Source organism: Oncorhynchus keta, chromosome 23 (genome assembly GCF_023373465.1).
Source record: "Oncorhynchus keta strain PuntledgeMale-10-30-2019 chromosome 23, Oket_V2, whole genome shotgun sequence".
In the NCBI taxonomy this organism is placed as follows: Eukaryota; Metazoa; Chordata; class Actinopteri; order Salmoniformes; family Salmonidae; genus Oncorhynchus; species Oncorhynchus keta.
The window spans coordinates 37,745,028-37,889,206 of record NC_068443.1 but is presented as its reverse complement, the minus strand read 5'-3'; the positions used below and the strand labels follow the sequence as shown (position 1 = coordinate 37,889,206).

At 43.6% G+C, this 144,179-nt stretch overlaps 2 protein-coding genes and 2 long non-coding RNA genes across 5 annotated transcripts in view; 1 reads left to right on the top strand and 3 right to left on the bottom strand.

Annotated features, from left to right (window-relative positions):
* Positions 1–1,848, bottom strand: part of LOC127911055 (uncharacterized) — a 90,521-nt gene extending 88,673 nt beyond the window's left edge. The window contains exons 1-3 of the long non-coding RNA XR_008077494.1: positions 1,770–1,848; positions 1,410–1,452; positions 488–569 (exon numbers count right to left, since the gene is read on the bottom strand). This is a non-coding gene — a long non-coding RNA (uncharacterized LOC127911055). The remainder of the gene's footprint in view (positions 1–487; positions 570–1,409; positions 1,453–1,769) is intronic.
* Positions 1,849–42,073: 40,225 nt separating this feature from the next.
* Positions 42,074–50,973, top strand: LOC127911053 (uncharacterized). Its single transcript, XR_008077489.1, has 2 exons — positions 42,074–42,177; positions 50,469–50,973. It is a non-coding gene; the product is annotated as an uncharacterized LOC127911053 (long non-coding RNA).
* Positions 50,974–56,228: 5,255 nt separating this feature from the next.
* On the bottom strand, positions 56,229–63,127 carry marveld2l (MARVEL domain containing 2-like). The gene is made up of 6 exons (XM_035755610.2): positions 62,974–63,127; positions 61,108–62,326; positions 59,392–59,600; positions 59,010–59,181; positions 58,667–58,717; positions 56,229–58,341 (listed from the first exon to the last, which is right to left on the bottom strand). Exons 2-6 carry the CDS (start codon positions 62,239–62,241, stop codon positions 58,225–58,227), a joined length of 1,683 nt encoding a protein of 560 aa, XP_035611503.1. The 5' UTR covers positions 62,242–62,326; positions 62,974–63,127; the 3' UTR covers positions 56,229–58,224.
* A 135-nt stretch (positions 63,128–63,262) lies between these two features.
* LOC118370559 (small conductance calcium-activated potassium channel protein 2-like) lies at positions 63,263–141,079 on the bottom strand. 2 transcript variants are annotated; one of them, XR_004822821.2, is made up of 10 exons: positions 139,738–141,079; positions 115,235–115,678; positions 102,977–103,072; positions 101,955–102,373; positions 89,480–89,621; positions 89,111–89,221; positions 77,045–77,172; positions 74,985–75,054; positions 71,677–72,418; positions 63,263–65,432 (listed from the first exon to the last, which is right to left on the bottom strand). XR_004822821.2 is itself a non-coding variant. In XM_035755607.2 (9 exons), exons 1-9 carry the CDS (start codon positions 140,923–140,925, stop codon positions 72,113–72,115), a joined length of 2,904 nt encoding a protein of 967 aa, XP_035611500.1. In that variant the 5' UTR covers positions 140,926–141,079; the 3' UTR covers positions 68,424–72,112. The 2 variants fall into 2 exon arrangements, 1 of the variants encoding a protein (XP_035611500.1); XM_035755607.2 differs by lacking the exon at positions 63,263–65,432 and having other exon boundaries at positions 68,424–72,418.
* Between the last annotated feature and the right edge of the window lie 3,100 nt (positions 141,080–144,179).

Genomic DNA, 144,179 nt, shown 5'->3' with positions numbered 1-144,179 from the left:
TTTTCAGTGCATGTACACCTGGTGAGATTAGAACCCCAAAGAAAAGATCCTAAAAGTAATTTCAGATTCCGGTTTATCATGACAGCCACTTTATGAAAGGCCTTCACTTATGGCTAAACAGCTTCTACACAGATTATTAATTAATGCTGTGGGATGAAATTAGGTGTTTCTAGTGTTTCTAGTGTTTCTTAAACAAATCTACAGTGAAACAAACATGTACACTTTACACACAAATTTATTGACTTTTAAAAAGACCACAGTAACATGACAGAATTTGTGCAAATGCAACGAAATCTGCTAGGGGGTATTAAATGTACAACAGTAGTATTCTGTAACAAGCAATATGTGTTAAACATGAGGCACATGCAATCATGACCGCCTCTTTATGAAAGGCCTTTAACTATGGATAAACAGTTTTCTACACATCTTATTAATTAAGGATTTACAGGCAGGACGTTTGATCTACACACAGGGAGGGAAAACTTACAGAGTTATGATGGAGCGGGCAAGCGTCTTTGAGTTGGTGAATTCGAAGCGGATAATGGTCAGGGCTAACCGGACCCTTTTATCTGTAAGAAATAGTAAACATTTTGGAAATATAACAGGTGTTAAAATGTAGGTATTAAATATTTTGAATTAAATCACTGGTTTTAAAAATGTATCTCACGCTTTAACGATAGGGGAAGAGGTAATTTCATATTTCGGTTTAGGGGGGGTTATTAACTTTATGGAAAACAAAATTCACACAAACAACACCGCTTAGAGCAGCTTGGAGATTATTAGCCATGTAAATGGGGAGCAAAAGAGCGGATTTAACCAACTCTGTACAAACCCCGACACATGGTATGATAACTCTGACGCGTACGTCTAATGATTATTGTAGATGTTTACAACTGAGGGAGTTGACAGTAGGTCAATGAGATGTATAAAGGCAAATTGACATAACGGACCTCAAAGACCAACAGCCTACTTAATAATATAGAATGCCGGGGTGTGTACTGAACATGTAACCATTATAAAACGAAAAAATGTCTCGAAACACCCCCTAGTTAGGGACTAGAGCATATACTTCAACACTATGTTACCACAGCTTTAGCGCAAACCCACAGCCCCGAATGTGAATAAGTGAATCCCTCCTAATTGATATTTCTGAAGGCTACTGGACATAGGTGATTGGGAAGCGACTGTTAGACGTAGATTCTCAGAAACAATTTATAGTCTTTCCTACAATGGCATGTTATAAAGTTTGTAATAATGTACAACTGTAGACCTCCAATGTTTTTACATAAAAACACTAATGATGCATGTTTAAATAGTAGTACAATTGGGTAATTAATTCTAACATGTCTTTAAAAAGTTAGTACTAGATATTTTGGTATTAAATCAATGGTTTTAAAACAGTATCTCACCCTTTAACGATGGGAAAATGTCCTTTCCAGCCATCAAACCGGTCTGTCACGAAGAAAAAAAGACACGGAAAATCCGGGTGCGTGCGTGAGTGTGCGGTACAACTGTAGGCCTCCAATGTTTTTACATAAAACACTAATGATGCATGTTTAAATAGTAGTACAATTTGGTCATTAATTCAAACATGTCTTAAAGTGTTTTAGATTATGATAATAATGTTATATTATTTTTATAATAATACATATCTGCAAACCAAATGTATTTCTGAAAACCCCTTTTTGCATCTTCAATAGGTGTAGATGTTCCAACGTTCGTAGATCTTTCATACAAAAAGACATAATACTGTCTGTTTCATCGAGTACCTAATGCATCCAAGTCACCCGTTGTGTCAGTGTTTCATTGGTTCCTCCGATGTCGTTCAGAGTCCCTAATGCATCCAAGTCCCCCGTTGTGTCCGTTGTCCATCATACCTAAAAAATAATAATAAAAAATAAAAATAAAACGTTGTCCCCTTGTTTAAAACACAAATAACTCGGGTACAGTCGCTTCCCAATCACCTATGTCCAGTAGACTTCAGAAATATCTATTAGGCGGGACTCACTTATTCACATCTCTTTTTTAATCTGTCCTGGCAGCTAAATATTCGGGCCTGTGTGTTTGCGCTAAAGCTGTGGTAACATAGTGTTAAAGTATATGCTCCACGTTCTGTCCCTAACTATCGAAAGTCCGGAATGAGTTTCGGGAGATATCCTGTATGCAACCCCCGCTGTATGTTTGGTTTAGAGACCAAAAGGCTGTGAATTCATAGAGCCAGTCTGTCTGCAACCGGTTTGGTGGGCTCCCGGTGCGTTGATTAGATATCAGTGTTTAACCCCGGGCGGTCGGCCGATATCTTGACAGGCCGTATGACGGATAGTGCAAACCTTGGTTTCAAACAATTCTCTACAGATCGCTGGGACCCCTTGTTGTGTGTGTGTGTGTGTGTGTGTGTGTGTGTGTGTGTGTGTGTGTGTGTGTGTGTGTGTGTGTGTGTGTGTGCGTTACAGAAACCAAAAGGTTTCTGTAACACACACACACACACACACACACACACACACACACACACACACACACACACACACACACACACACACACACACACACACACACACACACACACACACACACACACACACACACACACACACACACTCCTGCTGCTCCGTCACACGCACACTCATGCACGCCCCCTGATTCTCTAGGTCTTTTTCCTTCGCGACAGAGCTGGGCGATGATGTGAAATACCTTTTCCCATAGTTACGGGTGAGATAGTTTTTTAAAATTCCTTTTATTGAATTCCAAAATATTTCGTACAACCTTTAACCTCTTGCTCCTACCTGACACGCAGGCGTCCCATCTAGACACCTGGAAATGCAAATGCGTTACGCTAAATGCTAATAGCACTCGTTAAAACTCAAACGTTCATTAAAATACACATGCAGGGTATTGAATTAAAGCTACACTCGTTGTGAATCCAGGCAACAAGTCAGATTTTTAAAATGCTTTTCGGCGAAAGCATGAGAAGCTATTATCTGATAGCATGTAACACCCCAAAAGACCCGCAGGGGACGTAAACAAAATAATTAGCATAGTCGGCGCTACACAAAATGCACAAATAAAATATAAAACATTCATTACCTTTGACCATCTTCTTTGTTGGCACTCCTAGATGTCCCATAAACATCACTATTGGGTCTTTTTTTTTCGATTAAATCTAGAGATATCGATCCATGAAGACTGTGTGATCAACGAAAAAAATAGCGTTTTATAACGTAACGTCATTTTTTAAAATAAAAAAAGTTGACGATAAACTTTCACAAAACACTTCGAAATACTTTTGTAATGCAACTTTAGGTATTAGTAAACGTTAATAAGCGATCAAATTGATCACGAGGCGATGTATATTCTATAGCTGTACGTCTGGAAATAATGTCCGGGTAAATCTCAACCAAAATATCCGGTCGGAGACCTGAAGAAATGGGCTGTCTCTTGTTCGTTTGACCAAGAAACAAAGCCTAGGCAAATGACAAGACTGTTGACATCGTGTGGAAGCTGTAGGTATATTGCAACCTCGGCCCCATTTAATGTGGTTCACCTTTATCAATCGGTTGAAGTGGCGCATGGATATATTTTTCCATTTTCAGTGATCAGATTTTCCTGCACTTTTCAATGAAACGCACGTTCTGTTATAGTCACAGCCGTGATTTAACCAGTTTTATAAACGTCTGAGTGTTTTCTATCCACACATACTAATCACATGCATATACTATATTCCTGGCATGAGTAGCAGGGCGCTGAAATGTTGCGCGATTTTTAACAGAATGTTTGAAAAAGTAGAGGGTCGACAAGTTAAAACTTGTTAGGGATTTGGTTCCGCTGGCGGGACCAAATCAGCAGAAATGTCAAGAGCGCCACCTATAGTTTTCGATAAAACACAAACTTTCATTAAAACACACATGCAAGGTACTGAATCAAAGCTACACTCGTTGTGAATCTAGCCACCGAGTCAGATTTGTAAAATGCTTTTCGGCGAAAGCATGAGAAGCTATTATCTGATAGCATGCACCCCCAAAATACTGGAACGTCACCTAAAACAACAGATTTTGCGGTAGCCGGCGCTACCCAAAACGCAGAAATAAAATATAAAACATTCATTACCTTTGACGAGCTTCTTTCTTGGCACTCCTATATATCCCATAAACATCACAATTGGGTCTTTTTCCCCAATTAAATCCGTCATTGTATAGCCAAAATGTAGTTTTCCTTAGACCGGTCTGATCCAGGAATATTCCATTTTACAAGACGTCACTTTTTAAAATTACAAAAGTTGCCTATAAATTTTTACAAATCACTTCAAACTACTTTTCTAAACCAACTTTAGGTATTAATAAACGTTAATAATCCATCAAATTGATCAAGGGGCGATCTGTATTCGATAGCAGCAAGTCTTGAAATCATCGTCCATTGTTTTCAATTTCACAACATCCTGTGGAGAGGCTAAAACAGGAAGGGCCAAAACGTCATAGAACCAAGGATAAAGCTGACTGGAAATGCCAGTACTGGCGACATCGTGTGGAAGCTGTAGGCGTAGACAATACATTGACTGGCGGATTGATATTTTTAGTGAACAGTTTTGAGGGATTTTTACTCCTTTTTTACAAAAAGCTGCGAAAATTCGCAGCCTCCCTAACAGGTTTTAAAGGAGCTCTAATTCAAACATGCAAGGGTATATATATGATACGATTACCCACTTTAAAACTGTTGCTGCAATATTACTTCTCAATGTGTGTACATTTCAAGCTTTCAACAACAATAAACCAACCAGCTCAATAATGTTTCTCAGACTTACACACTGTTAAGTTTTCCTAGTTAGTAAAGAAACAACCACTAAGACAAAACACAAAAAAGTTGTAATATATGTATACAAGTCATTCTATATGGGAAACAGGTACATTTTGATTGATCAAGAATGCCCAATAGGTTTGTGTCACGCCCTGACCATAGTTTGCTATGTATGTTTATAGGTTTTGTTGGGTATGGGTGTGATCTGAGTGGGTATTCTATGCTGTATGTCTAGTTTTTCTTTTGCTGTATCTGGCCTGATATGGTTTTCAATCAGAGGCCGGTGTTAGTCGTTGTCTCTGATTGGGAACCATATTTAGGTAGCCTGTGTTGTCATTGTTGTGTGATTGTCTATGTTAGGTGCTTGTGTCAGCACATTTGGTATATAGCGTCACGGTCGTTCATTTAGTGGCTTGTTCAGTTTACTTTATGTTTGTGTCATCCATTAAAACGATGCATTCACACCATGCAGCGCTTTGGTCCGCTTCGTATTACCCATGAAGATCGTGACAGCTTGATCTGATCCTCAACCCTATTACGACAGCATATAATGCACAGTCATATGCAAAACCATAAAACTCTGACAAGAAAACAATGAAAACCTTAACACGACTACACGCATTGCCATTATTTTAGTTAACAGCCACCCCATGGTTGAATTTGGTACTTTTTCTTTGTACATGCACCAAGCCTCCAAGGGGGGTGACAACAGTATTCCTAATGAGAAATATAGTCTAATAAAACAAATGTCTGCATAATGAAAGACATGAAAACTGTAGCCAACAATGTATTTCGAGCTGTTTTAAACGGGGATATTGTCAGTAAGGTCACTGAGACTAACAATAGACAATAGTTATTGTGGGAGTGTCACGTTTTTTCAAAATCGAACCCAGAAGCAGACCAGGAGAGTAGGAAGAAGGTGAGTATTTATTTACAAGTGAATGTGAATGGGTAGATATATCCAGGTGGCGTAGCGGGCAGCGGTGATGAGTTGATGGGAGTAAATTGGTGGATCCAATGGGGTAGCGGAATTCCGACGACCAGGCGGGAATGGGGTAAATCAGGGGTGTCAAAGTCAAATGGACGGAGGGCCAAATAAAAAATTTAGCTACAAGCCGAGGGCCGGACTGTTCGAATGTTCATTGAAAAAATTTTAAATGACGCATATAGTCTAGTGAACCTAATTGAACCTACTGAAAACCTAACAAATATATTCCAATATGATCAGATAAATAAAGCAATATTTTCTTATGGCTCTGTCAGTAATCTTTAATTTTCAACAGACACAAAGACAAATTTCCTTTATATAAAAATCCCCATAACATGAACATTAAATGAAAGAAACCGATATTCAAGGCACCATCAGTAGCCTATATTTTCTATTTTAGCAAAAGTGGGCTAAATTTACTTCAAAGAAAAAAACAATAATAGCAATTTTCTATCATCCACTCAACTGAAATATTTTTAAAATATAATTGGATTGAAATACAATAAAATAAAGTGCAAAATCTATTAATCAAAAACAACACTTTGTTTAAGGAGAAGTAACATGCAGTGAAAACAAATATTAAACTTTAACTTTTAAACTTGAACTGAGTAAAAACTCTAAATATGTGATTGCACAGTAATGTTCACTTGTTTGAGGTTGAGGGTGATACTGGGGTGTCCCATCTTTTCCACAAGTTCATCAATGTTCGGGGTAAGGCTTGAGCTGAGGAAATCCTCAGAATTGAGTGGAGGTGTTCAGCAATAAGTCGACTTCTGTGTGATGTTTTGTTCAAGTTCATCAAAGAAAACAGTTGTTCACACAGGTATGTGCTGCCAAACATAGACAACGTTTGAGCAGCCTGGATAGCTGGGGCATTGTGTCGGGAGGAAACGGGCGAATCAAAGCACCCACTGCCGCATATTTTGCCCTCAGTGCATCATTGCATTGGAGGTCAATCAACTCCATTTGGAGGTTTGGTGGTGAGCTTTCCACGTCAACAGCAAATGGGTTACCGAGCAGTTCCAACCTGCTTTTTTGTGCTTCAAAGTCAGCAAATCGCGTGAAAGTCAGCGGCAAGCATACCTATTTTATCAGCCAACTGTGCGCTCGGGAACGCACTGGTAGAGAGCTTCTCTTTCATGGTCTGGCAGCTGGGAAAGTGGCTCAAATTTTCTTTCCGCATCTGCGTCTCCCACAGAGTCAGTTTGGTTTTAAATGCCTTCACTGTACTGTACATATCAGAGATGACACGATCCCGACCCTGCAGCTGCAAGTTCATTGCATTCAGATGACTCGTAATGTCACACAGAAAAGCCATTTCACACAGAAACATTTCGTCTCGGAGTTGTGTTGTGTCTTTCCCTTTGCTGTCCAAGAACAGACAAATCTCCTCACGAAGCTCGAAACATCTTTGAAGCACCTTTCCCTGGCTTAGCCATCGCACCTCTGTGTGATAAGGCAAATCACCATGCTCCGTTTCTAACTCCGTCAGAAATGCCTTGAACTGGCGGTGATTCAAACCTTTGGCTCTGATAAAGTTAACTGTGCGTGATGATGCTCATTACATGCTCCATTTTCAAGGCTTTACCGCACAACGCTTCCTGGTGTATGATACAATGATAAGCTGTCAGCTCACCTGTCGATTTTCCTCTTGCATCTTTTCCCGTATCTTCGCCACCAGTCCGCTCCTGTGTCCACACATCGCAGGTGCTCCGTCGGTTGTCAAACCCACGAGTTTTTCCCAAGGCAGCTCCATCTCATTTACACATCTTGACACCTCTTCATACAAATCATGCCCCGTAGTTGTGCCATGCATAGGACGTAAAGCCAAAAACTCCTCTGTCACGCTTAGGCTGGAGTCCACCCACATGAAAATTGACAACTGGGCAATGTCAGAAATGTCGGTGCTCTCATCCACAGCCAAGGAATATGCAATGAAATCTTTTCCTTTTTCACAAGCTGCTCTTTTAGATTGATGGACAACTGGTCTACTCTCTCGGCAATGGTGTTTCTGCTCAGACTCACATTTAAAAAGAGTTGCCTTTTTCTGGGCAAACTTCGTCACAAACTTTAATCATGCAGTTTTTGATGAAATCCCCCTCCGTAAATGGCCGGGCTGATTTAGCGATCTCTTCTGCCAAAATAAAACTGGCCTTGACAGCAGCCTGGCCTTGTGATTTGGCTTTTTTGAACAGAGCCTGTCGAGATTTGAGGCCTCGTTTAATTCCTCTGCCTTTTGTAGCCTTTGTTCCATGTCCATATTCTTGTTTTTGTCCGCGTGTTTCGTTTCATAATGTCGTCTCAGATTATACTCTTTCAGTACCGCCACACTTTCTCCACAAGAAGACACACAGGTTTTCCAGCTACCTCCGTGAACATACCCGACTCCCACCTTGTTTGAAACCCCGGTTCTCAGTGTCCACCTTCCGTTTTGCCATTTTTGATGGGTATCTGAAAGTTAATTTTACTGTGATGCTGACAACTGCTGTGCCAATAAATATTGAAATGAAGCAGCCTACTGCTCGGTGCGTCACCGTTGCATTGTGGGAAATGTAGTATTGGTGCGTGTAAAAGATCTGCGGGCTGCCGGCTTGCTGCGGTCTGCGGGCCGGTTCTAATAATAAATCAAGATCATCCCAGGGGCCGTAAAAAACCTTCTCGCGGGCCGGATGTGGCCCGCGGGCCTTGACTCTGACATATGTGGGGTAAATGATCCGGGTGAGTAACTGAAGACAGAACAAACAGAGGTGAGTTTAAGGCAAGCAATATGTGTGTAAAAAAAATAAAAAAAAGAAATTCTATCCAACTTGAGGCTGATACTGTGGCACAACATACTGCTCATGTCTAACGATCCGGCAGGGAATGGATGTCAGGTCCAGGCTTATGAAGAGGAGAGATGATGATCAGGACCAGGTGTGCAGATAGCTGATGGGATACAGGTGCAGGTAATCAGAACTCCCAACTGGCTACATTGCCCGGCAACCAGACAGGGCAGGACGCAGGAAAAAACACTCCAGGACAGAACACAGGCAAAAAACAGACTCAGGAAACGGGATTTGTGACAGGGAGGTTTAGGGTTAAAATATATGGGAAGGATCAGGAATGTTAGAGATTTGGTCACTGGGGCGATTTTGAAAGAGGGAGATTAGAACCACAAAGTAATAGGGTGGTAAGTTATCCTAAAGGTAATTTCATATTTCGGTTTAGGTGTTATTAACTTTATGGAAAACAATAAATCAAATCAAATCACATTTTATTTGTCACATACACATGGTTAGCAGATGTTAATGCGAGTGTAGCGAAATGCTTGTGCTTCTAGTTCCGACAATGCAGTGATAATCAACAAGTAATCTAACTAACAATTCCAAAACTACTGTCTTATACACAGTGTAAGGGGATAAGGAATATGTACATAAGGATATATGAATGAGTGATGGTACAGAGCAGCATACAGTAGATGGTATCGAGTACAGTATATACATATGAGATGAGTGTGTAGACAAAGTAAACAAAGTGGCGTAGTTAAAGTGGCTAGTGATACATGTATTACATAAGGATGCAGTCGATGATGTAGAGTACAGTATATACATATGCATATGAGATTAATAATGTAGGGTAAGTAACATTATATAAGGTAGCATTGTTTAAAGTGGCTAGTGATATATTTACATCATTTCCCATCAATTCCCATTATTAAAATGGCTGGAGTTGGGTCAGTGTCAATGACAGTGTGTTGGCAGCAGCCACTCAATGTTAGTTCACACTATGTGGATTATAAACATGTACGTACATAGAGAGCCAACACATCAAGATACAACAGGGATGAGTGGGGATTCATAGTACAAAATCGATTTTCCGTGTCTTTTTTTCTTCGTGACAGACCGGTTTGATGGCTAGAAAGGACATTTTCCCATCGTTAAAGGGTGAGATACTGTTTTAAAACCATTGATTTAATACCAAAATATATAGTACTAACTTTTTAAAGACATGTTAGAATGAATTACCCAATTGTACTACTATTTAAACATGCATCATTAGTGTTTTTATGTAAAAACATTGGAGGTCTACAGTTGTACATTATTACAAACTTTATAACATACCATTGTAGGAAAGACTATAAATTGTTTCTGAGAATCTACGTCTAACAGTCGCTTCCCAATCACCTATGTCCAGTAGCCTTCAGAAATATCAATTAGGAGGGATTCACTTATTCACATTCGGGGCTGTGGGTTTGCGCTAAAGCTGTTGTAACATAGTGTTAAAGTATATGCTCCGCGTTCTGTCCCTAACTAGGGGGTGTTTCGAGACATTTTTTTGTTTTATAATGGTTACATGTTCAGTACACACCCCGGCATTCTATATTATTAAGTAGGCTGTTGGTCTTTGAGGTCCGTTATGTCAATTTGCCTTTATACATCTCATTGACCTACTGTCAACTCCCTCAGTTGTAAACATCTACAATAATCATTAGACGTACGCGTCAGAGTTATCATACCACGTGTCGGGGTTTGTACAGAGTTGGTTAAATCCGCTCTTTTGCTCCCCACTTACATGGCTAATAATCTCCAAGCTGCTCTAAGCGGTGTTGTTTGTGTGAATATTGTTTTCCATACAGTTAATACCCCCCCCCTAAACCAAAATATGAAATTACCTCTTCCCCTATCATTAAAGCGTGAGATACATTTTTAAAACCAGTGATTTAATTCAAAATATTTAATACCTACATTTTAACACCTGTTATAATTCTAAAATGTTTACTATTTCTTACAGATAAAAGGGTCCGGTTAGCCCTGACCATTATCCGCTTCGAATTCACCAACTCAAAGACGCTTGCCCGCTCCATCATAACTCTGTAAGTTTTCCCTCCCTGTGTGTAGATCAAACGTCCTGCCTGCAAATCCTGGGTATGCCCACATCTGTGTAGAAAACTGTTTAACCATAGTTAAAGGCCTTTCATAAAGAGGTGGTCATGATTGCATGTGCCTCATGTTTAACACGTATTGCTTGTTACAGAATACTACTGTTGTACATTTAATATCCCCTAGCAGATTTCGTTGCATTTGCACAAATTCTGTCATGTTACTGTGGTATTTTTAAAAGTCAATAAATATGTGTGTAAAGTGTACATGTTTGTTTCATTATAGATTTGTTTAAGCCCTCCTAGAAACACCTCATTTCGTCCCACGGCCTTAATTAATAAGCTGTGTAGAAGCCTTTCATAAAGTGGCTGTCATGATAAACCGGAATCTGAAATTACTTTTAGGATCTTTTCTTTGGGGTTCTAATCTCACCAGGTGTACATGCACTGAAAATCCTTAGGCTGGAGCCATCTGGAAGCTCTGTGCCTGTACATATAAAGAGAACTAAATAGGAAACGCGTGCCATCTACTTTAATCTCTCTCTACCAGTGCCTGTGAGGGATTGGCAAAGGTTGAATTTTCTCGGAAGGGAGGTGACGAGGGCTTTTGGTTTGGGCATAGACTGGATAGGAGAGTACACCATCCCTTACGTCGGATGCTAGTGGGGACAACAAGAAGTTTGGTGGTTCGTGTAATGCCCGAATGTCCTGACCCCAAGGATGTGTAGGGTCTAACAGCTGCTGGTATGTAACTCCTCCCAGCTGGTGTCTGAGGAGGAGCTGGGTCTGAGGTTAGCGCTTCTTGTATGGCACAGTGAACCTCCCACTGTACCGGTCCCATAATACAAGAGGAAGGAAAAATGGGTGTAGGGTCTGAGTTACTGGTCGGAAGGTCAAACTGGCGGGAGAGAGCATCAGCTTTTACGTTTTTCTTTCCAGGGATGTAAGTAACATGAAAATGGAAGCGTGTGAAGAAGAGAGCCCAGCTGGCTTGTCTTGAGCTTAACCTCTTGGCCCCTCTGATATATTCCAGATTACAATGATCTGTTAGGACGAGAAAGGGAGGTTGTGCGCCCTCCAACCAGTGGCGCCACTCCTCGAGGGCCAGCTTGATGGCAAGGATTTCTCTATTCCCCACATCGTAATTCCTCTCAGCGTGGGATAACTTCCTGGAGAAGAAGGCACAGGGATGTGATTTGCAAGGTGTTCTCACCCACTGAGAGAGTATGGCTCCTACTCCGGAGGCATCCGCCTCCAGCGTGAAAAGAAGGGTCAGATCGGGTTGGCGAAGGACAGGATCTGAGGTAAAGAGGCGTTTTAAGTTGTTGAACGCAGTCAAGGTGGTATCAGTCAATAGAAAGGTCCAGGTCTTTTGGCTGGTAAGGGCAGTGAGGGGAACGGACATAGAACTGAAGTTCCAAATGAACTGGCGATAGAAGTTGGAGAACCCAATGAAATGGAGTTCCTTAACAGTGGTGGGCGTGGGCCAGTTATTGATGGCGGTGACTTTGTTCTCATCCATGCTGAACCCGTCAGGTGTCAGTACGAAGCCGAGGAAATTTACAGAGGTTACATGGAAGGCGCTCTTTTCAGTCTTCACGTAAAGGTTATGGTCAAGGAGCCGTTGAAGAACCTTTTGCACATGCTGTATTTGTTCCTTCAGGGAGTAGGAGTAAATCAGGATGTCATCAATGATGATGAGAAAGCGTTTTATCATATCCTGGAAAACCATAAAGGATTGGAAGACGGCGGGGGCGTTCATAACTCCGTAGGGCATGACCAGGTATTCGTAGTACCCTCGAGCGGTGATAAAGGCCGTCTTCACGTATACGGACAAGGCTATATGCACTTCGCAGGTCGAGTTTAGTATAGATGTTGGTGCGGTCCCCTTGTTCAAAGGTCGATGGGAATAGAGGAAGAGGGAAACGGTTATTGACTGTGACGTTATTCAGGGAACAACCACCATCCTTTTTTCCAACGAAGAAGAAGCTGGACCTAGCCGGGGAAGATTCATCAATGTAGTTCTCCATTGCCTCATTTTTAGGGATAGATAGGGCCATGTTAATCCCCTTCGGTGGGGACACTCCAGGGAGTAAGTCAATAGCACAGTCTCCTGGGCGATGTGGTGGCAGAGTGGAGGCCTTGGTCTTGCTGAAGACATTGCTGTACTAGGCGCATTCAGATGGTATGGCGGGTGGCACTGCCGAACAAGAGTCCTCAATGGTGGTGGATCTGCAGGATAGTCTGAGACAACTGGAGAAGCAGGTAGAAGACCTACTTCTCCAGTTGGGAGGGGTGACAGGTGTTAGATCAATGTCAAGCTCTTGTACTAGCTGGTGATCGATAAAATTACCTGCTGCTCCCGAATCTATCAAGCCTCCTACGTACTTGGTAATCCCCTTCACGGTTATCAATACTGGGACGGAGAATTGCATCTGGGAGATATTTAGAAATAAGGACAAGCTTACCTGCATGGCAGCGGGGGGACCCTTCTCAATCCTCCATGGGGGTCGAACAGGGCAATGGGTGAGTGGATGATCTTTCCCTCCACGGTATAGGCAGAGCCCTTCTTGGATCAGCTTTTGACGTTCGATACACGGGAGAGGAGCATGGCCCAACTGTATGGGCTCTGAAAGACTCGGACAGGATGACGGAATCATTGAAAGAAAAGTTTTCGGGTTCCTTGGAGTTCTTCAGCGGTTGGTGAGATGAGGTGGTCGATGGAGATGGACATATGAATGTATTGATTTAAATCCTGAAGGTCTACTCTACAGGCCAGCTCCACTTGAAGATCCCTGTTGAGCCCTATTCGGTAGACATTAAGTAAAGCAGCCTCATTCCATCCACTCCCTGCAGCCATGGTGAGGAACTTGAGGGCATACTCGGCAGGTGAATTGCGTCCTTGTTAAAGTTCTATGAGGAGGTCTCCTATAGGATGAGTGAGTGTTCGAATATCTCTTTGAAGAGGGTGTGGAAATGGGTCTCAGATCTGAGTTCTGTGCTGTTGGCAGTCCATATGGCGTTGGCCCAATCCAGGGCTTTGCCTGTGAGTAGAGACAACAAAATACACCCTGCTCTTGTCGTGGCGGAGTTAGTGGGTTTGTGCTCAAAGTACTTGATGCATTGCATCAGAAATCCCCGACAATTCCCCGCCGAACCGTGATATTTGGGTTACGATACCTGGCATCGGAGGAGTAGGGATAGTCTGGCAGAGAAGATGGCAGATTTTTTTCCATAAGCTCCACTTGCTGGGTTATGCGCCGCTGTAGCTCCACTGAATCCATTCCATTTTTGGGTGAGGTATTCTGTAATGAATACTCAGGGACAAAAAGGTGTAGATTCACACTCAGAGCGCGGCAGATGTTTATTGAGCCTTTGCAGAAGGCAGGAACCGTGGACAGAGGCAATGGTCAAACACAGGTAGGCAGTCAAAAACAAACAATACCTCACAACCATACAAACAGAAAGAACTGAACTAAATAGGGAGCTGACGAGACAAGGTGAGAAACGAACACAGGTGAAATCAATGAACAAAAATGAAAGACAGGGTTACGGTCCAGAACACAAAGAAACAGGGCTACGTTCAAGAACACAAAGAAAAAGAACACAAGGTTGACTAAGAAAAGAAAAGTAGAACCTTACAATGGTGAAATCCCTGAGTGGTTTCCTTCCTCATCTGCAACTGAGTTAGGAAGGACACCTGTATCTTTGTATTAACTGGGTCTATTCATACACCATCCAAAGTGTAATTAATAACTTCACTATGCTCAAAGGGATATTTAATGTCCGTTTAAATTGTTTTACCCATACACCAATATTTGACCTTCTTTGTGAAGTATCGGAAAACCTCCCTGTTCTCTGTGGTTGAATCTGTTTTTGAAATTCATTGCTCGACTGAGGGACTTTACAGATAATTGTATGTGTGGGGAACAGAGATGAGTTAGTCATTCATAAATCATGTTAAACACTATTATTGCACACATAGTGAGTCCATTATTATGTGGACTCACTATGTGTGCAATAATTATGTGACTTGTTAAGCACATTTTTACCCATGAACATATTTAGGCTTGCCATAACAAAGGGATTGAATACTTATTGACTCAAGAAAATGCAGCTTTTCATTTAAAGTTGATTTGTAAAAATGTCAAAAAACACAATTCCACTTCACTTTATGGGGTATTGTGTGTAGGCCAGTGACAAAACATCTCCATTTAATAAATTGTATATTCAGTCACAACAAAATGTGGAAAATGTCAAGGGGTGTGAACTTGATTAATGACATGCAAAACATTTTGGAACTGTATCAACAGTGGATGAATTAAACAAATACCAAAGAGTTGTATTTTCCTTTAAGTAGCTAAACCTGTCATTTCTACAACCTTGTGAAATTGACAAACACATTTTTATTTTTGTCAAAACAACTTTATATCAAAGGAGTGCCTTTCATTTGACGGCCGGCACATGCATAGTTTGGTGCGACCCGACCGTTAGACCAATGAAGTGTTTCTGCACATGAGCTACACTAGCTAACGCCATGACATCTGCTACAAGTGTGATCGGGGATTTCCATTCGAGAAGCAGTTTCTGCATGTCTTCATACTGTACTGTCTTTGGTCTTATCTTCCCTGAACCTTGTTCTCAGGGTATCCATACCCAAGGGTATTACATGAGACACAGCAACATATTAACATGAGCGAGCTAGCTACTTATGAGTAACGTTAGTTCCTTTTTCAATGTAAACGTGAGCTAGCTTATTAGTGTTAGAAAGCACCATTATTATAATGCTAGCTGGATAACACAACTACTAGCTAGGTAGCTATGCCAAGCTATAGGCCTAAAACCTTAAATTATAGAAATCAAGATGATAGCAGAGATATTGGATTGATGTTTCTATTCTGTCTCTGATGATAGCTAGCTAGTAGGTTAATTATAGAGTGTCTGCTAAATTGTCATATATTCTTCTTCTTTACCACAGATTCCCACAAGATCTCATACTCCAGGATGGGAAAATGCTTACAAGAAAGAAACAGATCATGTTGTCGATTTCCATTGTTACTTGAAATGCTAAAAACGTGAGAAAAAGACAATACTATTTTATCTTAATTAGCTAGCTAGCTAGGCTACTCACCATACTATAGGCTGCAGATTTGAGTCACCCCTAAAATAGTTATTTAAAAGAAAATCTATGAATTTTTGTATTTATTCCTTATTTTACCAGGTGAGTTAACAGAGAATACATTCTCATGTATAGCAATGACCTGGGGAAAGTTACAAGCACACTAAAAATACATAGTTAACATACAAAATATGTAAGCACTTATTGAGTAGGCCTATATCTTTTTTTTAAATTGAATTATTATTCCAACAAGTATTTTTACATGCTGTAATAAAGTTGGCGAAAGTAGAAGCTTGTCTTTTGTTTGTAGGTATTTTAACTTGGTAATGATGAGTACAGTGGTGGTCGGTGTAACGGCATTCTTCGTTTGTTGAAAGAGAGTCGGACCGAAATGCAGCGTGGTGGTTACTCATGTCTTTAATGAAACAAATGACGATACATGAAATAACTTATACTAAAGCAAAACAACAAACGGAACGTGAAACCTAATACAGCCTATCTGGTGAAACTACACAGGGACAGGAACAATCACCCACGAAATACAAAGTGAAACCCAGGCTACCTAAATACGGTTCCCAATCAGAGACAACGAGAATCACCTGACTCTGATTGAGAACCGCCTCAGGCAGCCGACCTATGCTACACCCCTACTCATCCGCAATCCCAATACCTACAAAACCCCCAATACGAAACACAACATTAAAACTATGTCACATCCTGGCCTGACCAAATATATAACGAAAACACAAAACACTATGACCAAGGCGTGACAGAACCCCCCCCTAAGGTGCGGACTCCCGGACGCACCTCAAAATCATAGGGAGGGTCCGGGTGGGCGTCTGTCCATGGTGGCGGTTCCGGCTCGGGACGTGGACCCCACTCCATTAATGTCATAGTTCCTCCCCTTCGCGTCCTGGGATAATCCACCCTCGCCGCCGACCATGGCCTAATAGTCCTCACCCAGAACCCAAGGGGAACTGAGGAGCAGCTCGTGACTGAGGGGCAGCTCGGGACTGAGGGGCAGCTCGGGACTGAGGGGCAGCTCGGGACTGAGGGGCAGCCCGGGACTGAGGGGCAGCCCGGAACTGAGGGGCAGCACGGGACTGAGGGGAAGCCCAGTACTGAGAGAAAGCCCAGTACTGAGAGAAAGCCCAGTACTGAGAGGAAGCCCAGTACTGAGAGGAAGCCCAGTACTGAGATGAAGCTCAGGCAGGTAGTAGGCTCCGGTAGATCCTGGCTGGCTAGCGGATCTGGAAGGTTCTGGTTGACTGGCAGATCTGGAAGAGACTGGTTGACTGGCAGATCTGGAAGAGACTGGTTGACTGGCAGATCTGGAAGAATCTGGTTGACTGGCAGATCTAGAAGATCATGGCTGACTGGCGGTTCTAGCTGCTCTATGCAGACTGACAACTCTGGCTGCTCCGTGCAGACTGACAGCTCTGACTGCAGCATGCAGGCTGGCAGCACCTTGCAGACTGGCAGCTCCTTGCAGACTGGCAGCTCCTTGCAGACTGACAGCTCCTTGCAGACTGACAGCTCTGGCTGCTCCATGCAGGCTGACGGCTCCTTGCAGACTGACAGCTCCTTGCAGACTGGCAGCTCCTTGCAGACTGGCAGCTCTTTGCAGACTGACAGCTCTGGCTGCTTCATGCAGACTGACAGCTCTGGCTGCTTCATACAGACTGACAGCTCTGACTGCTCCATGCAGGCTGACAGCACCCTGCAGACTGGCTGCTTTATGCAGACTGACAGCTCAGGCTGCTCCGAACAGGCAGGAGGCTCCGGCAGCGCTGTAGAGGAGGAAGGCTCTGATAGCGCTGAACAGGCGGAAGACTCCGACAGCGCAGGAGAGGAGAAAGGCTCTGATAGCGCTGAACAGACAGGAGACTCCAGCAGCGCTGTAGAGTAGGAAGGCTCTGATAGCGCTGAACAGGCGGGAGACTCCGACAGCACAGGAGAGGCGAGGCGCACTGTAGGCCTGATGCGTGGTGCTGGCACTGGTGATACTGGATCGAGGACACGCACAGGAAGCCTGGTGCGGGGAGCTGCTACCGGAGGACTGGTGTGTGGAGGTGGCTCTGGATAGACCGGACCGTGCAGGCGCACTGGAGCTCTTGAGCACGGAGCCTGCCCAACCTTACCTGGCTCGATGCCCACTCTAGCCCGGCCAATACGAAGGGCTGGTATGAACCGCACCGGGCTATGCACCCGCACTGGAAACACCTTGCGCTCCATAGCATAACACGGTGTCTGCCCGGTCTCTCTAGCCCACCGGTAAGCACAGGGAGTTTGCGCAGGTCTCCTACCTGGCATAGCCATACTCCCTGTAAGCCTCCCCCCAATATTTTTTTTGGGCTGCTTTTCGGGCTTCCTTGCCAACCGTGTTCCCTCGTATCGTCGGCTCCTATCTCCGGCTGCTTTTGCTCTGTAACGGCGTTCTTCGTTTGTTGAAAGAGAGTCGGACCGAAATGCAGCGTGGTGGTTACTCATGTCTTTAATGAAATAAATGACGATACATGAAATAACTTATACTAAAGCAAAACAACAAACGGAACGTGAAACCTAATACAGCCTATCTGGTGAAACTACACAGAGACAGGAACAATCACCCACGAAATACAAAGTGAAACCCAGGCTACCTAAATACGGTTCCCAATCAGAGACAACGAGAATCACCTGACTCTGATTGAGAACCGCCTCAGGCAGCCAACCTATGCTACACCCCTACTCAGCCGCAATCCCAATACCTACAAAAACCCCAATACGAAACACATTAAACCCATGTCACTCCCTGGCCTGACCAAATATATAACGAAAACACAAAACACTATGACCAAGGCGTGACAGTCGGTGCCATTTAAGATGAGGGAGGACAATTTTTTATAATGAGTATTACAGCATATTGTATGACTGTCATTCATATTCCATTCACCCAGCTCAATGTAGCGTCAATTGGTTTAGGCTGCTACATGATACTCAGATTTCCCTTTACCCCATCATGAGGTTATTACAAACTAGCCTATGAATGAAAGCTTACAACGTAGGTGCATAGGTCAAGAGAAAAATGTGAATAATCAAGATGACAGACAGTGACACATTCAATACCGCCTTGAACGCTCTTGCCTGCATCTAGCTGATCTAGGGTGTAATTATTAGTCCAACATTTGCAAACAAGTTTCTCTTGGACAAATTCAGGTATGTTTATCCCCATTTCGATCCATTTGCTTCCATTTAAGGAACGTTTTTCAATAGAATCGCCGGAATGAATACACCCCTGATTACACACAAACACAATTCACTTCAGCATGGTCATTTTTCTCATTGTATAATTCCTTCTTGCATCTATATGCTCTCCTCCTCTCACCTTTTCCCTTAGCTTGTGGACTTCAGAGCACAATACACATCAGTTGTCTGTAATCAGGCCTTTCCAAGCCAAACCTTCATATCATGACCGCTAACCGCTACACGCAGCCTACATCATTGTCACCATAGTAGCTAACGTCATAGTCAACAGGGCTCCGGGCAGCCGAGCGGAAATGGAGGAAAACTCGCCTCCCTGCGGACCTGGCATCCTTTCACTCCCTCCTCTCTACATTTTCCTCCTCTGTCTCTGCTGCTAAAGCCACTTTCTACCACTCTAAATTCCAAGCATTGCCTCTAACCCTAGGAAGCTCTTTGCCACCTTCTCCTCCCTCCTGAATCCCCCCCCCCCCTCCTCCCTCTCTGCAGATGACTTCGTCAACCATTTTGAAAAGAAGGTCGACGACATCCGATCCTCGTTTGCTAAGTCAAACGACACCGCTGGTTCTGCTCACACTGCCCTACCCTGTGCTCTGACCTCTTTCTCCCCTCTCTCTCCAGATGAAATCTCGCGTCTTGTGACGGCCGGCCGCCCAACAACCTGCCCGCTTGACCCTATCCCCTCCTCTCTTCTCCAGACCATTTCCGGAGACCTTCTCCCTTACCTCACCTCGCTCATCAACTCATCCCTGACCGCTGGCTTACGTCCCTTCCGTCTTCAAGAGAGCGAGAGTTGCACCCCTTCTGAAAAAACCTACACTCGATCCCTCCGATGTCAACAACTACAGACCAGTATCCCTTCTTTCTTTTCTCTCCAAAACTCTTGAACGTGCCGTCCTTGGCCAGCTCTCCCGCTATCTCTCTCAGAATGACCTTCTTGATCCAAATCAGTCAGGTTTCAAGACTAGTCATTCAACTGAGACTGCTCTTCTCTGTATCACGGAGGCGCTCCGCACTGCTAAAGCTAACTCTCTCTCCTCTGCTCTCATCCTTCTAGACCTATCGGCTGCCTTCGATACTATGAACCATCAGATCCTCCTCTCCACCCTCTCCGAGTTGGGCATCTCCGGCGCGGCCCACGCTTGGATTGCGTCCTACCTGACAGGTCGCTCCTACCAGGTGGCGTGGCGAGAATCTGTCTCCTCACCACGCGCTCTCACCACTGGTGTCCCCCAGGGCTCTGTTCTAGGCCCTCTCCTATTCTCGCTATACACCAAGTCACTTGGCTCTGTCATAACCTCACATGGTCTCTCCTATCATTGCTATGCAGACGACACACAATTAATCTTCTCCTTTCCCCCTTCTGATGACCAGGTGGCGAATCGCATCTCTGCATGTCTGGCAGACATATCAGTGTGGATGACGGATCACCACCTCAAGCTGAACCTCGGCAAGACGGAGCTGCTCTTCCTCCCGGGAAGGACTGCCCGTTCCATGATCTCGCCATCACGGTTGACAACTCCATTGTGTCCTCCTCCCAGAGCGCTAAGAACCTTGGCGTGATCCTGGACAACACCCTGTCGTTCTCAACTAACATCAAGGCGGTGGCCCGTTCCTGTAGGTTCATGCTCTACAACATCCGCAGAGTACGACCCTGCCTCACACAGGAAGCGGTGCAGGTCCTAATCCAGGCACTTGTCATCTCCCGTCTGGATTACTGCAACTCGCTGTTGGCTGGGCTCCCTGCCTGTGCCATTAAACCCCTACAACTCATCCAGAACGCCGCAGCCCGTCTGGTGTTCAACCTTCCCAAGTTCTCTCACGTCACCCCGCTCCTCCGCTCTCTCCACTGGCTTCCAGTTGAAGCTAGCATCCGCTACAAGGCCATGGTGCTTGCCTACGGAGCTGTGAGGGGAACGGCACCTCAGTACCTCCAGGCTCTGATCAGGCCCTACACCCAAACAAGGGCACTGCGTTCATCCACCTCTGGCCTGCTCGCCTCCCTACCACTGAGGAAGTACAGTTCCCGCTCAGCCCAGTCAAAACTGTTCGCTGCTCTGGCCCCCCAATGGTGGAACAAACTCCCTCACGACGCCAGGACAGCGGAGTCAATCACCACCTTCCGGAGACACCTGAAACCCCACCTCTTTAAGGAATACCTAGGATAGGATAAGTAATCCTTCTCACCCCCCCCCCCCTAAAAGATTTAGATGCACTATTGTAAAGTGGCTGTTCCACTGGATGTCATAAGGTGAATGCACCAATTTGTAAGTCGCTCTGGATAAGAGCGTCTGCTAAATTACTTAAATGTAAATGTAAATGTAAATGTCAACAAATATACTAGAACTAAGAGGTTGGTAAACCTGCTACAATCATGCAGTACAGTGTACAATCAGCAAGCAGTTTAGCAGCAGGTCCCGGTGGCAATGAATTAATAAAACCAAAAGCTTACCTTGACTTAGAAGAGTTCCAGTGTTGGATAGCCATAGCCAGCTAGCTAACATGGCATCCCTCCCTCTCTGTTTGAGCCAGGTGTTTGAGTAGGATAAACTAGCTAGCTGCATTCACTAGCTAAGTTAAAGTGAAAGTGAAAAAGATACAAAATATCTCTCTCTCTTGCTTGTCATTCATTTTTAAAGAAATTAATTTATTCAAAACTGTTGTCTTTCTCTCTCTTTGAGTCAACTACTCACCACATGTTATGCACTGCAGTGCTAGCTAGCTGTAGCTTATGCTTTCAGTACTAGATTCATTCTCTGATCCTTTCATTCGGTGGACAACATGTCAGTTCATGCTGCAAGAGCTCTGATAGGTTGGAGGACGTCCTCCAGAAGTTGTCATAATTATTGTGCAAGTCTATGAAAGGGGGTGAGAACCATGGGCCTTCTAGGCTTTCTATTGAAGTCAATGTATCCAGAGGAGGGTGGAAATCAGCTGTCCTCCGGCTACACGATGGTGCTACATGATGCTGTAGACCTTCATTCCAAAACAATGTGTTTTGATTAATTATTTGGTAACCTGAATATATTTTCTATAGTCTTATCTAAAAAAGAGAACTTTTAATATAATAATAATAATAATAATAATAATAATAATAATAATATAATAATAAAAAAGAGAACTTTTGTTATGCTTCACTACTTTTATTTGTATGAAATTCACTGAGGAGGATGTTCCTCCCCTTATTCCTCTGAGGAGTTTTCACTGAATGAGTAGTAAGTATATGGTAATTGCTCATAGGTAACTATTTACAGTATTTCGGTAACGTACTATGTACTGTAGGTACACAATAATTACAAAAAGCCCTTAAGATACACTTCATTACAACTAGCTAAATCCTGTGTAACACCTAGTATTTGCATTTTACTTAGGCAGATATAACATATACTCTGTGTTGTACTAGTGTTTTTTTCCTCCCACTTGGATAATGCTTCCAGAAACTTTCAAATAAGGGCCAGGAAATTAGGATGGTTAATGTATATATAAGTACGCATTAATTACAAATAAGCACCCCTCAAGATACACTTCATTTTAGCTAGTTAAATCCTGTGTACCTAGAAATTGCATTGTACTTAGGCAGATATTACATGTTCTCTGTGTTGTACTAATGTGTTCATCCTCCTACTTGGATGGTACTTTCGGAAACCTTCAAATGAGGACCAGGATGTCAGCATGGGTAATGTACTATATATAAGTACACATTAATTACAAGTAATTGTGCCACTTGGATGGCAAGGAGGTTCAGGTTGTCATAATGGGTAAAGTACACATTAATTCTGAGTTAATTTTGTAATAATAATCTGGGATGACACCTGTATGAGGTTGACCTATATCTAAACTGTTTCTGTACACTCAACCAAGTTAACCCAGATGGTACACTTTTTGGGGGGGCAAGTGCTAGTTACAACATTGAGGGGAGATTTTGAAGAGCACATCCACAAGGAGGTAATTAGAGTCGATTGAGACTCCAACCTTTGTAATCTTGAACCCCGCACATCTGTCCACGAGAGATGACAACCTTGTGACAGTTGGTTACTGTATCGAATGCAGCCGAGAAGAAACAGAACACTAAATTAGTGGAAACTTGCAGATTTATAACAAGTATGGTAACAAGCATTCATTACTTGGTAACTTTGAGTTATTACAATCAACTTCAGTAGTTATTAAATTAAGTGTTACCCATGTCACTTATGAAACCAGCTCCTCCTCACAATGAGATATTGCTACCGTATGCTGAGCTATGAGTATCTCTGTGAATTGTTAGTGCTAGAAATAGAATGTCTGAATAAGGGGATTTTTTTTTCATTCCTCTGTTTTCATCTTTCTGTTTGGATTTGTGTTTTACAAACTGTCAATGGCTCTTTTAATTTAATGCACAAAAACATGTCCATATGGTCAATGGGTGCCATTTAACTGTTTAAACAACTCAGTGCCAGGATTGGCCGAAACCATTTAGTGATAACACAGCCATGAAGTTACGAATGGACTTTATCAATGATTTGTCTCACATCACAATAGGACCCCAGATCCTATATGGGTCAACAAAATGCCTGTTATCCGTTGGCTGGTTAATGATCAATCCGAGTGAAACCAACTGTGCCATAGACAAACAACCAAGAGACAATGAAAATAAGTCATGTGACTCTCCATAAACTACAGCCACTCAATGATCACAACACAAGGCCATGTTAATTCTTCAAACCACTATCTTGAGAGCTGATTTCACCTTTATGTTAACCCCCAACCGTGACTTCATCCACCTGTTCTATCTATTTAACTATCCAGGTGATAGGTTGAGACCTAAAAGAAATCAAGGCCAGGCACCACAGACAAATTACATTTTTGCATGTACTTATCAATTTTGAGATTTTTGTTCCATTAATATTATTATTTTCAAAAATTAAAAATTAAAATGTCAAAAGGGTAATGAAAATTTGTATTTTGTATGTATTTTCATTAGTTCATCATACTACCTTCATCCAAATGTTCTAAAATTGAATCCCTTTTAAATGGACATACATCCATAATTTCAAAACTCACTACATTGAACCACACATAGAGAATGTTACAAACTGGACTATATGTAGTAACTTACTTTGAAGAGATGGTGATTGGGTCTAAATAGGTGTTTGAAGTGTGGTAGTCTAAAATGCAGTGTCCTTGTCTTTAACTGCCATTTCCTGAAAGTCAGACTCTTCCCACATGCCAACCAATTTTTCTCAGCCTCAGAAGCATCTGCATTCATCAAATTGCATGTGGTTGTCCTTAAACATATTCTACAAATTTGTTGTTATGTTTTCTTTAGTATTTTACAGCTAGAAAGATGAGAAAAAAAAGTATTTATCCACAATCGGCTCTATTTGTAAGTTTGGAATATGTTAATAAAATATTTAGGCTGACTTTATCCAGCTACCAGAAAAAACTATTTGCATGATTTGCAAATATGCACCTATTTAATGAGATCACCTAATTTGTACATTTTCAAATTGTATATATTTAAAATATATATATATACAGTTACCAGTCAAAAGTTTGGACACTCCTACTCATTCAAGGGTTTTTCTTTATTCTCTACATTGTAGAATAATAGTGAAGACATCACAACTATAAAATAACACATGGATAACACATCTCCCAACAAGCTAATTCGCCCGGCAACCAGACAGTTCCAGACAGTTCCAGGAAACTGGAAACACACTCCAGGACAGAAACAGGCAATCACAGACTCAGGAAGCGGGATTCGTGACAGTACCCCCTCCGACGATCGCCACCGGGCGGACTACCTGGAGCGCCAGGGTGGAGGCGGTGGAAGTCACGAAGCAGGTCGTCATCAAGGATCTGACGCCGAGGAATCCAACTCCTCTCCTCTGGACTAAATCAAATTTAGTCTAAATCAAAATCAAATCAAATTTTATTTGTCACATACACATGGTTAGCAGATGTTAATGCGAGTGTATCGAAATGCTTGTGCTTCTAGTTCCGACAATGCAGTAAAAACCAACAAGTAATCTAACTAACAATTCCAAAACTGTCTTATACACAGTGTAAGGGGATAAAGAATATGTACATAAGGATATATGAATGAGTGATGGTACAGAGCAGCATAGGCAAGATCCAGTAGATGGTATCGAGTACAGGATATACATATGAGATGAGTATGTAAACAAAGTGGCATAGTTAAAGTGGCTAGTGATACATGTATTACATAAGGATGCAGTCGATGATATAGAGTACAGTATATACGTATGCATATGAGCTCCTCGCCAAAGCCTCTCCAAGTTCTCCTTTACCCAAATCCAGATAGCAGATGTTCTGAAAGAGCTGCAAAACCTGGACCCGTATAAATCAGCTGGGCTTGACAATCTGGACCCTCTATTTCTGAAACTATCCGCCGCCATTGTCGCAACCCCTATTACCAGCCTGTTCAACCTCTCTTTCATATCGTCTGAGATCCCCAAAGCTGCCGCAGTCATCCCCCTCTTCAAAGGGGGAGACACCCTGGACCCAAACTGTTACAGACCTATATCCATTCTGCCCTGCCTATCTAAGGTCTTCGAAAGCCAAGTCAACAAACAGATCACTGACCATCCCGAATCCCACCGTACCTTCCCCGCTATGCAATCTGGTTTCCGAGCCGGTCACGGGTGCACCTCAGCCACACTCAAGGTACTAAACGACATCATTAACCGCCATCGATAAAAGACAGTACTGTGCAGCCGTCTTCATCGACCTTGCCAAGGCATTCGACTCTGTCAATCACCATATTCTTATCGGCAGACTCAGTAGCCTCGGTTTTTCGGATGACTGCCTTGCCTGGTTCACCAATTACTTTGCAGACAGAGTTCAGTGTGTCAAATCGGAGGGCATGCTGTCCGGTCCTCTGGCAGTCTCTATGGGGGTGCCACAGGGTTCAATTCTCGGGCCGACTCTTTTCTCTGTATAATATCAATGATGTTGCTCTTGCTGCGGGCGATTCCCTGATCCACCTCTACACAGACGACACCATTCTATATACTTTCGGCCCGTCATTGGACACTGTGCTATCTAACCTCCAAACGAGCTTCAATGCCATACAACACTCCTTCCGTGGCCTCCAACTGCTCTTAAACGCTAGTAAAACCAAATGCATGCTTTTCAACCGATCGCTGCCTGCACCCGCATGCCCGACTAGCATCACCACACTGGATTGTTTCCGACCTTGAATATGTGGACACCTATAAGTACCTAGGTGTCTGGCTAGACTGCAAACTCTCCTTCCAGACCCATATCAAACATCTCCAATCGAAAATCAAATCAAGAGTCGGCTTTCTATTCCGCAACAAAGCCTCCTTCACTCACGCTGCCAAGCTTACCCTAGTAAAACGGACTATCCTACCGATCGTCGACCTCCCCGATCCTCGATGTCATCTACAAAATTGCTTCCAACACTCTACTCAGCAAACTGGATGCAGTTTATCACAGTGCCATCCGTTTTGTCACTAAAGCACCTTATACTACCCACCACTGCGACTTGTATGCTCTAGTCGGCTGGCCTTCGCTACATATTCGTCGCCAGACCCACTGGCTCCAGGTCATCTACAAGGCCATGCTAGGTAAAGCTCCGCCTTATCTCAGTTCACTGGTCACGATGGCAACACCCATCCGTAGCACGCGCTCCAGCAGGTGTATCTCACTGATCATTCGGCCGCCTTTCGTTCCAGTACTCTGCTGCCTGTGACTGGAACGAATTGCAAAAATCGCTGAAGTTGGAGACTTTTATCTCCCTCACCAACTTCAAACATCAGCTATCTGAGCAGCTAACCGATCGCTGCAGCTGTACATAATCTATTGGTAAATAGCCCACCCATTTTCACCTACCTCATCCCCACAGGTTTTATTTATTTACTTTTCTGCTCTTTTGCACACCAATATCTCTACCTGTACATGATCATCTGATCATTTATCACTCCAGTGTTAATCTGCAATATTGTAATTATTCGCCTACCTCCTCATGCCTTTTGCACACATTGTATATAGACTCCCCTTTTTTCTACTGTGTTATTGACTTGTTAATTGTTTACTCCATGTGTAACTCTGTGTTGTCTGTTCACACTGCTATGCTTTATCTTGGCCAGGTCACAGTTGCAAATGAGAACTTGTTCTCAACTAGCCTACCTGGTTAAATAAAGGTGAAATAAAAATAAATAAAAATTAGATGAATAATGTAGGGTAAGTAACATTATATAAGGTAGCATTGTTTAGAGTGGCTAGTGATATATTTACATCATTTCCCATCAATTCCCATTATTAAAGTTGCTGGAGTTGAGTCAGTGTCAGTGTGTTGGCAGCAGCCACTCAATGTTAGTGGTGGCTGTTTAACAGTATGATGGCCTTGAGATAGAAGCTGTTATTCAGTCTCTCGGTCCCAGCTTTGATGCACCTGTACTGACCTCGCCTTCTGGATGATAGCGGGGTGAACAGGCAGTGGCTCGGGTGGTTGATGTCCTTGATGATCTTTATGGCCTTCCTGTAACATCGGGTGATGTAGGTGTCCTGGAGGGCAGGTAGTTTGTCCCCGGTGATGCGTTGTGCAGACGGTTGAGGGCGGAGCAGTTGCCGTACCAGGCGGTGATACAGCCCACCAGGATGCTCTCGATTGTGCATCTGTAGAAGTTTGTGAGTGCTTTTGGTGACAAGCCGAATTTCTTCAGCCTCCTGAGGTTGAAGAGGCGCTGCTGCGCCTTCTTCACGATGCTGTCTGTGTGAGTGGACCAATTCAGTTTGTCTGTGATGTGTATGCCGAGGAACTTAAAAAACTTGCTACCCTCTCCACTACTGTTCCATTGATGTGGATAGGGGGGTGTTCCCTCTGCTGTTTCCTGAACGTCCACAATCATCTCCTTAGTTTTGTTGACGTTGAGTGTGAGGTTATTTTCCTGACACCACACTCCGAGGACCCTCACCTCCTCCCTGTAGGCCGTCTCGTCGTTGTTGGTAATCAAGCCTACCACTGTTGTGTCGTCCGCAGACTTGATGATTGAGTTGGAGGCGTGCGTGGCCACGCAGTCGTGGGTGAACAGGGAGTACAGGAGAGGGCTCAGAACACACCCTTGTGGGGCCCCAGTGTTGAGGATCAGCGGGGTGGAGATGTTGTTGCCTACCCTCACCACCTGGGGGCGGCCCGTCAGGAAGTCCAGTACCCAGTTGCACAGGGCGGGGTCGAGACCCAGGGTCTCGAGCTTGATGACGAGCTTGGAGGGTACTATGGTGTTGAATGCCGAGCTGTAGTTGATGAACAGCATTCTCACATAGGTATTCCTCTTGTCCAGATGGGTTAGGGCAGTGTGCAGTGTGGTTGAGATTGCATCGTCTGTGGACCTATTTGGGCGGTAAGCAAATTGGAGTGGGTCTAGGGTGTCAGGTAGGGTGGAGGTGATATGGTCCTTGACTAGTCTCTCAAAGCACTTCATGATGACGGAAGTGAGTGCTACGGGGCGGTAGTCGTTTAGCTCAGTTACCTTAGCTTTCATATCCTTCCCAATCCACGAGATATTGGAAACCTCGACCCCGCCGTCTGGAATCCATTATGCGGCGCACCGTGTAGGCAGGACCACCTCCGATCATCCGAGGACGAGGAGGAGGGGGCAACAGAGGACTGAGGAGAACCGGCTTGAGGCAGGAGACATGAAAGGTGGGGTGTACTCGAAGCGTTGCCGGCAATTTGAGTCGGACCACAACAGGGTTAATGATTCTCTCCACCACAAACGGACCAAAGAACTTTGGTGACAGTTTCCTCGACTCAGTCCGTAGAGGAAGATCCCGTGTAGCCAACCAAACCTTATCTCCGATGGTATAAGTGGGAGCAGGAATACGGCGACGATTCGCCTGGATCTGATACCGGTCAGAAACTCTAAGGAGGACCTTCCTGGCCCGATGCCAGGTCCGGTGGCAACGACGAATGTGGGCCTGGACAGAAGGAACCGAAAGATCCCTCTCCTGAGAAGGAAACAAGGGAGGTTGGTATCCGTACAGGCATTGGAAGGGGGACATCCCAGTGGCAGATGAAGGAAGGGTATTATGGGCATACTCGACCCAGGGTAATTGAGATGACCAAGAGGTGGGATCAGAGGAGACAAGACAACGCAGCGTGGACTCCATCTTCTGGTTGGCTCTCTCCGCCTGACCATTAGATTGTGGGTGAAATCCAGAAGTGAGACTGACTGTAGCTCCAATGGCCAAACAGAAGGATCTCCAGACAGCAGAGGTAAACTGAGGACCACGGTCAGAAACAATGTCACTGGGCAATCCGTGGACCCTGAAAACCTCCCTAACGAGGATCTCGGACGTCTCCGTGGCAGATGGAAGCTTGGAGAGAGGGACAAAATGAGCAAACTTGCTGAATCTGTCCACAATGGTCAGAATGACCGTGTTCCCAACAGAAGGGGGCAATCCCGTGACAAAATCCAGGGCCAGATGCGACCAAGGTCGCCGAGGAATAGGTAGGGGGTGAAGAAGCCCAGAGCTGGGCCGATTGGTACTTTTGTTCTGAGCACAAACAGGACATATGGCAACAAACCTCCGGGTATCTTCTCCCATGACAGGCCACCAAAATCGTCTGCGCAGTAGCGCCATAGTCCGAGCAACGCCAGAGTGACAAGCTATCTTGCTGGCGTGGGACCACTGAAGAACAGCAGAACGGACCGACTCAGGCACGAACAGCCGACCGGGTGGACCGTTACCGGGGCCGGGCTGCGTCATCACACAGGGCCGCCATCACATCCTCCTAAATCCTTCATGTAACGGCTCCCACGACAAGGTTCTGGGGAAGAATCGTCTCAGTCTTGGCCCCACTCTCATCCGTCTTGGAGAACATCCGGGACAAGGCGTCCGCTTTGCCGTTCTTCGACCCAGGTCAGAACGTCAGGGAAAAATTGAAGTGTCCAAAAAACAAAGCCCACCTGGCCTGACGGGAGTTGAGACGTTTAGCCAATTGCACGTAAGCCAGATTCTTGTTGTCAGTCCAGACCACAAACGGTTGCTCCGCTCCCTCCAACCAGTGACGCCACTCCTCCAAGGCAAGCTTCACAGCGAGAAGCTCCCGGTTACCCACATCGTAGTTTCTCTCAGCTGGTGAAAGACGACAAGAGTAGAAGGCGCAGGGATGGAGTTTTACCGTCAGTGGAGCTACGCTGGGACAGGATGGCGCCCACCCCCACATCAGACGCGTCCACCTCAACAACAAACTGACGGGAAGTGTCGGGTTGAGAGAGAATCGGCGCGTTGGTGAATCGGCTCTTCAAGTTCAGAAATGCTCGGTCTGCCTCAGGAGTCCAACAGAAAATTCTGGTGCAAGACGTCAGAGCAGTTACAGGGGCGGCCACCCGGCTGTAATCACGGATAAACCTCCGATAGAAATTCGCAAATCCCAGGAATCTCTGGAGCTGCAATCTCGTACCGGGCCAGGCCCAATCCCGAACCGCCCGAACCTTCTCTTGGTCCATCTTGATCTCACTCCTGGAGATGATGTACCCGAGGAAGGATGTAGTGTGGGCGTGAAAATCACACTTCTCTGCCTTCACAAACAGACGGTTCTCCAATAACCGCTGCAGGACCTGCTTAACATGCTGGATGTGGCTGGAAAGCTCCTTGGAGAAAATCAGGATGTCATCCAGGTAAACGAACACAAACAGACCGATCATATCCCTCAGCACGTCATTCACCAATCTTTGGAACACTGCTGGAGCGTTGGAAAGTCCAAACGGCATCACCTGGTACTCGAAATGTCCCATAGGTGTATTGAATCCAGTCAACCACTCGTCCCCCTCTGATCCAAACCAGATGATACGCATTGCGTAGATCAAGCTTCGTAAACACAGTGGCACCCTGTAAAGAATCGAAAGCGGAGCTCATCAAGGGCAAGGGGTACTTGTTCTTGACCGTAATATCATTCAACCCCCGATAATCAATACACGGTCGAAGAGAGCCATCCTTCTTACTCACAAAAAAAAAATCCAGCTCCCAGGGGTGATGACGAGGGACGAATGAGACCTGCAGCAAGAGACTCCTTTATGTAGGTCTCCAGGGCTTCCCGCTCAGGTCGAGAAATACTGTATAACCGTCCCTTGGGAAAGGCAGCTCCAGGGAACAGCTTAATTGTACAATCATGAGGTCGGTGGGGAGGAAGTGACTGAGCTTTCTGCTTACTGAACACCTCACCCAACTCGTGATATGTTTCAGGAACAAATCAGGAGGAGCAGACTCACTGACCCGACTGGGGACAGCATGAGAACAGGCAGTCCTGAGGCAGTTAGCATGGCACTCAATGCTCCAACTAGTTACCTTACCAGTCACCCAATCGAACGAAGGATTGTGTTCTCTTAGCCAGGGGTATCCAAGAACCAGAGGAACATGGGGCGAGGACAGAATGAAGAAGGAGATAAACTCTGAATGATTCCCCGACAACATCTTAACCGGTTCAGTCCTCATAGTGATCCGTGCCAGACTACTGCCGTTCAGAGTGGTTGCTTCAATGGCTTCCGGTAATTGCTCCTTGGAAAGCCCCAGCTGTTCCACTAAGTCGGCATCAATGAAGCTGTCATCGGCAACTGAATCGATGAAAGCGTCAATCGCTAAACTCTGATTCTTATTTATGAGGGTAGCTGGAAAACGAGGTCTGACAGGGCTCTTGAGAGGTTGAAACTGGCTCGCTAACAAACCTCCCAAACTTAACGAGCCGAGCAGTTTAACGGGCGCTGAGGACAAACGGAGATGTAATGTCCCGAGCTACCACAGTAGAGGCAGCTGTTGGTCTCACGTCTACGTTGGCGCTCGTCCTTAGTTAACCCGTGCCGCCCCACTTGCATAGGTTCAGGATCTGGCGGCAGGACTCCTCCACTAATCCCGTGTGAGGGAAAATGATCAACCCGTTCTGGTCCACTTCCTGACCCGAATGGTAACAGAGTCTCAGATTGATTAGATGGACCCCACTGCTTCTCCCTCCTTCTCTCTCGGACTCTATCTACCCGAATAGCTAAGGTGACCAAACTATCTAGGTCACTAGGCTCTGGATAGGAGATCAGCTCGTCCTTAAGTTGCTCCGACAACCCCTGGTAAAAAACGCTTGTAGTGATTCCTCATTCCAACCACTCTTCACAGCCAATGTCCTGAATTCTATCACAAAGTCTGCCACACTGCGAGCTCCTTGGCGAAGAGAAAACAAACGTTTAGCTGCGTCCTTACCTCGGACTGGATGGTTAAAAAGCTTTCTCATCTCTGCCGTGAAACCATGGTATGACATCATGTATGTGTCCCGTCTTTCCCAAACAGCTGAAGCCCATTCCAGAGCTCTACCACACAGCAGCTCAATAACAAAAGCTATCCTAGCCTTGTCTGTGGCATAAGAGTAGGGCTGCAGATCAAAAACTAACCCACACTGTAAAAGAAATTAACGGCATCCTCCCAGATCTCCCTCGTACTTCTCCGGTGTCGGAACCTTGGGCTCACGGAAGGAACCCGCTCCCGAATCGGCAGGTGATATGGGTGAAACAGGTGGTGGATGATCCGCTGGCAACCTGAGCTGATCCTGGATACTCGTTAATCTATCCGATAAGTTCCGGATTGAACCCGCTATCTCGTGTAGCGCCGTGTTGTGTTGTCCCAACATCTTCTCCTGCTGGGTAATTGTATGGCAAACGGAGTCCAGGTCCGCTGGGTTCATCACTGGCCGGATCGTTCTGTCAGGGTTTACCAGAATTGGACCCAGAAGCAGACCAGGACAAGGTGAGTATAAAGATGGTGAGTATTTATTAATCAATGAGAACGTGGAGGTAGATAGTTCCGGGTGGAGGAGCGGGCAGCGGAGGTGGGTTGATGGGAGTGGATAGGCTGATCCAATGGATGACAACACACTGGCGATGAGCAGACAGGGATGGGATATGGGTTCCGGGTGAATGGCTGTAGACAAAACAAAGGAGGTAAGTTAAAGGCAAGAAGGACGTACAAAACAAAACAAACTCTATAAACTGGAGGCTGGTTCGTGGGCACAACATACTGTTCATGGCTAACGATCCGGCAGGGAATGGATGTCAGGTCAGAGCTTTTGAAGGGGAGAGGTGATGATCAGGACAGGTGTGCAGATTACTGATGGGATACAGGTGCGGGTGAACATCGATCTCCCAACAAGCTAATTCGCCTGGCAACCAGACAGGGTGCGTTCCAGGACACCGGAAACACACTCCAGGACAGAAACAAAGGCAAACACAGACTCAGGAAGCGGGATTCGTGACACTTTGCTTTGATGACAGCTTTGCACACTCTTGGCATTCTCTGGAATGCAATTTCAATTAACAGGTTTAACAGGTTTTCAATTAACATCTCTTTCCTTTTTACTGCATTTGAGCCAATCAGTTGTCGTGTAACAAGATAGGGGTGGTATACAGAAGATAGACTAATTTGGTAAAAGACCAAGTCCATATTATGGCAAGAACAGCTCATGTTCAAATTGCTGCAAAGAAACCATTACTAAAGGACATCAATAATAAGAAGAGACTTGCTTAGGAAATCTGTCTGTTGGTCTGATGAGTCCAAATTTGAGATGAATGGTTCCAACCGCCGTGTATTTGTGAGACGCAGTGTGATCTCCACATGTGTGGTTCCCACCATGAAGCATGAAGGAGGAGGTGTGATGGTGTGGGGGTGCTTTTCTGGTGACACTGTCTGTGATTTATTTAGAATTCAAGCCACACTTAACCAGCATGGCTACCACAGCATTCTGCAGTGATACGCCGTCCAATCTGGTTTGCACTATGTGGGACAACAGGACAATGACCCAACACACTTTCAGGCCGTGTAAGGTCTATTTGACCAAGAAAGAGAGTGATGGAGTGCTGCATCAGATGACCTGGCCTCCACAATCACCCAACTTCAACCCAACTGAGATGGTTTGGGATGAGTTGGACCACAGAGTGATGGAAAAGCAGCCAACAAGTGCTCAGAATACTGGTGAACTCCTTCAAGACTGTTGGAAAAGCATTCCAGGTGAAGCTGGTTGAGAGAATTCCAAAAGTGTACAAAGCTGTCATCAAGGCAAAGGGTGGCTACTTTGAAGAATCTCACATTTGAAATATATTTAGATGTGTTTAACACTTTTTTTTGTGGTACATGACTCCTTATGTGTTATTTCATGGTTTTGATGTCTTCACTATTATTCTACAATGTGGAAAATAGTACAAATAAAGGAAATCCTTGAATGAGTAGGTGTGTCCAAACTTTTGACTGGTACTGTATATACAGTAAATATATAAAAAATGTTTTAACTATTATATTTATTAAGGTAAACGTTTATTGTGATATGATTAAGGGGAGGGTAGGAAGCATGAGTTTTTACTCACCAATTTAACAACACAGTGTGGCCACAGACTTAGTAACTTAGTTGTAGTCTGGTTACCTATAAGTACAAACATAGTTATGTTTTTGGTTATTAAAAATGTATTACATTATTTCCGGGTTAACTTCTAAACTACCTCTAATGCACTCAACGTCATATGGAGGATCTACTCTGTGCTACAGAGTTCATATGCTAGCTTGGTAGCTATCTCAAGCTGGCTACCATTAGCCATACCTCAGCTGTGTTATCTAGTGAGAACCCATTAGCCGTCGGCTCAAAATGAAAGAGAAAATCATACCTACTTGCTCTAATTGTGTACTGTAGTACCTCGTCTGTTCTTTTTGTTTTGTAAACTTTTTGTCATGTTCTCTGTGAAGTAGGCTACGGGAGTTATGTAACTTTTTCAACCTTGGCTTAGTGCTAGCATGCTTGGGGTCCAACATCTTGAATCTATTTATTTTGGATTACAGCCCTGTGAAGTGCCACCCCGTCACTTTGGTACTGTAGCTAACTCAGTCTGCACTGTCTTTGCTTTTGATCTGCGGTTATGTTTAAGTTGTGTTTTGTTAGTTGTGTTGTCACTGGTCTCCTGTAGTTGGACTCTAGCTTGCTGACCATAACCGTGATAGTTGGCTAAGCTTGCTAGGCTAATAGTGTGTTGGCTAAATAATTCACGTTAACTGGCTAGCTTGCTGGCTAGAATAACTGCATATAGGTAACATTCCTTTGTAACTGGTTAGATGCCATTATACATTTTCAAAACTTTGGTTTACTTTAATGTAGCTGTAAGCTAGGTGTTGATAGCAGGCTGGTAAGGGCTAATGGTATCAGGCTCGTAGGGCTAGTTAGCTAGAAACTTTGCAAGTTGATTTGTAACAATGCATTCTTAAAGTATTTACTTGTAAGTGTCACAAATCCCGTTTCCTGAGTCTGTTTTTTTGCCTGTGTTCTGTCCTGGAGTGTTTTTTTCCGGCGTCCTGGAACGCACCCTGTCTGGTTGCCGGGCAATGAAGCCAGTTGGGAGTTCTGATTACCCGCACCTGTATCCCATCAGCTATCTGCACACCTGGTCCTGATCATCATCTCTCTTCTTCATAAGCCCGGACCTGACATCCATTCCCTGCTGGATCATTAGCCATGAACAGTATGTTGTGCCATAGTATCAGCCTCAAGTTGGATAGAATTTGTTTTGTTGTTTTTTACGTATTGCTTGCCTTAAACTCACCTCCGTTTGTTCTGTCTTCAGTTACTCACCCGGATCATTTACCCCATTCCCGCCTGGTCGTCGGAGGATTCCGCTACCCCATTGGATCCACCTATTTACTCCCATCAACTCACCACCGCTGCCCGCTACGCCACCTGGATATATCTACCCATTCACATTCACTTGTAAACTCACCTTCTTCCTACTCTCCTTGTCCTGGTCTGCTTCTGGGTTCGATTTTGAAAGAACGTGACAGTAAGTTGGCTGACAATATAATTGAAACCAGCAGTCATGAGTGCAAACTATTTGGTTTAATTTATACATTAAGATATTTCTGTTCTAGTTTAGATTATAGAGAATAGACTGTCTTGCCGGGTCCTCCATATTACATCGCACCCCGGAAAAACATTTTCTGACATGACTTCAGCATTCTTTGGGCTGATCGGTTTTCTAACTCCAAAAATAGAAAAGTGAGGTGTAACTATTGTAAGGGGTGCGTAACTGGTGGCAGGGAAGTCAGACGCAGGAGAGCAGAACTGGGTAATAACCGGAACAGTTTAATTAACAAACCCACGGCATCCAGAAAATACAAAATATGGGTACAAAACCCGTCATGCACCAAACAAAATGTGCACAAGCACTTACAACAAACAATACTCCACAGACATGGAGGGAACAGAGGGATAAATTCACATATTAATTACTAGGATATGTAAACCAGGTGTGCAGAAAGACAAGACAAAACTAATGGAAAATTTAAGATGGATCGGCGCTGGCTAGAAGACCGGTGACTTCGACTGCTGAACGCCAGCCGAACAAGGAGAGGAACCGACTTCGGCGGAAGTTGTGACAACTATTGCAAATACCTACCCTTTAATTGTAGAGCACTGGGTCAAACATGACATTTTTGTGATGTAGGGAGTGATGCAATAAATGAGTTGTATACTGTACAAAAATATGAACGCAAACATGTGAAGTGTTGGTCCAATGTTTCATGAGCTGAAGTAAAAGATCTCAGAACTCTTCCATACGCACAAAAAAAAGTATTTTTCAGATTTTGTGCACAAACTTGTTTATATCCCTGTTAGTGAGCATTTCTCCTTTGCCAAGATAATCAATCCACCTGACAAGTGTGGCATATCAAGAAGCTGATTAAACAGCATGATCATTACACAGGTGCTCCTTGTGCTGGGGACAATAAAAGGTCACTCTAACATGTGCAGTTTTGCCACAGATGTCTAAAATGTTGAGGGAGCATGCAATTGCCATGCTGACTGTCCATCAGAGCTGTTGCCAGATAATTGAATGTTCATTTCTCTATCGTAAGCCGCCTCCAATGTTGTTTTAGAGAATTTGGCAGTACGTCCAACTGGCCTCACAACCACAGACCACGTGTAACCACGCCAGCCCAGGACCGCCACAACCGGCTTCTTCTCCTGCGGGATCCGCTGAGACCAGCCACCCAGACAGCTGATGAAACTGAGGAGTATTTGTGTCTGTTATTGAGTACCACCGTATGAGTCATAAAACCGATAAAACCTAGAGGTCAAACAAGAAAACTGTTCCATTTGTTTTTCCACCGTTCATTTTTCCCATTAGGGATTTTAGAAACACTTCAAATAAGGTCTGTGTTTTGTGTAGGCTTACCCTGTCGTGACGTTTTGATAACCGTATAAGTCTCTCTGGGACAAGGGGACTTTTATCAATATATTAGACTCTATCTACTCTCAGATTCAAAAATGTATTTACCCCCAAAATTAAACGCTAATCAGCTGCTAATGTTGCCATCATAAAGAACTACAAATGCCATGATCTGGACGAGACTGCCGAAATGAGGCAAAGGTAAGAATCTCTGGATTAACTATCTAATGTTTACCTAAATTTAGTCATTAATATATTGACTACATTTCTTTAAATTGACAATTCTGTGAACTCTCTTGTGCAAGTTTTAAATTGACACCATACCGGTTATCAAAGGTGTCAGCTAAATATGACATGCAGGGATTTGTAGTCTTGCATGATGTCTACTTTGATGCTAATTTGCATTTTTGAGTCTGAGAGTAAATAGAGTCTAATATATTGATAAAAGTCACCTTGTCCGAGAGAGATTTAGATGGTTATCAAAATGTCATGCCAGGGGAAGACTACATTTCCGTGTTTGATCGCTAGCTTTTATGGGTATTAATGACACCTCCACTGTGGGGCTCTATAAAGCACTTTTGTGGGGAAAATGTATTCTGATTGGCTGGGACTGGCTCCCCAGTGGGTGGGCCTATGCCCTTGCCCAGTCATGCGAAATCCATAGATTAGGGCCTCATTTATTTATTTTAATTGACTGATTATATAAATTGTACCCCAGTAAAACCATCGAAAATGTTGCATTTATATTTTGTTCAGTAGAGCTATACTAACCAACCACATTAAGGATTTCCTTGGCCAACATGGGAAGATATTATTGCAGGCAATTTGTGGCCCTATTTACCAGAAGAAAATGTATTCTCCACTTACCCAGTCCTGCACATTATGTTCCTCTGGTGGCCTGAGCAGTGACCGGTCCCAGATCATGTTGGGTTTGCCATGGCGCCTGATCTTACTGCGGGTTTTGTAGGCATAATATGCAGCTACACACAGTGCCTCCACTACAAAGAACCCAAGCAACAAGCTGTTCGGGGAGTGCATGCTCCTGTTGGTGTAGAATCCATTGGAGGTAGTAGCGTAGGTAGTAGCGTTCTCTCCATGTGTTCGCCCAACCTAGGTTTGTTGCCAACGACGCTCCCTCTCTCTCAGTGAGCCACACAACTTATCAGTCCACTACAACTCAACCCAGTGGACCTCAATAATTCAGACAGACACCAGTAGCCAGCTGGAGCAGGTGCAATCATGCATGCACAGCGAATTGCCCATTGTTGATTTTTCAGTGTAACATTTCTAGTGTTGATTCAGGGGTTATATTCACTCTGTAAGAGTGAAATTAACACAGTGGTGTAAAGAACCACCACTGTTGGTGTAAATAACCAGAGTTATTGTTTTACAAATTGGAGAGTAAAATGGTCCAATCAAAACCACACCCATCTCTATCGTATTTCCTAGCATGCCCTACTGCAGGTCGATTTTTTAGGATCGTTTTTAATATTTGTAATTATGCATGTGCATTGACTGATTGTGTCGTGGAAATTCTTACACAGGAACACTCAAAGTCAATCTTAATGAATAATTGTTTATTGTCAGCACGCTGGAGAGGTTCCAACCAACTCAATGCACCATAGTACACATGTCAATCAGGAGCTCTGCCTAGGCAGACCCAGCAGTTGTCTTATATATGGCTATACACAGACAAGTTATATTTGCATGATATGTGTATAGCCATATATGCAAAATCCCTGGATGTTTTTGGAACTAGTGAATGTAACGTGTAAATGTAAACTCTGATTTTTTTATTTAAATATGAACTTTATCAAACAAAACATACATGTATTGTGTAACATGAAGTCCTATGAGTGAGTGTCATCTGATGAAGATCATCAAAGGTTAGGGATTCATTTTATCTCTATTTGTGCTTTTTGTGACTCCTCTCTTTGGCTGGGAAAATAGCTGTGTTTTTCTGTGGCTTGGTGGTGACCTAACATAATCGTTTGTGGTGCTTTCGCCGTAAATCCTATTTGAAATCGGACACTGGTGAGATTAACAATAATAATACCTTTAAAACGATATACATACATGTACATATACATGTATACATATACATGTACTTATACATTCAGCAGAGCCTTGTCTGGCAGCGAAACAGTTTATTCAGTCTCATTTAATGCCTTTTTTAAAAACATAGCAGATATTATTTTTATTCAACTAGGCAAGTCAGTTAAGAACAAATTCTTATTTTACAATTACGGTCTACTCCGGCCAAACCCTCCCCTAACCCGGACGGCGCTGGGCCAATTGTGCACCGCCCCTATGGGACTCCCGATCACGGCCGGTTGTGTTTCAGCCGGGATCAAAGCAGATTCTGTAGTGACGCCTCTAGCACTGAGATGTAGTGCCTTAGACTGCTGTGCCACTTGTGAGGTCTGATATGGCTAACTTGCTTAAACAAATGTGGTTTCTACTGACAATTTAGATGTACAAATTATGGCATAAGGGGATGACAAGCGGATAAGAGGCAATCTGTAATTTTGATTAAGACATTAATGAGCGAGCTAGGGCAGATGTAGTCAATATAACTATTTGTACAGCACTTTTTAAATATACAGCGACATAATTCAGAATATGGGCCGTTCTTACAGTGTCCTCCCTGTACACCAAGTCAGACCGTAGGATAAATAAAGGGGGCATATAAGCAGACAATGAAAGCTCTTATAACAGGTTATAGGCAACATGTGCACCACCAAGTCAGAACATTAGGCAAAATTAAGAGGGGAAAATATACCAAATTATTAGGGTGAGGCACATGGGCTACTAACAGCTTACTACACAACATACACTTAGTATTACTTTCTTAGCTACAGTATACATATCTCCCTGGCATATTACATAATTTATGCAACAGCATACAATACATTTTTGGACTCACCTTGTTGTGTGTTGTACTCACTTGAACAGGAAGGTGGTGTGGCGGTCCTTCGTGGGCAAATTTTCCCAGCAAACTTTGTCATCAAAGTCTGGCATTCTCTGGATTTATGATACTTTCATGACAACTGAGAACTCTGAAAAAAACAAGGTCAAGTCATGATGATGTCAGTGATCTTCAGGTCGTAGAGCTAGAAAGAGGCCAGAGTTCCCGACTTACAATTTCGAGTTGGATGACTGTTCAAAATGTATTTTCCCAGTCGGAGATCGTTTTTTCCTGAGTTCCCAGTTGTCTTGAACTAACTGAAGTCAGATATCCCAGTTCTGTGTTAACAGTTGTTTTGAGTGCAGCAGACATCATGCTGGATTGACAGCATGGCCATTGTTGAATGTTTATCATTTTAAGCTTGGAAAGGAGATCCTATTCAACCAAGAATTGGGACCACACACCCACTTATTGTTGAATCTGCAATTTCCAACTTGTTGTGTAACGTTTATATCCAATGGCCGATGAGCACCGATACGTTTCATCTATAATTTCTCTTCATTATTTCTCTTCATATGACAAGGATTAAAAAGGATTTGCCAGTAGATTGTCGGCTTGATTCATGATTATGACTGCTAGCTAAGATTTTGAAAGTGTGATGTTGACATCAGTCCAATCAAAACTACTATAGATATAACGTGATTTGACATAATTTTATTTGTGACCTTGAGCCTTCTTGGATGGGCACTGTATATATATACTGTATATCCCGACAAGAGTGAATGGAATAAGTGAATGGGATAAGTGAATATAAGTCAGTGATTGTGTCCGTAGCAGTTTGTATGAATTTGAGCGGTTACATACAATACATGTTAACAGCAGTTGAGGCTTCTGAGAGGTCATAATAATGACTAGAATAGAGCGAATGGAATGGCATCAAACACATGGAAACCATGATACCATTGCACTTATACCACTCTAGCCATTGCGAGCCTGTCCTCCCCAATTAAGGTGCCACCAACCTCCTGTGGTTGACAGAATGGCTGTGAGTCAGAGAGAGAGAGAGTGTGTTGCTGTACTCCCAGGTAAGGCCCTTCCTTCTGGTACCACCGAAGGCCACAGTATTCAATCAGGAACCTTGAAGATGTGTCACCATCCAGGCACATGTCACAGCATGCAGTGGCCTGATGGCAATGCATTATGAACCTTTCATCACCAATGCTGTATTAACTTTTACTGCACATGTTGAACAATTCAACTCATTGATATTAGCATCATTGATATTGTCACGCCCTGATCGGTTTCACCTGTCTCACCCCCTCCAGGTGTCGCCCATTTTACCCTGTGTTCTCTGTATGTTTGTTGCCAGTTCGTCTTGTTTGTCAAGTCAACCAGAATTTTTCTCAGCTCCTGCTTTCCCCAGTCTCTCTTTTTCTCGCCCTCCTGGTTTTGACCCTTGCCTGTCTGGACTCTGAGCCTGCCTGCCTGACACCTCTGCCTGCCCCTGAGCCTGCCTTCTGTCCTGTACCGTTGCGCCTACTCTGGATTACCGACCTCTGCCTGACCTGACCTGACCTTGAGCCTGCCTGCCATCCTGTACCTTTGCCCCACCACTCTGGATTATAGACCCCTGCCTGCATTGACCTGTCGTTTGCCTGCCCATGTTGCTGTAATAAACATTGTAACTTCAACACAGTCTGCACTTGGGTCTTACTTGAAACATTATAGAAATATGGAAATTCACAAACAATATTCAGTTCATTAGTGTTACGGATACAAGTATCCTGTGTGTATCCTGTGAGTGTGTTTCTTTTCTCGCCTTCTCCCCTCACAGGTGAAAATCATCACTCCCCAATCAGTTACCAATCATCAATCAGAAGACACACCTCCTCCTGTTTCCTACCCAATCACCGTTCCTTTCCCTTTGTTTAAAAACCCTGTCAGTTGTTTGCTGTAAAGCTCAATCTCTCTGTAAAATGCCATGTCTGTAGGTCTCTCTGTTTCACTCTCTCTTTTGTATTGACCTCTCTTTTGTTTGAGCACCTCCATATCACTTTGTCCTCACCTGTGAGTATTGTTTTTGGTTATGGTGTTTGTTTACTGGTGGGAAAAGGGGGAACAAGTCACCCATGGGCATACAATACCCGTAGGTAAACTTTGTTAAATACACTAGTTAGAACTGGGTGGACCACCCACTGTATTTTTGGTTAGTTAGTTAGCTGTTGTTAAAGTAGGCTAGTCTAGCTTAGGGGTGTTTTTGAATACTTATTGTTTCTTTCCTTGGGTCCAGCTTAGCCCCTTTTCCTGCTCCCCCCCCATTACTGTGTTTACTAATAAACCTTGAGTTTGACGGTAGATTTCAGTTGTCGTGGTTATTTCGTTCTCACTTTTACTTTGTCACTATTAGAATTTGTATGAGTTATGTTACGGGTCTCATTACCATCCCCCCCCTAGACTGTCCGGCCAAAAGGGATTTGTAACATAAGTGGGTGCTCATCCGGGATTTGTCTTTACTGACACCCATGCCGCTCATGCAGATTGTTTTAGTGGTATAGTTCAGTGTTGAACGTTATAGCTGAGGTAGCATTAGTGGAAGTTAAAAAGCTGGTGTTAAATGTATTGTTGGAAGAGCAGAACAAGAGTTGTGTACAGGAGACGAGAATGTGTTGGACTACGTTAGTCGCTTTCGTGAGTGCCTACACCAAGCTTGTGCTCTCGCAAAGGAAGGTCTGTCTTCCTCACAGAGGAGCATGAAAAGACACTGTGATAAACAGGCTGTTTCTCATCCAATACAGCCAGGTGACCAAGTACTGGTGTTATTACCTGTTCCAGGATCTTCACTGTCAGCTCATTTCTCTGGTCCTTATTTAATTGAAAATAAAATAAGTGAAACTGACTATGTGCTTCAAACTCCTGACAGACAACGCCAATCTGGTGTGTCACATTAACATGTTGAAAGCGTAACAATTAGCATTTACTAATAGGGGTAGACAACCCTGGTCCTGGAGTGCTTCATGTTTTTGATTTAAGACTTGGAATACCAGGTGTGCTGAATTTAGGCTATCACTGAACTGATCAATTAGCTCAGCAATAGAACGTTCAATTGAATGGAAGTGGTGCTGTACTGAATGACCAGTTGGAAAATGGGGAAGTGTTGGGTTGTGGGTTCAAAATGAACCAGTGCCCTTTAAAATACGTCACTCGTTGATTCAAGCCACACCCGACACACCCACTGAACGGAGCAAACGTAGCTAAAAGTCTGTTCAAGAACGTTTTGGGAAAGTGTGTCAATCAGTATAAACCGTTCCGCAACATAGATAACGTTCAAACGAACTGAATGCACCCCTGTTTTAGGGCCTGGTTGGAACAAAATCTTGCAGTACCTGCGGCATTCCAGGAACAGGGTTGCCTACTCCTCCTTGAGGGTCTTGTGGTGTCGCAACTGTTGTGAAAAGTATTGGGCAACAGCTTTCTTCCAGGGCCCATATTCACAAACTGTCTCAGAGTAGGGATAGTGATCTAGGATAACCTCCCCCTTGTCAATGTAATTGTACTCAATGTGAAGGAAAAACAGATCTTAAAATCAGTACTACTTTGTGAATATGGGCCTTGGCTTCTCAGCATGCTGACCTGTCAGCAATGCCACTCCACCTGAAATACAACAAAAACATGAATAAGAATTATCTTACTCGGTAACATAGATAATTAGGTAATGAAACACACTTGTAAATGTGCACAAGCCTAATCAGCTAAATTGTCTGAAAACAACACAGCCTATTTGTAGTGAAATTAGGAGGGGCATTTCTCTTGCCAACGTTCAGTCACCAATAAACAGGCAGGGGAACAAAGTAGTTTGACTTAGACTGTTGAATATTCAGTAACTCGCTGGTCTTTAAACTATAGCTAAAATATCAACGCAACATGCAACAATTTAAAACATTTTACTGAGTTTCAGTTCATAAAAGGAAATCGGTCAATTTAAATAAATTCATTAGGCCCTAATCTATGGACTTCACTTGATTGGGAATGGATGGAGCCATGGGTGGGCCTGGGAGGGCATAGGCCCACCCAATTTGAAGCCAGGCCCACCCACTGGGGAGCCAGGCCCAGCCAATCAGAATTAGTTTTTTTCACAAAAGGGCTTTATTACAGACATACTCCTCAGCACCCCACCCCGCCTCTCTTTTCCCTCATCAATCTACACACAATACCCCATAATGACAAAGAAAAAAACAGGTTTTTAGACATTTTTGCACATTTATAAAAAAATATATATATATGATATTCCATTTACATAAGTATTCAGACCCTTTACTCAGTACTTTGTTGTGAAGCACCTTTGGCAGCGATTACAGCTTCAAGTCTTTTTGGGTATGATGCTACAAGCTTGGGACACCTGTATTTCTCCCATTCTTCTCTGCAGATCCTTTTCAAGCTCTGTCAGGGTGGATGAGGAGCATCACTGCACAGCTATTTTCATGTCTCTCCAGAGATGTTCGATCAGGTTTGGTCCTCCATATTGATCATGATGCATGCAACAAATGATATCAACACCCCGAGGGCATTGGACACAAAATACGAATACAAATGTAACAACACAATAGATAAACAAGTTCTTTGAATTTTTTGGCGGGTGCCTTTTCATTATAGGGTAGACATTTGTGATTTCTAGCTGCACCAGTCAAAGCATTGGAGTGTGTAGTGAAGCAAAACTTTAGTGGTTAAAAACATTAATGTCCCCCTCACATACTGAAATTGCATTTTTGTCCCCCCCCCAGTTGGAATTGGATACAAAACGAGGCAACGGAGTGCTTACGGGCCATGCGGACGCCTCCGAGCAGTCGGGTAGGCTGTTTGGAGTGTTTTTCCGACGGGATTTAAAAAATATATATAATAATAATATTATGTCCCCCCCACTTCTAAAACCAAAGCTGCACTCCTGGTCAGATGTATATAGATTTTGAATTAAAAAAATCAAGTGAAAATTGACAAATTATCATATGATGCAAAACACATCATACCGTCTGTTTTCTATATTTTTTTAATGTTATATATCTTAAACTTGATTGCTGATATGCAAAACATTTTGGGACTATATCAAAAATCGACTAATGAAACAAATACCGGTCCTGCGTCATTTGAAGTGCATCTTATAAAGGCTTCATAAAGCTTTCAGTAAGGCTTCATAAACACTACATAGAAGCTTCACAAATCATTTATAAGCGTATATCATGCTCTATAAAGATTCATAATGTGGCATAACTGTGTGACATAACCATCCATTTATTCTTTCACATTTATTAATCCTCTACAGAGCATTAAATACGGTTATAAATTATTGGTGGCCAATTTATGTAGTGCTTATGAAGTCAATCTCTAAAATGTATTGCAACAGAATTACAGCATTGAGGCAATTCCATGGTAACAGTGATGCTGAGACTCGGGTGTTTTTATTTCAAATGTATGTCAAACAAAAACCAATGATTGCAGGTAAACAAACCTTACATTTACACAAATAATAAATATGTTTTACTGTCACATTCGCCGATAGGTGCAGTGAAATGTGTTGTTTTACAGGGTCAGCCATAATAGTATGGCACCCCTGGAGCAAACTAGAGTTAAGTACCTTGCTCAAGGGCACATACAGATTTTTCACCTTGTCGGCTCAAGTATTCAAACCAGTGACCTTTCTACTTTTATCAATTTCCACATACAGTGGGGAGAACAAGTATTTGATACACTGATTTTGCAGGTTTTCCTACGTACAAAGCATGTAGAGGTCTGTAAATTTTTTATCATAGGTACACTTCAACTGTGAGACGGATTCTAAAATCCAGAAAATCACATTGTATGATTTTTAAGTAATTAATTTGCATTTTATTGCATGACATAAGTATTTGATATTTCAGAAAAGCAGAACTTAATTTGGTACAGAAACCTTTGTTTCCAATTACAGAGATCATACGTTTCCTGTAGTTCTTGACCAGGTTTGCACACACTTGCAGCAGGGATTTTGGCCCACTCCTCCATACAGACCTTCTCCAGATCCTTCAGGTTTCGGGGCTGTCGCTGGGCAATACGGACTTTCAGCTCCCTCCAAAGTTCAGGTCTGGAGACTGGCTAGGCCACTCCAGGACCTTGAGATGCTTCTTACGGAGCCACTCCTTAGTTGCCGTGGCTGTGTGTTTCGGGTCGTTGTCATGCTGGAAGACCCAGCCACGACCCATCTTCAATGCTCTTACTGATGGAAGGAGGTTGTTGGCCAGGATGTTGCGATACATGGCCCCATCCATCCTCCCCTCAATACGGTGCAGTCGTCCTGTCCCCTTGGCAGAAAAGCATCCCCAAAAATGATGTTTCCACCTCCATATTTCACAGTTGGGATGGTGTTTTGGGGGTTTTACTCATCCTTCTTCTTCCTCCAAACACTGCGAGTGGAGTTTAGACCTTAAAGCTCTATTTTTGTCTCATCAGACCACATGACCTTCTCCCATTCCTCCTCTGGATCATCCAGATGGTCATTGGCAAACTTCAGACGGGCCTGGACATGCGCTGTCTTGAGCAAGGGGACCTTGCATGCACTGCAGGATTTTAATCCATGGCGGAGTAGTGTGTTACTAATGTTTTTTTTGAGACTGTGGTCCCAGCTCTCTTCAGGTCATTGACCAGGTCCTGCCGTGTAGTTCTGGGCTGATCCCTCACCTTCCTCGTGATCATTGATGCCCCACGAGGTGAGATCTTGCATGGAGCCCCAGACCGAGGGTGATTGACCGCCATCTTGAACTTCTTCCATTTTCTAATAACTGCGCCAACAGTTGTTGCCTTCTCACCAAGCTGCTTGCCTATTGTCCTGTAGCCCATCCCAGCCTTGTGCAGGTCTACAATTTTATCCCTGATGTCCTTACACCCTCTCTGGTCTTGGCCGTTGTGGAGAGGTTGGAGTCTGTTTGATTGAGTGTGTGGTCAGGTGTCTTTTATACAGGTAACGAGTTCAAAAAGATGCAGTTAATACAGATAATGAATGGAGAGGGCTTCTTAAAGAAAAACTAACAGGTCTGTGAGAGCTGGAATACTTACTGGTTGGTAGGTGATCAAATACTTATGTCATGCAATAAAATGCAAATTAATTACTTCAAAATCATACAATGTGATTTTCTGCTAAATCGACAGTGTACCAAATACTTCTTCTCCCCACTGTAAATGTTTTAATCTGAAAGCCCTTTATGCCAGGATCTGTTCTTATGGCCTCCGCCAGGGGTTCTATGGCTAGCACAAAAAGGAGTGGGAAGAGTGAACAGCCTTGTCAGCCACTTTCCCAGTCTTTAGAGGTTGTAGACATCATGACATTAGTGGTGAGCTTGGTTTGCAGTTCATAGTATAAAATCTTAACCCAGTTGACAAACAAAGGACCAAAATTAAACTTAGCAAGGACCTAGAATAGGTATGGCCACTCCAGCCTATCAAAGGCTTTTTCAGCATCTAGAGATACTGCTGCTATACTGTACTAGGATCGCTCCTCACACTGGCCATGTGAATTAAATTGAATAGTCTGGGCAAATTATTGTTGCAGGATCTTTTCTGTATAAAGCCTGTTTAATTGGTGTTGGTCAAGTTTAGTCAACTATTGGCCTAATCTATTCGCAATCGCCTTAGAAATCGATTTATAGTTAGCATTGAGGAGCAAGATCAGCCTATAAGAAGAGCATTGTAGGGGGTCTTTATTTTTCTTATTTATAACTTTTATAATAGCCGTGAAAAAGGAGTCCGGTAGGCTCTGTGACAGCAGCTAAATTTAGAACATCCATCAAGAGAGTAATAAGCAAATCCTTAAACTCCTTCTAAAACTCTGGGGGAAATCTGGTGATTTGCCAGATGGTAGAGAGGAAATTTCCTTTTCGATTTCTGTTTTTGTTAAGGGATGATCTAGTTCGTTTAGGTCATCCTGTGTGAGGTGCGGTAGTTCATTAGTAGACAGAATTGTCTATCATTGCTTGTTCCGTTCCATCAGAAGTGTATAGAATAGTATTGTTTAAATTACTCATTAATCTCTTCCGGGTTGTGAGTCACTTGACCGTTTTGATTTTCGATAGAGTTGATGGTTCTCAAATTCTCCTCAGTTTTTATCTGCTTTCTCCCCCAATTCAAAATATCTTTGCCTAGTTCTAAGAGTAGCCTTTTCAGTTTTGTAAGTACTTAGGGTATTTTAGTTTTTTTTATTCACCAATAAGTGGTGTGTTTCTTTAGAGCCAGATTTATGGTGTTCCTTTTGTAGTAATAGGATTTTGTTCTCTAATTCATTCAATTCAGCAGTGTATTTCTTTTTGAGACCTTTGCTATCGGAAATGATTTGACCACTATGAAAGGCCATCAATGTATCCCAGAGTACAAAACTATTGCGAGAGGACGGACAGTTTGTTTCACAGAAACTTAATTTGGTTTCTGATAAATTTACAAAATTCTGTCTGTTTCAAAAGAGTTTGGTTTAGGCACCATATACAGGTCCCTTGAACTCCATCCAGCATCCAAACAGAAAGCGTGAGGAGTGAATGATCTGAGATAGTTGTGGAAACGGAGTATTTATCCAGAGCTATCGGTTAACTGTGCTGATAGGAGAAAATGATCAATCCGGGTATGAGAATTATTAGGGCAGGAGTAGAATGAGTAATCTCTATCTTGCAGGTGGAGCTTTCTCCATGTGTCTATCAAATTGAAGCCGGTCATAAATTATAAAGTACATTTGGCTGACTTAGTCAATGAGGTTGCTTTAGGATCTATCCAGAATCGGATACAGACGAAAATTAAAGTTGCCCCCAGCTAAGACTGTTCCCTGAAATTCTGCTAATATATCTTGACTGAAAATATGCTCAACATAATTAGGTGCCTATAAATTTAGCAAGGTCAGAATACATTCTGCCATGGACCACTATATAACATCCCAGTGGATCAATAATTGTTTTCGGTACACAGAAGGGTACATTCTTATTGATAAACACAGCTACTCCCTGTGTCTTCGTGTTAAATGAAGAGGCAAAGACCTGACCCACGCATTCCCTCTAACTTAATTAAATTAAGTAAAATGTTATTGGTCACATACACATATTTGGCAGGTGTAGTGGGTGTAGCGAAATGCTTGTGTTCCTAGCTCCAACAGTGCAGTAATATCTAAAAATTTACAATGCACACAAATCTAAAAGTAAAAGAATTGAATTAAGAAATATATAAATATTAGATACAGCAATGTTGGAGTGACATTGACTAAAATACCGTAGAATAGAATACAGTATATACATATGAGAAGAGTACAGCAGTATGTAAACATTATTTCAACATCATTAAAGTGGAGGTGTTGTTTCGTACCTTCACCACCTGGGGGCGGCCCGTCAGGTAGTCCAGGACCCAGTTGCACAGGACAGGGTTCAGACCCATGGTCCCAAGCTTAATGATGAGCTTGAAGGGTACTATGGTGTTGAATGCTGAGCTGTAGTCAATGAACAGCATTCTTACATAGGTATTCCTCTTGTCCTGATGGGACAGGGTAGTGTGCAATGCGATGGTGATTGCATCGTCTGTGGATCTAATGAGGTGATAAGCAAATTGAAGTGGGTCTAGGGTGTCAGGTAAGGTAGAGGTGATATGATCCTTAACTAGCGTCTCAAAGCACTTTAAGATGACAGATGTGAGTGCTATGGGGCAATAGTCATTTAATAGTCACATTGGGTACAACATCTCCTACACACTTCCTGATGAACTCAGTCACGGTATCCATGTATTCGTTAATGTTATTCTAAGAGGCTACCCGGTCCACGTGATCAAAACAATCTTAAAGCATGGATTCCAATTGGTCAGATCAGCGTTGAATAGACCTTAGCACGGGTACTTCCTGTTTGAGTTTCTGTCTATAGGAAGGGAGGAGCAAAATAGAGTTCTGATTAGATTTGCCAAAGGGAGGGTGGGGAGGGCCTTGTAGGTATTTCAACAAGTTGAGTAGCAGTGGTCCAATATTTTTCCAATGCGAGTACTACAGTCAATGTATTGGTAGAACTCCGGTAGCGTTTTCCTCAAATTTACTGTGTTAAAATCCCCAGCTTACAATAAATGCGGCATCAGGATATGTGGTTTCCAGTTTGCATAAAGTTCAGTATAGTTCATTGAGGGCCATCGTGGTATCGGCTTGAGGGGGAATTTACATGGCTGTGACTCTAACCGAAGATAATTATTTTAGGAGGCAATACAGTCGGCATTTGATTGTGAGGTATTCTAGGTCGGGTGAACAAAAGGACTTGAATTTATGTATGTTATCACAATCACACCATGAGTAGTTAATCATGAAACATACACCCTGCCTTTCTTCTTCCCAGAGTTATTTGTTCCTGTCTACACGATGTACTGAGAACCCAGCTGGCTGTATGGATATCCCAAGAGAGCCATGTTTCCGTGAAACAATTCCTGATGTCTCTCTGGAAGGAGATCCTCACCCTGAGCTCATCTACTTTATTATCCAGAGACTGAACATTAGTGAGTAATATACTCTGAAGCGGTGGAGGATGTGCACGCCTCCTGAGTCAGACTAGAAGTCCACTCTGAATACCTCTTCTCCACCGTCGTTGTTTTGGAGCAGCCTCTGGAATAAGTTGAATTGGTCTTTAGCTTTTTCAAGTACATAAGCACTAATTTTCATTTAACAGGTCCATTCAGTCCATTAACTTTCAATGATGTATGATTTACTGTCTTAGCCAGGAATATGTCCAAAAAGGGTGTCGGATATTCTTTTGCTTATTTTCAGTGAGCCTGTAGTCAAACACATCATATAAAGTAAACGTCTGTCAGAAAAAATTACTGTAACATAAAGAAAACAAAACAATCCGTTCCCTTCTTCCCCCCGGTGTTGTTCTTGAACGTGCCCAGCACAAATCTCACCTGTAGTGGAGCTACACTTCCTGCGTCGCTATTCCTATATTCGATTTCTCACATGAAGGCAAACGTGAGCCTGGAGCTCAAAACCAGTAAATAAAAAAAACAGCATCCTTATATGATACAAGTAAAAATATCATGGCTCAGCCATACAAAAAGGTCTAGCACATCACAGTGATGCCTCTGAGGACCATGCCTGTCTCAAATAACAATGTAAAAACAAAGTGACACTCTCTGGTGAAAAGGAATAGTTGTGATCTTACGTCATTGATCTGTCCTTAGCCTCTCTGTGATATTCGGAACGGTAGCGTCCCACCTCAACAACAGCAAGTGAAAGTGCAGGGCGCCAAATTCAAAACAACAGAAATCTCATAATTAACATACAAGTATTTTACACCATTTTAAAGACAAACTTTTCGTTAATCCCACCACAGTGTCCCATTTGAAATAGGCTTTACGGCGAAAGCACACCAAACGATTGTTAGGTCAGCACCTAGTCAGAGAAAAACACAGCCATTTTTCCAGCCAAAGAGCGGTGTCACAAAAAGCAGAAATAGAAATACAATTAATCACTAACCTTTGATCTTCATCGGATGACACTCATAAGACTTCATGTTACACAATACATGTATGTTTTGTTCGATAAAGTTCATATTTATATCCAACATTTTTTGCCAAGTTTACATTGGCATGTTAGGTTCAGTAGTTCCAAAACCGGTGATTTTGCAGAGAGCCACATCAATTTACAGAAATACTCATCATAAATGTTGATGAAAATACAAGTGTTATACATGGAACTTTAGATAAAATTCTCCTTAATGCAACCGCTGTGTCAGATTTCAAAAAAGCTTTACCGAAAAAGCATACCATGTAATAATCTGAGTATAGCGCTGGGACAACAAAACAGCCAAACAGATATCTGCCATGTTGTGCAGTCAACAGAAGTCAGAAATAGCATTATATATATTCACTTACCTTTGATCTTCATCAGAATGCACTCCCAGGAATCCCAGTTCCACAATAAATGTTTGATTTGTTCGATAAAGTCCCTCATTTATGTCCAAATACCTCCCTTTTCTTGGCGCGTTTACTACACAATCCAAAATCACGATGTGCAGGCAAGTCCATGCGAAAGTTCAGACAAAGTTATATTACAGTTCGTAGAAACATGTCAAATGAAGTATAGAATCAATCTTTAGGATGTTTTTATCATATCTTCAATGTTCCAACCGGAGAATTCCTTTGTCTGTAGAAAAGCAATGGAACACAAGTTAACTATCACGTGAACGCGTGTGGTCAGCAAATGGCATTCTGCTACTTCACAGTAGAAGCGTCAAACAAGGTTCTAAAGACTGTTGACATCTAGTGGAAGCCTTGGGAAGTGCAGTAAGACCCCATAGATAATGTGGTTTCGATAGGGAATGAGTTGAAAAACTACAAACCTCAGATTTCCCACTTCCTGGTTGGATTTTTTTTCTCAGGTTTTCGCCTGCCATATGAGTTCTGTTATACTCACAGACATCATTCAAACAGTTTTAGAAACATCAGTGTTTTCTATCCAAATCTACCAATAATATGCATATATTAGCAACTGGGCATGCGTAGCAGGCGATTTACTCTGGGCACCTTATTCAGCCAAGCTACTCAATACTGCCCCCCAGTCCCAAAGAAGTTTATAGTATAATCCAGCAAAGCAGTCCTACCGGTTATGAAAGTAATAAGGCATGCTAGTGGGATTACAGTCCAGCACAGGATGCTGGTGGCACTTAATTGGGGAAGATGGGCTCTTGGTAATGGTTGGAGTGGAATAGTATCAAGTACAACAACCATTTCCTGAGCCGATCGCCTGCAGTCCACAGAGAAATGTTGCGACTTCTTTGGGCGTTTTGAAGAATCTTCTCTGTCCACCATGGATGATTCTCATCGTTGCAGGTTGAAGCAGTGCAAAGGGAATGGTCTTGGAGGTAAATGATCTTTACACCTGGTAGGAAGTCCTTCCTACGTTTTACCATCCCGGGACTCATCTCTGGAAATAATTGAATTAACTCCCCATTGTATAGGATCAACCCCTTCTCTTCGAAATGTTTGGCCGAGAACTGAGAACTTTCTCTCTGTCCTGGTACTTCAGGAACTGGACAAGTAAGGGTTGTGGGTTCTGTTCAGGTGATGGGCGAGTGACCTGTGTGCCCGTTTGATGATCAGGGGCTCAGCAAAATGTTCTTTGCCCAGAAGGAAGGGGATAATGGCAGCAGCGAAATCAATGGGGTCCATCCCTTCACAGCCCTTGCGGAGGCCGATAATTCTAATGTCGCTTCGCCTACTGTAGTTTTCAAAATGGTCTACCTTATTCATCGGGGATTTGTTGTTTTTTTGCGCAGTTTCTGTAATTTCGTCCCCATGCCCTCTAGCTTGTCCTCAGCACTACCGATACGCTCTTCAGCCTCTTCCATTCGTGATCCTAGCTTGTTGATTGATGGAGCAGCTAATCTCAGCAGTTTTCAAGTTAAATTGTGTTGTGAGGGTGTTATTGCCTTCTGTGATCAGGATGGGGGCTAGCCTAGCTTCTTGCTGATGTGTAATGGTGCCATCTTGGGTTTCCCAGGAGGCTATTGTCAGAGATTCTTTCTCTGTTGTTTTTTGGTCTGTTTTAGTGCTTTTCTTGCCTTTTTCTGTCTTGTAGGCATATCACCAGTTATCAAGTTTTAGGATAAATTTGTTAAAGATTCATCGGGAATTCTCAGTCAAGCGTCTTCCTAGATACTCTGCATCATGTGACCCCCCCAGAGGTGGAGTTATTAAATTACATTCCAAATTCCGTATCACCAAGCAAAAAATTGGTAGTTCCAACTGCTAACGTTCACTTCCCTGAAATGTCTGTAATGTCATGTTTCTTCTCGCATTATCGCATTGTTATATTTTAAAAGTTCCGAATGTATTTTAAGTTTAACATTACAGTTATTCTCACTTGGAATATACTTTCTGAGGCTATCATCTATTTCTCATGCATGTACATCTCCTCAAACTATCAAATACATTAGCCATGTAAACACAAACCTCACCACAGAGCAGCAGAGCTGTCTGAGGTTGTGCATAGGTTGCTATTTAGCTGTAATTAGGACATTTTCAGCTGACCTTTAAACTTGGCAATACTTTCATTGTGTCTCTGTTTGGAATACACTTGTGTCTTATAAATGTCTGTGTGCAGTACTCCAAAAACAGGGAATATTCAGAAAAACATTCAATCCACATGTCCGAGGTCTCATCACATCGAAACGACTAGTTCCTGCAAAGATGCTTGGAAATGCTAGCTGTCTCATGTGCAGCAGCTAAGATGGCGAGGAACCTCCTCCCGCGGTACAAAACATGGATTTAATATACACTGCCCAAAAAAATAAAGGGAACACTAAAATAACACATCCTAGATCTGAATTAATTAAATATTCTTATTAAATACTTTTTTTCTTTACATAGTTGAATGTGCTGACAACAAAATCACACAAATTATCAATGGAAATCAAATGTATCAACCCATGGAGGTCTGGATTTGGAGTCACACTCAAAATTAAAGTGGAAAACCACACTACAGACTGATCCAACTTTGATGTAATGTCCTTAAAACAAGTCAAAATGAGTCTCAGAAGTGTGTGTGTGGCCTCCACGTGCCTGTATGACCTCCCTACAACACCTGGGCATGCTCCTGATGACTCCTGGACAGTCTGTGGTGCATGGAGCGAGACATGATGTCCCAGATGTGCTCAATTGGATTCAAGTCTGGGGAACGGGCGGGCCAGTCCATAGCATCAATGCCTTCGTCTTGCAGAAAATGCTGACACACTCCAGCCACATGAGGTCTAGCATTATCTTGCATTAGGAGGAACCCAGGGCCAACCGCACCAGCATATGGTCTCACAGGGGGTCTGAGGATCTCATATCGGTACCCAATGGCAGTCAGGCTACCTCTGGCGATCACATGGAGGGCTGTGCGGCCCCCCAAAGAAATGCCACCCCACACCATGACTGACCCACCGCCAAACCGGTCATGCTGGAGGATGTTGCAGGCAGCAGAACGTTCTACACGGCGTCTCCAGACTGTCACGTCTGTCACATGTGCTCAGTGTGAACCTGCTTTCATCTGTGAAGAGCACAGGGTGCCAGTGGCGAATTTGCCAATCTTGGTGTTCTCTGGTAAATGCCAAACGTCCTGCACGGTGTTGGGCTGTAAGCAAAACCCTCACCTGTGGACGTCGGGCCCTCATTACCACCCTCATGGAGTCTGTTTCTGACCGTTTGAGCAGACACATGCACATTTGTGGCCTGCTGGAGGTCATTTTGCAGGGCTCTGGCAGTGCTCCTACTGCTCCTCCTTGCACAAAGGCTGAGGTAGCGGTCCTGCTGCTGGGTTGTTGCCCTCCTACGGCCTCCTCCACGTCTCCTGATGTACTGGCCTGTCTCCTGGTAGCGCCTTCATGCTCTGGACACTACACTGACAGACACAGCAAACCTTCTTGCCACAGCTTGTATTGATGTGCCATCCTGGATGAGCTGCACTACCTGAGCCACTTGTGTGGGCTGTAGACTCCGTCTCATGCTACCACTAGAGTGAAAGCACCGCCAGCATTCAAAAGTGACCAAAACATCAGCCAGGAAGCATAGGAACTGAGAAGTGGTCTGTGTTCACCACCTGCAGAACCACTCCTTTTTTGGGGGTGTCTTGCTAAATGCCTATAATTTCCACCTGTTGTCTATTCCATTTGCACAACATTATATGCAATTTATTGTCAGTGTTGCTTCCTAAGTGGACAGTTTGATTTCACAGAAGTGTGATTGACTTGTGGTGTTTAAGTGTTCCCTTTATTTTTTTGAGCAGTGTATTTAGGAATTTTCTCTGTTTTAAATGGGTTTTTTTTATCTGCAACTGGACACGGACATTCATAAGATACACTTTTTTCACCAAATCGAGACTGAACAAAGTATCGCCAAGACCAGGTTAGTTGAAAAATTATATGGTGGTGTTTTACTTTAGCCAAGCCGTAATGTTGACTTTAGAGTCATCACAAAACGGCGTTACAAGTCGTAACTACAAGAATGTGCACCCTACCTTCTCTTGTGTCTGCTCCAAAACGACCGCTCTCTCCTTCAAAATGTGGAGGTATTTGGAAAGGTGGAAGAGATATGACACTTCTGGAAGATTTTGTAATTTGCACCTGCTGTATAGGCTAGCTGCATAACTCTTGACATTAATACATTTTTATTCAACACAAAACAATAAATTGCTCAAATAAATGTTTATACATCAATTCTTATTGCCCCAGCTAGCACATAATGTTCTGAGAACCATATGCTTCTTAGTGCTTGGTGATAGTGTGGTGCTCCTATAATTATTTTGCATACAACCTTCCCCACACTTTCTGGGAGGATAGTTGCTTGGCTTTGGAACATTCTCAGCACATTTAAGGAACCTGACAAACAAACTTTATTTTCTTGATATTTTATTAATAGTAAAAGTCATTTAGCAGATGCATTTACCCTAAGCGACCTACACTCATGCTTGCATTCATTTTATGTATGGTTGGTCCTGGGAATCAAACCCACTACACTGGCATTAGAAGTGCTATGCGCTACCAACTGAGCTACAAATCAACATACTACTTTAATAATAACATAACCTTTCCTGAAATGTCAAACATTAAATGTTGGTAATGTTCTAGGAATATTCTCCAACCTGTTTGACATTGGGAATATTCTCAAATAGTTTAGAGAATATTAAGAAAAACAATTCTTCTGTGGGAATTTTAGTACTTAAGCATAACATTTTCTACAGGTTTCCTCATGGTTCTATTTAAAGTCATGTTCTCAAATTGTTCCAAGAATGTTAAGAAACAACATTCCATAAAAAAACACAACTGTAGTAATGTTCAGAGAATATTCTAAGAATGTGATTTAAAAACATGTATATTCCATTCTCAGCAGCAACAAAACTCTATCCTCTATCTTGTTATTAAGTGTGTTCAGGTGTGTTGGCCAATTAGTGGGGATGGCCAACACACCTGAACACACTTAACAAGATAGATTAGAGTTTTGTTGCTGCTGAGATTGGAATATATATATCTCTGATCTTAATGAGTGCTTGTTTCCTTTGAAATAGGGTCTGTTTGAATAGACTAAAAGGAACAGCCTTTGATGCGTAAAAAAACATGTCACGCTATCTCCATCTTGGTGACTTAGTGGACTTATTCCAATGATCGAGAACAAAAGATTATAAGTTTGGATCTCACTGATACTGTGTCACAATGAAAAATAAATGTGTTTGCACGATTAATGCCGAAGGAAATACATTTCCATGTGTCTTATTTGTGCTTGGTGTTCAAAAAAGTTAACCCAAAAAAGCTAGTAGTGTTGTTAAAAGTCGTATTGAAACATTCAGTGAACGTTTTAAGGAACTTAATTAAAACCCTCCAGTTAACCTATTTAGTTAACAGATTTCTATGATCAGAGCTGTAATAAAACCTCCCAGGAAAACATTAATGGAACCTGGGTAAAACGTTCTCAGAACCTCCCTGCAACCTAAAACTAAACGTTCCCAGAACAGGCAAAATTGTCACTTCTGTTCTCAGAGATTTATTTTTTTAAACGTTCAGTTTTACCGGTCAGAAAACGTATGGCTTCATCTCCACAACCAATGTGAAACCAAAAACATGCATTCCCACAACTTCCAAGGAATCAAATGTGCTAGCTGGGGCATGTCATTAGCCTACTGTGTCACAGCTTCAAATTGATTGCTGGTACTCGACTGCCCTTTTACCGTTTTAAATTTCATATGAAAAACTCTCCAAGGATTTGATAGTGTATTGCCCTGTAAGCCTAATGCTTGCCGATGCAATGGGAATTGACCCTGTTAGCATTGTTCACAAAAGTCCAAAGGTATGTACACAACTGCGCTCCGTTTATGAGTTTATGAGTTCATTCACTTCATGACTGAAACTCACACAATATTCGCGGGAAAGTAATTTTTACAGTAAGCACAAAGTGTTGCAGGCTATAATGTAACAACACAGTTTACTGATTTGTACAGCCATTTACTGAAACCTACTTAAGGAACACGCCAAAAACACAATTAGTGCTGAAATAAGTCTCACAGAGAAGACGTGACAGGAACAGAATAATAATGGCCCCTTTGTTTCCTCTGTGTACGTGCTAATTTCTTCACGTCCGACCCTTTGCCATGGTGTCTTGGTCGAAATTGCGGATCCTGTTCTTGATGTGGCTTAATTTAGCTTTCAGATAGTCACATCGTTCCTTCTTCTCCAGGAAGGCAGGGTCCTGTGAAGTCACACAGAAACACACATCGTTTTGACTGCAACTCTATCGCTCCACAGCTTTCCCTCATAGCCCCAGATTTTGTTTGTGATGTATATGTGGTAAATTACAATTTCCAGAGGCCCCATTTCAAAGTGGCAGCAATATTATTCACATGAATGGGCAGTTTTATTGAAAAAGATAATACTACCTGGGTGTTTACACAACAGTAACAATTCTAATAAATCTCAGTTGAATGTGAAAATGATTGCTGAATGATTTTTGGAATTGTCTCAGCGTGAGCGAGGAAACGTGAGAGGAATGTTAGGGACCTCTGCCCATCACTTACACTCTTTTTTTGCTCATACTTCTTCAAAATCCGCTGGATTCTTTTCTGCTCCTACAGACAGAACAAACACCCGCAATTCAATTGGTTAAAAGGATGACAGATTTATGTTTAAAAATAGTATCATCCAGACATGCTATTTTTAGTGGAAACCTTTGTTCAGAACATATCTCTTATTGATCAGTGGCTGTGACAGTGAGATAACAAAAATGCGACTTACACTTACACTGCAGTTACACTTCCAGACAGTGGAAAGTTATCGTGGTGTATCTTATCATAGTGAGATCGAAAAAAACCACCATCAAGCCTCAGGCCCAGATTTAAAGTGGCAGATGAAATCACTCACCTCATGACTGTTGCCATCTTTGAGGAGTTTACCCATCATGGCATCCAGCTCTCTGAACTTCACGAGGGTCTCACTGATGTCTTTGTGAAGGTCCTTGTACTCCTGATACTGGTCGTTGAAGACAGCTTTGTATTTCTCCCTATCCTCCAAAGAGGAGATTTCTGGATACTTCCTTAAGGAATAAGACAAGACACAAGACTATGATAGATTACCTACCATACCATTATTACACCAAGCTTAATACATTTACACAAAATACGAGCACTGTCATTTTAAAAGTCACTAATGACATTGAGTCTGTCTCTCCATATGCTTAAGTGAGAGCTGGTCATCCTTGCTCAAAATCTGTCTCAGGATATTAGGCATAGGTCCTCTCACTCACATGACATAATCGGCGATGACTCTGGGCTTCTGGGCGTACCCTGTGGGGATGGCTCTGTTCCGGCTGCCTGGCTCCTCTTGCTGAAAGTCTGTAACGTGGAGGAGTTTGGTTGCCCTCATTGAGCTGTCCATCTCATCCTCAAATACAATCCTCTTGGTCTGCGGATTGGGAGATTTGGTCTGGGCCACAGGGATGGGCCTCAGATTCTCCTGAAGCCAAAGTTGAAGCATAAGGTATCATTCAGCAAAAAGCGTATATTAGCTACCAGAGCATCCAATGACACATGTACACTGTGCTGAAAGAGCGAAAGCAACCTGTCTCATTCTTACGCGATCACTCTACAGTTGCTGGCAGCCCGCTGACTCCTTTTGTAGGCCCGAGGATTTAAAAAAAAGGAATTCAGTCGGGGTTACAGTTGAGTCAGAATAGTACAATTACAAAAGGTTAAATTGCAAAATGTTGTAGCGCATCAGCAGTTTTTATCTTGTTATGTCAGTCACTCAATTAGCCATGTCAGCTAACATTTTTTAGATTGGTAAATTAGTGTAGCCAGCTATCTAAACTAGTAGTAATTATGGTTGAATTACTGACCGGTGGACCCACATTGATTTTGTTATAGTCACTCTCATTCAGATTATAACATATTAAAAACTGTGAGAGAAAGAATCTCCACCACAGGAGGTTGGTGGCACCGTAATTGGGGATAACGGGCTTGTGGTAATGACTGGAGTGGAATCAGTGGAATGGTATCAAATACATTAAACACATGGTTTGATGCCATTCCATTTGCTCCGTTCCAGCCATTATTATGAGCCATCCTCCCCTCAGCAGCCTCCTATAATCTCCACCCCGTGGCAAAAATGTGTAGAATTGCAGGAAACTAGCTGTTAACTGCACATGTGGGTACTCAGACCCTCGAGCCACTTCGACCCTTCATGATGAGTTGAGTTTTTTTTTTTGTGGCCCCCATCCCTGCCTTACAGTAACTGCAGCTGTGTGAAGTTATGTACAGTATGTGACTGTATGACATTGTTCAGCTTATCTAAATAAATAATTTTAATGGTCCAGAGATGCAACGCGTATGGTAGAGAATCATATCGTTCCTATATGTTGTCTTCAGTTGGCTTATTTGGTTACATTAGCTCAGCTGAATGATGCAATCGCCGTTTTCGCTCCTCACCTTCCGCCCGTGCTTATCTTATTAATGCATTCTCTGTTGTTCTTTACCTATAGTTGGTTGCTGCGAGAACTGATAAGCTGGACTATTTAAAAACAGTAATAAACTTGGGCTGTAACAGCCAGCTGCACTGCTATATGAAACAATGGTGTCCCCATACGTATCCACATGAGTAGTTTCACTGCTGCTGTTTTGAGACCCAAGTCATTGTTGGCACATTCCCAGTAGTAACGGTACATTCCGTGACCTCTAAGTGCTGATTAATCTGACACCATTCCCACAACTTCCAGATGCCAATGGGCAAGATAAATACAGTGAGTCAGGTTCCTGCTGTAATAAGTGCCATACCTCAGTCAGAGGAAAGGGCAATGTAGAGTGTCAAATTAGATCAATACACTAGACATTAGATTAATACACTAAATGTACCTCACTTGAATGGTGAGATGCGTGTCTGCTAAATGACAACTCCAAAAAATAAAATAAAAAGATGATAAAGGATCAGTGAACACTGGGATTTAAACAAAAATCCAACCACCCACCTGGTTCTCAAAGAACTCCATCTCCCTGCGGGTGGCCTCGTGCCTCCACATCTTCAGACACACCAGGAAGCTGATGAGGTACATCAGCATGTTGATGAAGATGAAAGCCGTGCCAGCCATCTGGCCTCCGTCAACCCGACACAGGCTGGACATTATTGGGTTAATACCTATAGTCATGTAACACAAACCCCCACGGTTGAGGTCATTCAGGTACACGATACCAGCAGCCATGTAGAGGAGGAACAGGGCGACGTTGATGACACCTTCAGTGAGAGGCCACCAGGGTGAGTCCAGGAGGATGGTACGGTAGTACATAGTCAGACCTATTACCAGTAGGAGGATGGTTACAATCCACGCCACCCCAACCACCGCTATCACGAATAGAGTCATAGGTCCATTATAGGACTTCCCCGATGTGCCATATCCATTGTTATATGCACCATTGTACAGTCCATAGGAGTTCGACCACTCACTGTCCTTATGGATGTAGGCACAGACACAGGCAAGGACCATACCGCCAAAGAGAAGTTCAAACCCAGCCAGGAGTCTCAGTAACCCAGGCCATGATTTCATATAGGAGTACTTCAGCTTGTAGACCTCCACCTTCTCAGCATAGTACTCAGCTGGATGGATACTGGTCAGCTCTGATTCCTCTGGAAGATAATGGAGTAGGTCATTATCTATAGGAACGTCCCTCAACAAGGGCCTATGGGAACTCTTGCTGGAGGTCCCCAGTGAGTCCTTAGTGTCCCAGTACCTCCTCGCCAGTATGGGACTGACAGGTGGACTCACCCTGGTCCCATTGGGCACAATCTTGACCCCTGCGGAGCCCAGGTCAGAGTCAGCATCCCCATTGCTCCATTTCTGGAGAATACTGCCCCATGATTGGGGGAGGAGAGTTCTCAACCTGTCCTTAAGGGTCCCCTCGTCTCCACCACTCCCCACTCCTTGTACATATGGGGGAGTGCTGGATGAGTGGGCAGTGGAGTTTGCGTCATCTGAAAGGTCGTCATCTAAGGCCCTCTGAGGTGTTAGCTCTAGCGGGGCGTTGTTCAAGGAGTTTTTCTGCAAAGAGGAGTTCCCATCCACACTCTCCGGGTCTCCTCTCTTGAATATCTTATTCCAGCTTTTCATACTACGGGCTGATATACAGTAAGGGGGCTCTGGGTTTAGTTAATCATTGAGGATGGAAGAAAGATACCATTTCTTGTCAGAGGAACTGTGTGAATCAAAGAGGAGCACAAACACAACAGGGTTAGGCCTATCGTAATAAGGATTTAGCATTTTTGAAAACGTGTGCTGTGTATTTTTTTGCTTATAATAATGTTGGATATTGAAAAACTTTTCAACCAATTAATCCTATATGACATCATTTTCTACTCACTCCCCTTTATGCTGTAGCACAGATAAGTTATATGTCAGCTGTAAATAGTGCTCCCTAAGAATATTTGATCTTAAGAAAGAAAATGACCATGGTGGAATGTTTGTGAAACACTTTTTTTTCTTTACAGCATTAGGAAAGCAGCATACAATAGCTTCTCACAGGATTCTGAGGAAAACTCATTTATCACATTGTACAGTCAGTCGCTCACAACTCAAAAAAGGAGAAAACCAAATTGCTTTCTGGTCCAGACCCTGCATTTTTACAGTTGGCTACTCGACACACAAGACAGAAGAGACTTAAAACTGACCTTTGGCTCCTTCACAAATGTACACTTAGGCTTAACGTCTACACAAATTATCAACTTATAACTGTCAACATAAAGTCTTAAATAAATCCCTTGAGGATTTTCTTTACAGTGAAAATCGGATTTATATATCATAATGTAGAAGTTAAAAATCTCCTTTAAAATGTAGGCAGCTTACCTTGTTGTGGGCTAAGGGCAAGCTCCACACTGGCCAGTTATGAGTTTAGCAGTCATTTGAGTGCTGTGAGGCAAAAACCCTTCTCAAAATGGATGCCTCTACAGCAGGCCCAGCCAAACCTTCTTAGGTGACTCAGTTTTGTTATTGCAGGCTGTTGAGCTGAGAGGGAAGCAGAGCTTAAACATTAAACCTGAACAGCCTTCTGTTAATGCTGCTGATTGGCTGGCACCGCTAGGCTAATTTCTGTGGGAGAACAGCTATAAATATTTACATTCAAAAGCTAGAGCTTCCCAAACTTCTCTGACGCTCAGTGTATTTTACTTCAACAGGTGTTTGAATGTGTTTAAGAAGAGAACAGACGCACATTTCCCTATGAAAGAGTTACATTTATTCTGAAAAGGTTATCTCTGGTAATACAAAATACATGCTAAACATTTATCAGGGGCATCCCCTCAGTTTGATATCAATCAAATGGTATTAATCACATTACAACCACTATCTAAGATCTACAAAATAGCTTATCCCATTATCTATAATTATATTCTATTATCATAACCTAAACAGAGCCAAGTCTGGCACTAGAGGGCACCATACTCCAGTTCTGAGAGCACAACCCCAGCAGCCATGTTCCTGCCTCTCTTGCCTCTGTTTCCTCAGTCATGTACTGTATAAAAAGGCTTTTGACTTTCTCCTTCTGATATGGACATGGCTGGACTACAGGTCTGTCTTTACTCACTTTCAGTTTTGTCAGGTTCAGTGCCGAGCCTGAATCCCTCCGTGCCTCGATCCAAACCAGCAGCTCGCAAGACCTCACCTGTAGTGAGGAGTTTCCCTCCAGGGTTGGAATGATTTAGGAAGTGCTGATGCTGAGCAAACTAGATTTTGCTTCCCCTTGAATGCCTAGACTGATATAGAAAGTAAGGCATGACGTTTGGGCCTCATGCTTGCCTCTGTCTCTGTTCTTCAGAATCTGCCGTGACTGTGACATTCGTCAAAACAATGGCCAGCACCACCTGTATTGAGCCACCCATCAATCAAGCCGATTCCACCCTGCACCACTGAGATTGATGTTTACATTCCACACCATTTCTGTATGGAATAACATATATTTTTTTTAAGTAATGATATCAAGATATTATCGTCTTCTCTCCACAATGCACATAGAGCAACTCCATTCCGTTGCACCTCACTGACACTCCAACTGACACTATCATGAGTGTGGATATGAGAGTGCATTGCACAATGACATTGTTTTATCATCCAGCTAGCTTTTCCTCCATGGTCAACGGTATTGTACAATATTAAGAATGTACCCTAAGCTCACTCGACAGCTAGTTTGAAATGTCACGAGTGGAGCCACCTTCTGGGTCGCTCAAACCGTTGGAATGTTGTCAAGGAGCGTGGTCGCGTGTGATAGCAAAGCAGAGGTCCCGAGTTTGAGCCAGGTATGAGCCGAATATTGCGGGGAAGTGGCACTCTTTAAGCAAAGCAATGAGTTTGTTCCATGTGCACATTTATATGGGGAGAAACCTCAAGGCAAGGACATCTGAAGTGAATAGCCCAAACCCCCTCACATGCAACCTCCTACCCCCTCAGTGAGCACTGTATTCCCCCCACGGTCTTACCCAGCCTCAAGCCACCTCATCTAGTCCTGTCCTCTGCTGTTCAGTTGGGAACACAGACATGGAATGCATAGAATAGATATGAATCTCTTTTCCAGGTGGCAGTGGATCGTGTCTTATGTACATTGTACTTCTAGTCAGCTGCTGTTGATGTTGTGTTTTTGAGAAAGGTGAAGGTCACTTGTTCAGTTGAGAACAATGTTGAGAGCATTGCAGATAGAAATGTAACGTAGATAGAGAATGAACAGCTGGGAACTCTATTCCACATGACAGAGGATCAGATCTGTTCTTTACATTACGTTTCTCTGTAACTGACATTATGTTTTTGCTCTAAGTGACTTCCCTTGTTTATTAAACGGTATTGGTATCTCTGACTTTGATCACCGAGTAGAGGTTGTTGTAAGGGATGACAAAACACCAATTCAGATGGTTGCGGAGTGATGCAAGTGTTCGATATTACTGTAAATGGACAATGAACAATAATGCAACATTTTAAAATTGTGAGATCTGATCATGGATCTGAATCACTGGCCTTGGTTGGTGCGATTGTGCCAGATGGAGGACATGTCCAACAAACATGCACACACAACTTCATGGCTCCGGCCCTGACGCATGGCTCATGGCACCGGAAATGGGCCTCTCCCTCTTCACAGCGAAAGGAAGCAGAGGAGCCACGGCAGCCTGCCACAGACGAGCTCATTTGTAGCATTTCATCCTGTTTCCCTCAGACCTTCGAGTGAGCAGGATGATGGATACAGGAATGGGAGACGCTCGCTCAAAGAAACATCTCCACAGGAAGCCCCCTATACTTCTCCTCCTCCTCTGAGTCACCACTGTCTGTCGAAAAAAAGACAGAAAATATATAGATAAATTCCTATCCTCTTTGATATCGCCAAGTCAAATCAAATCAAATTGTATTTGTCACATACACATGATTAGCAGATGTTAATGCGAGTGTAGCGAAATGCTTGTGCTTCTAGTTCCGACAATGCAGTAATAACCAACAAGTAATCTAGCTAACAATTCCAAAACTACTACCTTAGACACAAGTGTAAGGGGATAAAGAATATGTACATAAAGATATATGAATGAGTGATGGTACAGAGTGGCATAGGCAAGATACAGTAGATGGTATTGAGTGCAGTATATACATATGAGATGAGTATGTAAACAAAGTGGCATAGTTAAAGTGGCTAGTGATACATGTATTGCATAAAGATGCAGTAGATGATATAGGATACAGTATATACATATGAGATTAATAATGTAGGGTATGTAACATTATATTAGGTAGCATTGTTTGAAGTGGCTAGTGATATATTTTACATTTCCCATCAATTCCCATTATTCAAGTGGCTGGAGTTGAGTTGGCAGCAGAGTTGAGTTGGCAGCAGCCACTCAATGTTAGTGGTGGCTGTTTAACAGTCTGATGGCCTTGAGATAGAAGCTGTTTTTCAGTCTCTCGGTCCCAGCTTTGATGCACCTGTACTGACCTCGCCTTCTGGATGATAGTGGGGTGAACAGGCAGTGGCTCGGGTGGTTGTTGTCCTTGATGATCTTTATGGCCTTCCTGTGACATCGGGTGGTGTAGGTGTCCTGGAGGGCAGGTAGTTTGCCCCCGGTGATGCGTTGTGCAGACCTCACTACCCTCTGGAGATGCCTTACGGTTGTGGGCGGAGCAGTTGCCGTACCAGGCGGTGATACAGCCAGACAGGATGCTCTCGATTGTGCATCTGTAGAAGTTTGTGAGTGCTTTAGGTGACAAGCCGAATTTCTTCAGCCTCCTAAGGTTGAAGAGGCGCTGCTGCGCCTTCTTCACAATGCTGTCTGTGTGGGTGGACCAATTCAGTTTGTCTGTGATGTGTACGCAGAGGAACTTAACTTACTACCCTCTCCACTACTGTTCCATCGATGTGGATAGGGGGGTGTTCCCTCTGTTGTTTCCTGAAGTCCACAATCATCTCCTTAGTTTTGTTGATGTTGAGTGTGAGGTTATTTTCCTGACACCACACTCCGAGGGTGTGTATGCCCAACCATGTTAGTGGAAGGTGATTGGAGGAGTATTAGCATATTGCAGCTGGTAGTAGCCTCCAGGGCAGACAGGGAGTGGCAGTGGGCACATAATTCAATAAATTACTTCCTATGCCAGGGCTGATGTCCCAAACTGACCTTTTTACACTTCAAGGCCTCTGTGAGTGTTGCGTAATACCGAGGGGGGAGTGGCCACACTTATTGGGGGGAAAAAGGTGTGTCATGACCTCTCCCATGATTGGTCACTCTGTATATAATTAGCGTCAGGGGATTGTTTTATATATGTAAACATAAATAGCCTCCTTAAGCCGGGCCTGTACATTAATGGGTGTGCCTGTCCATTTGTGACGACACCTCATAGTTCACCTTAGAATGGGGCCTATAAGCAGCCAGATATCCCCTGGAGGACTGTGTTTATGTTTCAATACAGACTCCGGTAATGTTTCAGGACATTCCCCTCCACAGGATTTATTTACAGGAGGAGCACACGTTTCTGTGGCTGACACAGCACCATTCTGGCTCTCTGTCGGCACTTGGCACAGCATGTTCCAGTTTCTCTGCTCCTGGGGGCTCCACTCAAAAACAAATGTGCTCATGAGAGGATGGAGGAAACTGTCAAATATGGATTTACAGAACTGATGCCAAACACACATTCAGTTACAATTACCACATGAAATGTGTTATGATGATACCTTATTCTATCAAAAGGGAATCTGAGGTGCAGTATGTAGTGTGAGGTGCAGGTTGTAGAGGTAGTGAGGGTGATCAGTACCACACACTTGTTTAACTTAGAAGTATTTACAGTACTATTTACACTGTCAAATACTTTTCCTTCAATATTAGTTATCCCAATGTTTGTCAAAAATTGGAGGGCAAAATCATCTCCTCATTGGAGTACAACTGTTACCTGCAAATGAAAGAACAACATACTGTATACAGAGCACATACTATCCCCGATTGCCATCCATTAAAGCAGGTTCTACAAATGCATTATGTGGCAGTGTACACATAATAATGGTATACTTCACTTTTCGAGTTTTCATCCTGTTTAACCCAGTTTAAAAATGTTCAGATGCCAGCCTTGGAGAAGTAGCCTGTTATCTTTGAAAGACCTACGAATTCTTTATTATATTCAGATTATTAGCCCGAACCAGATATTATCAGCATATTAATATCAATTTCCCTCTCTCTCTTTGCAAATTTGTTGCATTTTTAGTGAGGACTCCATTTTCAGAAAATGAGGACTCTATATTTTGCTGTAACAGCTATTGTAATGATGTTTCGGCAGTTAGCATGTAGAAAAATCCTGGGGCATGTCATAAGGAAATATAACGTCTAGAACTGAGTTCTCTAGTATAATGTGAAATACAGAGAGCAATACCCTGTCTATACATTACTTTATTCTTTAGATTTCTGTAATGTTCTGAACATTGCGCCCCGCTGCATCTGCCCCTGCGTTATTACATTAGTCTCATTTGCTCTGTGACTTCCACAATGAGGTCATATTCACGGGACACCCACTCTCACTGCTTCCAAACCCCATGGGGCAAAACAGAACTCTGTCAGTAAATTAGGTATAGCTCTAATCTTTCTCTCTCTATTTGCTTCCTCTCTGCAAGCTGAAGTACCTCTACTCTCTGGAGAGGACATTCAAGCACCTCTGATGTCTGTTTACTGGTGCTAAACTAAGTATCACATACTAAATGCAATGTGGAGAGGGACATGGGGGTTCCCCCATCTATTGACCAAATTTTCACACCATCAAAACGGTTGTTGAAGCAAAAACATAATGAAAAATATCATTCATTGTGGAGCTTTTATTTTTGGTGATGACAGATGGAGTTAAATCTCAAACATACAAGGAGGGTAACCCCGGTATGCTTGGAACAGGTGAGAGCACAATGGAGTAGCCCTCCAATCATCTTGAAGGTGCAACACTGATTTAAAGAGAGACTGTACGTAATGGAGTGATATCCCTCAGTTGGAGGGAGGGGGGAGAAGAGTCATGCTTGATTAAATCAAGTTTAAAAAAAGAAAAGAAAAAGATTCACACTTGATTAAGTCCAATTCACATCAACCTGAACATGTTATTAAACCAAGAGCTCTCTCTCTCTCTGGACAGCCTGCCCGCTGGCAGACGCTTACAGGTACAAACTTGGTCAACTGGTCGGAGGAAGTCAGACTACAACGTCTAACAGACTTGCTGACATGGTTTGTTCTCCTTACTAAAGCCATATCGTAATACAGTGTTCTCTTGAGTGATAACGTAAAAATGTTTTTTTTTTAAATGGGAGATCCATTACCTTTTTGAAGGAGGTCAAGGTAATGAGTATCTTGGACACCTTGGTACTGTGAACCAATTTGTCTATAACCATCCAAGTATTTATTTAGTACTTGTTTATATATACAGTACCACTCGAAAGTTTGGACACACCTACCCATTCAAGGGTTTTTATTGATTTGTACTATTTTCTACAATGTAGAATATTAGAAGACATCAAAACTATGAAATAACACATATGGAATCATGTAGCAACCAAAACATCTAAATGTATTTTAGATTGTTCGAAGTATCCACCCTTTGCCTTGATGACAGCTTTGCACACTCTTGGCATTCTCTCAACCAGCTTCATGAGGAATGCTTTTCCAACAGTCTTGAAAGAGTTCCCACATATGCTGAGCACTTGTTGGCTGCTTTTCCTTCACTCTGCAGTTCAACTAATCCCAAACCATCTCAATTGGGTTGTGGTTGGGTGAAGGCCAGGTAATCTGATGCAGCACTCAATCACTCTCCTTCCTCGTAAAATAGCCCTTACATACCCTGGAGGTGTGTTTTGGATCATTGTCCTGTTGAAAAAGAAATGATAGTCCAACTAAGCGCAAACCAGATGGGACGGCGTATCGCTGCTGAATGCTGTGGTAGCCATGCTGGTAAAGTGTGCCTTGAATTATAGATACATCACAGACAGTGTCACCAGCAAAGCACTCCCACACCATCACACATGCAGAGATCATCCATTCACCTACTCTGCGTCTCACAAAGACATGGCGGTTGGAACCAAAAATCTCAAATTTGAACTCATCAGACCAAAGGACAGATTTTCACTGATATAATGTCTATTGCTCGTGTTCCATGGCCCAAACAAGTCTCTTCTTATTATTGGTGTCCTTTTGTAGTGGTTTCCTTGCAGTAATATTGGGACTCCCGAATACCGCAGTGGTATAAGGCACTGCATCAGTGCATCAGTGCAAGAGGCATCACTGCAGTCCCTCATTCGAAACCAGGCTGCATCATATCCAGCCGTGATTGGGAGTCCCATAGGAGCGGCACACAATTGGCCCAGTGTCGTCCGGGTTTGGCCGGGGTAGGCCGTCATTGTAAATAAGAATTTGTTCTTAACTGACTTGCCTAGTTAAATAATGGTAAAAAATAAATAATTGACCATAAATGATATAAATGATTCACACAGTCTCCTCTGATGTTGAAATGTGTCTCTTACTTGAACTCTGTGAAGCATTTATTTGGGCTGCAATCTGAGGTGCAGGTAACTTGAACTTATCCTCTGCAGCAGAGGTAACTCTGGGTCTTCCTTTCCTGTGGCCGTCCTCATGAGAGCCAGTTTCATCATAGCACGTGATGATTTTTGCGAATGCACTTTCAAAGTTCTTGAACTTTTCCGGATTGACTGACCCTAAACTAATGATGTTTACTGTCGTTTCTCTTTGTTTATTTGAGCTGTTCTTGCCAAAATATGGACTTGGTCTTTTCCCAAATAGGGCTATCTTCTGTATACCACCCCTACCTTGTCACAACACAACTGATTGATTCAAAAAGCACTAAGAACAAAATAAATTCCACAAATTAACTGTTAACAAGGCACATCTGTTAATTGAAATGCATTCCAGGTGACTACCTTTTACGAAGCTGGTTGAGAGAATGCCAAGAGTGTATAAAATATATTTGATTTATTTAACACTTGTTTGGTTACTACATGATTCCATAGGTGTTATTTCATAGTGTTGATGTCTTCACTATTATTCTACAATGTAGAAAATAGTAAAAATCAAGAAAAACCCTGGAATGAGTAGGTGTGTCCAAACTTTTGACTTGTACTGTATATATATATATATATATTTCATTTTAAAACAGGGAATGCATTTGTTATACAGTAACTCATTACTGAAACTCTCTAGATTTACAACTATAGAAATTCTAGTTTCCTAATAAAAAAGAAATCTCAGTAAAAAAAAAAAATACAACTAAAGTAGCATAAAATCAAAGTGTAAATTTAAGCCATCCAAAAGGTTTTGCTCCATCGTCATTTTTGCACAGAACCATGCAAGGGGTGGGTTTGGTTTCTCAGTTCGGTCAGTGCCTGTCGCTATTTACCAGCAGACTTTGAGCCATGCCATTATCTGAAGACCTGTGGAAGCTCTGATTTGTAGTGATGGAAAAGGTAGACTACATTTCATAGTTTTGCGTGAGCATGAGTGCACAGCATCGAGCTTGATGTGAACTCTCTCTCTCAGACATTCTCACTCGTCTTTCTCTCTGACCTACTCAGATTTTAGTGGTTAGTATAAGTAGAAAAAGAGGGAAAAAAGTTTTCAAAACATTTAGAGATATTGTGTAATGGAGGCAATGTTATGCATTACATTAAGACAATTTCTTTGAGTTTTTGAAGAGGAATGTATCTGAAAAAGGAATGCAATGCTTGTATTCAGAGTGTTAACATCATTAAAAAAACTTGCTCTGAAATTAGTAATTAAATAACCCTCTACTATTTGTACATTCAGGCACTGAAAAATCATGTCAATATGTAACTAAAAAAGATAGTCGCACTCAACTTTCCCTTGGTAAGAACAAGGAAACTGAAACTTTGAAATTGGCATTCGTGTAAATTTTCCTACTCAGTAGTAATGTCATGTGCATTCCCCTTGCTCTCCTTTTGTATGAACCCCCTCCCCTCCCCCTCCCTTTAAGTGCGTTTCAATACTGAACTGACGTCAGAGCTTTCAGAGGCCCTCTTAAACCGCCACCTTGACTTACGGGGAAAACAAAGGCAAATGTCCACCGTTTTTAAGTTTCCCTCCGTGCAGACGCAGGTGTCCTCTGTCCTCAACGCAGCCCCCCCACCCCACCCAGGTGTGATAGCCAGCTCTCACCCCAGCGAACCTGAACTCAGTCAGTTTAACTATACAAGGGCTTTTACAAAAAAAGCTAACTTGAACAGCCATACAATGGCTAAAAAATAAACCATATCTCTACTTGTCTCGGTTTAAGTCATTTAGGTTGTTGTTTAGAGGATGTGTCGAAGTTTTCACTCATTCGCATTGGAGCAGTTTCCAGTCCAGTCCTGCCCTGGGAGTTCAGTCACAGCGGTGTTTGTTTTTGGATGCGAAGGCAGGGGGGTTAGGGGAACGCTATGGGGCTCCAAAGGAGAAGTTGTAGTCTGGGGTGGTGCGGTTTAGGGCAGGTTCAAGGGCTAGCCGCTGTCAGAGGAGGTGTGTGGCGCCGTGGAGGGCGAGCGGCGTCGGCGGGCGGTGGAGGTCCAGGAGCGCTCTGAGCGTTCGGAGCGCTCTGAGCCCAGCGAGGCAGGCCGGAAGCGGTGCAGGAAACCGTCCAGAAATTCCTGCTGCTGCTGGGTTATGGCTTGGGAGATGAGGCAGGGCAGCGCCTGTAGGCTGCCCGTCACCGAGTCCAGCTTGTCCTCCAGCATGCCGATGCGCTTGTCTAGCTCCTCGCTGCGCTCCTGCAGCTCTGACACCAGGTCGTACATCACGTTCTGGGTCTGCAGGAGGAGGAGAGAGGGGTGGTGATGGATCTATTATGGTATACTGTATGCTAACTGAATTTACTGTGTATATAAAAATGCAGTCATTTGACGGTTGTCATAAATTGCACTAAAAAGTAAATATCGTATTCTATCAGTATTATTGGTATGGTCCATAAATTGCACTCAAAGCATGTATATGTAAATACTGTATTCTATCAGTATTATTGTATGGTGCATCTTTCTGCCAAAGAGCCAAAGATAGAAATTAGCCTAGTAGCTTTGATCTCACATCAGTTGCGCATGACCCCTTACGAGGTAATAATGAACAAATTAATTAATAAATAAATACATAAATCATGTTAGGGTAAACAAGCAAACAACTAGAATCTGAATCTAAGGATCTCAATATCAGAGTTGACAGGAAAGAGAAATATATCTGGGGTAGAAGGGTTAGTAACTAGGGCAAGAACAAATTTGATGGGGGATCTTTTTTTTTTTATCAGCTATTTCTAAACACTCAATCACTGGAAGTGTATTCATATACAGCAGGGTTCCCCAACTGGTGTGATTTTGTTTCAGTCAAATATGATATATGTTTGTGCTACAAGCGATCAATTTGCAGTCTACAAATGATTATGTTCCGGCACCCTAACCATCCGCTCAAGAAAAGATTGTCTCGCAGATTAATCTAGTTGATGATCCCTGATATACATATGCATTTTGGAAGTGTTCTATATCTGTAAATTCCACCGGTCCTAGTTCTGGAACAATTCAGGATCAAGGATGTCTTGTCAAAACGTAGACTAATAGCCCTGCAGATAAATTAATGAGAGAATACATATCTCTGAGCTAATTGGTAATTTTTCATCATCATATATATCTGTCATTAACAGAGAATCATACCCCGAGGGAATAATCTACAAACGACTTCACGGAAAAGCAAAGTCCTTCTGTGTGTTTAAGTGAACAGGCTACTACCCAGCAAACGGGGCGTTCTAATGAAATTAAGCAACGTTTTTTTAAGGGTTTTTGCGAGACATTATCCCACTGATGTTCTGAGAAGGTTCTAGGAACATTTGAACATGATGTTCAACCTTGGGACTATAATAGGACATTCAGTACAGGTTATTTTTATGTCCATTAGGGAATGTTACGTAAAGGTTCCTATTTGGTTCTGATAGGACGTTATCCATGGAACATTTAACAAGAGGACGTCGCATGATGGTCCCAAGGGAACGTTCTCTGGGGACCTTTGTCGAGTTCCCTGTAAGTTACCAGGACGTCAGTGAGGACCATGTCTCAGTTTTACTAGTATGTTCTCGGTATGTTGTGTCATGGTTCCCAAAAATCTCCAGGAGACCTTGACACAACATCCTAAGAATGTTCTAAAAATGGCCTCGGGGACATCCCCAGAACAAATCAGGAACTAGACAAAACCTCCAGGCGACCATGACACAACATCTCAAGAACATTTAGAACAAACTCGGGAACTAGATAAAACCGTTGTCACACCTGATCTGTTTCACCTGTCCTTGTGCTTGTCTCCACCCCCCTCCAGGTGTCGCCCATTTTCCCCATTATCCCCTGGGTACTTATACCTGTGTTCTCTGTTTGTCTGTTTCCAGTTGGTTTTGTTTTGTCAAGCCTACCAGCATTTTTCCCTCTGTACCTGTCTATTGATTGTTCCTGTTTTTCCTGTTTTTGACCTTTTCTGCCCGCCCTGAGCCTGCCTGATGTCCTGTACCTTTGCCCCACTACTCGGCATTATCGACCCCTGCATGCCTTGATCTGTCATTTGCCTGCCACTGTTGCTGTAATAAACACTGTTACTCCAACACAGTATGCATTTGGGTCTTACCTGAAATGTCATAACCGTCAGGAGACTATGACACAATATCCCTTGAATGTCCTAAAAATGTCCTTGGGGATTTTCCCAGAACAAACCGGGAAAATAGACAAAGCCTCCAGGGGAACATGACAGAACATTCTACGAATGTCCCATAAACATCCTTGGGGATGTCCCCGGAACAAACTGGGAACGAGACAAAAACGTCCACGAGTCAAAGATAAAAACATCCTAAAATCGTCCCTGGGGACGTTCCCGGAACAACCTAGGAACTAGACAAAATCTCCACAGGACTATGACACAACATCCCAAGAAAATCCTAAAATTGTCCTTGGGGATGTCCTGGGAATAAACCGGGAACTACACAAAACCTCCAAGACAATGACACAACGTCCTGATGACTTAAGGTGACCATTTTGCGAGGTTCCGGGGACGTCCTAACAACTAATTTTTGTTTTCAGGGTAATGACTACTGATAAGTTTGAATAATGCACATACAGTTGCAGAGTTGACCTGTTATTTACATGGCTATCCAATGCTCTATCCCCTAGGACTAGACAGACTGCTTTAACCACATGTGTAGAGAGAGTGGTGGGGGTCCGGCGGTGCAAACACACATTAAAGCACCATCTTCTGAACATTTTAGAACAGACACCTGGAGTGCAAATGCCACCCACATCAATGCAGTGGCTGGCGGCCAGCTGCGGCCCTTTTGAAAAACCCCAGTCTTCTTACCTTCGCCAGGTCCACTAGCGTGTTGGCCTGATCGTTGAGTTTCCTCTGCTCCATCTTTACACTGCGTAGTCTGGGCAGAGGCAGGGGGGTTGGAGTGGGGATAGAGGGCAGGGGTTGGTTGGTCGGTCATCAGGGTGAAGGTGGATGGGTGGAAGGGGGGGGGAGGGGGAGAAGCAACACATCTTTGTCACGAGAACGCTCTCTGGGAGCACGTTGAGGAGAGAGAGAGCCTGCATGCATATATAAGCATTCCCAGTCTTGATCATCGCCATACCAACACATGCAAAAATGCAAAGAAATCTGAGTCAAAACAAAATAAGTCCCCCCCCCACACATTTCTGTCAATAAAAATGTATAAATAAAGCCTTTCAAAGGTGACATGACTCTTTATGCTTCCAGCTGTCACACCTTTCCAACTAGCTGAGTGGCAGGCCGTCAGAGGAACATCAGTCATTGGGTGAGCTTGCAATGACTTGTGAGTGACGTGCACTTATGGTGTGGAGGGTGCTAGTGGGGGAAGGGCCAGAGCCTTTGAATGTGACATACAATAATGCATTGCAGTGGCACTTTAAATGTAATCTATGGCACTGACCGATAAAACACAGTGGCTACGTTAAATTACTTTGTTGATTGATGATTTTGACGCGCTACACTGCCTATAACACTGATCTTGTTGATCTGGTCGCCCTTGGAAATGAGATTCCTTATATAGGATAAGGTAAATAAAGGTTCAAGGATTGTGTGTCACTTTCAATGGCTACTGAAATACCTTGGAGATTTGTGCGTTGGTTTGGAGGGATGACACCAGTCAATCAGTGGATCAACATTCTGGTGACTTGATCAGGTAGAAAGTCCTCTATAAGGCTAATTCTGATGCAATGACATTCAAGGACATTCATTCATGTGCAAATCGGGAGATCACAGCAAAGGCTCTGTTTTCGTGTTCATCTAATGAGAGATGACCCGAGCGGGGTACAAAAAATATTCTAAAACTGTTTACCAGGGTACTACTATGGTGTGTAAAGATACCACTTGATTTGTGCTCTTTATTGTGAGTGTCTGATATGGCTGAGTGTTGATTTGCCGTAAAAATAAAATTAAAAAACCCTGAAGATATGTGTTTAATGCAAAATCAGGAGCAAGGATGGGTCTGCCAACGCAGGTTAATATAGCCTACATATTGTAGCTATATTAATCATGGTAACATCATAGATGGCGACTTCATTGATGAATGGACTCTGGCCAAGCCAACAAGCCCCAACAAACTCATACTGCCAGATGCCTCTGACTTTCTTCAGACACCCGACTACCATGTCATCATCAGTGGTAATGTTGATGCTTTTTGTCATTCCATTCAGAGGATGAGGGTAAATGGAACATTAAAAGGAAACCAAAACAACCGGCATCCAGCATTTGAAGGTTCATGCATGTCAAACGTAGACATGGAGAGAGAGAATGTAGAGGAAACAGAAGGAACATAGACTCAACTTACTTCTGAGCTCTGCAGTGATAGAGCAAAACAAAGACAGAACACAATACAAAGTTTTAAACCCCACAACATCCACGAAACAAGTGAACCATTACACTTCTCACTGTAAGCACAGGGTAAGGGTTGAGGAGAGGGGAAGGAGAGCCATTAAAGTGCACTGTAGTTTAGACTGAGGATGGTGTGTGTGTGTCAGGTGCAGCTGTGTTTTATGTGTGTGTGTGTTATTATTTTTGTATACTATTGAATAACACAACTTGCTAACTGAACACATAGGATATCGTCACAGGAAATGGCAGCGAGAGTAGGAAAAGTAGGACATTATAACAAACACTACCAGTAGTGCTGCTGGCTAGGAGTGCTGTTAGGAATACACAAATACAGCTAAATACTGTTAGTATGATAGCAGTGCAACTAAAATCACTATTACTTCCTACTGCTTCAACAACAAATAACAAAAACAATAACAAATATTTAACAACTTTGAACAGGTGGTAAAAAAAACAACTAAGTGTTCACATAGGCTTCAGGCATGCTTACAAGGAAGTCATATTCTTTGGGAAATGGTACTTACTGATGGATGGCCTGTAGAAACTTCCGCTGGTGTTTGCGCACCTTAGCGTGATCTATCTTCTTGACCAGCTTCGTGTGTTTGTAGATGAGCCATGTTTCCCTGAGTACATTGGCAGCTGTGTTCTTTACCTGCAGAACAATGAGGAAACAAATGTGAATCCCTACAACATTGGCAAGGTGTCACGCAGTGTTGTGTTCGAGACCACCTAAAGCGAGACTGATTCAAGAACAAGACTGGAGCGAATTTAGTCTGAGTCAAGACCAAGACCGAAAGGAGGGCGAGACTGAGTCGAGACCGAGACCAAAAAAATGCGAGTCCAATTCAAGACCATGATTGGAATTTTGTCAAATCGTCACCATAAGAGTTCAAAATGTCTAATATTTCTGTGTTCATATTTCAGAACAACATATGGTTTCTTTAGACATTCAGAATGGTGAAAAAAAGCATGCTGAGGGAAAATAAACTCTACACATTTTTACTAATGTAACAGTATAACTTTAGACTGTCCCCTCGCCCATACCCGGGCACGAACCAGGGACCCTCTGCACACATCAACAACAGTCACCCACGAAGCATAGTTTACCCATCTCTCCACAAAAGCCGCGGCCCTTGCAGAGTAAGGGGAACTACCACTTCCAAGGTCTCAGAGCAAGTGACGTCACCGATTGAAACGCTATTTAGCACGCACCACCGCTAACTAAGCTAGCCGTTTCACATCCGTTACACTAACCCAAACACAGTGGGGAACAATTAGGGCCTTCTACACTTTAAGAGAAAGGTTTAATGTTCTGGTTTAATCTCTTATATTTTTGTTGGAAAGGAAAGGGTTAACACGGAATTTAAAAAATATCCAATCAGGATTTTACTTTGGTGGTCTCTGGGGAGATAATTCTAGCTAGCTAAGTCAGCCATTGGCTAGGCCATCAAAGCTTGATAGAAGGCATCTGCCATTAACTGTATTAGGGCAAAATGTTGGAGTGACTGTGAAATCAACCAATAACATTGACTTGTAATGGGTGGGACCGTTTTTACAGAAAGTATGGAAACTTTTGCCTTCTCGAAGGCCAACAAGTCACTGTGCAATAGCGAGCAGTAGCTTTCCCACGGTCTAGATGGCTAGCTTTTGTTGTAGGCTAGTTTGCCGCAGCTGCAGCAGGTTTTATCGAAGAGGATGTTGTTGCTAATTTGTTAGGTTCTCCCTTTTCTAGAATAACTTTCAACAAGAAGTTAAGTTTCAAATGATTATCATCTGGTGAGTGGAACTGTGTTCTTTACTGCAACTCGCATGCTGTTAGCCATCTCTTTGAAAATAGCTTATGTGTGTAAAACATTTTTTACACTTTAGATCACTGGTTACTTTATGTGCTATACATAAAAATAAAAAATTGCAATGGGAAGTAATAGTTGTCCATTTCGACTGGGAGATGCTTAGCCTAATGGTTGTGTTTTTGTATTATGATTGGGACCTACTGGCTTATTATGTCTCAGTGAATGGACTGCTTTCTTTCCATCGGCCCTATGCAATGGTGTAGTGGTGCCTGGAGAAGTGGGTCCTGTGTTAAAAATCCTGTTTTCCTATGGATTTTTCTGATTTTCACTCTCAAAATCACACGTTTTGGGTGTCGTTGCCCTTTAATTCAATTGAGCAAAACAAATGTCCTCCCCATTGATACAAATCAGAGTTATATTATTCTGTCAGGTACATTGTATTCAACATTTAATTGGAGAGGTTTTTAGGGGAAAGCCTTTAGAAATGTTCACGCTGTTGGATTCGGGGTGAAACTTTGAACATTGTTATACTCAGAGGTATAGGAACATTAGTTACAAAAGAGACATGAGGGGTGCCATAATGAAGCTTGGGAGGGGCTGAGTGCAGGGAACACGATCGCATGTGGCAGTACTGATAAAGGGAGAAACTGTTCAAGGATCATGTCACTTAGCTCCCTGCTTAGCAAGAATGATGCAATGTCTAGCGATAAAGGAGGAGACGCCACCCTTTAGGAAACATTTAACTTGGTTAAGCTTCATTTACATTTACATTTAAGTCATTTAGCAGACGCTCTTATCCAGAGCGACTTACAAATTGGTGCATTCACCTTATGACATCCAGTGGAACAGCCACGTTACAATAGTGCATCTAAATCTTTTAAGGGGGGGGGGGTGAGAAGGATTACTTTATCCTATCCTAGGTATTCCTTAAAGAGGTGGGGTTTCAGGTGTCTCCGGAAGGTGGTGATTGACTCCGCTGTCCTGGCGTCGTGAGGGAGTGTGTTCCACCATTGGGGAGCCAGAGCAGCGAACAGTTTTGACTGGGCTGAGCGGGAACTGTACTTCCTCAGTGGTAGGGAGGCGAGCAGGCCAGAGGTGGATGAACGCAGTGCCCTTGTTTGGGTGTAGGGCCTGATCAGAGCCTGGAGGTACTGAGGTGCCGTTCCCCTGACAGCTCCGTAGGCAAGCACCATGGTCTTGTAGCGGATGCGAGCTTCAACTGGAAGCCAGTGGAGAGAGCGGAGGAGCGGGGTGACGTGAGAGAACTTGGGAAGGTTGAACACCAGACGGGCTGCGGCGTTCTGGATGAGTTGTAGGGGTTTAATGGCACAGGCAGGGAGCCCAGCCAACAGCGAGTTGCAGTAATCCAGACGGGAGATGACAAGCTTCTCTAGTGTCCATGAGTTATTTACTCTGAAAATTAGAACCTGACAATGCAAACAGCCATGATGACTGGATAACACATCACAAATAGCCTAATAACTAAGACTATGGCCAAAACCTTTTAAATACGTATTTTACATACCCATTGTTGACTTGGTTAGCATTTACTGGTAAATATAAGTCGAAACGTCTTTCCTACCTACCGGCTAGAGATGTCATTCTTCTGTGAGCTGCTCCGTGGACAACCATTTGAGAGCTGTGCGCTCTTGCTGCCTGCAGATGACATTCCTCTGAAACTTGGCTATGTGTGCTGAGCGCATGTAAATATATGCTTTGCGATTGTGTAGGCTTAATAAATCGTATACCTCCACTACACTACTTTGATATACAACAGTGGAGATTAACCTCTCTGGGATTGTTCGGGACGCTAGCGTCCCACCTCGCCAACAGCCAGTGAAATTGCAGGGCGCCAAATTCAAAACAACAGAAATCTCATAATTAAAATTCCTCAACCATACAAGTATCTTACACCATTTAAAATATACACTTCTCGTTAATCCAACCACAGTGTCCGATTTCAAAAAGGCGTTTCGGCGAAAGCGGAACATATCATTATGTTAGGTCAGAAACTTGTCACAGAAAGCATTCAGCCATTTTCCAACCAAAGAGAGGTGTCACAAAAAGCAGAAATATAGATCAAATTAATCACTAACCTTTGATGATCTTCATCAGATTACACTCCCAGGACTCAATGTTACACAATGCATGTATGTTTTGTAAGTTCATATTTATATCCAAAAACCTCAGTTTACATTGCCGCCATGTTCAGAAATGCCTCCAAAACATCCGGAGAAATTGCAGAGAACCACATCAAATAACATGAATACTCATCATAAACTTTGATGAAAGATACATATTTTACATAGAATTAAAGATAAACTTGTTCTTAATGCAACCGCTGTGTCAGACTTCAAAAAAGCTTTACGGCAAAAGCACAATATTCAATTATCTGAGAACAGCGTTCAGCCACAAAAGCAAGCCATACAGTTACCCGCCAAATTGTGGAGTCAACAAAAGTCATAAATAGCATTATAAATCTTCACTTACCTTTGCTGATCTTCATCGGAATGCACTCCCAGGACTCCCACTTCCACAAGAAATGTTTGTTTTGTTCGATTACTTCCATATTTATGTCCAAATACCTCCATTTTGTTTGTGCGTTTAGTTCACTATTCCAAAGCCACAATGTGCTAGAGCAAAATCCAGACAAAGTCAAAAGAGTTCCATTACAGTTTGTAGAAACATGTCAAACGATGTTTACAATCAATCCTTAGGGTCTTATTATAATAACTCTTCAATAATATTCCAACCGGACGATGGCGTATTAATTACAGAGGAAAAAGAGGGAACGGCGCGCCAGCGTGACCGCGCAGTAAACAACTGATTGGCCTCAGCCTAGTCCACTTGTTGAAACAGCTCTTAATCGAACCCTTCCACAATAGAAGCCTCAAACAACTTTCTGAAAACTGTTGACATCTGCTGGAAGCCTTGGGAAGTGCAATCTGGCCCCATAGACATTGGATAGGCAATCACTTAAATGAAACTACAAACCTCAATTTCCCACTTCCTGGTTGGATTTGTCTCAGGTTTTAAAAAACACTCTGAAGTTTCTAAAACTGTTTGAATTATGTATGTGAGTATAACAGAACTCATATGGCAGGCGAAAACCTGAGAAAAATCCAACCAGGAAGTGGGACATCTGAGGTTTGTAGTTTTTCAAAGCTTGGCCTACACATTGAGATATGGATAAAGTTGTACTTCCTACGGCTTCCACGAGATGTCAACCATCTTTAAAAACCTGAATAAGGATTCTACTATAAAGGAGGGGCTCATGAGACCTCTGAGTCAGTGGTCTGGCAGAGAGCCTTGGTCTCCCGACAGAGTTACCTTTCGTTCCAGTGCTTTTCTGAAGACAAAGGAATTCTCCGGTTGGAACATTATTGATGTTTCATGTAAAAACCCTCCTAAAGATTGATTCCATACATCGTTTGACATGTTTCTAAAGGACTGTAACGGAACTTTTCCAGTTTTTGTCTGGGTGAAGTGCCTGCGCCTCATGAAGATGGATTACTGGGCTGAACAAGCTAACAACAAGTGGCTATTTGGACATAAATGATGGAACTTTATGGAAAAAATCAGTCATTTAGTGTCGAACTGGGATTCCTGGGAGTGCCTTCTGATGAAGATCATCAAAGGTAAGTGAATATTTATGGTGTTGTTTCTAACTTTGTTGATTTCAAAATGGCGAATATTCCTCTGGCTGTTTTGGGTTCTGAGCGCTGTTCTCAGATTATGATTTTTCCGTAAAGTTTTTTTGAAATCTGATTGCATTAAGGAGAAGTCTATCTTTAATTCTGTGAATAACACTTGTATCTTTTATCAATGTTTATTATGAGTATTTCTGCAAAATCACTGGATGTTTTGGAATCAAAACATTACTGCACGTAAGGCGCTAATGTAAACTGAGATTTTTGGATATAAATATGCACATTATCGAACAAAACATACATTTATTGTGTAACATGATGTCCTATGAGTGTCATCTGATGAAGATCATCAAAGGTTAGTGATTCATTGTGTGTTGTTTTGTCTAATACAGCTATATTTATCCTCTGGTCTGAATAAACTTAAGCTTTCATAATGTCCGTAAAGTTTTTTTAACTCTGAGAATTAGAACCTAACAATACATTTTACGTATGGATTGTCCCAGCAATCAAACCCACTACCTGTCACGACTCCGACCGAAGGTGGCTCCCCTTCCCGCTCGGGTGGCGGTCGTCGTCGCCGGCCTACTAGCTGCCACTGATTATTTTCTCCCCCTCCTTATGTGTTTATTGAGTACACCTGTTTTGAGTTGATTGTAAATAGTGAGGCTTTTTTAGTCAGCCGGCCCGCCTGGTTCTTTGTGCGGGATTGATTATTGTAACCCTGGTGTTTGCTATAGATGTACGTGTTTGTGTATTTAGTGCTAGACTGTTTTCTTTCCCTGTGTCTGGGGCATTTGGTTTGAGCACCCGAAGGTGGGGTGACCGTAGTTCACCGTGTGTGCATTAAAGAAGCACTTTATTGAACTCTGCTTTCCTGCGCCTGATTTCACCCTCACGACACCCAGGACCTTACACTACCCTGGAATTACCAGTAGTACTTAAGTAAAAATACTTTAGTTGTTTTTTAGGGAATCTGTACTTTACTTTACTATTTATATTTTTGACAACTTTTACTTTTACTAAAGAAAATAATGTACTTTTTACTCTGACACCCAAAAGTACTCGTTACATTTTTTTATTTTTTATTTCACCTTTATTTAACCAGGTAGGCTAGTTGAGAACAAGTTCTCATTTGCAACTGCGACCTGGCCAAGATAAAGCATAGCAGTGTGAACAGACAACACAGAGTTACACATGGAGTAAACAATTAGCAAGTCAATAACACAGTAGAAAAAAATGGGCAGTCTATATACAATGTGTGCAAAAGGCATGAGGAGGTAGGCGAATAATACAATTTTGCAGATTAACACTGGAGTGATAAATGATCAGATGGGCATGTACAGGTAGAGATATTGGTGTGCAAAAGAGCAGAAAAGTAAATAAATAAAAACAGTATAAAAACAGTATGGGAATGAGGTAGGTGAAAAAGGGTGAGCTATTTACCTATAGACTATGTACAACTGCAGCGATCGGTTAGCTGCTCGGATAGCTGATGTTTGAAGTTGGTGAGGGAGATAAAAGTCTCCAACTTCAAAGATTTTTGCAATTCGTTCCAGTCACAGGCAGCAGAGTACTGGAACGAAAGGCGGCCAAATGAGGTGTTGGCTTTAGGGATGATCAGTGAGATACACCTGCTGGAGCGCGTGCTACGGATGGGTGTTGCCATCGTGACCAATGAACTGAGATAAGGCGGAGCTTTACCTAGCATGGACTTGTAAATGACCTGGAGCCAGTGGGTCTGGCGACGAATATGTAGTGAGGGCCAGCCGACTAGAGCATACAAGTCGCAGTGGTGGGTGGTATAAGGTGCTTTAGTGACAAAACGGATGGCACTGTGATAGACTGCATCCAGTTTGCTGAGTAGAGTATTGGAAGCCATTTTGTAGATGACATCGCCGAAGTCGAGGATCGGTAGGATAGTCAGTTTTACTAGGGTAAGCTTGGCAGCGTGAGTGAAGGAGGCTTTGTTGCGGAATAGAAAGCCGACTCTGGATTTGATTTTTGATTGGAGATGTTTGATGTGAGTCTGGAAGGAGAGTTTGCAGTCTAGCCAGACACCTAGGTACTTATAGATGTCCACATATTCAAGGTTGGAACCATCCAGGGTGGTGATGCTAGTCGGGCATGCGGGTGCAGGCAGCGATCGGTTGAAAAGCATGCATTTGGTTTTACTCGCGTTTAAGAGCAGTTGGAGGCCACGGAAGGAGTGCTGTATGGCATTGAAGCTCGTTTGGAGGTTTGATAGCACAGTGTCCAATGACGGGCCGAAAGTATATAGAATGGTGTCGTCTGCGTAGAGGTGGATCAGGGAATCGCCCGCAGCAAGAGCAACATCATTGATATATACAGAGATAAGAGTCGGCCCGAGAATTGAACCCTGTGGCACCCCCATAGAGACTGCCAGAGGACCGGACAGCATGCCCTCTGATTTGACACACTGAACTCTGTCTGCAAAGTAATTGGTGAACCAGGCAAGGCAGTCATCCGAAAAACCGAGGCTGTTGAGTCTGCCGATAAGAATTTGGTGATTGACAGAGTCGAAAGCCTTGGCGAGGTCGATGAAGACGGCTGCACAGTACTGTCTTTTATCGATGGCGGTTATGATATCATTTAGTACCTTGAGTGTGGCTGAGGTGCACCCGTGACCGGCTCGGAAACCAGATTGCACAGCGGAGAAGGTACGGTGGGATTCGAGATGGTCAGTGACCTGTTTGTTGACTTGGCTTTCGAAGACCTTAGATAGGCAGGGCAGGATGGATATAGGTCTATAGCAGTTTGGGTCCAGGGTGTCTCCCCTTTGAAGAGGGGGATGACTGCGGCAGCTTTCAATCCTTGGGGATCTCAGACGATATGAAAGAGAGGTTGAACAGGCTGGTAATAGGGGTTGCGACAATGGCGGCAGATAGTTTCAGAAATAGCGGGTCCAGATTGTCAAGCCCAGCTGATTTGTACGGGTCCAGGTTTTGCAGCTCTTTCAGAACATCTGCTATCTGGATTTGGGTAAAGGAGAACCTGGAGAGGCTTGGGTGAGGAACTACGGGGGGGGCGGAGCTGTTGGCCGAGGTTGGAGTAGCCAGGCAGAAGGCATGGCCAGCCGTTGAGAAGTGCTTATTGAAGTTTTCGATAATCATGGATTTATCGGTGGAGACCGTGTTTCCTAGCCTCAGTGCAGTGGGCAGCTGGGAGGAGGTGCTCTTGTTCTCCATGGCCTTCACAGTGTCCCAGAACTTTTTGGAGTTGGAGCTACAGGATGCAAACTTCTGCCTGAAGAAGCTGGCCTTAGCTTTCCTGACTGACTGCGTGTATTGGTTCCTGACTTCCCTGAACAGTTGCATATCACGGGGGCTATTCGATGCTATTGCAGTCCGCCACAGGATGTTTTTGTGCTGGTCGAGGGCAGTCAGGTCTGGAGTGAACCAAGGGCTGTATCTGTTCTTGGTTCTGCATTTTTGAACGGAGCATGCTTATCCAAAATGGTGAGGAAGTTACTTTTAAAGAATGACCAGGCATCCTCAACTGACGGGATGAGGTCAATGTCCTTCCAGGATACACGGGCCAGGTCGATTAGAAAGGCCTGCTCACAGAAGTGTTTTAGGGAGCGTTTGACAGTGATGAGGGGTGGTCGTTTGACTGCGGCTCCGTGGCGGATACAGGCGATGAGGCAGTGATCGCTGAGATCCTGGTTGAAGACAGCGGAGGTATATTTGGAGGGCCAGTTGGTCAGGATGACGTCTATGAGGGTGCCCTTGTTTACAGAGTTAGGGTTGTACCTGGTGGGTTCCTTGATGATTTGCGTGAGATTGAGGGCATCTAGCTTAGATTGTAGGACTGCCGGGGTGTTAAGCATATCCCAGTTTAGGTCACCTAACAGAACAAACTCTGAAGCTAGATGGGGGGCGATCAATTCACAAATGGTGTCCAGGGCACAGCTGGGAGCTGACGGGGGTCGGTAGCAGGCGGCAACAGTGAGAGACTTGTTTCTGGAGAGAGTAATTTTCAAAATTAGTAGTTCAAACTGTTTGGGTATGGACCTGGAAAGTATGACATTACTTTGCATGCTATCTCTGCAGTAGACTGCGACTCCGCCCCCTTTGGCAGTTCTATCTTGACGGAAGATGTTAAAGTTGGGTATGGAAATCTCTGAATTTTTGGTGGCCTTCCTGAGCCAGGATTCAGACACGGCAAGGACATCAGGATTAGCAGAGTGTGCTAAAGCAGTGAGTAAAACAAACTTAGGGAGGAGGCTTCTGATGTTGACATGCATAAAACCAAGATTTTTTCGATCACAGAAGTCAACAAATGAGGGTACCTGGGGACATGCAGGGCCTGGGTTTACCTCCACATCACCCGCGGAACAGAGAAGGAGTAGTATGAGGGTGCGGCTAAAGGCTATCAAAACTGGTCGCCTAGAGCGTTGGGGGCAGAGGATAAGAGGAGCAGGTTTCTGGGCATGGTAGAATATATTCAGGGCATAATGCGCAGACAGGGGTATGGTGGGGTGCGGGTACAGCGGAGGTAAGCCCAGGCACTGGGTGATGATGAGAGAGGTTGTATCTCTGGACATGCTGGTTGTAATGGGTGAGGTCACCGCATGTGTGGGGGTGGGACAAAGGAGGTAACAGGGGTATGCAGAGTGGATCTAGGGGCTCCATTGTGAACTAAAACAATGATAACTAACCTGAACAACAGTATACAAGGCATATTGACATTTGGGAGAGACATACAGCGAGGCATACAGTAATCACAGGTGTTGAATTGGGAAAGCTAGCTAAAAACAGTAGGTGAGGCTAATCAGCTAGCACAACAAACAGCAGGTAAAATGGCGTTGACTAGGCAACTGGGCCGACAGATAAAACAAACAAGCAGAATGGAGTACCGTGATTAATGGACAGTCCAGCGTGCGTCAGCTATGTAGCCAAGAGATCAGTGTCCAGGGGGCAGCGGTGGATGGGCAGGGAAGCTGGGCTGGCGAGTGTTATCCAGGTTTAAAAAAAAACAACTAACAATGACTAAATAGCTTGTAGCTAGTTAGCTGGTTAGCGTCTGGAGGTTCTTGAGTGTGTCATAAAAATAAAATAAAAATTAAAGGTGATAGCGATTCCGTATCACAGTGGGTGAGGCAGGTTTCCGGAAGGTATAAACAAAATAAAAATCAAAGAGAGATAGAAAGTAAATGGGTTCAGAGTAATTGGGATGCGGTGAGCCAGATGGTTAGCAGGCCTGTGCTAACAAGCTAACAGTTCGTAGGCCCGGGCTAGACAAGCTAGCCGTTAGCAGGCCGAATTAGCAAGCAGGGAGATAGCGAGGGCTAGAGAGCTAACCTTTGGGGGACGTCGCGATGGGGTGAGTCTGTTTATTCCTCTTCTTGCGGTGACATCGACAGACCGGTCGTGGGCCCGGTTAATTGTAGCCCAGGAGTATGCTACAGGAGCTCTAGTACGCTGGGTGAGCTGGAGACACAGCGTTTCAGAAAGCTCGCGGGCCTTGGCCAGCAGATGGATCTTTGGCGATGTCGCAACGAAAAAGCCTGTTGAAACCACCTCGGACGATTATGTCGGCGGACCAGTCGTGATGGATCGGCGGGGCTCCGTGTCGCCAGTAAAGGGTCCAGGCCAATTGGCAAAAGAGGTATTGTTGGGCCTCTTCGGCTAGTCGGGAGATGGGCTTAGCTCAAGGCTAACTGTAGCTTGTTTTGGGACAGAGACGTTAGCCAGGAGTAGCCACTCGGATTGCAGCTAGCTAGTTGCGATGATCCGGTGTAAAGGTACAGAGCTTGCGGTAGGAATCCGGAGATGTGGTAGAGAAAGAGCAGTCTGATATGCTCTGGGTTGATGTCGCGCTGGTGTCCTAGTTAGCTTAGAAGACCGCTAGCAATGGCTAACTGAGTACGAGCTAGTAGCTAGTTAGCTGGCTAGCTTCTGGTGGTGGTTCCGGTTCTAAAGTAAAGTATAGAAAAAGCAGATCCGTACCACATTGGGTGATGCGGGTTGCAGGAGAGTATATTCAGCTCTAGTTTGAAAGTGAGATTAAAATATTTACGAAATATATACAGAAAAAAAAACGAAGAAAACTATATTTACACTAGACAGGACGGGACAAGACAAAACACACGTCCGACTGCTACGCCATCTTGGATGATTTTGAATGCTTAGTAGGACAGGAAAATGGTCCAATTCCTCCCTGGTCATCCCTACTGCCTCTGAGCTGACGGACTCACTAAACACACATGCTTCGTTGTAAATTATGTCTGTGAGTCGAGGTGTGACCCTGGCTATCTGGAAATGTTTTAAACAAGAATGGTGTCATATGTTTTGCTTAATATAAAAAATGTGAAATAATTTTTCTTTTTGATACTTAAAGCATATTTTAGCAATTCAATTTACTTGTGATACTTTATAGAAATGTTTTGATTTACATATTTCATGACTACGATCATGTCTCATCACTGCAATTCCCCAACGGGCTCAGGAAAGGCGAAGGTCAAGTCATGCGTCCTCCAAAACATGACCCGCCAAGCCACTTAACACCCGCTAGCTTAACCCAGAAGCCAGCTGCACCAATGTGTTGGAGGAAACACTGTTCAACTGACAACCGAGTCAGTCTGCAGGTGCCTGGCCCACCACAAGGAGTTGCTAGAGCGCGATGAGCCAAGTAAAGCACCCCCGGCCAAACCCTCCCCTAACCTGGATGATGCTGGGCCAATTATGCACTGACCTATGGGATTAAACCCCAGGCTGTAGTGACACCACAACATTGCGATGCAGTGCCTGAGTCCACTGCACCAATCGGGAAGCCTTAGTTGTGATACTTAAGTATATTTAAAACCAAATACTTGTGAACTTTTTAAGTAGTATTTTACCTTGTGAGTTTTACTTGAGTCATTTTCTATTAAAGTAATTTATCTGTACTTTAGAAAAAGTATGACAATTGGGTACTTTTTTACCACTGTTCATTACATGCGCCATGGTCTCCCAAACTGAGCTACAAAGGACCACCAGGGACATGAATTTGTTTGTACTTTTTAACAGTTATTAATACCGTGTTCCATCATGAACCATAAACAACAGTTTTTGTATTATTTTTAGACAACCTACCATACAGTAAGTGATGTGACATTTACTTTAGTGCGTGAGCGTGAGTGACTCACTCGTTTGCAGAGTTGTGTGTCCATCATGAAGTTGTGGACATGCTTCTCAGCCTTGGTCAACTCCAACTTCCTGGCTACCACGGCGACCACCAGCGCAGTGCAGCCCGCTCCCTATTGGTCAGAAACATAGTCAGGGCCATTAATCAATTAACCTCTGAAAGGTGACTACTGAGTTGGGTCATTGTGTTAGTACTGTATGGGTGGTGACCGTTGGGAGGAAATGTTAAGCTGCTCTAGAATAAAGCAAGTTGAACAAACACAAGTTTTCAGATTTCAAACGTGGCTGTTATGTGGAATAATATGCCTATTAGTCATGAAATAGTGCATGAAACAAACACACAACCTCATTTCCAATGACCGATAACATACCATGATCCCTGTAAGCAGACATACGCCTTTCCCACAGTACGTGTTAGGTACCATGTCTCCGTAGCCGATGGAGAGGAAGGTAATAGAGATGAGCCACATGGCTCCCAGGAAGTTACTGGTCACTTCCTGTGTGTCATGATACCTAAAGTAAGGAAGAGAGAAACAGAGGAAGATACCCATCAGTGACACCCAATACTGTAAAGGGAACCTGAGCATGCTGGAGAGGCCATGAACTAACAGAGGTGGTTGCTGTTAAAGAAGCTATACAATATGTGCAAAGTGTTTCACCTTTCGTCATGCCTGTACTAAATATCTAAAAGGCACCCAATCCATGTTGGAAACAAAATGGTCAAACGTTATGACGTTGTGCCATTGCATTCCAAACTACCATAGTTTTTTTGTCAATGCGCTGTGGTAAATTAAGTTCAACATTCAATCATTCAATGAGTAGCCAAATGAAAATGAAATGGAAAGGAAGGGAAAACATAATTGATTTCTATAATCATTTTAAAGAATCAGATCAAATGCTGATGGTGGTTTGAGAATTCTCCACAGCAAAACACTGAACATATACAGTGCCTTGCGAAAGTATTTGGCCCCCTTGAACTTTGCGACCTTTTGCCACAGTTCAGGCTTCAAACATAAAGATATTAAACTGTATTTTTTTGTGAAGAATCAACAACAAGTGGGACACAATCATGAAGTGGAACGACATTTATTGAATATTTCAAACTTTTTTAACAAATCAAAAACTGAAACTTGGGCGTGCAAAATTATTCAGCCCCTTTACTCTCAGTGCAGCAAACTCTCTCCAGAAGTTCAGTGAGGATCTCCGAATGATCCAATGTTGACCTAAATGACTAATGATGATAAATACAATCCACCTGTGTGTAATCAAGTCTCCGTATAAATGCACCTGCACTGTGATAGTCTCAGAGGTCCATTAAAAGCGCAGAGAGCATCACGAAGAACAAGGAACACACCAGGCAGGTCCGAGATACTGTTGTGAAGAAGTTTAAAGCCAGATTTGGATACAAAAAGATTTCCCAAGCTTTAAACATCCCAAGGAGCACTGTGCAAGCGATAATATTGAAATGGAAGGAGTATCAAACCACTGAAAATCTACCAAGACCTGGCAGTCCCTCTAAACTTTCATCTCATACAAGGAGAAGACTGATCAGAGATGCAGCCAAGAGGCCCATGATCACTCTGGATGAACTGCAGAGATCTACAGCTGAGGTGGGACACTCTGTCCATAGGACAACAATCAGTCGTATATTGCACAAATCTGGCCTTTATGGAAGAGTGGCAAGAAGAAAGCCATTTCTTAAAGATATCCATAAAAGGTGTCGTTTAAAGTTTGCCACAAGCCACCTGGGAGACACACCAAACATGTGGAAGAAGGTGCTCTAGTCAGATGAAACCAAAATTGAACTTTTTGGCAACAATGCAAAATGTTATGTTTGGTGTAAAAGCAACACAGCTCATCACCCTGAACACACCATCCCCACTGTCAAACATGGTGGTGGCAGCATCATGGTTTGGGCCTGCTTTTCTTCAGCAGGGACAGGGAAGATGGTTAAAATTGATGGGAAGATGGATGGAGCCAAATACAGGACCATTCTTGAAGAAAACCTGATGGAGTCTGCAAAAGACCTGAGACTGTGACGGAGATTTGTCTCCAAACAAGACAATGATCCAAAACATAAAGCAAAATCTACAATGGAATGGTTAAAAAATAAACATATCCAGGTGTTAGAATGGCCAAGTCAAAGTCCAGACCTGAATCCAATCGAGAATCTGTGGAAAGAACTGAAAACTGCTGTTCACAAATGCTCTCCATCCAACCTCACTGAGCTCGAGCTGTTTTGCAAGGAGGAATGGGAAAAAATTTCAGTCTCTCGATGTGCAAAACTGATAGAGACATACTCCAAGCGACTTACAGCTGTAATCGCAGCAAAAGGTGGCGCTACAAAGTCTTAACTTAAGGGGACTGAATAATTTTGCACGCCCAATTTTTCAGTTTTTGATTTGTTAAAAAAGTTTGAAATATCCAATAAATGTCGTTCCACTTCATGATTGTGTCCCACTTGTTGTTGATTCTTCACAAAAAAATACAGTTTTATATCTTTATGTTTGAAGCCTGAAATGTGGCAAAAGGTCACAAAGTTCAAGGGGGCCGAATACTTTCGCAAGGCACTGTACTATATGTATCAGTGTCTATCAATCAACATGAGAAGATAGATGATTTCAATTGAGAAGCATTTAAAAATGGACATAAATCCAGACGTACACCTGAAATTACAAGATGATTGGAATGAGGAAGTAACAGAGTAAGTTATGCAGCTATGCATTTAAGCATTATGAGAACCGCAGGCAATTAACTTGAAGTTTTACAGGAATTTAATACAAACTAACCAGTGGCATTCTAAAATACTATAACCATTTTGATCAGCACTCATCTCCAACAAATACAAAATCAATGCACCAAAATAAAATTGACCATTGACATAATTTTGGAGAGTCAATTCTCGTTTCTTCTAACATGATAGGGGAAAAAATACTTTGGATCTCTAATGTGAAGAGTTTTAACTACCCCAACAAAGGTTTGGTTATGAACATCATCCCTTCAAACTTTGTCACTTCACTTCATTTTTTGGTTTGTTCAAAATGGCATACAACCATGCGATAGCCGAATGTTCCCAAAAACACAGCAGATATATCATTGATTGAACAATGATAAAGACATTCCCATTCCCTTGCATTGTGGAGAAAAGTCCCAAAATAGGCATATCCAGCCCAACCCTCCCTTTCTTTACATAACATTTCCCTGATTGGCTAAGCAGCTGTCTAGGAGGAGTTAAAATACTGAGGCTCATTGTACAATTGGATTACTAACAACTCTCAAAAGTACATAGGGTGACTTAAGGATTTAGAGCAAATGCCAAATGGGCTGGTCCATTTTTTATGTAGTGGACCTGCAAGTTTTTTTGTGCAAAATAAGAATTATCTGGCGAATGATGGGAGCCTCAAGGAAATAAATGGGCCATAGCGGGGGCCTTAAGGGGAAAAAAGGGCCAATGTTTTGAAATGCCAGAGATGACTTCTGGTCTGAGTCCGCCCCTGATATAGAGGATGATGTTTTCTGCTCGCAGAGATTTTATCCGAAAGGGACCCTTGTTATACCAATTAGGAATATGCTCCTTCTGTAGCTCAGTTGGTAGAGCATGGCGCTTGTAACGCCATGGTAGTGGGTTCGATTCCCGGGACCACCCATACGTAGAATGTATGCACACATGACTGTAAGTCGCTTTGGATAAAAGCGTCTGCTAAATGGCATATATATATATAATGCCTCGATTATGCAGTTGTGACCCAGTATGTGGAATTCAAATGGCCGGAACAATTCCACCTATTCAAGGCAGAAATAGAGTTTGGAACAGCTGGGGCAGATGAACTACGAGTTTCCTCAAAAGAAAGGTTTCTTAAAAAATCTCCTCCTAGACAGTTCACTTTCATTAACCAACTAGTCATGCCTTCAGCAGCTGCTAAACTCTTATCTGCTTAACTCAACTCTGGTTTCATGCTCAATGTCAGGAAAAACAACATGATCCTTTTTTCCTCAGAGTGAATAGTGTGGGTTCAAGCCACCGTATGGCATGCAAAAAAAGCAAGTCTATACAATACCATGCAGGCATCCTGCATGCTGAAAAGCCAGTATATTGAGAGCAAAGAGAGCGACAACAAAGCCTGAGATCTATTTAGAAATGAAAACCATCCTTGACAAATATCGCAATATTGTCAAGTTGGATGGGGGTCGAATATTTACTTAGACAGTGTTTTATCTGCAAGCAGCTGTAAAAACGCATTAAGTAGCTCAGTGTTTTTGACGTCCCTGTCTCTTTCCCCTGGACTCTTCGCCTTCAGTAGCATGCCGTCTGACAAGGCTTTGGAGCAAGGAAGGGGGCCGCAATAGTGACTAATTTGCTCATTTTAGACAATCTACGATTTAAAACAGGGAGAGACATGAGTCATTCCAGGTCACAAATTATGTGACAGAACCTGATGGAAGTCGTCCGTCAACATAATACATGGATTCCTATTTTACCCTCTGATTAATGTGAAGTTAAGTAGCAAAGCAGAGGTGAAATATGTCATTTAAAAGTGACTTGCTTCTACGTCGTGTTAATTGTTTCGTGAATCATGATGAGTTCCACTCAATCAGCTCGGTTCATCGGGGGTTGGGTCGATGTGTCGTTTGCTCACAGGAACTGTCTCAAATTGCATGGATGCTCTTGACGGCACCAGTGACGCCTTTGTAGGAGGAGTATTTTAAATGCCGTAGTGTCCAAATGATTCCAAGCTGGTGAAAGTGGTTAGAGCATTACACAATGCGAAAGGTTGCTAGAGGGTTCTCAATTTCCGTAATGGTATAACATTGCACAGTGTATGTTTCTCTGTATCGGGACATGTTTGCTTTAAGAATACATCTTATTGTGAATCTCAACATTTAAGGCTGGACTACGTTGGGTGTGGAAGTACATTTTTTTGGGGGGGGGGGTACAAAACTGTAGGTAGGTTTTCACAAAAAAATCTATGAATCTTGAAAAGGACACAAATGGACAAATGTCCATAGACTACAGTGATGTGGGCACCAGAAGCTACGGAAGCAGAACCAATTGATGGCATTTAGAAGCTCTCAATATACTGTGTAGTGTTGGCATAGCATGGAGAAGAGCTGGCACCACTTTCGACCTAGTGCGAGACAATTGGAATTGTCTAAAATAAAATGTCTCCCACCCTTGCAAAATATCCCATAGAAGTAGGCTTTCAAAACATCCTTTTGTTATAGACCTTTCATTGTTTGTATGATCACTCCATCAAAATATTCTGCATTTCCTTACTTCGTCAGCAACTCTATTTGCAAGTACACACAGCTGAGAAAACTAGATATAAATACACCTTCAAAAAAGTGCTTTAGAACATGTGAATATGGGAATATCAGTTGATTCACACCGTTGAAAACAACCTAACCTGTGACTTCACCATATATCTACCGCATCAGCCAACACAAAAGAGACCATTGAAAAACGTAATTGTCATAAACAACATCACTGTCCTGGGTGGTGTTGAAGTACCAGCCTGGTCTCATAGACTAGATGTAACATAATAAATGTAAATCCGGGACACTCAAATTAGTACAATATACAGTAAGTTACATTTGGTATGGTTTTACATACCTCAGAATTTTGGCAATGAAGTCCTTCATCTATTTCCACAGTCAAAAGAACCAGTGTATGCCTCTGTGCACAGTTTGATGGAAGTTGCTAACTAGTGTTAGTGCAATTACTAACCAGCGTTAGCGCAATGAATGGAAGTCTATTGGTACCTGCTAGCAAGCTTGTAGATACCATAGACCTCCAGTCATTGTGCTAATGCTAGTTAGCATTGGCTTGGAAACTACCTCTAACTTCCTTCATACTGGATGCAGAGACATAAAAATAGAAGTAGATAAAGGGCTTTATTGCCAAAATCCTGAAGTATCCCTTTAAGGCTAAAACAAAAGGAGGGTGGATGGGGGCATAAAACGTGATTGTCTAGCAACCCAAAGGTTATGTGTTTAGCATTTTAGCTAATTAGCAACTTTGCAACTACTTACTACTTTTGAGCTACTTTGCAAATACTTATCATGTTAGCTAACCCTCACCCTACACCTAGCCTAGCTAACGTTAGCATTAGCCATTTAGCCACCTAACTAACATTAGCCACAACAAATAGGAATTTGTAACATATCATACGTATTGTAAATTCGTAACATCATACAAATTGTGTTTCATAACATCTCATGAAATGGATGATGGACATCCATAAATGAAAACATACCAGTCGTAACATATGGAGGGAGACAGATTTAGGTATAGGTCAGGTTGGAAGTACACAACTCATCCCTGATGGGAATGGGTTAAAAATGGATGCAGTGATATGGCAGTGGGCTGCTTTTTCCTCTTTGTGTCATCTAGTCTTTTAACCCTGGCCATCTCCCCCAGCTTTCTTTATCTCCCTCTCTCACCATGTTTGGATGAGCTCATGCAAGAGACAGATGGTTTGTCCCGGGGATATACAGTAGCAATAACTGACAATGCGTCCTCTAAGCTATTGGAGGGATTTCATGAACAAGGGATAAAATCAAAAGGCCTCTGTCATGAGTAGTCAAAACTTCCCAAAATCCTGTTGTCAGTTCTATGCAGTAATAAAATGTAACATATATACATTTACCAAAAAGATTGGTTGGAAAGAATTGTAATACAGTATAAAGACAACATTACACAGTAGACAATGATAATGCCAAATAAAGCATTATTTGTTGCTTGTATGGCATGCTGCATGCAAGTCTGATTAAACCTGAAATTGAGAAAAACGGGTTTAACCGGCAATTGTGGACACAATACTGTATATGGAGCAGCAAGCAGTATTTTTTTGCCACGTGTTATATTACAGACACTTTAATACATACTTTTAAATTAGGTTATGTGAGCTAAAAATATAAATGTAATATAAAAAATTATACTTTTTTATTTCTAATGTTACTGTCCCCACTACAATTTTTGGGGGATTTGTAATTTTGTCTTTGAAACATTTAATTCATTTCTATGGAGGAATGCTTTTACTGGGGAGTGCCAATATGGCCGACCTGTGGCTTCAAAGCCTCTCGGTGGCCAATACATAGCATCAGCGATCCATGGTTTATAAACATCATTGCAGGTAGGCCATATGATCCTACTTGCTCTGGACTTCATAGGAGTGACAATGTGACATGATATCCCCAGTTGATATTAACTGCTAACATTAAAGATTTCCAGCTCAAAATGCAGATGTAAAACAGTTTATTTCTGTATCTTGCTTTTTTCGCCGTTTATGGCTGAAATGACAGGCCACATTTGCATAGCGCTTTTGCGCTGGAGTTTACCCTGTGTGCGCATGCGTAGGCTGCAAGCTTTTGAACCACTCCTTTTTTGGGATCGAAGGTCAAAAAGCTTGAAAACCACTGAGCTAGTAAACAGATTGCTGATTTGCTGTACAGCTATATGATCGGGTGCAGCGCAAACTTCAAATTGTAGGGAGAGAAGAAATATGCATCTCCAGAAATTGTTTGGTGATCAAGAAAATGAACTGTTTACTTTGCAAGCTCACCAGCAATGGGGCATCACACAACAATTACTAGCATAGGCCTACCAGTCTTTTGGTATTTCAAAATTGCTTGAAATTAATAATTTACTATTGTAGCTTGCATTTAGACATTTTTGTTAAAATGTATTATTGCATAATCAAAGTGTGTTGAAGACAAAGTAATATATGTGTAGTTGAACAAGTCATTGCCTGTATAGAATTTTCTTCACTTGACTTGAAAAAACGTATGACCTGACTTGACTTGCTCTTAGAATGCACAACTTGGACTTGACTTGGGAGTCGCCCGTTCTACTTGTGACTCAACTTGAGATTTGGACCTTGACACTTGAGACATGCTTGTGACTCAAATAATAATGACTTGGTCCCACCTAGATTATTTTGGGACAAATATGTTGAAATGTAAGAGGGGAGGATGTCAACGGCAATAAACATATACAGATAGGTTTGCAGTCGAGTTTAATCCTAATTGTGTTTGCACATCAAGCCAAAATGCAAAGCAAGCACTCCACAAGGATTCTAGCAATCATTTCAAGCATTCTAGAAATTCTCTCTTTTCATGACCATTTACTGAACGAAATTGTAATAAAATCTATTTGAAACTAAGTCTCATTACGCCGCAAACGAAACAAGCCATACCACAGCAAACGCAACCAAAAAAATTAGAAAACCAAGCAAAAGTATCAGATAGCACAAGACAACACAGAACATATCTCCTTTAAGCAGCAAGTTTGGCCTGAAGAGGAAAGCTTGTGTATAGCCTCATGGAAAAGTAGTGTAGTGACTACAAAAGCTATCTTTGACAAACATAAACATCCTCCATGTTTCGGAATGTTGTTAGGTCAAACTTGTCCATTGTCAGTAATAATACTGCATGGAATATCAATGGCATGATAAATACAGAGAGTGGGGGTATACTCCAATAGTACACAAAATACAACTCAGAATAACTTCTCTTGAAGGTCTAGAAGTCTACCTGGACCATCTTTCTCACAACATACAGTGTGTTCAGTTTGTGTGCGTGGAGTTAACTGTTACATCACCACATAATGAGAAGAATGTTGAGAGTTTATGAAAGGCTAGGCAAATGAATCCAAGAGGGCCATTTCTGAGCCTGAGCTGCATACGAGCGAACTTGAACAGACCCACATATCCTTCATGAAATCTTTGTGGAATTTCAAAGTTTCACACACATATCTCTCAAGTCAGGATATGGCCTGATATGGCCTGTCAGGATATGGCCTGTACATTAACAGCCAAATCCAAACTTGAGAAAAGTACACAGAACGTGAACTTTTTACCCAAACACAAATGTGTGATTTACACAAAACTTTTGAGTTGTCGTGAAAGTTCAAGTTCAAGCACACATGTATCTCAAGTTAGGATTCCACCCTTGCTGTGAACTGTATCTTTTGACCGAGTGACAACAACACACACTGGATATCAGTCAGTAACCGGCTAGTAACTCAACCCTGTTCATCTGTGGCAAGGGAAAGTCTCCTGACTTTCCAAAGCTTGTTACATGGCCAGAGGTCCAAAGGGAGACCGAGAAGAAAAACAACGGTCTCATGTAGCCTCGAAGAAGAGTGTTTCGTTTTCAGAGTGAGAGAGAGTGAGGGAGAGAGAGTTGGAGAGAAGAGATAGGACCGGAAGGGAGACAGGCAAGGCATGCAAGTGTATCTGAGTTCTGACTGGATTAGGCCTGCTGGTTATGGATAAGGAAAGAGAAATAAGTGGGGAGGATGAGGAAAAACTGCAAGCATGCCACGTTAGATGGTTACACTAGGAGGATATCCATAAAGGATCATTACGTAAAAGCGAGGGAGTTTGATAGGAAAGCCAAAAGACTGAGGAGCTTAGATAAAGTAGGGAGCTGTGGAGCTGCAGTGACCAGCAGTGGTTCCATCTACTGTACCATCACGGTTCCTGCCAACTCCGCCACCCACCCCTTCCCTCCTCCCACCATGTGTCAACCCTTCCCCCCCGTCTGGGTGTATTGCAGATAGACTCTGTGCTTGTCCAATCTCACATCGTTCTGCCCTTTGGCTCAGGAGCGTGGCCAATGTAACAGCGCACCAGCAGATTCATTTCCTAACTCACACCCAGCACTTTGGAAAACAAGCGCCTCTTTTTTGGGTGAGTTGGAATGATGTGTTCGAGAGCAGTAAACATGAAGACTCCCATGCTGTTTCACGGGTGATCACTCAATCCATGTTTTGAAACCTCAAACTGGAGACACTGCCTTTGCCTCGAAGAAAACAATCTCCTCATGACTCAATTTTTGAAACTGTGCTAGAATGCATAGCAACACTCTCACTATTTCCCATCCTAGCTGTAGAGCTTTTCATCTACTCATCCAGAACGCCGCAGCCCGTCTGGTGTTCAACCTTCCCAAGTTCTCTCACGTCACCCCGCTCCTCCGCTCTCTCCACTGGCTTCCAGTTGAAGCTCGCATCCGCTACAAGACCATGGTGCTTGCCTACGGAGCTGTGAGGGGAACGGCACCTCAGTACCTCCAGGCTGTGATCAGGCCCTACACCCAAACAAGGGCACTGCGTTCATCCACCTCTGGCCTGCTCGCCTCCCTACCACTGAGGAAGTACAGTTCCCGCTCAGCCCAGTCAAAACTGTTCGCTGCTCTGGCCCCCAATGGTGGAACAAACTCCCTCACGACGCCAGGACAGCGGAGTCAATCACCACCTTCCGGAGACACCTGAAACCCCACCTCTTTAAGGAATACCTAGGATAGGATAAAGTAATCCTTCTCACCCCCCTTAAAAGATTTAGATGCACTATTGTAAAGTGGCTGTTCCACTGGATGTCATAAGGTGAATGCACCAATTTGTAAGTCGCTCTGGATAAGAGCGTCTGCTAAATGACTTAAATGTAAATGTAAAATGTAAATGTAAATCTAATGTTTATGGCTTAATGGGGTTATTATAATATGGTGAAATGTTAGAACTTTGGTTAACAAATGTGTCCAAATCAAGCTCAAATCCACACTTACGATTTTGACCAGACAAATGACTTGACATTTATTTTCACCTCAAATAAGCACGGATGTCTTGTGTGAATATTTATCTCAGATGAATTTCCTTTGCCACGTCTAGAGCAAACTGAATCAGCTGGTAAAAAGTGACAAAAGCCTGTTGAATACCTAACCATTATGACATCACTCAATCAATTCTGTGAGGGGAGACACATAATGAAATGGTAATGTGTGTGAACCCAAAGGACTAAAAAGCTTTTGTTCCTCAGAAAAATCTTTGAAGTAGATGCTGGAAAGAGTGGGCACATTATGGATCTATAACAATTACATAAGGAAGAGGAATACATTTTTTTTAAACGAGAATTGTTCTCAGGCTTGCTCGTGAAGGTGACTTGAAGGAGCTGCTCCATTTTTATCACAAATTCCCTCCGCCTCCGCCTCCTCCTCCTCCTTTTTGCTACCATAAAACAGTTTAGAAAGATACGTTTGGTTCAAAGTGCTGTTCAAATCATAGGTTTCCCCTATGCTCCTAGCCACTAAAAGCCAGGATGTTTTTTTTTTCTGATCACATTTTTTTATTTTTTATATATATATATAGGTGCCACATTCATGCCAGCTAATAGGGAAATACCTAGTTCTCCTTTGCCATACTCTGTTTGGAAAGGATAGCAGTTTTTTTGGGGTGGCTGCCCCACGCCCCCTCCCTCCCTCCCCCACTCAGGGCAGCAGTGGCGCCAGCTCGGTGCAAAATGATGCGTTTTCCACTAGAGAGCGAGAACTCACATGGTATCCCTATGGAGCAGCATAATGGGGAAATAGAAAGTACAACATAACATTATAGACACACACACACACACACAAGACAAACACATACACACCCAAACACACGTAAACATGTTACTTTCAAATTGAACCCATAATTGGACTGTCTCATATAACATGCACTGCTGCGGACTAGTTTGGCACGGAGTGGTGATGGGGATATCATTTCTCCTGACCCTATTAGCCACTCTATTTTGTTGACCCCAGCCGCATGTTGGGTTCAAGTACCATACATATCCGTAGTACCATAGATACCGTTAAATATTTACTAAAGAGCTTGGTTACATTTCTCTGTGGTTCTATTGTTTTCCTTTGTAGTGTTGGGAAATTACTAGACAGATAAAACACCATCAACAATGCCATCCATACTTTCGATTCATGATTTCCATTGTATTTGGCAACACATGTATCTCTCATTGTTAAATTAAGACTTAAATAACAGTATGTCCATCCTTGTGACAGTACCACTTTAAAATGGTGTCATGCAAGTAACTTCAGCAAAACGCTATTCGTTCCTGTAGACTATGATGAATCGAGTGTTCTTTTGAATGTGTGCCAACAAAACTACTTGGTGAACTAGGATGCGAGTTGCGCCTCACCCTACTGCTTTCCTTTTTCATGTGGAGGTGGGCCCAAATGTCAAAAACTCTTTTCTCTGCTGGACCCTATGGCTCGAGCGTGCAGGGGGAATTTGTTAGTGGTGTTAACAGAGGGAGGAAGTACGGGAGGAAGTGTGAGGGAAAGGGAGAAAATAAAATAAAAAAGCAGGCAAGACGTAGGAGAGCAACTGACCGAAAGACTGACTGACAACATGACAGACTGACAGTGAGCATTCCTGTTGACTGATTTGTCTCTTTGACTTTTTGACTTGCAGCCCTTTTTTCATAACGAGCCTTACGGGAACTGACGTCAACCCATCCCACCTCCCTCAGTCCCTACAAACTAAACAACTTAACATCAAATAAATTCTAAACTTCAAATTTTCTCGGCATAAAGCCACAAAAAAAGTACGCTCTTCCCTGCCTCCTCCCTTTTCTCTGAGAATCTGTGAGAATCCCCACCGCCCCCTTGAGATAAAGCCTGATGTGCAGTTTTGGAGGGAACGGGGATCCTTGGGGCTGCTCAGCATTACCAAAACAAACCATTCAGCAAACAAACAATTAGACACTCATGAATTATGGAAAAGCTGCTAAAATAGCATAAAAACAAGGAGTAGGGACTCGTGTAGTGATCGCTGAGCTAATGAAACTCATGTTTTTTCTCTCTCACTCAGGCAGTAGTGTGTGTTTGTGTGTGTGTGTGTGTGTGTGTGTGGGGGGGGGGTTAACACAACAGGACACCGATAACAGAAAATGAGATTGAGGGAGAAAGAGAGACAGGGGAGTGCCGACACACACAGTGCACAGCGGTGGGGCGTGCGTTTCTGTGGCGTGCGGCAGAGGTTTTCCCTCTCTAGGGAACTCCCTAGCTGTTGTTTACCTCTCGCAGACGCGCACCGTCCAGGCGGCAATGATCCAGGAGGAGATGCTGAAGACAAGCAGCACGGTGCCGGGGCAGATGGTCATGAGGGTCTTCATGACGAAGCGCGTATTGAAGTTGATCTTGTTGAGGGCGCCGATGCTGCGCGACGAGGCGTCCGTGAAGAGCTTGCTGTGGAGCAGCATGACGCGGCCGATCAGGTAGAGGCGCAGGAACATGGGAATGGAGAGGATGATGTCCACGTCGGCATTGGCCGTCGATGGCGTGTAGGTGAAGGCGATCCGCGCCGTCCACGTGAAGCGGTAATGGCCCGGGATGGGGTGGATGGCGCACACCAGCAGCTCCAGCACGATGAAGAAGATGCGCTCATACGTCATGGCTATCCTCCAGTCGTCCGCCCCATTGTCCACCATGAACAGCTGGAGAGGAGCACAAAATAGCTCGGTTATGCTTTATTTGACCGTCTTCCTTGGTCACACTAAACAGATGCGGTGCTAAACCCATGCATTTACCAGGTAATTATATAAGCAGGTAGTTTCTTACTGCAGTGTGGGTACACATTGCTCCACCGTGCTTAGCTTTATGGCAGGTTTTTAGACCGTACAAACGTGATCAAATATTTAATAGACGCCCCTCCTTATTTAAAATATGGTCTTAAAATAAGTACCAGAGGGCACCTTGTTGAGAGTACATTGCGTTGTTGTCTCACAATTTCTCAGTAAATATCATCATATCAATCAACTGAAGAAGGACAGTAAAATATCTAATGTGCCCAATTAAGCTGACCTGTGTAATGGTTGAATCCTAAAAAAAATCTATACAAAAAAATCAAATATTATGATTTATTAATAATAGGCATCATAATCAATGCAATAAGATAATCCTACTCAATTACACTGCATGCATTACTGCATCCATGAAATTTAAGTTTTGAGCAATTCAGGCAATCACCACACCACCACATAAATGACGGGATAATGAAATGGTATTTCCTGCAACATTGTTCCATTGTTTCGACTCACCTGGATTTCCCGGGCATGGTACATTATTATAAGACCAAGCAATATAACAGTGGAAAGGCTGATAAGGCATTTCAGTGCAAATGAGTACGAAGATTCCTGCAGTGAGAGACAAAGACATAAAATATTTTTTTAGAGACAGTAATATTGAGGACAAACATAAATACAGAAAATATATGAACAATATATTTAGTTCTTTATTGATGATTCGTGTAGAACCTATGTTGACTCTCAGAAGAGTGGTCATACCTGGGTCATACCTAAAAGCATTCATATAAACTGCCTAATAAATTTTCACCTGTGTCAATCAGTCTCAAGCAGTCTTAATGGGGTGGCAGGTAGCCTAGTGGTTAGAGCAGGTAGCCTAGTGGTTAGAGTGGGTAGCCTAGTGGTTAGAGCAGGTAGACTAGTGGTTAGAGCAGGTAGCCTAGTGGTTAGAGCAGGTAGCCTTGTGGTTAGAGCAGGTAGCCTAGTGGTTAGAGCAGGTAGCCTACTGGTTAAAGCAGGTAGACTAGTGGTTAGAGCAGGTAACCTAGTGGTTAGAGCAGGTAACCTAGTGGTTAGAGCAGGTAGCCTAGTGGTTAGAGCAGGTAGCCTAGTGGTTAGAGCAGGTAGCCTAGTGGTTAGAGCAGGTAGCCTAGTGGTTAGAGCAGGTAGCCTACTGGTTAGAGCAGGTAGCCTACTGGTTAGAGCAGGTAGACTAGTGGTTAGAGCAGGTAGCCTAGTGGTTAGTGTTGGGCCAGTAACCACAAGGTTGATAGAGCAGATCCCCATGCCGACAAGGTAAAAATCTGTTGTTCTGCCCCTGAACAAGGTAGTTAACCCACTGTCCCTAAGCTTTCATTGTAAATCAGAATTAGTTCTTAACTGTCTTGCCTAGTTAAATATAAAAAATGGTGGGCAAAGCATGTTGATTTCAGATTTCTAGTTGGATGGAGCAAATAAATCCTTCCAACTTTTAACTTCTTTGGAGTGACTAGTAGCAGAGAAACACTGACAGCACGGGCGGCAACAAACTGGTGAAAACCACCTTTTATTAGCTTAAAACCTAACGAGAGAGCACTACAAAGTGTTGTCTCAAACATGGCAGTGGCAGAAAGTAGAGGTGAAACATTGGCTGTCTACAGAATGCTAACTACTAATTCATAAACGCTGCCACTAAGAGGGGAGAGAGGTATTTTCAATCTAATAGTAGATGCAGAAACGGCGCAGTTCTGTTGTGCATATCCTGGCATTAGCAAGACGTGACCCTAGATGAGTGGTGCGAGTGATGAATTGGTCGTTTGGATGCTAGAGCTGCAACGCATATAAAGGAATCATAGATCTTTGGAATGAGGGCCTGCACTATTCGAGTTCCCTCTGTGGGTAAAAAGCAATTTGATAAATCAGCTGTAATAGTGGTGGGGAGTAAAACGTGTTATGGTAATGACGTGGGGTTGTAGTCACGATCCTGACAACAGCGACAAAAACAACAACGGGAATCATTCATAAATGTCACTAGCGATTGTAAAAGCTGCCCATTACTAGGTTGTCAAGGCCCTCAGGGAACAAGTCGTTGTAAATGGATATTGATATGCTCTCTTGGGGGTGCGGTCAAGGAAGCATGCATTAGAATGTGAGCCATTACACTGACCATGCAGCCAACAAACATAGTAGGCGGAGAGAAAATTAGCGAATGTATTTTTGGCAATCAACTAAATTGCTTTGCCCCTCAGGTCTCTGGTACCTCCCAAGACACCCTAATGTCTGAAATTGTTTTGAGAAGTCCCCAGTGAAATAACATTGTGTAAACCAATTAATCCACCTGCCAGAAGTTCAAGGATTTTTCAGTCCCAAAGCTCACTCCCTTTAACGCATTCCCCTCCTTAAGGGCTCGGAAAACCTTGATGCCCATATGATGTGACATGCAAGATAGAAAATGGCTCATTCGTATTGTTGCCCGTCTTATGTGGGATGAGTGTCCTGTCGCTCAGGGATGGGGTCAGTTCAATTTCAACTTAGGTCAACTCCGAAAATGAATCTAAATGTTCTAAAACAATTGGTTAACACCCAGCAAACAGGGGACGTCCTAAGGAAATTAGGTGACATTCCCATTAGGTCCCTTTAAAGGTTTTCCTTCTGAGAATGTTCTAGGAACATTAAAACATGTCGTTTACCTAGGGACCATAAGAGGACGTTCAGTACAGGTCTGGGTTTGGTCGCAGTATAACGTAATAACGAGGTATTTTGATGTCCATCAGGGAACATTACAAAAAGGTTCATAGTTGGCTCTGAGAGGACGTTTTCCATGGGACATTCAATGATCACAAGGGGACGTTTCGTGATGGTCATGAGGACGTCACATGATTGTCCCAAGGGAACGTTCTCTGGTGGTCCTTTGTACTGTAGTTCCATTTCGTTTATCAGGACGTCACTAAGGACCATGTCAGGACCTTTTTAGTACTTTCACTTTACAAGTATGATAATAATTAGGTGGGTACTTTTATCACTATGATAAACATAATACTTTCTCTTAAAGGTAGACTCAGCGAAATGACGTTGCTATGAGCAGCGCCGCAGATATTGAGATGAGCGAGATGCAAGATGTTGCTCTCACACAGTCACACACGGTCCCACAAAATATCTGCGCATGTGCACGGGCTCGCTTCATGCTGTTACAGCGTGGTAGCCATAGGACCAAAGAAAGCAGCTGAGAACCAAGAGATTGTGAGTTTAAATTCCAGATGAGGACACGTTGAATAATAATTACTGTATAAATAAGACAAAGAGCTGTGAATGGATCAGAGGTTCACCAATCAGGTCCTTGATGGGATTGGCAACAGTAACAAGGGGTGATTTCTAATGAAGCTAGGGTGCCCGTTCCCTGTGTGTAACTTTATTTTTTGAGAGCATCTGCAGAGAGGAATGGGAGAAACTCTCCAAATACAGGTGTGCCAAGCTTGTAGCGTCATACCCAAGAAAACTCTATGCTCTAATCGCTGCCAAGGGTGCTTCAACAAAATATTGAGTAACGGGTCTTTCTTTGCAACCATCAGGTGACTGATGTGACATCAGGTGACATCGGGTGACAGGGAACTAGACAAAACCTCACTGCCCAAATCCAAATTGATTGGTTGATAGAGCGAATGTTAGGTCTGGGAGTCACGACCAGTCCGATGCGACTGTTTGAGTTTATTGAGTTTATTTTATTTTTACAGGGACTGTGCACATTAATCAACGTTTCAGTAAAAGTGCCAGCCAGCTAATTTTCAACCGCAGTCCCTGGGCAGGTTATTAAAAACAATTACAATAACAGACAATAGCAACATAGGACAAGCAAGACATAGCATACAGACAGAGCAACATAGGACAAGCAAGACATAGCATACAGACAGAGCAACATAGGACAAGCAAGACGTAGCATACAGACAGAGCAACATAGAGCAAAAAGCAGCAAGACAAAATTCATGAAAGCAACTAAGTGTTTTCACACCTCACACGCTACAGACAACAGACAACATGGAAAGCAGCAACACACAGCTAGGGACCATGTTCACAAATATGATTGACCTTTAGCCATGTCATCAAGCATTTTGTGAAAGTGTGATATGTGGTGCAGTTATGTGTGTCTGATGGCGGTGTATTCCAGACATGGGAAGCTCTCACAGAGAAAACGGATTTACTAAAGGTGCTTTTCCTTAAGGGAACTATACAGTCACCTCTCATGGTAGACCTTGTGGATCTGCTGCCATATGTTTGGGTTTTCTCTTTAACAAAAATACTGAGTGGAGGGGAGCCAGGCCATTTAGGATCTTGAATACAAGACATGCGTCGGTGTATTGCACAAGATTTTCCCAACTCAGGAGCTTTCTGAGGATGTAACATTGATGATGGCTATTGGGCTTTGTATCAAGCACTTTGAGAGCCTGTTTGTAGACAGACTGACTAGGTCTTAATGTTGTACAGCAAGCTTGGGCCCAACTAGTCAAGCAGTATGTTAAGTGGGGGAGTATCATAGATTTGAAGTACAGTTTGGCTACCTCTGTAGTCAAACAATTTTGTTTATATCGGAAATTACCTAGGTTGAATTTGGTTATTTGAATTACCTTTTTCACATGCTTTTTAAAAGAGGTTGGAATCAAGTATGATGCCAAGGTACTTAAAATCAGATACCACCTGGAGCTTCTCCCCTGACACATAGACATCTATCATCTTGTTGCCCTCTTTGTGAAGAACATGCAAACAGTTTTTTTCACATGGAGATGCAAACAGGAGTAACTGAGCCACTTTGTAACCTGGACCATTACAGTAGTGAGTTCTTGTGCAGCTTGTTGTTTGCTCTTTGCATGCAGTGGGGCAAAAAAAGTATTTAGTCAGCCACCAATTATGCAAGTTCTCCCACTTAAAAAGATGAGAGAGGCATGTAATTTTCATCATAGGTACACTTCAACTATGACAGACAAAATGAGAAAAAAAATCCAGAAAATCACATTGTAGGATTTTTAATGAATTTGTTTGCAAATTATGGTGGAAAATAAGTATTAAGAGGCTCCTCTGTCCTCCACTCATTACCTGTATTAATGGCACCTGTTTGAACTTGTTATCAGTATAAAAGACACCTGTCCACAACCTCAAACTGTCACACTCCAAACTCCACTATGGCCAAGACCAAAGAGTTGTCAAAGAACACCAGAAACAAAATTGTAGACCTGCACCAGGCTGGGAAGACTGAATCTGCAATAGGTAAGCAGCTTGGTTTGAAGAAATCAACTGTGGGAGCAATTATTAGGAAATGGAAGACATCTCCCTCGATCTGGGGCTCCACGCAAGATCTCACCCCGTGGGGTCAAAAAGATCACAAGAACGGTGATGAAAAATCCCAGAACCACACGGGGGGACCTAGTGAATGACCTGCAGAGAGCTGGGACCAAAGTAACAAAGCCTACCATCAGCAAGGGCATTGAAGATGAAACGTGGCTGGGTCTTTCAGCATGACAATGATCCCAAACACACCGCCCGGGCAACGAAGGAGTGGCTTCGTAAGAAGCATTTCAAGGTCCTGGAGTGGCTTAGCCAGTCTCCAGATCTAAACCCCATAGAAAATCTTTGGAGAGAGTTCAAAGTCTGTGTTGCCCAGCAACAGCCCCAAAACATCACTGCTCTAGAGGAGATCTGCATGGAGGAATGGGCCAAAATACCAGCAACAGTGTGTGAAAACCTTGTTAAGACTTACAGAAAACGTTTGACCTCTGTCATTGCCAACAAAGGGTATATAACAAAGTATTGAGATAAACTTTTGTTATTGACCAAATACTTATTTTCCACCATAATTTGCAAATAAATTCATTAATCCTACAATGTGTTTTTTTTCTTCTCATTTTGAAGTGTACCTATGATGAAAATTACAGGCCTCTCTCATCTTTTTAAGTGGGAGAACTTGCACAATTGGTGGCTGACTAAATACTTTTTTGCCCCACTGTATCACTGTATCATCTGCATACATTTGAACTTCAGACCCAGTACAGACAGAAGGCAAATCATTAATGTACAGGCTGAACAGGAGGGGCCCCAGTATTGACCCTTGGAGCACGTCCACATCATAGCTGAGAATGTGCGACAACTCATTGCTCCCTCTGACACACTGAGTTCTGCCTTCAAGGTATGATTTCATCCATCTCAAGGCATCAGGGGAAAAGTTGAACTTGGACAATTTTGTGATGAGAATCTCATGGTTAACAGTATCAAAAGCCTTCCTTAAGTCCAGAAACACAGCCCCAACAACGCCCCCTTTGTCCATCTTGGCCGTTTCTGTGGAGTGTTTCGCTCTGAACTGAAGCCAAACTGCATGGAGTGTATTGTGAAGGGGCTGTTGTTGAGGTGGGCAATCAGTTTTTCTGCTATACACTTTTCAACAACCTTTGACACCACAGGCAGTATACTAATGGGCCTGTAGTTACTCACGTCAGCAGGGTCGCCTGATTTAAAGATGGCTGTTAGTATGGCCGACTTCCATACCCTTGGAAACACACCGAGACCAATAGATGTGTTGGTGACCTTAGTAATGGGGCCAATGAGTGACTCTTTGTAGTTTTTAAGAAAGGTAGAGTCCAGCCCAAACACATCTTTGGCTTTAGAGTTCTTTAGTGAGCTAATCACCTTGTTCACCTTTGACTCAGAAACCTCCCTTATGATGAAGACAGGTTGAGCGTCATTCACTAGCACTCTGAGCCCAAGAAACCAGTAGAGGGGTTCTGTGTCAGTACCCTAACAGAGTCAATAAACTAGGAATTGAAGGCTATTGCTATTTCGACTGCATCCATTACATTACATTTACATTTAAGTCATTTAGCAGATGCTCTTATCCAGAGCGACTTACAAATTGGTGCATTCACCTTATGACATCCAGTGGAACAGCCACTTTACAATAGTGCATCTAAATCTTTTAGGGGGGTGAGAAGGATTACTTATCCTATCCTAGGTATTCCTTAAAGAGGTGGGGTTTCAGGTGTCTCCGGAAGGTGGTGATTGACTCCGCTGTCCTGGCGTCGTGAGGGAGTTTGTTCCACCATTGGGGAGCCAGAGCAGCGAACAGTTTTGACTGGGCTGAGCGGGAACTGTACTTCCTCAGTGGTAGGGAGGCGAGCAGGCCAGAGGTGGATGAACGCAGTGCCCTTGTTTGGGTGTAGGGCCTGATCAGAGCCTGGAGGTACTGAGGTGCCGTTCCCCTCACAGCTCCGTAGGCAAGCACCATGGTCTTGTAGCGGATGCGAGCTTCAACTGGAAGCCAGTGGAGAGAGCGGAGGAGCGGGGTGACGTGAGAGAACTTGGGAAGGTTGAACACCAGACGGGCTGCGGCGTTCTGGATGAGTTGTAGGGGTTTAATGGCACAGGCAGGGAGCCCAGCCAACAGCGAGGTGCAGTAATCCAGGCGGGAGATGACAAGTGCCTGGATTAGGACCTGCGCCGCTTCCTGTGTGAGGCAGGGTCGTACTCTGCGGATGTTGTAGAGCATGAACCTACAGGAACGGGCCACCGCCTTGATGTTAGTTGAGAACGACAGGGTGTTGTCCAGGATCACGCCAAGGTTCTTAGCGCTCTGGGAGGAGGACACAATGGAGTTGTCAACCGTGATGGCGAGATCATGGAACGGGCAGTCCTTCCCCGGGAGGAAGAGCAGCTCCGTCTTGCCGAGGTTCAGCTTGAGGTGGTGATCCGTCATCCACATTGATATGTCTGCCAGACATGCAGAGATGCGATTCGCCACCTGGTCATCAGAAGGGGGAAAGGAGAAGATTAATTGTGTGTCGTCTGCATAGCAATGATAGGAGAGACCATGTGAGGTTATGACAGAGCCAAGTGACTTGGTGTATAGCGAAAATAGGAGAGGGCCTAGAACAGAGCCCTGGGGGACACCAGTGGTGAGAGCGCTTGGTGAGGAGACAGATTCTCGCCACGCCACCTGGTAGGAGCGACCTGTCAGGTAGGACGCAATCCAAGCGTGGGCCGCGCCGGGTGGAGAGGAGGATCTGATGGTTCACAGTATCGAAGGTAGCCGATAGGTCTAGAAGGATGAGAGCAGAGGAGAGAGAGTTAGCTTTAGCAGTGCGGAGCGCCTCCGTGATGCAGAGAAGAGCAGTCTCAGTTGAATGACTAGTCTTGAAACCTGACTGATTTGGATCAAGAAGGTCATTCTGAGAGAGATAGCGGTAGAGCTGGCCAAGGACGGCACGTTCAAGAGTTTTGGAGAGAAAAGAAAGAAGGGATACTGGTCTGTAATTGTTGACATAGGAGGGATCGAGTGTAGGTTTTTTCAGAAGGGGTGCAACTCTCGCTCTCTTGAAGACGGAAGGGACGTAGCCAGCGGTCAGGGATGAGTTGATGAGCGAGGTGAGATAAGGGAGAAGGTCTCCGGAAATGGTCTGGAGAAGAGAGGAGGGGATAGGCTCAAGCGGGCAGGTTGTTGGGCGGCCTGCCGTCACAAGACGCAAGATTTAATCTGGAGAGAGAGGGGAGAAAGAGGTCAGAGCACAGGGTAGGGCAGTGTGAGCAGAACCAGCGGTGTCGTTTGACTTAGCAAACGAGGATCGGATGTCGTCGACCTTCTTTTCAAAATGGTTGACGAATCATCTGCAGAGAGGGAGGAGGGGGAGGGGGGATTCAGGAGGGAGGAGAAGGTGGCAAAGAGCTTCCTAGGGTTAGAGGCAGATGCTTGGAATTTAGAGTGGTAGAAAGTGGCTTTAGCAGCAGAGACAGAGGAGGAAAATGTAGAGAGGAGGGAGTGAAAGGATGCCAGGTCCGCAGGGAGGCGAGTTTTCCTCCATTTCCGCTCGGCTGCCCGGAGCCCTGTTCTGTGAGCTCGCAATGAGTCGTCGAGCCACGGAGCGGGAGGGGAGGACCGAGCCGGCCTGGAGGATAGGGGACATAGAGAGTCAAAGGATGCAGAAAGGGAGGAGAGGAGGGTTGAGGAGGCAGAATCAGGAGATAGGTTGGAGAAGGTTTGAGCAGAGGGAAAAGATGATAGGATGGAAGAGGAGAGAGTAGCGGGGGAGAGAGAGCGAAGGTTGGGACGGCGCGATACCATCCGAGTAGGGGCAGTGTGGGAAGTGTTGGATGAGAGCGAGAGGGAAAAGGATACAAGGTAGTGGTCGGAGACTTGGAGGGGAGTTGCAATGAGGTTAGTGGAAGAACAGCATCTAGTAAAGATGAGGTCGAGCGTATTGCCTGCCTTTTGAGTAGGGGGGAAGGTGAGAGGGTGAGGTCAAAAGAGGAGAGGAGTGGAAAGAAGGAGGCAGAGAGGAATGAGTCAGAGGTAGACATGGGGAGGTTAAAGTCGCCCAGAACTGTGAGAGGTGAGCCGTCCTCAGGAAAGGAGCTTATCAAGGCATCAAGCTCATTGATGAACTCTCCGAGGGAACCTGGAGGGCGATAAATGATAAGGATGTTAAGCTTGAAAGGGCTGGTAACTGTGACAGCATGGAATTCAAAGGAGGCGATAGACAGATGGGTAAGGGGAGAAAGAGAGAATGACCACTTGGGAGAGATGAGGATCCCGGTGCCACCACCCCGCTGACCAGAAGCTCTCGGGGTGTGCGAGAACACGTGGGCGGACGAGGAGAGAGCAGTAGGAGTAGCAGTGTTATCTGTGGTGATCCATGTTTCCGTCAGTGCCAAGAAGTCGAGGGACTGGAGGGAGGCATAGGCTGAGATGAACTCTGCCTTGTTGGCCGCAGATCGGCAGTTCCAGAGGCTACCGGAGACCTGGAACTCCACGTGGGTCGTGCGCGCTGGGACCACCAGATTAGGTGGCCGCGGCCACGCGGTGTGGAGCGTTTGTATGGTCTGTGCAGAGAGGAGAGAACAGGGATAGACAGACACATAGTTGACAGGCTACAGAAGAGGCTACGCTAATGCAAGGAGATTGGAATGACAAGTGGACTACACGTCTCGAATGTTCAGAAAGTTAAGCTTACGTAGCAAGAATCTTATTGACTAAAATGATTAAAATGATACAGTACTGCTGAAGTAGGCTAGCTGGCAGTGGCTGCGTTGTTGACACTACACTAATCAAGTCGTTCCGTTGAGTGTAATAGTTTCTACAGTGCAGCTATTCGGGGGCTAGCTGGCTAGCTATAGCAGTGTTGATTACGTTACGTTGCGTTAAAAGAACGACAATAGCTGGCTAGCTAACCTAGAAAATCGCTCTAGACTACACAATTATCTTTGATACAAAGACGGCTATGTAGCTAGCTATTATGTAGCTAGCTACGATCAAGCAAATCAAACCATTGTGCTGTAATGAAATGAAATGAAAATGTGATACTACCTGTGGAGCGAAGCGGAATGCGACCGGGTTGTTGAGTGGGAAGTTATATTCGGTAGACGTTGGCTAGCTGTTAGCTGTTAGCTGTTAGCTAGCTAGCAGTGTCTCCTACGTTAAGGACGACAAATAGCTGGCTAGCTAACCTCGGTAAATTAAGATAATCACTCTAAGACTACACACTCTAAACTACACAATTATCTTGGATACGAAAACAGCAAAGACAACTATGTAGCTAGCTAACACTACACTAATCAAGTCGTTCAGTTGAGTGTAATAGTTTCTACAGTGCTGCTATACGGTGGACGTTAGCTATGTGGCTAGCTGCTGGGCAGTAGACTACGTTAGGACGACGAAATACGATAATTACGCAATTATCTTTGATACAAAGACGGCTATGTAGCTAGCTAAGAAGAAATTGCTAAGATTAGACAAATCAAACCGTTGTACTATAATGAAATGTAATGAAAAGTAATGAAAAGTAATACTACCTGCGGACCGAAGTGCGAATGCGACCGCTCGCTCCAACCCGGAAGTAGTGCATCCTGTGTTAGATTGTTATCCACCCTGATTTCTAGTCTTTTTGCAGTGTTACTATGGTCTTTCCCTGTTAACTTTTTTAGATTCTCCCAGATCAGTTTAGAATTTCCCTTTGCTTCACCAATTATGTTAATAAAAAAACGGTGAAATTACAGCAGCCTGCCCCCATGTTGGGTTGTCCTGACACTCCCATGCGCTGGTCAGAGGTAATGTCCCAGCAAATACTGGACGTCCTGAGGACATTCGATGACCTTCCCATTAGGTCCGTATACGGTTTTGCCACTACATTATCTTGTTATCACATCGCGTGATGGTCCCAAAGGGAACGTTCTCTGGGGGACCTTTGTTTGGTTCCCTGTACGTTTTCAGGACGTCACTGAGGACCATGTCATTTGACTAGTTCTTAGGACATTGCGTGATGGTCCTAAGGGAACGTTCTTTTGGGGACACAATGTCCCAAGAATTTCCTAAAAACATCCTCGGGGACGTCCACGGAACCAACCGGGAACAAGAGAAAACCTGGGGACGTCCTAACAACTCATTATTGTTTGCAGGGGTCAGACACTTGGAAGTAGCTCTCTCTATTGCTTGATTGTGCAGCGTCTTGTTTGAATTCTCAGGATACCATCAGCAGCCTAGTGAAGACAGTCGTTTGGCCAAGCTCTGCCCTCTGATACGGCAGCAGTTGTCTATTCCAATACGAAATCAAACCATTCAAAAAGGCCATCCTTTTTTGTTTTTGTTATTTTAATACACATATATCTTTATGAAATTGACTGTGTGTTCACCAAGTTTAGCATTACTACATATCTACACATAGCATAGGAGGGTCGTTCCACCGATAGAGTATGTTTTGGGTAGTGAAGTTTTTAAAAAAGAAAAGGAAAAGAAAAGTCACCTAATTTTAACATTCTGACAAAGAGCAATTTAATTAAAAACATGATTTTACCATCTCAAGACGTAGAATAAAAAATACAACGAGCCAATAGAGTGCCAAAGAAAATAACAGGGTTGATGTTTTCATCTTAAATCAACCATGAATCCGCTTGTGACAGGGGGAATGGAAGCTTGTTGTGTACAACAGGGAGGGGCAATTAAATACAAGCTTCCTATCTATCTATTGAGTAACAGGTTGGCATGTTATGTTATGCTCGACGCACCGAGTTTTCCACCACAAAACACCAGAAATGGCTAAAATGAGTAGAAAAAGCTCACCTGCATTTATTATACAGTGCCTTGGGAAAGCACTCAGACCCCTTGACTTTTTCCACATTCTTTTACGTAACAGCCGTATTCCAAAAATGCATTTAATAAAATAAATTCCTCAGCAATCTACAGACAATACCCCATAATGACAGTGCGAAAACAGGTTTTTTGATATTTTTGCAAATGTATTAAAGATAAAAAACAGAACAGAAATACCTTATTGTGTGTTGATGGATGAGGGGAAAAAAAACAATTTAATACATTTTAGAATAAGTCTGTGGAAAAAGTCAAGGGGTCTGAATACTTTCCGAAGGCACTGTACGTTCACAACTGCAGACCACGTGCAACTACACCAGCCCAGGACAGCTTCATCATCTGCGGGATCGTCTGAGACCAGCCACCCGGACGGCTGATGAAACTGAGGAGTATTTTGGTCTGTAATAAAGCCCTTTTGTGGGGAAAAACTCATTCTGATTGGCTTTGCCCCTGCCCTGTCATGTGAAATCCATAGATTAGGGCCTAATGAATGTATTTCAATTGACTGATTATCTAATATGAACTGTAACTCAGTAAAATCGTTGAAATTGTTGCATGTTACGTTTATATTTTTGTTCAGTATACTTAAAATATCTAAGGGATGCAAAACGTACACTATATGTGGAACGACCCAATAGTATTGGAGGTAGGCAACAAACAAAAAGACCACCCACACTAATTACCTTGCCGTAAACTCCCCAGGACAGTTCCGTCTCCGTCACCATGACGACAATCCCAAACATCCCGAAGATGAGTGCGTAGTCACTGAGTCTCTTTCGCTTCTCAAAGAGCGCCCTCCGGTGGCCGAGTCTATAGCCGATGTCTTTGTTCTTCTTCACAGGAGCACCGTTCCCGTCCCTGACCAGGCTCTCGTTGGACGCCTTGCCGGGGTCCTCACTGTTTCCCTTGGAAACAACCACCTCCAGGCCAGAACTGTGCAGCGTCTGGAGGGGCTGTGTTTCGGAGTCGAGCTCTGCTAGGTTGCGCCGCGACGACGCCAGGCTGCCCAGTGGTCTCACTACGCCGCCATTGTGCTTGCAGGTGTTCATGGCTATCTGAGGGAGTCGGCCGCTGCTCTCGGAGAGGGAGGATCCAGCATGGCTCAGCTTCTTTTGCTCAGTGGTTGCCTGGTGGAAAAAAGACAGGAGGATGTTAGAGAAACAGAAACCAAACTCAACAGTGCATCAGTGTCTGAGGGTGGAGAGATGGTGTCAGAGATTGGGAAAATACAGTATAGTCCTCTTTTGAGGACTATTTGAGCAATATCCCATGGGCCGGAGTCAGAAGTACGAACTAGAAACACTGCTCTGCACTAAATCAATGCTTAGGGATGACAATATCTGTGTTATTGTTCTGCTGCACATGGCACACATCAACTGTCCCTCACAAATAATGCATCCAGATCAACAGGGCAAAAAAACATGAACAGTGAATGAAGATGGATGCATAAATAAAGCCATAAAACTAATAGTGGACCCTACAAAGTGCAGAACGTTTAATCTTTGTGCGGCACAAATTTCAGTATGAAAGATTTGTGCTGCATGACCATGTTTCCTGTTAAAGAAACACTTTTCCTGCAGAGATGGGAAATCATTCTTCAGCCAAAGATGTGTCTTTGTCATCTGTTTGTCAAAAACAGCATCTAAATTGAAGAGGACACCTGCTCTGACCTTTCGGTGCTATCTTTGAACCAGTGTGATTGCAATTGCATCACTGGTTCAAGGAGAGGCAAGAGTTAAATGGGGTGAGAAAGCAGAGGAAGTGCAGAAAAATGTACAGTATGTACACCACCGTTCAAAAGTTTGGGGTCACTTAGAAATGTCCTTGTTTTTGAAAGGCACATTTTTTTTGTCCATTAAAATAACATCAAATTGATCAGAAATACAGTGTAGAGTGTAGACATTGTTAATGTTGTAAATGACTACTGTAGCTGGACACGTCAGATTTTTAATGCAATATCTACATAGGTGTACAGAGGCCTATCATCAGGAACCATCACTCCTGTGTTCCAATGGTCCGTTGTGTTAGCTAATCCAAGTTTATAATTTTAAACCCTTTTGCAATCATTTTAGCACAGCTGAAAACTGTCGTTCTGATTAAATAAGCAATAAAACTGTCCTTCTTTAGACTAGTTGATTATCTGGAGCATCAGCATTTGTGGGTTTGATTACAGGCTCAAAATGGCCAGAAACAAAGACCTTTCTTCTGAAACTCGTCAGTCTATTCATGTTCTGAGAAATGAACAGCGAAAACTGGCTCTAACCAGAATAGAAAGAGGAGTGGGAGGCCACGGTGCGCAACTGAGCAAGAGGACAAGTACATTAGAGAGTCTAGTTTGAGAAACAGATGCCTCACAAGTCCTCAACTGGCAGCTTCATTAAAAAGTACCCACAAAACACCAGCCTCAACGTCAACAGTGAAGAGGCAACTCCGGGATGCTGGCCTTCTGGGCAGAGTTGCAAAGAAAAAGCCATATCTCTGTCCAGTGTCTGTGTTCTTTTACCCAACTTTTATTTTTATTGGCAATCTGAGATATGGCACAGGAGTGATGGTTGCTGATAATGGGCCTCTGTATGGCTATGTAGATATTCCATAAAAGAATCAGACATTTCCAGCTACAATAGTCATTTACAACATTAACAATGTCTACACTGTATTTCTGATCAATTTGATGTTATTTTAAAGGACAATAAATGTGCTTTTCTTTCAAAAACAAGGACATTTCTAAGTGACCCAAACTTTTGAACGGTAGTGTACAATGCTAGCTAGTAGAGTACTACCCTGGCGTGCATTCCAGTGGCATCTCCACAGCTCTTCAGGCAGTTCACTCAGTTTATCATTAATGGCTTGTAAAACTTGACTTCACATGGAACCGTGCATTTTCCAAAGTAACTTGGGTGTTTGACAACACTGCCTTTTATTTGGCTTGAGTGAGCTCCCTAATGCCTCTAGATGTGTTTGGAAATAAAGTCTGATTGCCCATAATGGAAATGTACTAAGTCGGGCCCAGTGACACGCCTGACACAGACCGGACTAAAGGTTAAGGATTAGAGGGGGCCAAGGTGTTCTAATCCCCTTTACTGTATTAAATAGTTTTATCATTGCATCATTAAGACCCCCTTTTTGAAATGTATCTCAGATAGTGGCACATTCCTACCATAAAACCATAAGGTTGCTTGGAATTGGAAGACCTCAAACTTCATTATACACTGCTCCAAAAAATAAAGGGAACACGAAAATAACACATCCTAGATCTGAATTAATTAAATATTCTTATTAAATACTTTTTTCTTTACATAGTTGAATGTGCTGACAACAAAATCACACAAAAATGATCAATGGAAATCAAATTTATCAACCCATGGAGGTCTGGATTTGGAGTCACACTCAAAATTAAAGTGGAAAACCACACTACAGGCTGATCCAACTTTGATGTAATGTCCTTAAAACAAGTCAAAATGAGGCTCAGTAGTGTGTGTGGCCTCCACGTCCCTGTATGACCTCCCTACAACGCCTGGGCATGCTCCTGATGAGATGGCGGATGGTCTCCTGAGGGATCTCCTCCCAGACCTGGACTAAAGCATCCACCAACTACTGGACAGTCTGTGGTGCAACGTGGCATTGGTGGATGGAGCGAGACATGCTGTCCCAGATGATCTCAATTGGATTCAGGTCTGGGGAACGGGCGGGCCAGTCCATAGCATCAATGACTTCCTCTTGCAGGAACTGCTGACACACTCCAGCCACATGAGGTCTAGCATTGTCTTGCATTAGGAGGAACCCAGGGCCAACCGCACCAGCATATGGTCTCACAAGGGGTCTGAGGATCTCATCTCGGTACCTAATGGCAGTCAGGCTACCTCTTGCGATCACATGGAGGGCTGTGCGGCCCCCCAAAGAAATGCCAACCCACACCATGACTGACCCACCGCAAAACCGGTCATGCTGGAGGATGTTGCAGGCAGCAGAACATTCTCCACGGCGTCTCCAGACTGTCACGTCTGTCACATGTGCTCAGTGTGAACCGGCTTTCATCTGTGAAGAGCACAGGGCGCCAGTGGCGAATTTGCCAATCTTAGTGTTCTCTGGCAAATGCCAAACGTCCTGCACGGTGTTAGTCTGTAAGCACAACCCCCACCTGTGGACGTCGGGCCCTCATACCACCCTCATGGAGTCTGTTTCTGACCGTTTGAGCAGACACATGCACATTTGTGGCCTGCTGGAGGTCATTTTGCAGGGCTCTGGCAGTGCTCCTCCTGCTCCTCCTTGCACAAAGGCGGCTGTAGCGGTCCTGCTGCTGGGTTGTTGCCCTCCTACGGCCTCCTCCATGTACTGGCCTGTCTCCTGGTAGCGCCTCCATGCTCTGGACCTGACAGACACAGCAAACCTTCTTGCCAGAGCTCGCATTGATGTGCCATCATGGATGAGCTGCACTACCTGAGCCACTTGTGTGGGTTGTAGACTCCGTCTCATGCTACCACTAGAGTGAAAGCACCGCCAGCATTCAAAAGTGACCAAAACATCAGCCAGGAAGCATAGGAACTGAGAAGTGGTCTGTGGTCAACACCTGCAGAACCACTCCTTTATTGGGGGTGTCTTGCTAATTGCCTAGAATTTCCACCTGTTGTCTATTCCATTTGCACAACAGCATGTGAAATGTATTGTCAATCAGTGTTGCTTCCTAAGTGGACAGTTTGATTTCACAGAAGTGTGATTGACTCTTGGAGTTACATTGTGTTGTTTAAGTGTTCCCTTTATTTTTTTGAGCAGTGTATATACTAGCACCTCCCTTTTCACCTAGAAAAGGTGGGACAATTACAGTGCCCTAGCGACTCCTATTTGTCATGATTCATTTCCCCAATAACATTACCCTTCTGGGGCCGAAAATAAAACACAATGACAAAGTTTGCTTTGTTAAGTGATTAAAGGACAATCGATCAAAGCAAATGGATATGACTGCCGTATCAGACCAAAGGAGGTAAACAGAAAGGAGCCATGACATGTTATTCCAATAACATACTGAACAATATTGATGTATCCCCTTGGCTCTCGGTCACCATTTCTGACCATTATGCTGCAGGCTCTTTTGGTGGCTGAAAATATACCACTGACTGCTGACTGACTAACTAACTCCTAGATGGGGGTGTCCATACCGTATAGGAGACGGCGCAAGAGAAATACAAGAAGGTAAGATGGAGGTACAGTAACACAATCTTTTTCTACAGGCAAATCCCACATGGATATCCCAAAAGAGCTCATTCTGTATCATCCTCCCAACTCACAACAACACATCATCTATTCCATTTTGGCATTTGAACTACTGTTCCTTTATTGTGATGCGTTTCATTTCGGTGAATCTCCATGCATTTCAGTTAATTGTATTTGACTTCCATAGAAGAAATCAAAAGTATCATCATCATGTCATAACACCCGACTCTTTGCCATGCAGAGAGTGCTCTCTCCCGTTTTCCACAGCTGAAAAGATTGTGCGTCCCAAATGTCACTCTATTGCCTAAATAGTGGACTACTCTTGACCAGAAACCACACCCAGCTCTTTACCATGCAAACGGGTGCCCTCTCCCGTTTCCCACCCCGACAAAAAGTGTGCGTCCCAAATAGTGCATAACCCTATATAGTGCCCTATTGGCCCTGGTCAAAAGTAGTGCAGCATATAGGGAATCGGATGCCATTTGGGACGTGAAAGGGCACAACAAGCCGCAATTGCCTTTATCCGCTGATCATCCTTCAGAAGGAGACATGGGGTAGTTGTCTGTCCCGGCGAACGCTTCCATTTTCATTCTGAATGGCACACAGCATCCAGCCTGTATGAAATGGAGCCTCTTAATCAAATTGAAAAGCCACAGTGCAGAACAGTTGAAATGAAGCACTTGCAACTCTCTGCCTATCTCCTCCTCTAGCTCCCTCCCTCCTTCACTCCCCTCTCCAGCCGGCTCCAATCTAATAGAATACCCTCCTTCTTTTTGAATGCACACACACAATTGAAATAGTAGTGCACTGTACAGCTAACCCGTGTGTGTGTGTGGGGGGGGGGTACATGTGCATAAGAGTGTGTGCATCACAGGAGGCTGCTGAGGGGAGGACAGCTTAAAATAATGGCCGGAACAGTGCGAACAGAATGGCATCTACGCCTGCATGGCTGCCTGCCAGCCTGTAAGCCTGCATGGCTGCCTGCCAGCCTGTACACCTGCATGCCTGCCTGCCAGCCTGTACGCCTGCCTGCCAGCCTGTACACCTGCATGCCTGCCTACCAGCCTGTACACCTGCTTGCCTGCCTACCAGCCTGTACGCCTGCACGCCTGCCTACCAGCCTGTACGCCTGAGGGCTGCCTGCCAGCCTGTACGCCTGCATGGCTGCCTGCCAGCCTGTACGCCTGCATGCCAGCCTGTACACCTGCATGGCTGCCTGCCAGCCTGTACGCCTGCATGCCAGCCTGTACACCTGCATGCCTGCCTGCCAGCCTGTACACCTGCATGCCTGCCTGCCAGCCTGTACGCCTGCATGCCAGCCTGTACACCTGCATGCCTGCCTGCCAGCCTGTACGCCTGCCTGCCAGCCTGTACACCTGCATGCCAGCCTGCCAGCCTGTATGCCTGCATGCCTGCCTGCCAGCCTGTACGCCTGCATGCCTGCCTGCCAGCCTGTACGCCTGCATGCCAGCCTGCCAGCCTGTACGCCTGCATGCCTGCCTGCCAGCCTGTACGCCTGCACGCCTGCCTGCCAGCCTGTACGCCTGCCTGCCAGCCTGTACGCCTGCCTGCCAGCCTGTGTGTATTCGGACATGAGGCGCATGTGTGAAGGAGGGCCGACTCATACAAAGAAAACAGAGGGACACGAGGAAAAGAGAGAGAGGAAAAGAGAGAAAGACAGGACAGACCCCTGGGGACCTCCCCAGCCTGCTCCTGTTGAGACAGAGAGCTGTAGGCTATAGTTGCCGGTTTGTCATATTGCACAGACGCTGTCATATTTCTGTGACAGGCCAGCAGGCACCAGGGCTGGGCTGTCCAACCCGACCAAGAGCACCTGCCAGGATCTAAGCACATCTAATTAGTAAAGATGTAACGCACCACCGCCTATTCAGACTAAGCCTGTCTGCGTCCTTGCCAGAAAATGTTCTAAGGAAAGATCTTAATGTACTTTTATGCAGTAAAACTACAACGCTTCAATGTAAACACTGTAACCAATTACTTATAGAATCCTTGCTGTATACTTTACAGTATACACAGTAAACAGTATAAACTCACTGTATACTGATATATGTTTAGTCTAAGGCAGTAACAAGAGGAGTTTTCCTCAGTGGAATCAGTATGGGCCGTCCTTTGAGAAAAGCCTTTGGTGAAAATGACTGCAGTTTGATAGCAGTCACAATTACAGGCTTCCTGAAGCAGCATTCTCATCCCCATCTCCTCCTCGAAGATGAAAAGAAAAATGAATTATGGCTTAAACAAGACAAAACTCCCCACGGAGACGACAAGACAGGTATTTTGCCAGTGTTGAATGGCCATTGTTAGAGCTAATAATGCACTAGGCGTTCAACAGCATCACAATAGTGCACTAATTAGTATGCACCAAGGTGTCACAGTAGACACAGAGAATAATACTGAGATCAGAGTGATATAACTATAGGGTTTAGGACTCCCTTGGGAGACAAATAGGACCTCATTAGTAGCATGTTTAACGTGTTCAATTCCAGACAATTCGTAGAATGAATTGGAATTCAGTTCTTGGTTTCAAAAATTGTCCGTAGATCTCATGAATTAAAATTGTACTCAGTTCTGGAATTTACTGGAGTTGATAGTTGACTTGACTCCCTGAATGTGATTAGTACGTAAGTCGATTGCAGAATGTAAATGTAAAACATAGATAATGCTAGTGCGCACTACCCGTGTATTAGTACATACAGATGTTGAGCCAGTTTGCTACAGCAGGAAAATAATCCTGCAGAAACAGGAAATGTGAATTATTATGTGGATTATAATTAATGGATATTTTTTGTAGGGGTTGATATATTTTTCATGGGGGTAATCAGGTAAAAAATGTCTAAGTGGAAAATACAAACATCAGAAGCCTTTGTAAACCTCAAATAAACTACAAGTTTAAAATGCCCTGCATTGCAGGACTCTTCATCTGTACACTATAAGACTTTACTGTAATTTCAACAGTAAAGCACTGTAAGATGCACAGTAAAATATCCTGAATATGTTTTATAGGACTGCATGATGGGTAAAATGCTGAAAAATACTTATTGTTATTACAGTAAAAATGTATATTACAGTAATAACTTAGGCCTACAATAGAATCACATTTTCAATTGCAGGCAAGGTGTATGAAGCTCAGACTGTAAAAAAAATTCATTAAGATTAAAAAAGATCACCTAGATAATAATTGTTGTAATGATTAGGCTTTCGCTATACTGCAGCCTCTGGGTACCACAGTGAATAAACGGACTGTTATATTTGCACCATTACTACAGAGAAAATGGTAATATTGTATTTCAAATGGCACTGTAAATCCACCCCACAGAATACAGTACCTTACTGTATTTTTGGAGCACCAAAAACATTTGACCACTAGTGGGTGCATGGTATTGTTGTTTCTGGCTCATTAACATATTGAGGCATGCCTTGCAAGAGGTAACATTTATTTATATACATACAGTACAAGTCAAAGGTTTGGACACCTACTCATTCACGGGTTTTTCTTTATTTTTTACTATTTTCTACATTGTAGAATAATAGTGAAGACATCAAAACTATGTGTAACGGCCATTGTTGGTGGAAGAAGGTGAGGACCAAGGTGCAGCGTGGTATGTGTCCATTTTTATTAAATGAACACAGAAATAACAAAAATAACAAAGAGAACGACCGAAAACAGTTCTGGCTGGTGCAGACACACAACAGAAAACAGAAAATAATCATCCACGAAACACAATAGAAAACAGGCTCCCTAAATATGGTTCTCAATCAGGGACAACGATTGACAGCTGCCTCTGATTGAGAACCATACCAGGCCAAACACAGAAATAGCAAATCCTAGAAAAACTAACATAGACAACCCATCCAACTCATGCCCTGACCATACTAAAACAAAGACATAACAAAAGAACTAAGGTCAGAACGTGACACTATGAAATAATACATATGGAATCATGTAGTAACCAAAAAAGTGTTAAACAAATCTACTCTCTGTTCATCATATATGCATAGTCACTTTAACCATACCTACATGTACATACTACCTCAATAAGCCTGACTACCCGGTGTCTGTATATAGCCTTGCTACTGTTACTTTCAAATGTCTTTTTATTGTTGTTTTATTTCTTTACTTACCTACACACACACACACACACTTTTTTTTCTTTTTTTCCCGCACTATTGGTTAGAGCTTGTAAGTAAGCAATTCACTGTAAGATGCACCTGTTGTTTTTGGCGCACGTGATATATATGTTATATTTGAGAATCTTCAAAGTAGCCACCTTTTGCCTTGATGACAGCTTTGCACACGCTTGGCATTCTCTCAACCAGCTTCATGAGGTAGTCACCTGGAATGCATTTCAATTAACAGGTGTGCCTTGTTAAAAGTACATTTGGAATTTCTTTCCTTATTAATGCTTTTGAGCCAATCAATTGTGTTGTGACAAGGTAGGGGATGGTATACAGAAGATAGCCCTATAGTCAATCTTATGGCAAGAATAGCTCAAATAAGCAAAGAGAAACGACAGTCCATCATTACTTTAAGACATGAAGGTTAGTCAACATTTCAAGAACTTTGAAAGTTTCATCAAGTGCAGTCACTAAAACCATCAAGCGCTATGACGAAACTGGCTACCCTGAGGACTGCCACTGGAAAAGAAGACCCAGAGTTAAGTTCATTAGAGTTACCAGCCTCAGAAATTGCAGCCCAAATAAATACTTCACAGAGTTCAAGTAACAGACACATCTCAACATCAACTGTTCAGAGGAGACTTCATGGTCGAATTGCTGAAAAGAAACCACTACTAAAGGACACCAGTAATAAGAAGAGATATGCTTGGGCCAAGAAACACGAGCAATGGACATTAGACCGGTGGAAATTTGTCCTTTGGTCCAAATTTGAGATTTTTGGTTCCAACTGCCAAGTCTTTGTGAAAATCAGTATAAGTGAACGGATGATCTCCGGATGTGTGGTTCCCACCATGAAGCATGGAAGAGGAGGTGTGATGGTGTGGGGATGCTTTGCTGGTGACACTGTCTGTCACCAGGCACACTTAACCAGCATGGCTACCATTGCATTCTGCAGCAATACACCATCCCATCTGGTTTGTGCTTAGTGGAACTATCATTTGTTTTTCAACAGGACAATGACCCAACACACCTCCAGACTGTGTAAGGGCTATTTGACCAAGAAGAAGGGTGATGCTGCATCAGATGAACTGGCCTCCACAATCACCCGACCTAAACCCAATTGAGATGGTTTGGGATGAGTTGGACTGCAGAGTGAAGGAAAAGCGGCCATCAAGTGCTCAGCATATGTGGGAACTCCTTCAAGACTGTTGGAAAAGCATTCCAGATGAAGCTGGTTTAGAGAATGCCAAGAGTGTGTAAAGTTGTCATCAAGGCAAAGGGTGGCTACTTTGAAGAATCTCAAATCTAACTTTTTTGTTAAACACTTGTTTTGATTCCTTATGTGAAATTTCATACTTTTGAAATTTGTCTTCACTTTTATTCTACAATGTAGAAAACAGTAAAAATAAAGAAAAACCCTTGAATGAGTAAGTGTGTCCAAACCTTGGTGTCACGTCTTCCGCCGGAGTCGGTCCCTCTCCTTGTTCGAGCTGCGTTCGGCGTCACCGGCCTTCAAGCCATCGCCGATCCACTTTTCATTTTCCATTTGTTTTGTCTTTATTTTCTACACACCTGGTTTCAATTCCCCCATTACATGTTCATTATTTAACCCTCTGGTTTCCCCCATGTTTGTGTGCGTGTTTGTTTTATTGTTCAAGCTGTTACTGACGGCTGGTATTTTGTTGCTGGGTTTTGTTATTACGCCCGTTTATTTCGTGGTACCGGTTTTTTTTCCACACCATAGTATTGTGTTTATACTGGCGATATCTTGTATTAAATACCTTGTCCACGCATCTCAGCTCTCCTGCGCCTGACTCCTTTCACCAGTTACCCACAGCCTTGACAGAAACAGGCACCCACTCGGAATGGAGTCAGCAGGAGCAGGTGTCCCTGCAGGAGGGGTAGAGGAGCGAGTCCAGCAGCACGCTGCCATGCTACAGCATCTCGGCAGCACCGTGGATCGAGTTCTACAAACCATGGAGCGCTAGGAGAGAAGAGTCCCTCCAGCACCACCAGTCTCACCATCACTCACCCGTCCTTCACCCGGCCCAGTGGGATTCGGCGCGCCCTCTCGAGGGAGAATGATGGAATGGAGGCGAGTTGTCAGGGGTTCTTGCTCCAGCTAGAGCTCTACCTGGCAAACGTCCACCCGGCTCCTTCAGGCCGTGAGAGCGTGGCTGCCCTCGATTTCTGCCTCTCAGGGAAAGCCCTGGAGTGGGCCAATGCCGTATGGGGGAAGAAGAAGTGGTGTTGGACCACTTTGAGGATTTCACTCGCCGCTTCCGGGCAGTCTTTTACCACCCGCCTGAGGGTAGAGTGGCAGGTGAACGTCTCGTCCACCTGAGGCAGGGGACGAGGAGCGCACAGGAGTTCGCGGTGGAATTCTGGACCCTGGCCGCCGGCGCAAGATGAAACGACAGGGCCCTGATCGATCACTACCGGTGCAGTCTGCGCGAGGACGTGTGTCGGGAGTTGGCCTGCAGGGACACCACTCTCACATTCGACCAGCTGGTGGACCTGTCCATCCGGTTGGATAACCTGCTGGCTACCCGCGGACGTCCAGATCGGGGTCTGTCGTTCCCATCACCCAGCACCGCCGCTCTGACTCCCATGGAGCTGGGAGGTGCTGCACTTAGGACGACTGGAGAAGGGGCCGTTCCATGCACCATCTTTGGCCGCAGAGGGCACACTGCCGGTCGGTGCTGGGGAGGTTCCTCTGGGAGTCGAGGCAGCAGGCTCTCGTGTCACCCCAGGTGAGTCGGCACCAGGCTCACCCAGAGCCCCCTGTTGCTCACATGTTTTTGTTTATTGATTTTCCTGAGGTTTCCCCGCATTCCCAGCATAAGGCGCTTGTAGATTCAGGCGCAGCAGGGAATTTTATTGACAGATCATTTGCCCATAGTTTAGGGATTCCCATTGTTTCTGTGGATATGCTGTTCCCTGTGCATGCCCTAGATAGTCGACCATTAGGGTCAGGGCTAATTAGGGAGGCCACCGCTCCACTGGGCATGGTTACGCAGGGGGGTCACAAGGAGAGAATCAGTCTCTTCCTTATTGATTCTCCTGCATTTCCCATGGTGCTGGGCCTACCCTGGTTGGCCTGTCATGACCCCACTATTTCGTAGGAACAGAGGGCTATCATGGGGTGGTCACGAAAGTGCTCCGGGAGTTGTTTAGGGGTTTCCGTCGGTGCTACCATGGTGGAAAGTCAAGACCAGGTCTCCACCGTGCGCATCCCCTCTGAATATGCAGATTTGGCTCTCGCCTTCTGTAATAAGGAGGCAACTCAATTAGACCACCCCATCGGCGGGGGGATTGTGCGATAAATCTCCTGGTAGACGCAGCACTTCCCAGGAGTCACGTGTATCCCCTGTCGCAAGAGGAGACGGTGGCTATGGAAAAATATGTCTCTGAATCTCTGTGTATTGACTTTCGAGCCATCAACCAAATCACTGTGAGGTACAGTTACCCGCTACCTCTCATAGCCAGTGCGATCGAGTCAATGCACGGGGCACGCTTCTTCACAAAATTGGATCTCAGGAGCGCTTACAACCTGGTGCATATCCGGGAGGGGGACAAGTGGAACACGGCATTTAGTACCACATCAGGGTACATCAGAGTACCTCGTCATGCAGTACGGGCTGATGAATGCTCCATCAGTCTTCCAGGCCTTTGTAAACAAGATTTTCCGGGACCTGCACGGGCAGGGTGTAGTGGTGTATATCGACTACATTCTGATATACTCTGCTACACGCGCTGAGCATGTGTCCCTGAGGCGCAGGGTGCTTGGTCGACTGTTGGAGCATGACCTGTACGTCAAGGCTGAGAAAGGCCTGTTCTTTAAACAGTCCGTCTCCTTCCTAGGGTACCGCATTTCCACTTCAGGGGTGGAGATGGAGAGTGACCGCATCTCACACCATGGAAGTGCAGCAGTTTTTAGGGTTTTCCAACTACTACCGGAGGTTTATCAGGGGTTTTGGTCAGGTATCGGCTCCCATTACCTCACTGCTGAAGGGGGGACCGGTGCGCTTGCTTTGGTCGGCTGAGGCGGACAGGGCTTTTGGTCACCTGAGGGCTCTGTTTACCTCGGCTCTGGTGCTGGCCCATCCAGATCCCCCTTTGGCGTTCATAGTGGAGATGGACGTGTCCGAGGCTGGGATAGGAGCTGTGCTCTCTCAGCGCTCGGGTACGCCACCAAAGCTCTGCCCCTGTGCCTTCTTTTCAAAGAAGCTCATCCCGGCGGAACGAAACTATGACATGGGGGACCGGTAGCTGTTGGCTGTCGTCAAGGCTTTGAAGGCGTGGAGACATTGGCTTGAGGGGGCTAAATACCCTTTTCTCATCTGGACGGACCACCGCAATCTGGAGTATATATTTATTTACCTTTGTTTAACTAGGCAAGTCAGTTAAGAACAAATTCTTAATTTCAAGGTCCATGGATCCCACACCCATACTCCCGGCCTCTTGCCTGGTGGCGCCGGTAGTGTGGGTGCTGGACGCGGACATCGAGCGGGCGTTACGTACAGAGCCCACTCCCCTCCAGTGTCCAGCTGGGTGTCTGTGCATTCCGTTTGCTGTCTGTGACCGTTTGATCTATTGGGCCCACACGTCACCCTCCTCTGGAATGGCCGATCCAACAGTGGGTGCTCTGATCATTGGGTGTGCTTGCCCCCACCTGCCCCCAGCCCAAAGGAATTTTCCAAGGTTGGGAAGGACTAATCCCCGGCAGATGCATGGGCGGGCGTGGAAGCGAGCGGGCCAGCACACACACCACTCACAGCGTAAAACCAAAACAGAAAACAGAAATAATTAAACACAAAATATACAATAATCACATTCCTACCCTCACACCTGATTGGAGGACTTCAAACATTGATACTGTGCATGTATTTATTCCCACACACATTAATTCCAACGTTCAGACAGCCACAGATCAGCCCATCTTTCCCAGTAAATCATTCTACCATTTCCATCTGCAAAACATCCCTCTATTATACCATGGTGTGTCATTAGGGACTTGAACCTCCCCATCTGCAACATTTCTGCTGAAATTGCCCCAATTTTTTTTTAAATGTACCTAAGAGCACAGTGATTGTGGCTGTGGTCCTTCAAATCCCCTAACAATACAATTTGCACCACGCCCTGATATGTAAAGGGATAAACGTTGACGTTCTGTACATTACCTTGGAAATAATGGACGACGCAGCGGGAAGAGGTGGAGCCGAGTCCCAATATCTTTTCCAACTGTCCCGTTATCTTGTTTTAATGTCCATTCTAGAATGTCCTTCTGACCAATCAGAAACGAGTATTCAACAATGTTGTGGTATTGTCTCGGGCCTTACACCCATGCCAATATATCCTCCAAACAATACCCCATAATGACAAAGCAAAAACTATTTTTTAGACAATTTTACAAATGCATAAAAGTACAAATAAACTTAAATATCACATTTACATAACTATTTGTACCCTTTGCTATGAGACTTGAAAATGAGCTCAGATGCATCCTGTTTCCATTGATTATCCTTAAGATGTTTCTACAACTTGATTGGAGTCCACCTGTGGTAATTTAAATTGATTGCACATCATTTGGAAAGGCACACACCTGTATATAAAGTACTACAGTTGACAGAGCATGTCAGAAAAAAATACATGTTATGAGGTCGAAGGAATTGTCCTTAGAGCGCTGAGACAGGATTGTGTAGAGGGGAAGGGTACCAAAACAGATCTGCAGCATTGAAGGTCCCCAAGAACACAGTACCCTCCATCATTCTTAAATGGAAGAAGTTTGTAACCACCAAGACTCTTCCTAGAGCTGGCTGCCCAGCCAAACTGAGCAATCGGGGTTAAAAGGGCCTTGGTCAGGGAGGTGAACAAAAACCAGATTGTTACTCTGACAGAGCTCCAGAATTTCTCTGTTGAGATAGGAGAACCTTCCAGAAGGACAACCATCTTTGCAGCATTCCACCAATCAGGCCTTTATGGTAGAGTGGCCAGACGGAAGCCACTCCTCAGTGAAAGGCACATGACAGCCCACTTGGAATTTGCCAAAAGGCACCTAAAGGACTCTCAGACCATGAGAAACAAGATTATCTGGTCTGTTGAAACCAAGATTGAACTCTTTGTCCTGAAGCTAAGCATCATGTCTGGAGGAAAACTGGCACCATCCCTACGGTGAATCATGGTGGTGGCAGCATCATGCTGTGTGGATGTTTTTCAGCGGCAGGGACAGGGAGGATAGTCAGGATTGAGAGAAAGATGTACATAATACCTCAATTACCTCGACTAACCGGTGCCCCCCGCACATTGACTCTGTACCGGTACCCCCTGTATATAGCCATGCTATTGTTATTTTACTGCTACTCTTTAATTATTTGTTACTTTTATAACTTTTTTTTTTGGGGGGGGGGGGTATTTTCTTAAAACTGTATTGTTGGTTAAAGGGCTTGTAAGTAAGCATTTCACTGTAAGGTCTATGTTTTGATATTTAAATATCTGAATTCCTCACCACCCCACTCAATTAGTGATCATTTTGATTAACCTTCGATTAACAGATTCATATTAGGAATGCTTACCACATGTAATATTTATTTAAACACATTTTTATACCTGCTTTTCAAAACTTTTGAAATGAATTTAGAGAAACATCAAATCTATTGTTCTCTGTAAAATATTCAATGTTGATTGTATGAATCTGAAACTTGTTGATTTATTGAATTACTTATACATCGAATTCCTTATATTGCTAGATGTTTATCACTTTACCTATCTTTATTTTGGCAAAATAAAAGGTGTTGCAGTGTCAAGTGTCAATCATAGAGATAAATGGAGGACTCTAGGTTGATATAATGGGCTCCCGAGTGGTGCAGTGGTCTATGGCACTGCGTCTCAGTGCAAGAGGCATCACTACAGTCCCTGGTTTCAAATCCAGGTTGTATCACATCCGGATGTGATCGGGCGGGGCACAAAGGCCCAGCATTGTCCGGGGTAGGCCGTCAATCTAAATAACAATTTGTTCTTAACTGACTTGCCGAGTTAAATTTAAAAAATATAACTCATTTTAGTATAGGCGTTGCCACTGAGGGCTTCCACCATTTAAAAGTAGTCAACTGGCTAGGGATTCCAATGGGTTGGGAATGATTAGCCATTTTTCATAGAGCATTATCTTCTTCGAATTAGGTTACCTATGTTTTGTAAGCCACAGACTAAGGTAATATCCAGGAGCCAAGATTTATATCAGGACATTGGTCCCAAGATCCAGACACAGACCGAGTGAGTTGAGACCATGACAAGTTAAAGACCGAGAACAGTAGAGGACAGTAAAGCACCTCAAAGCACAATCCAGTACAGTATAATACAGCACAACAGCAGTGGTTACTAAAAACGGCACACTTTTCCTAACATTCACTCACTTATAAACGTGACCTGTGGAGTGCACCAGTGCCATTCGGACAATAAATTGAACGGCACGTGGTTATGTGTTGCTTCAAGTCCAGTGCGCTCTGGCTGTTGTTAAATGTGTATCATTTGAGGGGCGCGCATCACAAGCAAGTAATTTATATCATTTTACTTCGACTGTGAGAATCATTAGCACTGCTTAGGCTTAGCTGTACCACAGCCTCTGCCATAGAAACAAATGGGGCATGGCATTGTTTCCATGGTTGCACCTTTATGATGCAGAAAACTGCTCAAACCGTTCAAAACTCAGTAACTATTTTACAGGAGAAATTGCGGGAAATTAGTAATATCGAGTAAAAATGAAAATAGTTCAAATATAGCCTATTTCATCTATTTGAAAAAAATTGTCACAGAAAATAGATGATTTGCAGTATGGATCAGATGAGATGGAGGTCATTAAAAACTAAATTAATTAATTGTAGGTGTGCTGCAGGTGTGCCTATCAAAGAGTACAATAAAGGTTGGGAACCACTTCAGTAGAGTACAGTATAGTACAGTAGAGCACAGTGCAGTATAGTACAGTATAGCACATTATAGATGTCTAGATTTTGTCAAAATAGATGTCAATGTTTGGCCTCCTGGAGGGTTGGAGCTCCCCTGCTGGCTATGCATCTCAACACTCTACATTTGTGTGTGCACTTGTCCACTATCCACATGGTGGTCCTCTTTAGCTCAGTTGGTAGAGCATGGTGTATGCAACGTTTTCATTTTGTTTTAATTATTGCGCATTAAAAATATAATACAGCTGTGTTGCTATAGGCTCATTTACAGTATAATGCTGCATTGTATAATATAGCACGGTTTTTCTTATTGTAAAACATATTACAGCATCCCTACTGTAAATCAAAAGTACAGTATTTAGCTGGAAACTCAGCGGCCAGTATAATGCTGTAAATGTACAGGGAATAGTTGTACAGTGTAATGCTTCACAGCTCTTGACTGGCTGGCAGAATTTCTCTAGGTCCTCTCAGAATTTGGAATTGGAACGTGACAGAATGTGACAAAAACAAATCATGGCTTTACTCACTAAACTAAAGATTGATGTGTGACCCCAATCCTAGTCTAATTTAGCCTTGCTGTTGAATATGTAAATGGCATGGGGCCAGCATTTTAATGCTCTGCTTATCCTTTCTAGCACGTTCCTCTTTGCCTTTGCTAATCTGTGCTATTTGCCCATTCCCCTCCATAGACTCCAATTACCGCGTAATTGCTTGATTGATATAGATAAAATCTAGATTAGGTGGAATATCCTACCAATACACACAGGCAGGTAACCTGTGATACAAGTCAGTATTCAACGGGCATCGGGAAATTACGTGGAAACCGGCTACTAGGGTCAATGGTGAGTGCTGTTACCTTCAAGTAGGCTTTGGTTTTGAAAGGATGTTGTGGACAGGAATGGCAGATGGGCATAAGTATAAGCATCAGCCTCTGGTTCCAAAGGGCCAGATGCATGTTCGAATCCAGCGATAGAGATTTGTTTTTTATAGGTATTAAGAGACTATGCCTGAACTTAATCCTAACCCTAAAATTATGAGTTAATGCCTAAACTTAACCTTAAACACTTTGATGTTTAGAACAACTGAGCAATTTGACATTTCAGAAACATGAACGAACGTCTAATTCTGACATGAGACTCTGAGACATTGTCGATATGCACACATAGACAGCCACCTTCATGCTGACAGTCTCTCCCTGTGTCCCCCTCTGTTTTAGCGGTACACACATTTTAGAATAAAGACATTCAGGCACACACATGCACATAAGCACACACACTCGCACACACATGTACACACACACACTTCATACCAGTAAAGGCCCCTCTGCTTCTACACATACAAACACTTGCCGACCCAGTAAACTACATCATCCTATTACGCAGCCCTCATGACTATTTGACATCATAGGGACAAACAGTCATAAATTCTACTCTGAGATTATTACAACAGGCAATATCCTTCATTGGTGCAATCGCACAACTTTGTCTCACAGCGCCAAATTCACTGTCTCGGAATGCAATGGCAATGCATAACAATCCTTCAGAGTTCATTTTGAAGGATGTAAGTCATTTTTTAAACGAGCCTCCACTAAATTCCCGACAAAGGACATTTCTTTCTCTCCCAAGGCAGAGACATCAATACCAAGGGAGAGTGCAGCACAACCTATAGCATAGGATGGATCAATACCATAACAAACTCAGTCAAGATTGACTCGAGAACTCTGTGGATCCATCCAGCCTTAGATTGATGATGTGAGGAGGACAAGACGACAGAGTTTCAGCCGAGAGAGAGAGACAGAGAGAGTTCTCTCCATGGTTCTGAGAAGAGAGAAAAGCATCATGGAAACTCTCCGTTTCAAAGAGCAATGCATTAACATGGAGATAAGACCCAGGTCGTACTTAGCGTTTCACACCTGTTTTTGTGGTATGCTTTACCTTAAAGGGATACTTCAGGATGTTGGCAAATGAGGTCCTTTATCTACTTCCCCAGTCAGATGAACTCGTGGATACCATTGTTATGTCTCTGCATCCAGTTTTAAGAAAATTCCTAACTAGCAATAGTGCATTGCGCTAATGCTAATTAGCATTAGCTCACGAATTTAACTCTTACTTCCTTCATACTGGACACAGTTCATCTGACCCGGGTGGAAGTAGATGAAGGGCCTCAGTGCCAAAATCCCAAAGTATCCCTTTAATGCCTTATTCCTTCACATAACATTTGTTCGACTTTTATTTACACATTCTATGTTCAATTTTCTTGGGAAAAAGACAGCTGCAAACCTTTTTCCATCTGCAACTGCAATCCCCTCCATGGTGCATCTGGACCCTACTCAGACAACGGACGCAATGCCTCCGAGTCCAGAAGGAAAATTACAGAAACACGCAAGTTGAAACACGATATCTGTCCTCCAAGGCCTAGTCTAAGAGACAGCCCTTACCATATGTCACGTAACATGGCTCTGACTCCGGCAGCACCCAGTAGAAACTAATTGAATTTCCTTATCTGCTTTATAACCCTCTTTTTCTGCTAAATGAAAGAGAAGCCATTTGGAATAGCGGCACATTTGTATTCACCTGCCCCCCCAACCCCCCGCCCAGACACTTATACAGTCAGTTCACTAACATACTGTACTACTCGCTCAACCCGCTGTTGATTTGAGGTTGTTGTATGGTTGGGAGGCCCACGTATAATACGTGCGGCTATATCCCTATATGCTCAACAGGATTCTTCCCATGCCCGGCTATTAAGTAAGACAAGATAAAAGTCCTGGGAATTGTGGTCACAGCCCTCAGATACAGTTTGCTTCTATGATGTGGTTTTTTTGTGTGCTTTTTTTTTGTAAAATTAAGTGCTGCGGTTTTTAATGCCCTCGGGGTCCTTTAGTGTAAATTGATTCTATTTAATAAAAGTTTTTTTTACTTGAGAAGAGAAAATAGATGGCCGCAGAGAGAGAGAGATAGAGAGAGAGAGAAAAGGCGGTTAGAAAATGGACTCTCCCCGGAACTGGCCATGAAAGGTTTGAATAAAAAGGAGCTAGTGAGGTGACCAAAGGAGCCGGGACAGGGGTTAACAATCAGACGACCCTAATGAAGGGCTGTGCAGCTGTATGTACCACGGAGCCACAGGGTGTAACCACAACGGGGACTTTCGCTATAGAAACACAGTGGGGGGTTCCTTATTCTTCTCATGTATACTATACTTAGTGTCGCACAATACAACAAAATATTAGAGATGGAAAGGTCTATAGCCACACTGTTCACAATAATAATATACTGAATATACTGAATCACATAGCAACCACATAGCGATGAGCATCACCGTGTGTGTTCACAAGAACAGATCAAACTACATAGCTGTGTGTGTGTGTGTGTGTGTGTGTGTGTGTGTGTGTGTGTGTGTGTGTGTGTGTGTGTGTGTGTGTGTGTGTGTGTGTGTGTGTGTGTGTGTGTGTGTGTGTGTGTGTGTGTGTGTGTGTGTGTTCACACTACAAACAACACATCAAACCACATAGCTATTACCACCATCATGAGAAATCGTGTCAAAATCCCTCCTTCTTGTGAAAACGTGAACCGAGTTGCATACGGAGGCTGTTGTTAGGACTCGGAGGGGAGAATCTCCCCAAAGACAAATGAAACGCGTCACAACGTCATTGTGGAGAAAACTGGTGTTTCAACAGAGTTTGTATGCCCTTTACGCCTTTTAAGGGAAGATTGTGGCATGGCGATGACAATGGTATACTAACAACTCTCCCTCCCACTCACTCACAAGTACACACACACTCTCTCTCAGTATTTGTCTTTCTCTATCATGCACACACACGCACACACACACACATGCGCGCACACACACACGCACAATATCTAGTGAGAGCTCTCCTAAACAGATACTGTTAGGCACTATTGCAGTGGGAGAGCACATACTGTACTGCAATGCTTCATTCGACTGAGACCGTCGATCAACTGAGTCCCATTCAAATGACGTGCAAATAAGGACAATAATTTAAACACTACGCAAACAACGATTCCCGTACTGGTACTCATTACAATGGCATGCATTGTACGTTTGTTCTATGACAGCTACACAAATACACGCACGCAAATATTGTTTTCATGATGAATAATTATCATTTGCATTCTATAAATTCAAATAAATGCCGCACAACATCCATTCTCTATAATAGCTAAGTCCTTAGCTCTATGGCAGAACCAGCTAATACATATTTCAGTGTGAAAGTGTTTAAATATGCCACACAGACTGGACACCCTCCTACTGGCACACATCTCTATGGAAAGGTTAACACATTCATATTCATGTTCTTTGTAAAAAATAATAATAATAAAAAGTGGTTCAAGGCAGTTTCTGAGCGTGAGAAGTCCTCTTTCCGCTCAATGGCGCCTTCTGTTTTACACAGAATATTTATTCATCTGCCCAAGGGTTTTTCGTGAGGTTTACAGAAACGGTGATATGTTTGATGCGGGAGAGAATTAAGGGGTGTAGTATCTCCAGTCAAATCCAAACCTTAGGACACCAGGACCTTAGCCCGGGGTTAAGACTTCAAACCAAATGGGTGAAATACAGTGAGTGTCTGGGTAGCCGCACAATGGGGGAAGCTACTGTACACATGCGCTAACTGGGTTAAACGGTAAATCACATTGGTGAGAGATGCTTTCAGACGTGCATATTGTAGTGTAGTCAGGGAACCATGAGTTGATTTAGTGTAAGATGTACAGCACACTATCTCTGCTGTAAAGGCGATCTCATTCATTCTCACAGTGAATTGCAATTTGCTGTAATATGAACTATAATAGCGTTACAGTACTTATTCAGTAACACCTGCCAACTGGTACGGTTCCGCGATGGCGCCAGAAACACTGAACATGATATTCTAGCAGATGTAATGAAACACATCACACTGATTACAATTGGAGCATATCACAAGTCTTTCCAGACTCCATATCATGATGAATGATCAATATCAAATTAGTGTGACATTATTCATACTCTCCAGGTTCCTGTCCTCTGATCATGCCATAACCCAGGCAAGATCAATAACATAATTAGCCACCAACCACATGCATGGCTTTGATACATTATATGGCTGACACAACTTGGCCACTATCGCGCAAAAATTACCATATGAAGGAACCCGGGTCATTTATCGAGCAAAGCGGCATTTGGGCAGAGTGACAAACCCCGACAATTATGGCATGTTACAGCGTGCATTAAAATGGGAGCTCAGCAGAGGTCAAATACAGGTGACAAATTGCACTTGGATGACAGGAGCAAAAACATCTGGCATGTAGAGCGATGGTGGTCTACGGCAGCGTTGCTCTGGGCTACTGAGGAACCCCCCACTAACACTCTTTGTATCTAACTGGATTGCACATGATTCAATACACCTCTCCTTGTGAGAAATCACTCAGATGAAACACAAGAAAGTCATGTGAACTGAGCACGTGGAGAGGATAGGAAGCCATCACCTATTAGAAGAACCGTAGCAGCTGTCCAGTGTGTGGGTGCGTGTGTGTGCGTGTACAATGTATGTAAAACCTTGGAGGGCATTTCTTCCCTTCATTCTCTGTACGTAGGCAATGTCTTTAGAGAGGCCCAGCTATTCAATGTCAGGTTTTCCTCACCATAGCAACAAACATAGAAAAATATATATATTTCAGTTACCAAGTTTGGAGTAGCAGCACTTAAATGCAGACCCCCCCTAATTCAATGTGAATGTGTTATCAGAGATGGGGCCATTCACTCCCAGCATACAGGATATGGCTGGGTTCCACCCCCGTAATGAATGAGGGTGACATTTCTTCATTGGTGTGTGTTTACTTACAAGGTGTTGGCTGCCCTGGGCCTGAGGATGGGAAGGTAGCCAGTGGAAACATGCACAACACTGCACGCCCAATCGAGCTAAAACAAAGTGCCTTGTAGAACAGGCCTGGTGAGAACTGATTGAGAGAGTCAGATCAACAAATGTTGTTTCCTCTGGCAACGGATGGAGCCTTGAACAGCATTGCTAATCATAGCAAAGCAGGGGATCTGTTCGACATTGCAGGCTCGTGGGTCACACAATCGCAATTACCGAAGTCTAGTCGTGTAGCCTGAATACATGCTGCCCTAATAGCGGTAGCCGTGAAAAGACTACTCTTAGAAAACAACTAGTCTTGACGAGACTATGCGATTTTGGAAAAGAACACATTCCTTTGAGAGAAAAAAAACTCTCTCTAAAAACCCCCGAGCCAAAAAAGGCAAAAGCCAACGAAGGTGCAAACACAGCAGCACAGCCGTAATATAAATCCAAGCATTATGTCATGTCATATGGCATCAGGTTGGTGGCAGTGGCACGGTGACGTATACCCTACTGACCTCCTATGGCTCACATAGGGTGATTATGACCGTGTGCCACTCCAGTTTGGCACCAGCAGTACAAAGGCTTTAGTGTAATAGCTTTCCCCTTCGTCTTTCCATCCATCCTGCCGATGACACGCGCGACCCCATCTTCCCTTTTAGAGGTATATAGGCTGGCAACCGGAACCAGTCTGCAGCCGGAGCCACTCACTTGTGGGGGGGGGGGGTCGCTATCAATAAGTGGCATGGGTTCAAGAGTACTTACACGAGACTCACAATGGGGTCAGCAAGTTACATTTCAAAGCACATGTTATTGAAGCTGGACACAATATCAAAGTGCTGTCAATATGGAGCAGCTAGAGAGATTGGGGGGGTGTTGCAGGATACTGTGATGGTATACACTGTATCAGTCTCGCGCTGTCACAATTGTTTTGTTTAAGGTATTTCAAACAGGGGGAGCAGACTCGTTAAAGGCAAGTCAATAAAGTAGAACCAGAAAGCTGCGAGTGTATCAGAAAACGTGTAGTAGTTGTTCACGTCTGATGGACTAGACAAGCATTTAATGCATATGTATAATCTAGGCAATTCAAGCATTGTTATATTCAGTTTTGCTATGGTTATTTTATGATGAGCCAGGGTGCATGCATAATATGGAAATGCATATAGTTTAATGTAACAGCAATATAAATTCAAGAGGTACATTTTTAAAGGATTTATTGGCAGAGATTACATTTAAAAATGATATCACTTAAAATACCACAATCTCGGATAAAAACATATTTGAGCATGTATTTATTATTTACTGTTAGGCTACATATCCATTATGTCCTGGGTTGGCTTTTGCACAGTATTTGCATCCAACCCGTTCATTAGTTTGTACGTTGCAGTACAAAGGATCCAATGAAAAACTGGACTCCGGTAAGGTGCTTCAAAGCAAAATGTTTTGTCATAACTGTGGCACAATGCCAAAACGTGTAACAGGAGAGAGTCGCCTACTGTGAAGATTTAACAGACAGTTATCTCTGGCTGCGAGAGAACAGATTTACATTTTTCAACGCGCAGAAAAAGACTCGCTGTTATTGCAACATGGAACAGGTGTGTGTGTGTGTGTGTGTGTGTGTGTGTGTGTGTGTGTGTGTGTGTGTGTGTGTGTGTGTGTGTGTGTGTGTGTGTGTGTGTGTGTGTGTGTGTGTGTGTGTCCGCCCGCGTGTGTGAGAGATTCCAGGAAAGAGGGGGTGAGTGTGAGAATGAGAGAGCGCGTGTGTGCGTGAGGAAGGGGGTGTCATAGGTTACATTCGTGTTTTTTGAAGAAGCAGTTGCAGTTACATAGACCCTTGCGAATGTTATCTGTGAAACACTATGCACTAACACATATCCATCCATCCAAATAACCCACATGAAACGCTGTTAGGCCGATATCAAATAATCATGTGACAGGCGTGGCCATGGAATGTTAACGTTATAATAGCCCATTTACAGGTTACAGGTTTATCAGACCCTATAATTATTTGTGCATCAGCAAATGTGAAATGTACCTGATGATGATCGATGAGTATCCTCTCTTCTCCCTTATGCGGGCTCTCGGGCCACAGGTGATAGCTGGAGCCGTAGTTAGGGCTGCTCTTGCTGCTACTGCCAGTCGCAGACGTGTTCCCTCCGTACGGCTGCGTTGGTGAGTTTACACGAGAGTCGCGGCAATGGTGCTGCGGCTGGTTGGGGTGCTGTGGCTGGTTGGGGTGCTGTGGCTGGTTGGCTTGGTTTGTCCTACTTGGCTTATTGCGGTCTTGGTCACAGTGCTGCGGACGCCCCTGTGCGTCTTGCTGATGCTGTTGCAGCAGTGTTGCCTGGTTATTCCGACAGAGCTCTCCTGAACCGTTGGCGCAGTAGTATACAGGGAAGCTGCTCCCCACCAGTAGCTGTTGTTGAGCTCGCAATTGTGGGAGTTGCTGTAGCTGCTGCAGGTCCTGAGTCTGGGACTCGAATGCTCTCCGATTTGCCTCGATTGACTCACATACATTTATAGTGCGCCCCTTCTGTGAGTTTGCTCGGGTTGTTTCAGGGGAGGGGTCCCTGTGTTGGAGTCTGCTGTGCTGCTGCTGCTGTTGCTGCAACAACTGCTTCTGGTCTCGGTGCCCTCCTCCTTCTCCTCCCCGGTAGCGTTCCACGTTGCTCGCCTGTTGATAATTGTCACTGCTTTGCAAATTATCCCCGTGATTAGATTCCTGCAAAAACAGCAGAGAGGACGACGGCGGCAAAGACGGGGAGGGCTGCGGCGGGTGAGCGAGGGGTTGGCGCTGGCGCTGGTGAGAAAGGCTCGCCTCCTCGGAAAAATTGCAATGGTAGCTCTGAAAAAAAGGCTGCTCCGACTGCGGCTGGGAAGCGGCTGCGGCCCAAAGGTTCTGCTGTAGGTGCGCTGGCTGCCCGGCGGGTTCACAGACCTGGTGTGAAGGTCGCTGGGCGATGTCGTAGCTTGTCAGAGGCGGGGGGTCGCCGTGCTGCGGCTGACAGGCATGGATACCTCTTCGAGAGGGCTTGCTCAGACAAGGCAGTTGGTGGTGGTTCAGGTAGTGCGAGGTGGTAGTCGAACGCTCTCTGAAAGACGGAGGAGGGGGCGGCAGACTGAAAACTGGAGCGACTGGGTTTGGGTCTTGGTTCTGCACGCTGCCTCGCTCTTCGTCGGGGATTTGGTGCTGATAGACAGCTCCCGCGTATCGATGCCTCATCCCCTTAATAGCCGCGTCTTACTGTGGATGCTCCTTTGCCTTGTATAGCTCGGACACCCGTTCATTGCGATCAGTCCCAGCAGAATAGAGCCGACTCGTCTCATTGGTAGGTTTGACCAGGACCTGCCTTAAAACGTCACCGTACGGCCAAAACACCGCCTTCGTTAGAATATTGGTAGCCACATATGCACACATGTTAGTGTATAGAGCCTCAACGACAACAATGCGCGCAACTGATTTAGTTGATGCGACAACCAAATGGGGATGAAAGTGTTAAGATAATTTGCAGGCATGATCTATATGGCCAATAATTTATAAACGCATTGGATCTTGACTATCGAATATCCACTGTTGCCACAACCACCATGCATGTCATCGGGCGATCACTTTTCCTCCAACTGAATCTGCTTTAGCTGTCTACACTGAGAGCTATAACATAACTAGGCTTAGCCTGCTCGGTTGTGTCACTACTCGGTCTATACGTCTATAATACGAGGTTCTATAAAACTCTACTTCCAACCACTCATCATAAGCATGAACTGAAAGGCCCAATTAAAAAGTAATGTAATGTAACACCTCAATAGACTTCACATACTTGGTCCATAGAGTCCATTCGAGAAACTTGTTTTTAATAATGGTCGAAAAGCCTCTCCTATCTTATCGTTGAGACTTGCAGGTCAGTGTTTAATATTTCATCAAGAGTAGACATGGTTTTGGATTACCAGGCAGAAAAAAAAATCGGCATGATATCATGCACAGCCTGCATGGTTGAGCACAACAAAATGTGCAACCATAAGAGGTGCTCAGAAGGCCTATGTAAAAACACTGTAGCTGCTGTCGGATTACACACAAAGCATAATGATATAAAAGCATTTGGTTGTCTGGCAACATGGTAGGATTTGTTGTGCAGGCCATTTTAAGACAACCTGCCGATAGATCCGAGGGAGGGAAAGAGCGAGGGCGTGAGCGAGGGAGAGGGGAAGGGCAAAGAGGGGGACAGCGCTGCCCAAGCTTCTGAAAGAGATAGCTGGTGAGCGAGCGACAAAAATACTCACCAGTGGCGGTTCGAGCTTGTGTGCCCCCCCTTCAGCCCCCCCCACAAAAAAAGAGAAGTACCATCCTATAATACACAAATAGAATAACACACTTATAAAGAAGAGAACCTGATTATTACACTACTAATTGCATTAGTACTGTACAAAGCTATAGGTGTGCTATTTGAAAGATTCCCCCGCTTCCCCTTCCTCGGGCTTCCAGTGGGGAGACCTGAGGTCAACCTAGCCCCCTCCCTCCCTATCTCGTTCTTCTGAGTGGGAAAGGCATGATGTCATTAATGTGACGTGCAAATGAGCGATATAAAACCGATTGTGCAAATGTCAGCATTCAGAATATGTTTTTAAATTGTTTAAATGTTATTATTGTTATTACTATTATTATTTTTTTCGTGTGGGTGCCCTGTGCCGTCCTGGGCAAGATCCCGCCCTGGGTGGCTGCCCATGTTGCCTATACCTAAATCCTCCACTGCAACTAACTGAAGAACAGCGGCCAAGGAGGGTGGAAAGGGAGGAGAGGGTGAAACCCAAAATTATATGTGAATGATGATCTGTGTTTACGACAAAAAAAGGAGGGGGTAGTGGTTCACTATCCATTTCGAAGGGGGAAAACACATTTCAAAATAAAACTGACAATAGCCTATAGGCCTAACTTTATAAAACTGACATAAGTCATAAAACTCAAAAATGACATGTTGACAGTTTGCGTAGAAGCTGGAGAGAGTGGGTGGGCAAGAGAGAGGAAGAAAACTAGTTTTCATCATACATTCGGAGTACTTCTTAATAAGTAATACTTTCCAAAGCTGGCTCAGCCATTTTGAGTTTTGATGGGCCTCAGACTGCAGATGTAGACCCTTTCGTCAATAGTTGGGGGGAAGGCTTAGGTACACTCTGTTTTATAGCTCCTGTGAAAGACTGAAGGAATTTGGAGTAGCCCTGGCCAGCATCACATTAGAAACCTGATCATTTTCATTAAGTAATTGGTCGTTGTGACCTGTGTGGGTTCCTTGGCAAGATGGAGTTTAATTTGGTCGTTTGGGATGCAATGTTACTGCTGCCATGTAAATAATTAAATCAAACTTTACAACTCTTACACAAACACAAACGTCCACGAACACGAGTGTTAACACACACAAGCACAAGAGTGTGCATTCCAAAACACACACTCGCTCGCACGCACGCACACACACACACTCACTCACTCACACAGACACTCCAGTCCTCCCACCCTCTCTCTCTAGAAAAAAAGACTGGCATGCCTATTTAATTCCTCTTGGATTTAGCCCACATACCAGAACCCATCCTTCTTAGCTTGACTATTTGCATTAGGAAGCATGTTGTGTGTCTAACCTTGGTGACATCCCATAAGAAATACTGTGGAAGCTCAGTGACACATAAATGGTAGTGTAGAGAACATGGGCGAGGGGAAGCAGTTATACCTAACACAGGAAGCAGATAAGAAGACCGTAATCACAGATTAAGTTGTATATACACTGAACCAAAATGGAAACACAACATGTAAAGTGTTGGTCCCATGTTTCATGAGCTTGAGGCCCATTATCGTGCCGCTCATCCGCCACCATCACCTCATATCTCAGCATGATAATGTGTTGCCCTGTGTCGCAAGGATCTGTTCACAATTCCTGGAAGCTGAAAATGTCCTAGTTCTTCCATGACCTGCATGCTCACCAGACATGTCACCAATTGAACCATTTGGGATGCCCTGGATTGACATATAAGACAGTGTGTTCCAGTTCCTGCCAATATCCAGCAACTTCGCACACAGTGGTGGAAAAAGTATCCAATTGTCATACTTGAGTAAAAGTAAAGATACCTTAATAGAAAATTACTCAAGTGAAAGTGAAAGTCACCCAGTAAAATACTACTTGAGTAAAAGTCTAAAAGTATTTGGTTTTAAATATACTTAAGTAAATGTAGTAAATGTAATTGCTAAAATATACTTAACCATTAAAAGTACAAATAATTTCAAATTCCTTATATAATGCAAACCAGATGGCACCATGTTGTTGTTTTTTGATTGTCTTACGGATAGCCAGGGGCACACTCCAACATCATTTACAAACAAAGTATGTGTTTCTTGAGTCCGCCAGATCAGAGGCAGAAAGGATGCCCAGGGATGTTCTCTTGATAGGTGTGTGAATTAAACCCTTTTCCTGTCCTGCTAAGCATTCAAAATGTAAT

Coding starts and splice junctions, on each gene's coding strand:
- marveld2l (XM_035755610.2), bottom strand. CDS start 62,241: ATGAAAAGCTGGAATAAGATATTCAAGAGAGGAGACCCGGAGAGTGTG. Junction 59,182..59,391: donor GTCATCGCCGATTATGTCAT/GTGAGTGAGAGG, acceptor TTATTCCTTAAG/GAAGTATCCAGAAATCTCCT. Junction 58,342..58,666: donor AGTATGAGCAAAAAAAGAGT/GTAAGTGATGGG, acceptor GTGACTTCACAG/GACCCTGCCTTCCTGGAGAA.
- LOC118370559 (XM_035755607.2), bottom strand. CDS start 140,925: ATGAGGCATCGATACGCGGGAGCTGTCTATCAGCACCAAATCCCCGAC. Junction 103,073..115,234: donor CCTGGGGAGTTTACGGCAAG/GTAATTAGTGTG, acceptor CTCTCACTGCAG/GAATCTTCGTACTCATTTGC. Junction 75,055..77,044: donor TTTCTACAGGCCATCCATCA/GTAAGTACCATT, acceptor GCCTCTGCCCAG/ACTACGCAGTGTAAAGATGG.